We start from the raw sequence: 144179 nt of genomic DNA, 5'->3' as shown, positions 1-144179 counted from the left end.
ATGGGTAACAACTGTGCCAACATCCTTCGTGAATGGACTGTGTTTTAACACACGATGTCAACTCTGTCTACATCAAGTTTCTGTTTAACCTTGGATTTGTTTCCTGGCTCTCTGTTCTTTACTCTCGGTCCACTTGGCTGTCTCTGCGCCCAAAATGTTGGCTGGCTTAATCATCACAGTTCTGGGATATGTCTTGATATATATGAGACTAAGATTCCCAGTCTTGTTCTTATTCTGCTATGTCTTGTCAATTCCTGGCTATTTGCTCTACCACATAAAATTCACTTACAAAGTTCTAAGAAAACTCCACTGAGATTTTCAAAGAAATTGTTTTGAATGTATAGATTAATTCTGGGAGAAATGATATCTTTAAATTACACATACTTTATCTGAAAGATTTTATGTCTCTCCTCTTATTTCAGTTTTCTTTAGTGTCTTTTAATAAAGTTTCATAATGTTCTTTAATAAGTTTGCAAATATTTTATTGGACTTATTCCTAATTTACACACTTTTGATATTGTACATGGCATGTTTGTTTTTCTATCTTTGCTGTTTCTTTGCTGTTGTATAGAAGTGCAGTTTATTTGGGTTATTAATCTTAAGTCACATGAATATGATGAATTCATCTGTAGATTCTTCTAGATTTTCTGTGTAGCGGCCATTCTATTTATTCCTTTCTAAAGTTATAACTTTTTCCCATTTTATCCCTTATTGAAATGACTAGTACTCCAGTATAGTTTTGGAGAGCTATATTTAATGCAATCATCTTTATTATGTTCCTGATTATGTGTGGTATTTGCTGTGATGATATACAATTTGCATGATGTTTGCTAAGTTTTTTTTTTTCCAACAGATTAAGGAGGTTCTCTTTTAATTCTAGATTCATAAGCAATTTTCTTCTATTTTGGATTCACTAAAATTTTAAATCATCAATGGATGTTGAAATTTATTTGTTTTTCACATCTGTTAAAAAATTATAGTTTTACTCCTTTAATTCATTAAGATAATAATTACATTAACACGTATTCCAACATTGACCTAATCTTTCATTCCAGGAGAAGCTCAATTTGGTCATCATGCATTATGGTTTTTGTACCCTTTGGTTTGAGTTTGCAAAATTTCTGTATTACTTTTATATTTTTGTTTCTGAATAATGTTGATCAATACTTTTCCTTTTCCAAACTGCCCTTGTCTGTTTTTTTCTTTGCGGTACGCGGGCCTCTCACTGTTGTGGCCTCTCCCGTTGCGGAGCACAGGCTCCGGACCCGCAGGCTCAGCGGCCATGGCTCATGGGCCCAGCCGCTCCGCGGCACGTGGGATCTTCCCGGACCGGGGCACGAACCCGTGTCCCCTGCATCGGCAGGCGGACTCTCAACCACTGCGCCATCAGGGAAGCCCTCTCTTTTATTCTTGATTGATGTTGCCAGATGCTTATCTATTTTAATAGTACTTTGAATCATCTAACTTTAGCTTTATTAATCTGAACTATTTGTCTTTTTATTTCTACAAATCCTTCTCTTTATAATTTTTATCCTTCTATTCTCTTCCAGTATATTATGATTTAAATATAAATGACAAACAGATAAATGTTCAACTTCTTCATTTCTAATAATAATATATAAGGATATAACTTTGACTCAAACCAAATTAGCTCCATTTCATACATTATGATATATTGTGATTTCAATACCATTCAATTCTAAAAATTTTATAAGTACTATTATAATTTTTTCTTGTAGTCCTCAGTTATTTTAGAAGTGTGTTTAAAATTTTTCAAATATATAAGAATTTTACACTATTTTTATTATTGTTATTTAACTTAATTATATTGTATTTAGATTAGAGAACATTGCCTGAATGACACCAATTATTTGAGATTTTCTGAAAACCATTTTATGTGCTTGTACATGGTGAAAGTTTGTGAATGGTCCATGTGTGCTCCAAAATAATGTTTTCTGAGGAATCAGTATTCTAAGAATGTCTACTTGATCAAACTTATTAATTTGTAGTTCAAATATTATATTCTCATTAATTTTGTCTACTTATTTAGTCAGGTTCGAAATGCACAGTATGTCAGTTTTTCCTTGTATATGTATCAATATTTGCTTTGTGAATATTAAAGATATAAGGTACATATACATTAAAATTTTAAATATTTTCCTAGTGAATTAACTTTTTATATTGATGGAATAATTATCTCTAATAGTGCTTTTTCTTAAAACCTCTTTTTATTTTATTATTTGACACTAACATTATGGTTCTCCTTTGGTTAATATTTGTCTGGCATATCTTTTACCACTTTTTGTCTTCAGTGAATAGTTCATATATTTTATGTTTTTCTCTTATAATTGCAACACTGGGATTTTTTTTTCCTTTTCCATTATTGTTTATTACAGGATGTTGAATATACAATAGGACGTTGTTGTTTATCCATTCTATATACAATAGTTTGCATCTGCTAGTCCCAAACTCGCAATCCATCCCTCCGCTCCACCCCTCCCTCTTGTCAGCCACACGTCTGTTCTCTATGTCTGTGTAGACTCCATTTATTCTTTTTTTTTAACATCTTTATTGAAGTATAATTGCTTTACAATGGTGTGTTAGTTTCTGCTTTATAACAAAGTGAATCAGTTATACATATACATATGTTCCCATATCTCTTCCCTCTTGCATCTCCCTCCCTCTCACCCTCCCTATCCCACCCCTCTAGGTGGTCACAAACCACCTAGCTGATCTCCCTGTGCTATGCGGCTGCTTCCCACTAGCTATCTATTTTACGTTTGGTAGTGTATATATGTCCATGCCACACTCTCACTTTGTCACAGCTTCCCCTTCCCCTCCCCATACCCTCAAGTCCATGCTCTGGTAGGTCTGTGTCTTTATTCCCATCTTACCCCTAGGTCCTTCATGACCTTTTTTTGTTTTTTTCCTTAGATTCCATATATATGTGTTAGCATACGGTATTTGTTTTTCTCTCTCTGACTTACTTCACTCTAACACTGGGATTTTTTTTTTTTTTTTTTTTTTTGCGGTACGCGGCCTCACTGTTGTGGCCTCTCCCATTGCGGAGACTGTGAATATACTGAAATAAAGGTGTAGACAGTTTCCCCATAGCCACTGAAGGAATTGTAGCTTGTAGACTTGTTTACTGACTTTTGGCAGGAGGAGGTTACAACCAGACCTGCATCTTAGAGAGACTCCAAGGCAGCAGCATGGAAAAAGGATGATTGGAATCTCCCAGGTGTAGAATGGCAAACTAGGCCGCACTAAAGTCATACAAGTAGAAGAAGAGAACTAGAAAAGAAGAAGGCTGCAATAAGGGGATAGATAGTAGGGAAGTTGATTCAACAGAAATAACTGGAATCCTGAGTAGAATTTAGTCTGACCTCTACTCTTATGACTTGGGACACTAAGGTGAGCACTCTCTACACAGGTGACCTCTATTTGATCATTTGTTTTTGCTCATCTCTCCTCACCAGACAGAAATTAGCCTCCATGTGCTGTTTTCTGACATTCCCTGGGGGTTTTATCAGTGCACAGACCCTAATATATGTTTGTTGGTTGAATAGATGAAAAAAGAAATGATGGTGTAAGCACCAGAGAAAGGGGTCTGGATAGGATAGCATAGACTTATCTCCCCTTGAGCATCCATCTAAATAAAATTACAAACCCTGGAAATAGCATGAGGCAACCATAAGGAAACACTGAAAATTTGAAAGAAGATGTACTGACTAGGGGCATAGGTCTGGAGGAACAACATAGCAGCCAAGCATCTTATGATTCACCCCCTTACTCAGCAAAGGAATGTGGCCCAAGTAGGCTCACTCCACACCCACATCACTGACAACATCAGGTGGGCAAAGTGGTACTAGTCAAAGGATTGAGCAGGAACCTCCACTGACAAGAGGCCAGGGGAATCATTCTTTTTCTCTATGGGCCAGGGACTCCCCTCCATCACCTAGAGATACCAGGAAGTCTGACTTAGGGAAGCATCTCTATTTGCACAGGAAGCACTAGAAGGGATGAGTAAGAATCTCCAACATCACCAAGTAAACCAAGCAGACCAAAACAGCACAGTGAAGTCTCTGAAAATTAAATAGTTCTTGAAACCACTACTGTAAAAAGTGGATGAGGACCTGAGTGCTAAACCCAAACAGTGTGACTGCCTGATAAAACAGAAGCATCTTTGACTAGGATCTGGGATTTACTAATGTAATATTAAAAATATCCAACTTTCAATTTAAGAATAGGCAGTTGACCGATGCCAACACCGGATTGAATCAGATGTTCGAAATGAGAAGGAAATGAAGACATTCTCAGATGAAAAAAACTAAGAATATGTTGCTAGTTGACTTAAAGAATGGTTAAAGAAAATTGTTAAAACAGGAAGAAAATGATAAAAGGAATCTTACAACATCAAGAATGAAGGAAAAAAATAGATTGATCACAAATAAAGACAATAGATTGCCCTTCTCATGAGTTTTTGAAATTATCTTTCATGATTTAAACAAAAGTTATAATTCTATCTCATTTGATGCTCAATATAGGTAGAAGAAATACTTAAGGAAATTTTACTTCAGATGTGGAGAAGGGAAAGAGAACTAAATGGAAGTAAGTATTCCACATTTTACTCAAAGTGATAAAATGTCAGTACTAGTAGGTTGTGGTACATATATTTATATCTAATACCCAGATGAAATGCTAAGACGACTATACAAAGTGATGTACTCAAAAATAGTGGAAATAAATCTAGATGGAATTCTAAAAATGTTCTAGTAATCCCTAGGAAGTCAAGAAAAGAGAAACAGAGGAAGGATAACAGGAAACAAACATAAAACAAATAATAAAATGCCAGAGTTAAGCTCTAAATACCAATAACTACCTTAAATTTAAATGCTATAAATACGCTAATGAAGAAATTGGCTGTGGGAATTCCCTGATTATTCCATTGGCACTGGGAATTCCAGTGGTTAGGACTCCGTGCTTTCACTGCTGAGAGCTGGGGTTCAATCCCTGGTTGGGGAACATAGATCCCACAAGCTGCATGGCACGGCTAAATAAATAAATAGGCAGAATAGATTAAAAAAAACCACAACCCAGTTATGTGTTGTCTATAGGAAACTCATATCAAATACAATGTCATTGGTAGAGTGAGTGGAAAGGATAGAAAAAGATATACGGCAGTGGTTGCCCTTCAGAGGGAGAATGGATCCTCCTCCTGCCTCTCAAAATTTGGTTCAGTTGTTGACTGATGATGTCATACATGCATCAAAAAGATATGAAGAAGTTTGTTAGTCACATAATGAGGCTTTCTGGGAAAAGCAAGGCAGACTCCTAAGCAGGTGTGAAAAATGGCATAAGAAAGCAAAGAAAGGAAACTGACTTGGCTTTCACTGCAGTTAGGGGAAGCGGATGGGGTGAAAATTCCTTCACGCATGAGGCAGCGTTTCCATGGTTTGAACTTCTCTCTGATGCCAAAAGAGGGAGTGTTCAGGCTCTGTTCTCAGCTTGCCTAGCTGCGAGGTAAAAGGAAGAGGGGTGGTGGTAGTATAGACTGGAAGCTATCAGCAGTTAAACTTTAAAAGTGAAGGCATGGGACTTCTCTGGTGGCCCAGTGGTTAAGACTCTGCGCTCCCAATGCAGGGGGCCCAGGTTCGATCACTGGTCAGGGAACTAGATCCCGCATGCCACAACTAAAAGATGCAGCATGATGAAATGAAAATCTCACACACAGCAGTGAAGATCCCACAGGCGTAACTAAGACTCAACGCAACCAAATAAATAAATATTTTTTTAAAAAAATAAAAATGAAGTCAGTGTAGTATAGTAAAAAAATATGGTGGAACAGGAAGTTCCACTTCTCATTCCTTCAAAGAGACACTAATTTAACAACAATATATGGACCGCAGTACATTTATAGGAACTCCAGAAACCAGCTTGGAAGTTGCAGTACCACAGGTGAGTGCAAAACTGAGCACAGCTGTTTTGAACTGGAGAAGACAAACAGTTGCATTTTAGCTACTACCACCCATCCCCCTGCCAGCAAAGCACAGTTCAAATGGAAGAAAGCACCCAAACTGTGATTTCTCCTTTGGGAGGGAGGGGAAGAGGGAAACGTGTGTCCAATATTCTGGTTCTTTGCGGGATAGACTGAGGGACTGGCTTCTGTCTCTCCTGACGGTGGAGAACCAAAGGGAACCAGCAGAGTCTGGATGCCCAGGGGCTGCTGAGAACAAAGAACGGGGCGTTTGGCAGCAATGTCATAAATTCTGAAGTGCTGCAGACAGACACCAGAGGGAGCAAGAGATTATAAGCTCCCGAAAAAACAAACAGAGAAACCTTCCTAGCTGGGGAAATACACACACAAGCCCAGAGAAGAAATCACCAGAAAAGATTTGAGAAGCCCCAGACTCCATAGCAGAGGTGACTGGTGAAGGTCTTCCCCTGCAGGAAGCCAGTCTTCAATTGTCTCTGTTTGCAGATAACATGATCTTATATACAGAAAATCTTAAAGACTCCACCAAAAAAAACCCAAAAACCTGTTAAGATTAATAAGCAAATTTAGTAAAGTTGCAAGATAGAAAATCAATATACAAAAGTAACTTACATTTCTATACACTAATAAACTATCTACAAAAGAAATTAAGAAAACAATTGCATTTAAAATAGCATCAAAAAATTAAAATATTTTTATAAATTTAAGCAAGGACGTGAAAGATGTGAAAACCATATGATATTGATGAAAGAAACTGAAGAAGACACAAGCAAATGGAAAGATATCCTGTGTTCCTGGAGTGGAAGAGTTAATATTGTTAAAATGCCCATACTACTGAAGTGATCTACAGGTTCAATGCAACCCCTATAAAAATTTTAATGGTATTTTTCACAGAAATACAATAAACAATCCTAAAATTCATATAAAACCACAAAAGACAATCTTGAACAAGAATAGCCAAAACAATCTTGAACAAGAACAAAGCTGGAGACATCATACTTCCTGATTTCAAAATACACTACAAAGCAACAGTAATCAAAATACAGAACACTAGGGGAATTGCCATGGCTAGACTACCTGGGAAAATATAGAAACAAACAAACAAATGAACTAGGTAGTCAGTGGTCTGCTCACTCACATCTTGGTAATAGTTTCATGTCCTCTGTGAGTGGCCATGCCAAAATGTGGCCCCTGCCTAACCACAGAGTCCTTCTAGCTAGCCTTACCCAACCATGGAGCCAATCCCACTGACCCTGTCAGCAGCTCTGTCTGACTAGAAAGACATGCCAGCAGCCCTGCCCAACTGAAGAACCTATGGCTGGTCCTTCCCAACCATAGAGCACCAGTAATGGGCCCCACTTGACCATGGACCCCACAGACCCCACCATTAGACCCCAATTACCTAAGGATGCTACCAGCTGGCCCACCTAGATTCCCAGGTGAGGCTGACTGGTGAAGGTCTTTCTCAGCTGAACCAGCCTGGAAAGACTGAAAGGGGTGATTACTTCCTCAAATGACAGACACCAATGCAAGGATACACAGGCCATGAAGAATCAGGCAAACATCACATTACAAAGGAAACTAATAAAGCTTCAGTAGCAAAAAGTAATAAAATGGAAACCTACAAACTACCTGACAAAGAATTCAGAGTAATTATTTTAAAGTAGCTCAGTGCACAACAAGAGAACACAGGTAGACAACTAAATGAAATCAGGAAAGCCATACATGAACAAAATGAGAAGTTATTACAAAGAAATAGATACTATTAAAAAACCACAGAAATTCTATGGCAGAAGAATACAATTACTGAACTGAAAAATTCAGTAGAGAGCTTTAACAACACACTTGATCAAACAGAAGAAAAAATTAATGTCCTCTAAGTAAAGTCATTTAAAGTCATCCAGACAGAGGAGCAAAAAGAAAAAAGAATAAAAAATCATGAAGAAAATCTGAGACTTATGGGACACAATTAAATGAAACAATATATGCATTATTGGAATCCCAGAAGAAGAGAGTGAAAGGGGGCAGAAAGCCTATTTTTAAAAAGAATGGCTGAAAACTACCGAAATTGGGGGATGGAAATGGACATCCAAATTCATGAAGTCCAAAAATCCCCATATAGGTTAATCCAGAAATCTACACTGAGACACATTATAATTAAGTTGTCAAAGCTCAAAGACAAAGAGATTTTGAAAGCAACAAGAGAAAGTGATTCACCATATGCAAGGGAACCCCCATGAGACTATCAGTGGATTTCTCAGGAGAAACCTTGCAGACTAGGGAGAGTGAAATGATATATTCAAACTAATGAAAGGAGAAAACTGCCAATCATGAATACTACACCTGGAAAACTGTCCTTCAAAAATAAAGGAGATACAGACTTTTATAGATAAACAATAACTTAGGGAGTTTGTCACCACTAGAAGTGCTAAAGAGAATTCTTCAAGTTGAAATGAATATACACTAAACAGCAACATGAAATTATATAAGAGTATAAATTTTCCTGGAAATGGTAAATATATAGACAAACACAGAATATTATAACACTGTAATCGTGGCATGTAAACTACTTTTAACCCTAGTATAAAAATTAAAAGAAAAAAGTATTAAGAATAACTATAACCACAAAAAATGTTAATGGATACACAATATAAAAAGAAGTAAATTCTAACAGCAATAACATAGAGCATAGGGGAAAGAGGAGTAAAAATGTAGAGTTTTCATATGTGATTGAACTTAAGCTGTTATTAGCCTAAAATAGACAGTTATAACATTAAGAAGTTCTTTGAAAGCCTCATGGTAACCTCAAAGTAATAATCAAAGAGAAAAGAATAAGGCATATCACTACAAAAAATCATCAAACTATAAAAAGCAAGAAAGTAAGATAGGAACAAAAGAACTAAAAATCAGAAAACAAATTAAATGGCAATAGTAAAAAAATTTTTTTTAATTTTAAAAATGGCAATAGTAACTCCTTACATATCAATAATTACTTTAAATGTAAATGAATTAAACTCAGTAAACAAAAGACAGAGTAGTTAAGTGAGAAATAAAACAAGATCTAACTATATCTTTCTACAAGAGACTTGCCTTAGATTTAAGAACACGACAGGCTGAAAGTGAAGGGATGGAAAAACATATTCCATGCAAATGGTAACCAAAAGAAAGCAGGGTGGCTATACTCATATCAGAAAAAAAAAGGCTTTTAGTAAAAAACTGTCACAAGAAACAAGGTCATCACATAGTGATAATAAGGTCAATTCAACAGAGATATATAACAATTATAAATACATGTACACCCAAGATGAAAGCATCTATATGTAAAGCAAATATTGACAGGTGTGAAGGGAGATAGAAATACAGTTAAGAGTAGAAGATTCAATACCCCACTTTCAATAATGGATAGATCATCCAGACAGAAAATCAATAAGGAAACAGCCAACTTTAACATTATAGACAAAATAAACGTCACAGATATACAGAACATTCCAGCCCAGAGGAACAGAATCCACATTCTTCTCAAGGGCACGCAGAACATTCTCCATGATAGATCATATGTGAGGCCACAAAGGAGTCTTAACAAATTTAAGGATATTGAAGTCATTCCAAGTATCTTCCAAATACAATGGAATGAAGCTAGAAATCAATAACAAAAGGGAAATTTAAAAATTCATGTGGAAATTACATGACACACTCTTGAACAAAGAAGAAATCAGAGGGAAGTTAGAAAATATCTCAAGACAAATGAAAATGAACTCATAACACAGCAAAACTTATAAGACACAGCAAAAGTAGGACCAAAAGGAAAAATCATAGCAATAAAAGCCAACATTAAAAAAGAAGAGTTCTGGTTCAAGATGGTGACATAGGAGACTCCTGAACAACTCACCTCCTCCTATGGACACACTGGCTCTACAGCTCCATAAACAACAATTCCCTGAAAGACATCTAGAAACTAGATGAGCAAATCCTACACATTCAGGCACACAAGAAAATAACCAGATCAAAATGTGTAGGAGAGACCAAGACACAGTATCACCGTAAAACCCACCCCAGGCATGGTGACATGCAACCAGGAGGGAACTCACAACTCACAGATTCTCCCTGAGGAGCAAAGGGTTTGGACACCACAGACCTTAAAAGGTGTCCCACCTTTCAAGTCTTTCACCTGAGAGGTGAGATCTTAACAAAACATTTAAAAATATAAGCAATATATAAAAAGAATTATACACCATGATCAAAGGGGATTTGACCCAGAGATAAAAGGCTAGTTCAATATCTGAAAATCGATCAGTGTAATCTACCAAGTCAACATGCTAATGAAGAAAATTCACATGATCATACCAATTACTGAAGAAAAAGTATTTGACAAAATTAAACACCCACTCATAATTTTTTTAACTCTCAGAAAAAGTAGAAACAGGAAACTTTCTCAACTTGATGAAGAGTATCTAGCAAAACAAAAAAAATCTATAGCTAATAGGGTTCTTAATGATGGAAGGCTGATTTCTTTCCCCCAAGACTGGGAACAAGGCAAGCATCTTCACTCTCACCACTCTCATTCAACATGCTAATGAGGGACTTCCGTGGTGGCACAGTGGTTAAGAATCCGCCTGCCAATGCAGGGGACATAGGTTCGATTTCCTGGTCTGGGAAGATCCCACATGCCGCAGAGCAACTAAACCCATGCACCACAACTACTGAGCCCACATGCCACAACTACTGAAGCCTGCGCCTCTAGAGCCTGTGCTCTGCAACAAAAGAAGCCACCACAATGAGAAGACCATGCACCACAACGAAGAGTAGTCCCCACTCAATGCAACTAGAGAAAGTCTTCGCACAGCAATGAAGACCCAATGCGACCAAAAGTAAATAAATAAATAATTAATTAAAAAAAAAACTTAATAAGGAAAGTTCTAACCAGTGTAATAAGGCAAGAAAAGGAAATAAAAGACTTAGAGATTGGTAAAGAAAAACTAAAACTGTCCCTATTTGCAGATGACATGATTGTCTATGTAGAAAATCCCAAGAAATCCACTAAAAAAAATCTCCTAGAGGGCTTCCCTGGTGGCGCAGTGGTTGAGAGTCCGCCTGCCGATGCAGGGGACAAGGGTTCGTGCCCCGGTCCGGGAAGATCCCACATGCCACGGAGTGGCTAGGCCCGTGAGCCATGGCCACTGAGCCTGCGCGTCTGGAGCCTGTGCTCCACAACAGGAGAAGGCACAACAGTGAGAGGCCCGCGTACTGCAAAAAAAAAAAAAAAAAACTCTTAGAAATAATAAGTGAGTTAATCTAGATCATTGGGTACAAGATAAACATACAAAAATTAATTGTGCAATGAACATGGGAGCACTGAAATTTAAAATACCATACCACTTATAATTGCTCAAAAAAGGAGAAATACTTTGACTTAAATCTCTTGAAACATGTACAGGACTTGCGTGCTGAAAAATACAAAATACTGATAAAAGAAATCAATGAAGATTCAAATAAATGGAAAGACATACTGCTTTCATGGATTGAAAGAATCAACATAGTGAAGATACCAATTCTCTCCAATGTAATATATGAGTAAACCTGTGCATTTGTATCAAAATCCCCCCAAAATATCTTGTATACATAGACAAGATTATTCTAAAATTTATATGGAAAATCAAAGAATAGCTAAAATCATTTCTGAAAAGAAGAATGAAGTACAAGGAATCAGTCTACCCAATTTCAACACTTTGTGCGTAGCAACAGTAATCAAGACTGTGGGGTATTGGCTGAAGCATAAACACATAGGACAATGGAACACAATAAGGATCCCAGAAACAGATGCATACAAATATTCCCAACTGATTTTTGACTAATGTGCAAAAGCAGTTCAATGGAGGAAGGATAGCCTTTTCACAAATTGTGCTAGAATAATTGAATAGTCAAAACAAGAACCACAATTTAAACCTCACATCTTATATAAAAATGACCTCAAAATGGATCACAGACTTAAGGACAAAATATGATACTATAAAATTTTAGGAAAAAAAAGAAGAAAATCTTCAGAACCTCGGACTAGGCAGAGTTCTTATACTGGATACCAAAATCATAACCCATAAAAGGAAAAATCAATAAACTGGACTTCATCGAAATTGAACAACATTTTCTTTGTGAAAGGCCCTGTTAAGAGGGTGAAAATACAGGCTACAGACTAGGGGGAAAATTCTGTAAACCACATATCCAAAAAGGACTATTATTTACAGTCTGTAAAGAACTCTCATGATTCAACAGTAAAAAAACCAAACAATCCAAGTAGAAAATGGGCAAAAGACATGAAGAGACATTTTGGAAAGAAGATATATACATAACAAGCACATGAAAAGATGTTCAACATAGTAGTCATCAGAGAAATGCAAATCAAAACCACTATCACCTTATATCACTACACACCTATCAGAATAGCTAAAATAAAAAATAGTGACACACAGGGAATTCTGCTCAGTACTCTGTAACAACCTAATTGGGAATAGAATTTGAAAAAGAATAGATACATGTATAACTGAATCACTTTGTTGTACACCTGAAACTACCACAGCATTGTTAATCAAATATACTCCAATATAAAATAAAAAGTTAAAAAAAATTTTTAATAGTGACAACACTAAATGCTGGTAAGGATGCAGAGAAACTAGTTCACTCACACACTGCTGGTGGGAATGTAAAATGCTACTCTGGAAAATGGTTTGGCAGTATCTTAAAAACTAAACATGCAATTACCATACAACCCAGCAATTGCACTCCTGGGCACTCATTCCAGAGAAACGAAACATATTCACACAAAAACTTGTACACGAAAGTTCATAGCAGCTTTTTTCTTTGTAATATCAAAAACTGGAAACAGGGCTTCCTTGGTGGTGCAGTGGTTGAGAGTCCGCCTGCCAATGCAGGGTTTGATCCCTGGTCCGGGAGGACCCCACATGCCACGGAGCAGCTGGGCCTGTGCGCCACAGCTGCTGAGCCTGTGCTCTAGAGCCCGAGAGCCACGACTACTGAAGCCCGCGTACCTAGAGCCCGTGCTCTCCACAAGAAGAGAAGCCACCGCAATGAGAAGCCCGCATGCCACAACTAGAGAAAACCCACGTGCAGCAGCAAAGAACCAATGCAGCCAAAAATAAACAAATAAAAATTAATTAATTAATTAAAAAAACCTGGAAACAACCTTGATATGATATTTAAATGAATTTTGATACATCACTACCATGGAAAACTACTCAGCAATAAAAAGGAATGAACTGCTAATAAATGCAACAATTTGGATGGATCTAGAGGGAATTATGCTGAGTAAGATAAAAAGCCAATCCCAAAAGGTCACATATTGTATATTCCTCTTATATAGCAGCCTTTTTGTAAAAATAATTCCCATGCTTAGCTATTTCTTTCTTTTTTTGTAGCAGCTTTATTGAGGTATAATTCACATACAATTCACCCATTTAAAGTATAAAATTCAACGTTTTTTACCATAGTTACTGATATGCACAACCATGACTGCAGTCAATTTTAGAACATTTTCATCACTTCCAAAAGAAACCTCATACTCTTTAGTTGCCACCTCTCGATCTCTTCATCTGCTCCTGCCATAGGCAAACACAATCTACTTTCTGTCTCTATAAATTTGCCTGTTCTGGACATGTGGTCTTTGTGACCGAGTTCTATCACTTAGCACAATTTTTCAAGTTTCATCCATGTTGTAGCATGTACCATTCCTTCTTTATAGCTGAATAATATTCCATTGTGTGGATATACCACATTTCCTGTGTCCAATTATCAAGTGATGAACATTTGGGTTGTTTTTAACTTTTGACTATTATGAATAGTGCTACTATGAACATTCATGTACAATTTTTCATGTGGACATATGTATTTATTTCTCTTGGATATATACCTAGGAGTAGAATTCCTGGGTCATATAGCAATTCTATATTTAACCTTTTCAGGAACTTCCAGCCTGTTTTCCAAAGTGGCTACATGATTTTACTTTCCCACCAGCGACCTAAAAGCGCTCCAATTTCTACATATCCTCACTAAGACTTAGTATTATCTGTCTTTTTTTTTTATATCCTCCTAGTGTGTGTGAAGTGATATTTCATTGTGGTTTTGATTTGCATTTGTCTGATGGCTAATGCTATGGAGGAGTTTTTCATGGGCTTATTGAACATGTGTATATCTTATTTGGGGAAATGTCTATTTGGATGTTCTGCCCATTTCTTATTTGGGTTATTTGTAAGAGTGATTTGTTAGAGTCCTATATATATTCTAAATACAAATCTCTTATCAGTTATTATTTGCAAATATTTTTTCTCATTCAGTGGGTTGTCTTTTCACTTTCTTGATAGTATCCTTTAAGAAACAGAATTTTTCAATTTTAGTGACATCACATCTATCTGTTGTTTTCTTTAGTTGTTTGTGCTTCTGGTGTCATGGATGAGAAACCACTGCCACATCCAAGATTATGAAATTCACCCACTTTTTTCTCTAAAACTTCTATAGTTTTAATTCTTACATTTAGGTATTTGATCCATTTTGAGTTCATTTTTTTATATGGTTGGAGGTAAGGATCCAGAGTCATTCTTTTGCTTGTGGATATCCAGTTGTTCCAGAACCATCTGTTGAAAAGACTCTTCTTTTCTCATTGGATTATTTTGGCATCTAAGTAGCATTCTTGAAATATTAAAATTATGGAGATGGAGAATAGACTAGTGGTTTCCAGTTGTCGGGGATGGGATAGGGGAAGGGAGGGAGGTGAATGTAGCTATGAAAGGGCACAGGAGGAATCCTTGTGATGATAAAACTGTCCTGTGCCTTGCCTGTATGAATGTTACTGAAGTGTGCTATTTATAGCAGATACATATAGGTTGTGATATTACCATAGTTTTGCAAGATGTTACCACTGGGTTAACTGGGTAAAGTGTACATGAGCTACCGCTGTATTATATTTTTAGAACTACATGTGAACCTACAATTATCTCAAAATAAAAGATTATTTAATAAACATTTTAAACATGCACACATATAGACACAAATGTCCCCATCTCTTCACTAGACCATTGTCTTGAAGCCTCAAGGATGCCTGAGAATACCAGGAATGTGCTGTTTTGGGAACTGGTATCATTTTATGATGCAGCTTTGCACTTCACAGAAATGGAAGGGGAACCTTGACCTTGGCTCAGAGGAAGGAGTCTCTAGGTATACGTGAGCCTGGAGAATTATAGAACATAGTCTCTCTATGTTTCCAAAGTTGAATCAGGGGCCCCTGGGATGGTGGTTGCAGCGCCTCAGCTTAGCAGTTTGTTCTTTGTCTTCAAGGTTTTCCAAGGATCAGGCTGGAGTGAAGGATCAGGCTTCCTACTCTAACTTTGCAGTGACCTTTGTCCATGAGTGTGGGGCTGGGTTCTGTGTGCATATACAAATATTACCTTCAGAACATTTGCTCCCAGGATGCAGAGAACACCTACCGTGTGCCTGTTTTTTGTATGGACACTGGAGAAACAGTGGTGAACAACACAGGCAGGTTGACATTCTAGTGAGAGACAGAAAATAAGCACATGAACAAAGACAGAATATCAGAGACAAATACATGCTATAAAGGAATAATAAGGGAGGCTGAAGGGACGGGGGCTCTATTAAGTAGGGTAGTTCTAGAGATTTTTGAGCAAAGATCTCCAAAAAGTGAGAGAATAAACTGGCTTGCAAAAATTTTGGAAAGATAGCTTCCAGGGAGAGGGAACAATGAGTAAAAACACTCCCTGCCCCGCCAAGCATGCCTAGCACTTCTGGGGGAATGTGAGGGGAGGGGCAATGTGACTTGAGCTCAGTAAACAGGGCAGGAGGCTGTCGGGGGAACAGTAGGGGTGGGAAGTGAGACTGAGAGGTGGGCAAGGTCACATCATACAGGGCCTTGGAGAAAATGATAAGAATCTTTTGTTTCATTTCAAGTGTCACAGGAAGCCAGTGAAGGGTGGAGAGCAGGACAGAATCATAATCTTTTTTTTTTTTTTTTTGCGGTACGCGGGCCTCTCACTGTTGCGGCCTCTCCCGTTGTGGAGCACAGGCTCTGGACGCGCAGGCTCAGTGGCCATGGCTCACGGGCCCAGCCGCTGCGCGGCATGTGGGATCTTCCTGGACCGGGGCACGAACCCGTGTCCCCTGCATCGGCAGGTGGACTCTCAACCACTGCACCACCAGGGAAGCCCGCATAATCTAATTTATATTTTTAAAGTATCCCTCTGGCCTTTGTGTGGAGGATGAGTGTTTTGGGGCTCTAGAAGGGAAGCAGGGATCCTTAAAAAACTGAACGTAGAACTACCACATGGATCCAGCAATCCCACTCCTGGGCATATATCTGAAGAAAACCATAATTCGAAAAGATACATGCATCCCAATGTTCATTGAAACATTATTTACAATAGCAAAGACATGGAAGCAACCTAGATGTCCATGAACAGAGGAATAAAAAGAATGAAATAATAAAGATCTACTCAACAAATTTCAAGTATATACAGTATTATTAACTATAAAAAGAAAAAAGAGAGGAAACAGGGAGACCACTATGAAGGCTGTCACCGTTGTCCAGGTGAGCTGTGAAGACGGCTCTGAATAGTGTAATAACAGTGCAAAGGTGAGAAGTGATTGGGCCAGAATGGTTTTGCAGGTAGAGCTGATACCTTGTTTCTGTGGATTGGACTTTGGGTATGAGAGAAAGGGAGTCCAGGTTTGGGCCCTGAGTAACTGGTTCAACCGTAGCTCTGTTTACTGAAGACTGGGGGAAAGCTAATGTAATGCTAGATAATGATACATGCTAAGGAGGAACTAGAGTAGGGTCAGAGTCTGGATCACGGTAGAGCTGGGCTGGGGAGGTGGGCAGGGGCAATTTTAGATAGGACGCCCATTGGGGCAAAGAAATATTAATAGGTGTTCCATGTAAAAGGGGGTTCCATGGGAAAAAAACATTTTGCAAAACAGTAGGTTAAAACAAATTGAAATTACTGCAGAATTCCTCAGAAACATCGATAGCCTAATGACATCATGAATCCAAAGGAGGGCAGGGGGAGGGCAGAATGTAGCACATAAAGGCTATACTCCTGTGATCATGGGTGCCCTCTGGGAACAGGGTCCCAAGGAATGCTGGTGCAGATTGAAGAAGAATACTGTTGATACACCAAGGTCCCTGCACCAGGAGCATGGGGCTCTGCTCTGGGAGCCCCTGTGCCCCTCAAGCCATTTATCATCTGTGGTGTTTTCCTTCTTGCCTAGATGTGGTGCCCTCGCCCAGCTGGAGCCCAGAGAGCACCCCTGTGGTTTGGATTTGCAGGGGCTGTGAAAGCAGAGGCGCAGAGGCCCACCCTGGAGAGTAAAGCTATGGAGCCTGTCTATGCACCCACTAAACGCCCTTACCTTCTTCCTCTCTCCAAAACATGATCAAAGCCTTTCTCACTTAACACACTCTCTGAGGCTCCTAAACGTAAGAAAGCTCTGTACCTACCCTCTGACCTTTATCGTTATCTGATTGAGAGTGACCTGAACTCTGCACCCTCCATTAGCTGACTGAGCCGCAATTGCTGTGACAAAGTGCAAGTGTATGCGCCTCTTCAAACTCTGCCTTCTCTCTGCCTTCCCTTTTTCAAACTTTCAATTTGGAAATGTTCAAACACATACGAAGTAAAATATAATAAACCCTGATGTAAAATATAATATTTTAAAATATTTTTTATTTTAAAATATTTTTTATTTATGCTATTTTAAAAAATAACATATAATAAAATATATTACATATAATATTTTATTATATGTAAAATATAATAAACCCATCACTAGCTTCAAAAGTTACCAACTCCTGGTCATCTTCTGCCATCTAAATTCCCACCTACTTCCCCTCAATCCTCCACATAATTTTGAAACAAATCTCAGACATTTTATTATTTCATCCATAAAGACTTCAGTGTAAATAATACCGCAATACTGTTATCGTGTTTTAAAAAAATTAATAACATTTCATATCATCAAGTATCCAGTCATTGTTCTCATTTTCCCAATTGTTTCACACAACATATAGATATATTTACTTTCTGTGTTTTATCAATATCCAAATAAATTAGAAATATCATCATTAGTTGATACATCTCTTAAGTATCTTTTAATATGACAGTTCTCGCTCTTATTTTTCCTTGCAACTTTTTGTTGAAGAGACTGAGTCATTTTTCTGGTAGTTTCCCACAGTTTGTATGTTGCTGGCTGACTCTCTTTTAACATGCTTCTCTGTTCCTATATTTCCTGTAAATTGGTAACTGGATCCAGAGAATTGATCAGATTCAGGGTTTTTTATTTTGTTTGTTTGTTTGGTAAGTTGTTTTTTGTTGGATTATTTGGGTTTTTTGTTTGTTTATTTTTTGTTTTGCTTACATCCATTCTTCCATTGGGAGTGGCAATGACCTCCTAACCCCATGGCTACCCACTGATTATCAGGAAAGCTTTTATAAAGGAGATTTCTCATCAAGTATTTGGTTATACTCATGTATGTACAGAATAAATGCTTGATTTCGCAACCCCTCCCCCCTCACACACTTTGCCAGTTTTCAATAAAGTGGTTCCCTAGCATGCTTTAGGGCTTCCCTGGTGGCGCAGTGGTTGGGGGTCCGCCTGCCGATGCAGGGGACGCGGGTTCGTGCCCCGGTCCGGGAGGGTCCCACATGCCGCGGAGTGGCTGGGCCCGTGAGCCGTGGCCGCTGGGTCTGCGCATCCGGAGCCTGTGCTCCGCGGTGGCAGGGGCCACAACAGTGAGAGGCCCGCGTAACACACACACACACACACAAAAAAGTTGCTTTAATAGGAAGGCTGTCAATCTGGGGAGAAGGCAGACTCTTGTCCCCAAAACCAACTCCAAAGATTCTGCTAAGCCATGACAATTTTTAAAGAGAAAAAGGGGAGAATCTCAGTGAATCATCAAGGGAGGTGGTCAAGCTCTGCATCATTTTCCATTGCATGCAGGCTGGCTGACTCCTTGTGATCTTTCTTTAGGATGTTATCTCATCTGCGTGATCTGCCTGCAGGATTGCTAAGGGGGCTGCTGGGGGTAGAGAGCTAGTCATACTTTATTTAATTCTTCATTCCTACTTCTTTTATTGTTTTTAAATTTAATTTTATTTATTTTTTATACAGCAGGTTCTTATTAGTTATCTATTTTATACATATTAGTGTATATAGGTCAATCTCAATCTCCCAATTCATACCACCACCACCACCATCCACCCCCTCCCTGCTTTCCCCCCTTGGTGACTATACATTTGTTCTCTACATATGTGTTTCTATTTCTGTCTTCCAAACCAGTTCATCTGTACCATTTTTCTAGATTTCACATATATGCGTTAACATACAATATTTGTTTTTCTCTTTCTGACTTACTTCACTCTGTATGACAGTCTCTAGGTCCATCCACGTCTCTACAAATGACCCAATTTCGTTCCTTTTTATGGCTGAGTAATATTCCCTTGTATATATGTACCACATCTTCTTTATCCATTCAACTGTTGATGGGCATTTAGGTTGCTTCTATGAGCTGGCTATTGTAAACAGTGCTGCAATGAACACCGGGGTGCATGTGTCTTTTTGAATTATTGTTTTCTCTGGGTATATGCCCAGTAGTGGGATTGCTCCTACTTCTTTTAATCTAGGGAAAGAGTCAACAGATTAGGCAAGTTATCGTCTGCATTTAGTAGAGCGTAAGTCAGGAGTTAGGTTGAATGTTACCTAGTGGCCTCATTTCTATAAGGTTTAAGGGGAACAGAAATAGGCAAAAAGGGAAGGGGCAAAAGAGCTGCTTATAAATCTCCACTGTTAGACATCATTCCATTTCTATAGAATTAGGGGCGAAGGTCCATCTTCTGTAACTTCTTCATGCTAACATAGGGCATCATACACTTAGAGTGGAAGATGTCGGCCTGGGTCTGTAGCATCTCTTTGCTGACAATTTTAGTTGTTCACTTATATATATGGGCAGAGTAAGCTGCAATTATTATTATTATTATTATTATTTTTTGGCGGTACGCAGGCCTCTCACTGTTTTGGCCTCTCCTGTTGCGGAGCACAGGCTCCGGACGCGCAGGCTCAGCGGCCATGGCTCACGGGCCCAGCCGCTCCGCGGCATGTGGGATCTTCCTGGACTGCGGCATGAACCCGTGTCCCCTGCATCGGCAGGCAGACTCTCAACCACTGCGCCACCAGGGAAGCCTGCTGCAATTATTTTGATGCCCACAAAGATATAGGTTATTATGAGCGATAATGTTAATCCCATTCTCTTGAGGCCAGTTCGTGGAATTGTGCTGGCCATAGACCCTGTACTGCTCAAGATGGAAAAGCTTACGTCATGGCTACAGTCTGGTCATCATGCAGTTAGCTTTTTCCCTCTGGTGGCAGTTATAGCATCTGTAAAACAACTCAGGAATGTGCATCAGACAGTGAAAGATTCTGTGACTCTATTGTCCTAATCATTAACTACTGGAGCCCGCTCTTTTGTGACTCAGGGAGGCCTGGGAGATTTCAGCTTTTCTACAAACAAGAAGCAGGGGACACGGAGGGGCCTTTGTACTTGGCAAAGTGGGGGAGGGTTTTGCTCAGTTTCAAGGTGTTGGATATTTTTTGATGCCATTATCAATCCGCGGATTTAAATTTATTAGATGTGTTTGGTCCACTGCAGTTATAATTCTCACTGAAGTGCAAATCAGTTTGCCCAAAGGGGGTAGCTTCAGGTTGGCCCCGGATTCCTCTTGCCTGGCCCAGGTGTTTCAGGTTCACTCCCTCCCCAGTCAGCCATTTCTCCAAGGACCCCTAGTTTCTCTGCTTCACTAATGGGATTTATATATTTACCAGCCTTTTTTGTTCCTGGCCACGACTGGGGAGCTCAGAAAATGCTTGTTTCATTCTGCAGGAATTTCAGTTCATTCCTAAAGGTGTACAGACACCCCTGGTTTTAGGTTTAACTTTGAAACATGGTAAACTAGAGCTCCGAAAGAGAACTTAAATTCTGTGGGTCAGCAGGGCGGCGTCAGTGAGACGCGGTCCTCCCGGCCTCCTAGAGCGAAACCAGAACTTCACCAGAGGGCCTGTAGAGCGCAGCGCCCCGGCGGCTTCTCTGTCTTGGTTACCTTTGCTCAAAGGTTGGGGTCACGGCCGCAGTTGTTGGGGGTACAGGGCAGGGGCCAAGCAGCTGTAGACTCCGGGATGTCAGATAGGCGCGCAGAGGGAAGGGCTGTAAGAGAACGTGTTCCCCTGCCTCTGGCTGCTGCGGAGGGAAAGGGTGGGCAAGCGCCTGTTCGTCCTGCGCGGTCCACTGGCTGCGGGAGGGCGGAGCGAACGGTAGCAGAACTCGCTTAACCCCAGGGAGAAGTGACAGGGAAGTGGTGGGAGCTTGGCCAAGAGGCTTGCTCTGCGCCCTCTCACAGTCTCCACGGTTGGGATCTGGAAAGTCACACCTGCAGCGTGAGCAACACGGTGTCCTCTCCAGAATCGAAATTTCCGCGTGGCATGGTGGATTTTTTTTTTTTTTCTTGGAACAGTGAAGAGTTATTTAAGTGGGGGTAAAATGTAGGAAAGATCATTGAATTAACCCTTCTTTGGGTGGCCCTTACTACCTCTGGCAGGGACCAGACTATGCCATCCCGAAATAGGCCCCTTCCGCATAAGGTTCGTTTTGAGCTAAAGGCAATTGAGAATCACCAGGTACAGAAAAGGGTTCTCTGCCCCTATCTGCCTAAAAACAAGGCATACATTTCCCCATGGGAAGGCGGTGCTCTGTTCATGGGTACCTGGAAGAGGAAAGCCACTCATCCCCAATGACAGAGTCTGCACCCCAGATAAGTCTGCAAAAATAAGCCTTACTAAAATAACCCTTATCTTCTGTTGGTTCCCACATATATTTCTTAGTCACCTATCCAGAAATTGTCCTTTGCTAGCCAAAACCTCTTAACTTTGTTAAGAAGGGTATATAAGCTCTTGAGTCTAATCTTTCCTTTCAGTTTTGAAACTGAGTCCCCCTAAACCGAGTTTCTCTGCCTAGTTTACGGTTAACGTCTCTGTCCAAAGCTTTTTTCTTTCTCTTATCCTGTACCTGTTCCCCTTTTGGGATGAGGAGTATCAAGGAAAAGAGGAGATTGAAACTGAGCAGGATGCTGCAGGGCCTTTCTTGTGCAAAAGCCCTGCCAGGCTGCACCCCCCACCCCTTGAGTTTGTAGGAAAAGGCTTTAGTCTCCTAGCCCTTTCCTGAGTCCCAAAGAACAGATTCAAGCAGTTACTAATTAAGAAAGTGAGGGAATGCAGAAACAAAGGAAAAGCAGTCCAGAAATAATAGTTCAGCATAAAAACAGTACTAATTCCTCCTCAAGTGATATATATACATCTATGTCAATCTATACGTATGTAATAATCTGATACGTGTCTTTGAATATTCAACAGGAACTAAGGCCCCTACTCAGGGGGCCTTAATTTAACTTAACTACGTGCTGAGACCCCAAACTGGTCCGAACCAGAAGGTTGATGATTGAGATTCCTGGAGTACCACCCTGTTACCTCACCATCAACCAGTCAGAAGAAAGTCATGCATCCTGCAGCCCTCACCCCAAATGTTGCCTTTAAAAAATCTTCCCTAAAAGCTGTTGGAGAGTTTGGGCCTTTTGAGCACAAGCTGCCCATTCTCCTTGCTTGGCCCTGCAATAAAACTTTCTCTAATCCAAACTTCCACATTTTGGTTTGTTTCGCTTCACTGTGGGTGAGGCATATGAACTTGGGTTCAACAGCAGTTTCTTGTCTCTTCTGTGGATTCCTGTGCATGTCAAATTTTAATAGACTTATATACCTTTTTTTTCCTGTTAATCTGTCTTCTGTTAGTTAAATTCATATGCCCTCAGTCACTGAATGTAAAAGGGTAGAGGGAAAGTTATTCCTTCCTTACACTTCTAAGTAAATACCAGTTCAAAGTGAGTCTTAATCCTTTTTAAGCTCATGGGATAACTCTCTCCCTTTACAATGCTACGGTTGTCCTAAATCAGAAATAAATCCCAGTAAAGGGTCATGTTGTCTTAAAGCAAAAGGACAGCTTTATTGTTTGAAAGGTTTGCAAACTGGGGATATGCAGCCTTTGGCTGTGACTGAAAGTACATTTCCCAGGAGTGGAGGAGGCGATGGATTTTTAAAAGCAAAAACCACAGAAGCCACAGTTGGGAGGCTTGTAAGAGACTTGGATGGCTCTTGAAGCCTGACCACAAGTCCTTAGAGCTTGACTGAAACTCCTCAATGATTTGTTGTTGTTGGAGGTTCTTGTTAGGGGCTTTCCAGGCAGGATCCTTAGCAGAATCAGAAGTCCTTATAGCTGTGTGATTGCGGTTTTTCTAAGAATACGGAATGTATGACTGAACCCCCAGCCTGTCATAACCGCCTGCCTCCATTTTATTTTGGGTCCCTGTTAGCCATGCTGGGTCCATTTTGTATGTTGCTTCCACAGGGGATTCCTCTTAGTTTTACTTTTCCTTAAGGGATTTTATTTTATCTTTACACTAAGGAGCCCCCCCTGTACCTGCAGAATCACAGGCTGCATTTCCCCCCAGAACCTCTGTCCAGTCTCTAACCACTTTTTGTTTCTGTAGCTTTAACTTTTCCTAGCATATTTTATCTTTCTTTCCACCCAAATCTGCACCTATGTGTTGGTGTTCCTAATAATTACACCTAGATCCATCCTCTCTGTTCCTCCTGGTTTTTGTGCCAACAGTATTTTCCTCACAGGATTGTTCTGGGGATTAAATGAGATGGTCTATGAAGTGCTAAGCCCCGCACTTGGCACATAGTAGGTGCTTAAAATGTTGGCTGCAGTTAATGTGGGTGTTTGTGTGTAATTTTCTCTTTCTTGGTCCTGCCAGCCCTGCCAAAGGGCCCTGCCACAAGCCAGGGTCTAGATGACACAAACTCAGTTTTGTCTGTCTTAACTGATTCACATTATCCAGGCTCACAGTTGACAGAACAACACAAATGCTAATTTATTCATTTACAATGGGAAATCTTATGTGTCAGGGACTGAAATATGCACATGGACAGGCATCATGAGATGCCTTGGTAACCAGGAAGCTGGATTCATAGTCAGAAGATCACCAGGATGGGCAAGGACGACTAAGAGAAGGATGTTCTTTTAAGTACATGTATGTTCTCTCCCACTAAAACTACTAAGGCCCCCACTAAAACTACTAAGGCAGGCTTTGATTACGGAAGTTTTGAAAAGCTAACAAAAAAAATGTCAAAATCCCACCACTAGAAATGAATTTCTTTCTAGCCTTTTTGCCCCACTGTAGAGAGTGTTCTTCTGCATGTCTCTTTAAATAGGTAAATCATTTACAGTATAATGCTTTTTATCCTGCTCTTTCTTTCAATAGTATTTTCCACCTTACTATTGATATTATGCCTACTGCCTCCCTATGTTCTGCAGTTCAGTGTTTCTCAGAGCCTAATAGAATTCCTTGGAAGCTTGTGACAAATACAGTCTTAAGTACCACCCAGAGCTATTAAAACAATTTCTGGAGGGTGGGTCTTCCCAGGGTGATTATTTTGTACACTGGAGCTGAGAATGAAAGACAGTTCGTTTCCATTAACCAGGACTATTTAGGAATGCTTTTGCTGCAAGTAATGAAAGACTGACTAAATGGTTTGAACAATGAGAACATTTCATTTTGTCGTGTGTCAAGAGCATGGTGGTGCAGACCAACATCAGGACTGGTGCAGCAGACCCGTGGCATCGATGGAGACTCAGGCTTACCCCATGTATTAGTCAGAGTACTCCAGAGAAACAGAAACGATAGGGGGAGAGAAAGAGAGAGATTGACTTATTATAAGGAATTGGCTCTCACAGTTATGGAGGCCAGCAAGTTCTAAGATCTTCAGGGTGTCAGCATGCTTGAGACCCAAGAGAGCCAATGTTTTAGTTCCAGTCCAAAGACAGGAAAAAAGCCAATGTCCTAGTTTGAAGGCCATCAGACAGGAAGAATTCTCTCTTACTTGGAGGAGGGTAAGACTTTTTGTTCTATTCAGGCCTTCAATTAATTGGATGAGACCCACCCAAATAAGGGAGGGCAACCTGCTTTACTCAGTCTATCAAGTGTGAATCTCATTCAGAGGTAAAGAAAATGTGGCATATATATACACAATGGAATACTACACAGCCATAAAAAAGAATGAAATATTGCCATTTGCAATGACATGGTTGGACTTGGAGGGTATTATGCTAAGTGAAATAAGTTGACAGAGAAAAACAAATACTATATGATATCACTTATATGTGCACTCTAAAAAAATTTTTTTTTAACTAATGAATGTAACAAAAAATGAAACAGACTCAAAGATACAGAGAACAAACTATGTTTACCAGTGGGGAAGGAGAAGGGGGGAGGGACAATATAGGGATGGGGGATTAAGAGGTATGAACTATTATGTATAAAATAAGCTAGAAGGATATATTGTACAACATGGGGCTTGTAGCTAATATTTTATAATAACTATAAATGGAGTATAACCTTTAAAAATTGTGAATCACTATGTTGTATATCTGTAACGTATGTAATATTGTACATCAACTATATCTCAAGTTTTTTGAAGTTTTTAAAATGTGAATTTCCAGTATAGAAATATCTGGGCACCAGTCAGTTGAAACAAAATTAGCCATCACACCCTATCTTCTGCCCTGCACTCATCAGTTGTTTGCCTTTGGATTCTCCTGTGTGCTGCTTCATGGTTACAAGAAGACTGCAGGTGGTCCAGGCATCATACGGACCTTTAAGCAGGAAGAAGAAGGAGGAACAGGCAGTATCAGCCAGCTCTCTTCTGTGCTGGTTTCCTTTTTTTAATTAAAAACAAAATCTTTCCTAAATCCACAGTAGACTTTCCCTGAACACCTCAATGGCCCAAATTGGTTACCTGGCCTCCTTTGGCTACAAGGGGGAAGGCTGGGAAATTGAGTATCTGAAAAAACAATAAGAATCATTACACCAATCCGGAACAGTCTGGGCATATTGCTGTCCCTTATAATTTGGGGACTCTGTTAGCCAAGAAGAAGGGAGGTAGAATAACTACTGGGGAAGCGTCCAACAGTATCATCCACAGTCCACAAACTGAAATCCCATCCCCGAGTGCCTCTCTGAGACTGCACTCTTGGCATCATTGGGATTTGGGATGTTTATAAGCTCAAACACATTTCTGTAGACAATTTCTTGGCTTATCTCCCCCAAACTGATTCTCTTTATTATACTGAAGTTTAGTATTTTAATTCCTAGATGGTAGCCTTCTTCCTCCTGTTTCTGTGTCTTTTGGGGTTGAGGGAGGGTGCCTTGCTGTGGACCCCATATGTGTCCAGATTGAAACTTCTCAGGGTGGAGGATGGAGGTCCTGGCACTGACTATCAGCATCGGCGGCCATGTGGTGCCCAGATCCCAGGGGCAAACAGCTCAGCTCCAGAGTATCCTCCCACCCCTTCTGCAATCAGAAGCCTCCCCCTCTCCCCTTCTCCTGCTGGTTTCTGACAGATGTCCTGGATGTGCTCACAGGTGATGCCTGTGCCACCTCCCTCCCTCCAACAGCCCATCTTATGACCCGGTGCCCCATGCTGTGCTATCTTGGATTGGGTGGAGTGGTCGGGGGTGGGGGGAGTGTACATCTCTACAGGATGCAGATGAGATGTTTCTGCTTCCATGATTCAGTTCTTTCAGCAGATGGTACCCCACGCCTGCAGAATGAAGTCACAGGACCAGAGGTTTAGGAACACTGGTGCCCACCACGCAGGTAAAAATATGGACCTCAGCCTTTTCTGTAATTTTCCCTAGCCCAGCCAAGAACACGCCGTGATGTTTCACAAGACCTCACTATTGGGAGAAAAACCTACCACTGGCTACACTTGATACCCACAGATCCTAGGCAGTCTGGGTCCCTTACAGATACCCGCCCTGCTAGAGGCAGGCCTCTCCCCTAAGTGCTTCTCTGGGCTCCAATAGAGCCAGACCCAGCGGGAAGGAGTCAACATTTGACCCTGCATAAAGCTGCACTTCTAAGACCTCAAGTCCTATCTCAATATCTTTCTCTTCACTGGGGAATGAAGGAGGATGATCTACGCCCCTCAGGAGCCAACGCCTATAGGAATGTGACGCCAGTAACAATAGTAGTTAATACTGATATAGTGCTTATTATATGTCAGGCCCTGCTCTAAGTGCTTTATATATACTAATTTATTTTTCACAACAGTTCTGTGAAGTAGGTACTGTTATTACCTATTTTCCAGATGAGGATGCTGAGACCCAGGGCAGTTAAGTACCAGCCCAGGGTTACCCAATTACCTAGAAACCCAGAGCCCAACACTGATTCAAGATGGAGCAGGGTTCCATTTTCTAAGAACTGCCTCTCCAAATTAGGGAAATAGAGAGCTCCTTTGATTTTCAACTTCCCCAAAGTCTTATATAACTGTGGGTTGATCCATGTTTACAACAGGAAGTCTAATTCTCGCTCTCTTTTTTTTTTTTTTTTTTAAATGGGCTCCTACTTGGTCTTGGTGTCCTGTGGTCTGTGAGCGACAAGTGGAGAAAAATGGCATCTCCAAGAGGAGATCAGTCAGCTGGGCTTGGACCAGCTGGTGCCAAAGATGTTTTCAAGACAATGTTTCAAAGATGTCAAAGATCATAGCTTCTAAACTGCCCAGCTGTGTATCCTTGGGTGATTTGCTTACTCTCTTTGTTTCCTCATCTATAGGATGCAGGGTGGTATATACCGTGCCTTCATCATAGGATTGATGAGAAAATTCAATATATCAATATATGTAAAGCACTTAGAACAGTACCTAGTACAAAATACACACCATAAGGGTGCTCAATATTGTTGATTATCACTGCAGATACAAGTTTCAGCCAGGCCTTCTGAAAAAAAAAGACACATCTACTTTTGCCCCAAAAATGAGAACAGTAGGAGAACTACTGTCCCTTCCAGATCTTTTTCCAGGGATCGTGAGTTATCCCTTAAGAGTCCCTGATAAATGATGTTTCTGCAGGTTCCTCCCTGTCTCTCTTGCAGCTCAACAGTGCCACATAAGAATTTTACACACCCATTGTGTAAAAATCACTGACATTAAAAGGCAAACAGCAAAGAGAATAGCAACATTTATAGTAAATTCAAAAGGTAAATTTCTTTAATACATAATGCATTCCTACAATGTATAAAAACTCCACAAAAGATGTCAAGATGATACTTGATCTAAGAAGGGCCAGTGGTCGATGGAGGAGATCACTATAAGGGTAAGCAAATTAAACAAGATATGATTTTTTGCCTGGAAATTTAGAGAAAAAAACACACCTGTTAAAACTTAGTCCTGGAGACGTGTGTGTGTAAAGGGCTCTGTATTTATGGCTGGGGACCTCGTAAATTGATATAATCCTCCTTGAGAGTAGTTTAGCAGTCTGATTCCATTTAAGTTTTATTAAGCTTAAATTAAATTTTTGAATAAATACTACACTCTCATGATTCAAAATGCAAGGAGTATAAGAAGGATATGCACTGAAAATACTCCTTCCCACCTATCTCTTCCAACAACCCAGCTACCTCCCCACAGACAGCCAATGTTAGTGGTTTCTGGTGTAAACTTACAGGGATATTTTTATGTATACAAATATGTACATATTTTTTCATCCTTTCTTACACAAAGTATAGCATATGATAACTTGGAACATTGACTTCTTGCATCTTAGATATTTCCACACCATTTCATAAAGAGCTCCCTATTTCTTTTTTATGGGTGAATATTAGTCTGTTGCATGGTGTTAAGGGTTGTTTTGTATCCCCTTGAGAATTCTTCTGTTGAAGTCCTAACTCCTGACCCTGAGTAGCTCAGAATGTGATCTTATCTGGAAATAGGGTCACTGCAGACATAATTAATTAAGATGAGGTCACAGTGGAGTAGATGTTTCCAGTTCCAAGCTTGTACTACTCATTGCACGACAGGCCAATAAATTGAGAGAGAAGTTGTTGGGGCAAGGAATAGCGACTTTATCTGAAAAGCTATCCGATCAAGAGGGGGTGGACTAGTGTCCCAAATAACCGTCTTAATTTTCAGGCTTCTTTTATACCAAAAGGAGGGTGTGTGGCTGATTGTTGCAAACTTCTTGGCACTGGAATCCTTTGTTCATGCAACTGTCCAAGTAGGTCTGGTCACAATGTTCCTATAAACCTCCAACAAGACAAAACTTGTTCTCTGTTCTGCAACTTTTTAATGGAAAAATGTTATACCTTTAAAGGTCAGAGCCTTAAGAATGGGCTATCCTGTATATTTCAGGCTATAGGCAACATTTTTTTACAGAAGGTGCAGAGCCAGCATGACTAAGCACAGGCAACAGAGCACAAAGATTAGAGCTAAAGGAATAGATCCAATGTGGAGTCAGATTTGTTCTCTGTTACATAGATTGGGCCCTAATCCAGTATAAATGGTTTCCTTACATAAAGGGGAAATATGGACACAGACATGCACACAGGGAGAATGCTATGTGAAGATGAAGGCAGAGATGGAGTGATGTGTCTACAAGCCAAGGAACACCGAAGATTTCCAGCAAACCACCGGAAGCTAGGTGAGAAGCATGGAATAGATTCTCTTTCACAGCTCTCAGAAGGAACCAACCCTGCTGACACTGATCTTGGACTTCTATCCTCCAGAATTGTGGGACAATAGATTTCTGCTCTTTAGGCACCCCAGTTTATGGTACTTTGTTATGGCAGCCCGAGCAAACTAGTACATGTGGATGTACAAGAATTTTTTCAATTACTTTCCTACTTTGGACTTTTTAGGTTTTCTTCAATCGTTTACTTTTAAAAGTGCTGCAGTGAATGACTTTTGCACACACCATTTCATGAGTACACGACTACACCAGTATGGTGAATTTCTAGAGCAGAGTCGCCAAGGCAAAGGATGTATGCGTAATACTGTATGATATTACTTATGTGTGGAATCTAAAAAGCACAACAAACCAGTGAATATAACAAAAAAGAAACAGACTTACAGATATAGAGAACAAAATAGTGGTTACCAGTGGGAAGAGTGAAGGGGGAGGGGCAAGATAGGAGTAGGGGATTAAGAAGTACAAACTAGTATGTATAAAGTAAGCTACAGGACTTCCCTGGTGGCTCAGTGGTTGAGAATCTACCTGCCAATGCAGGGGACACAGGTTCGATCCCTGGTCCGGGAAGATCCCACATGGTGTGGAGCAACTAAGTCCGTGCACCACAACTACTGAGCCTGCACTCTAGAGGCTGTGAGCCACAACTACTGAGCCCACGCACCACAACTACTGAAGCCCGTGTGCCCTAGAGCCCGCGTGCTGCAACTACTTAGTCTGTGCTATAGAGCTTGCGAGCCACACCTACTGAGCCCATGCACCACAACTACTGAAGCCCACTTGCTCTAGGGCCCGCGTGCCACAGCTACCGAGCCTGTGTGTTGCAACTACTGAAGCCCACGTGCTCTGCAACAAGAGCAGCCACTGCAATGAGAAGCTTGTGCACCACAATGAAGAGTAGCCCCTGCTCGCCACAACTAGAGAAAGCCCGTGCACAGCAATGAAGACCTAACACAGCCAAAAATTTAAAAAAAATGTTTTTTAATTAAAAAGAAAAATAAGCTACAAGGATATACTGTACAGCACAGGGAATATAGTCAATATTTTGTGAAACTATAAATGCAGTATATCCTTTAAAAATTGTAAATCACTAATTATATATCTGTAACTTATATAATATTGTACATCAACTATACTTCAATTTTTTTGCAAGTATTGACATTTATTTTATAAATGAGACAATGGGTATCTATAATATCCAATGTTATGGTCAAGCCGTAGCTGACTTGAAGAACTAGTTTCTCTCTCTCTTTTTTTTTCTTTAATTTTTATTAGAGTGTAGTTGACTTAAAATGTTGTGTTAGTTTCAGGTGTACAGCAAAGTGAATCAGTCATACACAGACATATATCCATTCTTTTTCAGATTCTTTTCCTATATGTAGGTTATTATAGAATATTGAGTAGTTTCCTGTGCTACACAGTAGGTCCTTATTAGTTATCCATTTTACATATAGTAGTGTGTATATGTTAATCCCAATCTCCCAATTTATCCCTCCCTGCCTTGCCCCCTTGGTAACCGTAAGTCTGATTTCAAGATCTGTGAGTTGGTTTCTGTTTTGTAAACAAGTTCATCTGTATCATTTTTTATTAGCTTCTACAAGTAAGTGATATCACATGATATTTGTCTTTCTCTGTCTGACTTACTTCACTTAGTATGATAATCCTTATGTCCATCCATGTTGCTGCAAATGGCATTATTTTGTTCTTTTTTATGGCGGAGTAATATTTGATTGTATATATGTACCACATCTTCTCTATCCATTCCTCTGTCAATGGACATTTAGGTTGCTTTCATGTCTTGGCTATTGTAAATAGTGCTGCCATGAACATTGGGGTGCATGTATCTTCTCGAATTACAGTTTTCTCCAGTATATGCCCAAGAGTGGGATTACTGGATCTTATGGTAGTTCTATATTAGCTTTTTAAGGAACCTCCATAATGGTTGTACCAACTTACATTTCCACCAACAGTGTAGGAGGGTTCCCTTTTCTCCACACCCTCTCCAGCGTTTATTGTTTGTAGATTTTTTGATGATGGCCATTCTGACCAGTGTGACGTGCTACCTCACTGTAGTTTTGATTTGCATTTCTCTAATAATTAGTGACTTTGAGCATCTTTTCATGTGCCTCTTGGCCATCTGTATGTCATCTTTGGAGAAATGTCTATTTAGGTCTTCTGCCCATTTTTTGATTGGGTTGTTTGTTTTTTTAATATTGAGCTGCATGAGCTGTTTGTATATTTTAGAGATTAATCCCTTGTTGGTCACATCATTTGCAAATATTTTCTCCCATTCTGTGTGTTGTCTTTTCATTTTGTTTATGGTTTCCTTTGCTGTGCAAAAGCTTTTAAGTTTAATTAGGTCACATTTATTTATTTTTGTTTTTATTGTCATTACTATAGGAGGTGAATCAAAAAAGATCTTGTGATTTATGTCAGAGAGTGTTCTGCCTATGTTTTTTGTCTAAGGGTTTTATAGCGTCTGTCCTTACATTTAGGTCTTTAATCCATTTTGAGTTTATTTTTGTGTATGGTGTTAGGGAGTGTTCTAATTTCATTCTTTTACATGTAGCTGTCCAGGTTTCTTAGCACAATTTATTGAAGAGGCTTTCTTTTCTCCATTGTATATTCTTGCCTCCTTGTCATAGATTAGTTGACCATATGTGTGTTGGTTTATCTCTGGACTTTCTATCCTGTTCCCTTGATCTATATTTCTGTGTTTTTTTTTGTTTGTTTTTTTTAAATTTTAGTTATTCTCCTTTTTTTAAAAATTTAATTTATTTTATTTATGGCTGTGTTGGGTCTTCGTTTCTGTGCGAGGGCTTTCTCTAGTTGTGGCAAGCAAGGGCCACTCTTCATCACAGTGCGCAGGCCTCTCACTATCGTGGCCTCTCTTGTTGTGGAGCACAGGCTCCACACGTGCAGGCTCAGTAATTGTGGCTCACGGGCCCAGTTGCTCCGCAGCATGTGGGATCTTCCCAGACCAGGGCTCGAACCCGTGTCCCCTGCATTGGCAGGCAGATTCTCAACCACTGTGCCACCAGGGAAGCCCTATATTTCTGTTTTTGTGCCAGCACCATACTGTTTTGATGACTGTTGCTTTGTAGTATAGTCTGAAGTCAAGGAGCCTGATTCCTCCAGCTCTGTTTTTCTTTTTCAAGATTGCTTTGACTATTCGGGGCGGGGGTGGGTTCTTTGTGTTTCCATACAAATTTTAACTTTTTTTGTTCTAATTCCGTGAAAAATGCCATTGGTAGTTTGATAGGGATTGCATTCAATCTGTAGATTGCTTTGGGTAGTATAGTCATTTTGACAATATTGATTCTTCCACTCCAAGAACATGGTATATCCCTATATCTGTTTGTGTCATCTTTGATTTCTTTCATCAGTATCTTATAGTTTTCTGAGTACAGGTCTCTTACCTCCCGAGGTAGGTTTATTCCTAGGTATTTTATTCTTTTTGATGTGATGGTAAATGGGATTGTTTTCTGAATTTCTCTTTCTGATTTTTTTGTTGTTAGTGTACAGGAATGCAAGAGATTTCTGTGTATTATTTTGTATCCTGCAACTTTACCAAATTTGTTGACGAGCTCTAGTAGTTTTCTGGTAGCTCACTATACCTCAATTAAAAAAAATTTTTTTTTTTAAAAGGATGCATGCATGGTGATCCGTACTGCCCAGTGCCTTCCTGGGCGCTAGGAGAGTCTGCACTTCCTCCAGCACAGCAGGAGAGGGCTGTTTCCTCCCTTTTCCCATCACCACAGTGTGTTCTCAAACTTTTGGATCTTTGCCATTCTCATAAGAGAAAAATGGCATCTCCGTGAAGTTTGGGTTTGCATTGTTATTATGAATCATTTGTACATACGTTTCTGTGAACCCACTTTTCTATCAGATTGTTGGTCTTTCTTTCAGTTTTGGAAGAGCTCTTTGTGTAGCAAGGAAATTTACCCTTTGTGATACAAAATGCAAATACTTTTTCCCAGCTAGCCATTTGATTTTTCACTTTTCTTATGGTGGTTTTAAAATAAAATTAATTTGTGTGTATTTGAATTGATTACTCTTCACTTTTATGGTTTCTGGATTTTGTGTTAGAGCAACAAAGGAAAAAAAAACCCTTCCTCATTCCAGTATGATCTAAAAAATGTCCTGTGTTTCTTTTTTCTAATATTTTTATGGAGGTGCTAGCAGCAGCAGTGATGGTTAGTGTGGGCAAGTTTTACACTTAATTCTTTGACACATCTGGAGTTTATCCTGGTATAAGAACAGAGGTTTGAATCCCAACATGCTTTTCTAATGCTTGACAGTTTTCCCCACACCATGTTTTCCCCACTGATTTGAAGTGCAACATTTATCAGACTCTAAATACCCATGACTCTTTAGGTCTATTTTCAGACTTTATGTCTCATAATTACACCAACTTAATTGTTGATATTCTGTAACACTGCTCCCCCATCACATTTTCTTTTTCTCAGGCATTTTCTAGCTAGAAACAAACAAGCAAGAGCTTGTTCATTTTCCCACATGAACTTTAGAATAAATGTTATGTTGCTAAAGAAGATTCTATTGCTATTTTTTTTAACATCTTTATTGGAGTATAGTTGCTTTACAATGGTGTGTTAGTTTCTGCTTTATAACAAAGTGAATCAGTTATATGTATACATATGTTCCCATATCTCTTCCCTCTTGCGTCTCCCTCCCTCCCACCCTCTATTGCTATTTTTTATTGGGATCATTAGTTACAGATTAATTTATAAATGACATTGTTCTGATGCTGAATCCATGTCTGTGAATGGTGCATCTGAGAATCTTTCCATACGTTTAGCTAATCTTTTGTGACCCCGGGAGCAATGTAACTTTTCTTCACTTAGGTCTTGCACATATCTTATTAATTTCTGGGTATTTGGCCTTTTGTATATTTGTTTCTACTGTAAACATAAGCTTTCCTTCCATTATTCTAATTCTAGTTTGTACATAAGGAAATGATTGGTTTCTGTATGTTAATTTGGAACCACACCCCTTACAGAATTCTCTTCCTGTTTATTCTAGATTTTTTTTTTTTTGGCTGAATCTCTAGGGCTTTTCAAAAATGAAATCTTTTAATCTACAAATAGGATAATTATACCCCTGCTTTCCAGTGTTTATATTCTGCTTTCTTTTCCCTTATCCAGCTGCAGTGGGAAATAATCGTAGGAGGGGGTAACATCCTTGTCCGTTTCTCTGCTCTGATTGCTTCCAATGCTTCTAGACTCTTCTTACTATTCCAAGGAAAACATAGAAAAGGCTTTTGCACACTAATATGTATTACAGCACCGATTTATTTTTTTTAAAAAAAAGACTTAGTAAGAACTTAAGTTATTAAAAGCAGAGAAGTTGAAGAGATTATAGGTCAGTAGAATATCACAAAGAGTAACAACATGGAAAATGATAATGTATAATTTAATTTGTAAAAACACTACCTAAAAATTGGAGATATAGTACAATTATAACTATCTAAAACTGAAAATTGGCGATAAAAAGGGAAAGAAGTTTACCAAGATGTTAACAGTGGTTGCCACGGGGTAACAGGATTAAAAGTGATTAGTTTTCCTAATTTTTCTTTTTTTTCCAAATTTTACATAATGAGGTGATATTATGCCATAGTGGGAGAAGGACTTTTGACCAAATTCAAGGACTAAAAGTGGAGTTGTAAGCAAGCTCCTTTGGGCATAGCTCAACATTAATCTCTACTTGAACCACTCCAAAAGGGGCAGATGAACCCTAAAGGAAGGGCAAACTCTGGGCAGTCATTGCCGTACCTTTTGGCCTTCTAGAGCAGCATCTAGAAACGTAATCTAGAAATGTTAATGCCAGCCATGTATGTGATGTCTGATTTTCTGGTAGACACATAAGTAAAAAGAAACAGGTGAAATTCATTTTAACAATATCTTTTATTTAACCCAATAAAACCAAAATATTATCATTTCATTATGTAATCAACATAAATAATAACATTTTACATTCTCTTTTCCTACCAAGTCCGAAATCCAGTATGGATTTTACATTTACAGCGCATCACAATTCAGGCTAGCTGTTTAATATGCTTACCATATGTGGATAGTGGCTAACATAGTGGACAGGGGAGGTCTAGACCCTGCTCTGATTTGTAGATTTCCAGAAGAGACAGGTGTTGGAAAAGGTGCACACCCACGCGTGTGTGTAGACACAAGGCCAAACAAAAGGTGCCTGGAGTATAGCAAAACTATTGGAGGAAAAAAATTACCTAAAATAAAAATCAAGATTATGCGGGCTTCTCAATGATCCCTGTCTCCCACTCCCCACCCCACCAAATAACTTTCACTGAGCAAAGCCACCCAGCCTGGACATAAATATTTTTCTACTTTGCTACATAAAGGATAAAAACAGTCTTCCTCTGCCATGTATGGTAGGCAAGCCCAACATAGCAACCTTCAATCTAGAGTGTGAATCTTTCTGGAGGCATGTGAGGACTGCCCAAAGCAACATCTAGAGCCTTGCTGTCCAGTAAGGGGCTATTAGCCACATATGACTATTTAAATTAACTGTAATTAAAAATTCAGAGAACTAGCCACTTTTCAACTGCTCAATACCTACATGTGTTCTAGGCTACTTTTGGGGGTAGCTCAAAATCCCAGTCCTCAACATGTGCATGTGCTTTTGCCTGAAACCACGCAGCTGAAAAAGTCCTGGGACTCTCCTCCCAGGGTTTGAAGCTGCCTGGGTCTTTTCTATGACAGAGCACACCTCGTACTGGTATGGAGCCAGATGGATCAAAGACCCATTGCTACAAGGAATCCCCTTCTATTCCCACTATTTACCTGCATCTATAAAAAATGTAAAAGAAGTGTGGAAATGATGCTGAACATCTGCTCACTCAGAGCAGGCAGATAGCTAGATATGAGCAGAGAAAGGAGGGGCACAGGCCAAATGGCAGGAAACCATATATCTTCTGAACACCGGGGCTCCTTGGGCAAACAAAGAAAAGCAGGAACCTCCAGACTGACAGGAGACCACATATTTTGGGGTGATGTGTCCTGGAGGCAAAGAAAGGTGAGAAAAGGTGGGAATCTCCAGGGTCCAAATGTAACATTTTGCTCAATATGCCCTCATTACAATAAAATTAGCCTTGCAGATAAGAAGTTCCCATTATGCACCAATGCCATGACACTACCGATCAAGGCTAAATAAGGACAAAAATCACTCCTCCCCTCGGGAAGGTGGAGTTGGGATGAAAATCAGGAAATACGACCCCAAACCTCTCCCTCCTCAATGAATATTCCTTCCATTCATTTCTGCACCCCACATCACCGGCTTGCCAAAGAAACTCAGGGTAGCTACTCACCTGGGTCCGCCCGCTCTTCCGTTCAGAGCCTACTAGCTAGCACTTAAACCCTCAGTTTCTTTCTTGACCTCCATGTCTCATCTCTGAATTTTTTCTGCCGTGAGACAAGAACCTACTCTCCTGTAACAACTACAGCGATAAGTAAAATCCATCCAAGTAACTTGCATATATTGAACTATTAAAAAATCCATCTTATTAAAAGTTGTGCTTCCAAAGCATTTCACTTTTTGTCTAAGAATTGATACTAATATTGTGCTATACACTTTTTTAATAATTCAGAAAATATTTAACACGAGAAAAAATTGTAAACTAATTTTGTTATGGAAATGCATGCTAGGGTGGACGATAAGACTTAAAGCATAAAACTACTTTACATTAGAATCAAATTCAGTGATGCACATAGAACTAAAATATTTTAGATTAGGATAAAAACCCTGTGAAGTACATAAAGATATAGGTTCAAGGAAAATACCCAAAAAGATGTAAAATTCCTTACTATATAAAGTGGATAATAGTATCAAATCGTCACGTATAATAGTTGATAATAGTATCAAATCGTCTCGTATTTAGAGTCCTTTGGATGCGTCTTAATGAGAAGCTGTTTGGTTGTTATATATTTTTTTAATGTCAGTATTCACAATGTGCCCTCAAGATGTCTTCTGCAATTACTTAAACTTAAGATAAAAGATATTTAGATGTTACTTTAAAAAAAGGATCGCTTTTCAGTCATTTCAAGCTGGGGTTTCAGAAGCCGACACCGGAGGTCACTGCCCCGCTGCCGCAGCTGCAGAGTTGGGGTCAGGTCTGGTCCTTGAGCGGCCCGTCCGGGAGCACTTCTCTTCGCTCTGAGGTCAGGAGCTCTCCAGCCGCCGCGCCAGCCCCTGTTAAGACCCTCAGGGGCCCCAGTCCCCGCCCTCTCCTCTGCCCTCATTCCTCCCTCCCGGGGTCGCCCACGCAGCCTCACTTTGTAACAAGTTACGTTCAAATACAGAGGTTATCAGGTGTTTATTCTACCGAGCCACTTATTTGCTTTATTGTCTGCCCCACCCCAGAACGTAAAGTCCTTGAAAACTGGAACTTCGTCAGTTCGCCCCCTGCTCGCGCCACAACGAGCACTGAACTTATCTTAATAGTAAAGGAACAATACTCTCTCAACGCCCACTCAGTCGCAGAGCGCCTCGGGTCACGTGCCCGAAACGGGAACTATCATCGAGTCAGTCCTCCAGCCTCCCAGAGAGGACTCGGAAGTGCCCCAGAGCCGGCGTGAGTTATTCCGGCCGGGCCGTCAGCGCTTTTGTCCCGCCGGCGGCCGGGCTCCCGCGGTGCCCCCACAGCCAGTACGTGAGTCCGAGGCCGCCCGGGCTCCCGCCCCCGGCCCTAGCCTGCCACGCCCTTCCCTTCTTGGCAGGGTGCTAGCTACCCCTCGGGTCTCGGGCGGGATCCGGGAGGAAGCGCGCCCCCTCCCCACACATACATCAGGAAGCGCGTTCGGGGAAGTGGAGGGGAGGGAAGATTTCGGGCCGACCGAGGGGTTTAGGGCTCGCCCCTGGAATATAATGGGCTCCCTGCACGCCCCACCTCCGGGCGGGTCCGAGGGGGTCAGGGCCGGGTTGGGGCTACCCGGTGCGTGCAGAAGGGCTGGGGCCCCGCACCCGTGTTTTTCAACTCTTCGCTGCTGTTTCGGGCGGGAAGGGAACACTGAAAATTAGTGCTTTAAAATAAGCCCCCGTGGCAGTTCAGTTTGGCCTTGGGATTTGAGAGTGAATACAAGCGTTGGAGGGACCCCCCCCCCCCTTTATTTTTCTTTGATGGGGCAGTGATGTTGAGAGACTCTTACCGCAGGTGTGGATCGAGCCGCTGGGAGGCGCTTCTCGGCCTTCGCCCTAGGGGAGCTCACCTGTTTTACAGACAGGGGATCAGGCTGCCTGTAGCTGCCTCTCACAAGATGAGAAGGAATTGACTAGGTCCCAGGGAGAAGAAGGTCGAGGAGGCTCCTAGACCTGGGGACAGCCTGTGGGAGCCCAGGCGTGGGGATGTGAATTAGGAATGGGGAATGCCGGGGCTGGGTGTGCTGCTCTAAGACTTTTGGACTAGGAGGCCACCAGGAGTGTTTTCTTTTTGAAAACACGAGGATTTTTTCTTAAATAAGTTTTTGACTATGTAATGTATTCATATGGTTCAGATATTAAATATATGACAAGATGTCAGTGAAAAGGTTTTCTTCTGCCCAGCTGTCTGCCTAGGCCCAACCCCAGTAGATAACCAACCATACTTGTTAGGTTATTTGAGTGTATCTTCCCAGAGTTTCTTTATGCAAACACTGGCAGATCTGAATGTAGTTAGTTCCTCCTTTTTTTACACAGGTGGTAAGGTACTGTTCAGAGTTCTGCCCCTTCTTTTGGTAAATCTATGTTAGAGGTCATCAGAACACAAAGAGCTTTTTTTTTTTTTTTAATACATTGCTGTGGTATTGGACCGGACATTGTTTGGATGTTTTGGATGTCCTGTAATTTTTTAGATCTATTCAGGCCATTTGCGTTGTTTCCAGTTTCTTTGTTACATCAAACAATGGCACACCCAGGGACATTGTACCAGGGCTTATCTGAGCAAGGGTTTTTAAAGAAGGGATTAACAATGATAAAAAACTTTTGTTTTACATTAACTCTGCCATTTATTGGTAGATTGTTAAATATGTCAATACATTATTATAATAAGTCATGTAGAGTGTTTAAGGAACAAATTAAACCAAGTAACTTTTCTCTCCAGAGACTTGTGTTTATGATACTTAGCCTTACAGTAGCCTAATCAACCATCTATTAATGACTGTCTTCAAGCCAGTCTTTGCCCCTTTAGCTTCAGAAAATCTCCTTTGCTTACCTTATTCCTTAGGATGACTAGAAATCTCTTCTCCCCTACCAAGTTTGAGAGTGCTCTATTTCATTTTTTACTTTAAGGAAAAATCACCTTTAATCATAAGGATTAAGCAGTAGAACCAACTTATGTTAACCAATTACAATTCTGATACTCGTAAACTTAATGCAATAACTAAATCACAAATCGTACTCTCTGTCCATCTGCGTATCACTTTTCTCACTCCTTAGTCTCATCTTTCATTTGTCCCATCCTCCCACTTCTGTCTTCTGAGTTGGTAAGCATTTTGCCCTCACATTCCCTCTTATTTTCTCTTTTTCTTTCTCTGGTCACCTCCAAGTCCAGTATAATATCCAAGAACTTAAGACACATAATTCAGATGGTAGATTGATTTATGGAATATGGTTGGTACTCTGAAAATCCACGGTAGCTGCAGGTGTTGCACCTGTTGCTTATTGAAGTGTGTTGTTAAGGGAGGAATTTTCAACCAGAGTGAGCCACAGTTCCTCTCTTGTGAGTCTACTCTTGAGAAGTGGCTCCTGACTCTCCTGGGCAGGGATAGTAAGAGTTACGGACAGATTCTTACTATCTGCATGTTCTTTTCTAGGCATTGGTGGTAGAATGTGAACAGCATGAAGCACACATTTGCCCGGAGGTGTGGGTCATGTGTAATTTGGAAGAAGTGGATGGCTTTCTGTGGCTGAAACTTTTAACTGATGTAACTAGGTTATTGGGATGTAACCAGCTCTCTCTCTGTTGAAAACTGATTAGAGAGGAGTTCCCCATCATCAGCTTTGAGAACTTTTAAGAAATTAAACCTGTCTGTCCCTCTCTCTATGCAGGAGTTGTGCTTTTGGAGCGATTCCTTTCTTGTGTCATAGGGGACACATGAGCTAGCCACCACATCAGTCTTGATTGGATTATAATAACCTCCTTCTAGACTGCAGGACTCAGTTCCCCCCCCACCCCCCGCTCCCAATCCATTCTCCCATTGCAACTAGTATGAGTGATCTGTATTTCTTTTAATTTTATATTATGAAGAAATGTAAACATAACTGGAAAGTAGAATAGTACAGTGAACTCCATACATCCATCACTCAGATTCAACAGTTATTAGGATTTGGCTACATTTGTTTCCCTTTTTCATTTTTCTTTGTTGAAGTATTTTAAAGGAAATTCCAGACATCATGCCATATTATCCTAGCATACTTTAGTCTTAAAAAAAAAAAAAGATAATGGCCACAATGCCATTATCTCACACCATCCTAAATTAATTCTGATTCCTTGATTTTATCTAACAGGAATTGGTAGACTTCTGGGTCTGTGGTCTGTTTTTGTATGGCCTGCAAGCTGAGAATGGTTTTTACATTTTTAAAGGGATGTTAAAAAGCAAAGCAAAGAGAAAAAAAGGAAAAGAAAAACAAGTAATAGAGTTGTATGTGGCCAACAAAACCTAAAATGTTTTCTGTCTGGCCCTTTACTAACTCCTGATTTGATCGAATAAGTGATCTTTCAAAATGCATATCTGAGTTTGTCCCTCTTTGTCTAAAACCCCTCGGGATCAAGTCTGGACTCCTCAGTATGATGGGCAGAGCCTGGTGCAGCCCTTCTTTTTGCCCACTTATCCAGCTGTGCCTGCCATCTTCTGTTCCAGTTGTCCAGAGGGTGGTGGACACCAGCCCCTTTGCACCTGCTCTTTCCTCTGTTAGAACTATTCCTCTCTTCTTGAAGCTCTTCCTAGTTCTTTGAAGCAGAGTCTATCCCTACCCCTTCTTCCCTCATCCATGACTAGTGTCTGCCATTTTTATCGTGTTGGTTGTTTTCCTGCCAGACTCTCATACTAGTTTGCAAGTCCTTATTGGCCAGGACTTGTTTTATGCATCTCTGTGTCCCTAGGACTAGCCCAGTGGCTGCAGAGAAAAGTAGGATATGGATCATTATATAAGTTTGCTGGGCAACAGTCAGTCGCAGAGATAACTGAGATACTAGAATGTATCTTCAGTAATGTTTGTAAGGATAACTTAATATTTTGTTATTCTCTTGACTGTCTTTACAATTTAGCGCTGTCTTAGTCCTTGTGGGCTGCTATAACAAAATACCGCAGACTAAGTGGCTTATAAACAAATTAATTTTACATAGTTCTGGATGCTGGGAAGTCCAAGACCAAGGCCCCAAGGGGTGTCTGTGGTATCTCTTTTCTAAGAACACTAATCCCATTCATGAAGGCTCCACTCTTCGTAACCTAAGCATCTCCCACAGACTTCCCACTTCTAATACCATCATTATGTTTTAGTGCTTTTCTGCCTGTGTTTTTGACTGAACTTTTCTTAGTCTTAGTATTGATTAATATGTATTTCATTGCAAACCATCTGTTTTCAATGAAGCTACACATTTATATTGCTCTGTTTTGATTTGTGGTTAAGGGGATTGGATGAACTACAATCAGATGATGGGAAACTCTGCTTCCACCCAAACAGAGGAGGTTAAGCAGGGCTAGAACAGGGAGACTCCTGGAGTCTGCCTAGGTTAGAGAGGTAAACAGTGAAGTATTTGTGATTTCATGTAGACCCGGCCAGTCAGCAGCCAATCAAACAAGGAATCCGAGAGGACATGAAGGGAACTGAGAATTAGCCTGTCAGAGAGAGAGGAAAGGGTCCATCTGGGTCAAGCATTAGTAAGTGTGGTGTCAGCAAGGGGTGAATTAGCATGGCCCCTTTGGTGTTTAGCAAGTCACTCCAGCTGGCCAGATGCAGAAGGCTTCAAGCACACTAGGTAGCCTGGGAACACCCACTGGGGAGTGTTCACGTGTGCATTTTACAAAATTCTTGACAGTTATTGGAAGAGAATTGGAAAGGGATAAGAACGAAGGTAGGGAGACTATGGCAGGAGTTCAGAAGGGAATTTAGGAGGGCTTAAACTAAGGCCCTAGCAGTGGAAATGGAGTGGGGGGTGGCGGCATGAGAACTGTGTAGGCAGTGGAATCAGCTGGTCTTAAGCGGTCTTTTGGATGTGGAGTGGTGAGGGAAAGAGAAGTGCCCGAGACAGGTGGATATGAGGCTCTATACTTGAAGAGAGGAGTGTGGGCCAGAGATGAGGTTCTACAAGACAGCTTGTAGGAGCCACGCATATGTATGGGACTGCCCAGGGAGAGCATGTAGAGTCACAAGAGGAGAGGTTCAAGACGGGACAGGGAGCCAGGAACATCCAAGGGCTAGCAGGCGGGGGAGTCAGCACCTGGCCCTGAAGAAGCTAATGCAGCATGGTCTGAGTGGAAGAATTCAGATTAAATAGATGAGGCATGAGGGGAGACGGGACGTGAAGACCACTTTTCCAGGACACAACTGTGAACAGGAGACAGGATGGCGAAAGCAGTACCTGGAGGGGAAGGTATAGTTGAGAGAATTTTAAATTTACATTTTGACATTTTTAAACTTTTTATTTGGAAATAATTTCAAATATGTAGAAAAATTTTAAGAGTAAGAATAGTGAAAAAAATACCCTTTACTCATTTACCTGTGGTTAACATTCTACTTCATTTTGTCTTCTCTCTCTTGCTCTTTCATGCATATCTATCCATCTATCTATCTATCTATTTTTTTCCTAAACCATTTGAGGGTAACTTACATACATCATGCATGGCCCTTTATCCCTAAACACTTCAGTGTATATTTATAGGGATATTCTCTTGCATAACTACAGTATTAATTGTCAACTTGAATAAATTTAAATTTGATATTACTTTTGCCTAACTTATCATACATACTCCAGTTCCATCAGTTGGCACGATTATTTTTTATAAAGCTTTTCCCTTCACTACATATCCAGGTGAGGTCAGGTATTGAATTTGTGGTCAAATCTCTGCAGGCTTCTTTCATATGGAACATTTCTATAGCCTTTCTTTGTCTTTTATGAAAATGACATTTTTGAAGAATACAGATAGCTTTTAGTATAATGTTCTTTATTTTGGATTTATCTGATCTACCTGATGTTTCCCTGTTTCATTTCAGGTAATGCATTCTTATAGGTGATGTGTCCTTCTCAGGGCATCACTTCTGGAAGCACATGATGTTTATCTGCCCCCACTGACAATATTAACTTAAGACCCCTAGCCAAGACTCTCCACTGTGTAATTACTATTTTACCCCTTGCGGTCTATGGGAGAACATTTTAAGACCATGCATATATCCTGCTCCTTGTCAGAATTTCTCCCTAGATTTAGAATCCATTGATAATTCTCCCCTGATCCAGTCTTTACCTTGATAGTTGCAGAATGCTGAGTTTTTTCTTGCAACTCTACTGCTGCCTCCACATTTACCAACCGGCCCTGGCATTCTGCTGTCAGCAAGAGGCCTCCCTTTCTCCCCTGTTTGTGCCTGTATGTACTCATGAAATCCTATTTTCAATGGCTTACAATTCTTTACATAATTATTATGGAGCCTAAATTCGATGTTGAAGCTGGGTCTTGTGCCCACATTTTTGTTTTGTTTTAAGCATCTCCTTATTTGCTGGCCTAACAGGATGTCTTAGCCCCCAGCCTGGAATCCTCCTGCTTCCTTTTACTAGGTTATGGTAGTAGAGACACAGAACAAGGTGCTAGATGTGTGCTCGTTAACTCAGGTATTTTTGCTTCTTAGCTGTCAGCAGACAGAGCTAGAGAATATATATACATTTACACATGTATACATACAAATTTAAATACATGTGAATATACATTTATATGATGTGCACATTTATATATAATTTAGAAATCATGAGTTCACACCAGTACCTCCAATTTGTCCACAAAGGGTTCTTTCTTATCTTCCCCTGTTCCATATTTTTATATTCCTACTTCCTCCAGGAGGGCCCTGGCTCTCAACTAAATCAACACATTTACTCAGTCTCATAATAGATCTAAAATTGTTTCTGAATTGTTTTGCCCATTCCACTACAGAAAGCAAACCTGCTAAAAAGGATTGTTTGCAGCTCTTCCCCACTTCCCCCTCCAGCCTTCCCAAGACTGAGAGTATATAGTATAGTCACATACTATGTACCCGAGTGACATGGGTTAGTTCTTTGTTTCCTTTTTGTTTCCTTCTTGTTATGGTATTCATGTGAAACACAAATGAGTTAATTTGTTTCTGTTCACTTTCTGGTTTCACTTTCCCGTTGTCCAGTTTTGTCACTGATTTAATTTTATTCTTTGAGTCTGCAGAACATGATCATGCTTCCGTGGGTAAAGACTATACAAAAAGCTGTACTCAAGCATCTCTCTCCCCTCTCCCTTCTGTTCTGTTCCCCCACCCTACCCCTTATAGGTAACAGGCTTCACTGTTCTGTGGATTCTCACATTACTGAAAAGATAAGCAGCTGTATGCTTGTTTTTTTTATTTTCTTACGTAGAATGTAGCATATATGCTTTTCTTCACTTTACAACCTATCATGGAAATTGCTTCCTATCAATTTATAGAAATGTTCCTCATTCTTTTTTAGTTCTCCAGTGTGTATATGTGCTGTTGTAGTTTATTTAACCAGTCTTCTGTGCTTGGACGTGTAGGTAGTTTTCCAAATTTTGTAATTAAAAAAAAGGCTACGATGAATAACTTTGTGCATATATACTTTTGTATTGTTGGAAGTGTATCTTTGGTTTGAATTCCTAGATGGGATTTCTCGATTAGAGAATAATGCATACATAGTTGTGTAGATATTGGCAAATTTCCTTCAACAGGGGTTATGCCAGGGGTTTGCATTCCCAGTAATGGATGAGAATGCCTGTTTCCCCACAGCCTCACCCACAGAGCATATTGTTAAGTTTTTGAATATTTGCCAATCTGATAGATGAGAAAGGGGATCTTTATATAGTTCTTATTTGCATTTCTCTTATTACGAGTGAAATTGAAAACATGTTTAAGGGCCATTTTAGTTTTTCTTTTTGTGAATTGTCTTCATGTCTTTTGCCCATTTTTCTGTAGGATTTTTAGACTCTTTTTCTTCAACTTTTAAAAATTCTTAGTATATTAGAGATATTATCACTTACATAAGCACTTATATATGATGTATGTTGCAAATATTTTCTTCCACCTTGTCATTTATTTGTTGATTTTGCTTATGGTATTTTTGCCATGCAATTTTACTTTTATTTCTATATAGTCCAGTTTATTAATCTTTTCATTTATTGCATCTGGGTGATAGAAAACTTTCTCTGTACTTAGGTTATGGAGGCATTCACCCATGTTTTCTTCTAGCATTTGTATAGTGTTTTTAATATTTAGAGATCTGCTACATTTGGAGTTTATTCCTGTGAATGGTGTAAAGAATAGATCTAATTTTATTTTTTTCCAAATGGCTTTATACTTGTTCCAACACTATTAAAAAGACCGTTTTTGCCTCAATAATTTGATATACCATCTTTATCATATACTTGATTTCTTTGTGTAATTGGGATTATTCTGAATTTTTATTCTATTCTGTTTATTTATATACCAATACCACACTGTTTCAGTTGTAACAGCCTTTTGGCATATTTAGATATCTAGTATGGTTAGTTCTCCTCCCTTGTAGCTCTTCCTTTCCTTTTTTTCCCCCTGACAAATTTTGTGGGTTTCCCTGGCAGTTTTAGGGGATTAGTTTTATGGCTGTAGAAACTTGAACGTCTTTCTCTTTTCAGGGCTGAGGGTGAGTAGAGGTGGAGGGGCCAAGGCCAAAGGGAATGGATGGAGCAGGGTCTCTGATGTGATGGGAGCAGGATTCAGATGAACGGTGTGTTGCTGTTGATGGTCTGGAATTCCACTGCCCACCCAGTAGCACTCACATTTTAAATGGCATGGACTGCTCTGCCCAAGGAAGTAAAGAAAGGGAGCAAGGAACTAGGTCATGCCAGCATTTCTCAGTGACTTCTAATGATCTCTTACCTAATATTACTTAATAGTCATTTTGTGAAGCTTTCTCAGATGAACCACCTTTTTAAAATGTCTACTGAGTGATTCTTTGTTTTATCTTCCTGGTGATATTCTGGATTCCTAGCTCCTCCTGTTCTGTAAATTTAAATTCAGAGTCCATCATTCCAATCCCATAAGCATAAGTTCGATCATGAGTGTGATTCTTTATATGTGTCTACTCCAGAGTATATATCTTACTTTTAGTGCCCTTGCTTTCTCGTCACATGTTCACATATAGCTTCTAAGTAGAACTACAGAGTACCAACCAAGAGGGTCTGATACCCAGGGTAAGAGGGGAAGTCTGAATTTTAACTAAGTCTAATCACAAATGTCTAAATGTCTAAGGTTGGGGAACAACTAGTTTAGAACTGTTTCTTTTGTTCTCAAGAGTCAGTCTTTTAGCAGGTGGATGCTGATGGAGTGCCAGCTGTGTGTAGAGTGCCTTCAGGGGAACAGAGAGTCACTGCCTGGGCCCTAAAATCTGCTTTGAGAAGGGGTTTACCTTTCCTGAGTCCTGTGGATTATCCTCAGGTTGTAGCCCTGATCCAGTAACCTGACCTTGATTAAATAATAAAGTAGATGGTATAGCATATAGAACTACCCAAGTGACTGGCATTGTTCTCCATACCTTATATATGTTATTTAATGTAATACTCACAACAGTTCTGTTGCCCTCATTTTACAGATGAGGAAACTGTGGCATAAAGAGGTTAAGTAACTTTCTTGAGGTCATACAGCTAGGTATTTGAACCTAGGTAGTATTATTATCCTTTGCTTGATGGTTTGTGTTTTAGCTTCTGATCTTTGATATGCTCTGACTGCAGTTAGCCGGTTCATAAAGTAGGAGTGAAAGCCTCTGCCTGGCAAGCCAGAGTGTGTTCTTCCATATAGAGTTCCTCCCTGACTAACCGCTCTCCAGGGTCAGTGTTTTCCTTGGAAGGGAAATCTAGGAGGGCCACACCAACGACAGGCAGCAGCAGCTTGTTTTCTTTCTCAAGTCTGATGTGACTGTCCTCATGATTTCATAACCAATTCCCCAATACCTCTACTCATGTACTGATTTCTCCTTTAGTTTTGCTTGCCTGCCCTCTGCTGATTATGTCTTCTTAGCTTTTGTTTTATTACTCTTTCAGTCTCCTATTTTTCAGAAATTACTTCTACCCACTGTTTGTTTTTCCAAGACTAGGTGGCATTTTTCAGAAATTGATCAATGTTGCCTTTGGTTCTGTGCGTCATTCCAACCCGTTTCAACTTGCCTTCATGCTAAGCTGTTATGCAAGAATAGAAAAGCTCTCTGTTCCGTTGACAATCCAGGGCTCTAGCATTTTAGCGGTAGCTCCACAGGGACAGAAATTTTGGCATGTCCACCACTGTATCCCCAGCAGTTAAAAATGGTACCTATCACACAGCATGTAGTCAATAAACATTTGTTGAGTGAATGAGTGAATTTGGATGTAATTCCTTCAGTTTCTTCTAAAGTGAAGGTATCATTTTCATTTTCTTGGTTTAGTGTCACATTTGAAGACGAGGGGCACTGAGGATGAGGAATCAACTGAAAAGTGTGAAAATATTGGAAATGCAGAATCTGTGTGGCCAAAAATGGAAGGTCTTCACAAGGATCATATGCAGGAATCTAAGGTTGGTGAAACTTGTGATTGGGATAGCAAGGTAGAGAATCAGATGGAAAAGCCTGAGGGAAAAAGAATGAAGGAAGACAAAAGTGGCATCAGGGAAAAGATTGGCAAAACCAAGAATACAGCAAATATAAAGACAGAACAGGAAGATGAGGCATCTGAGAAAAGCTTACATCTGAGCTCAAAACATGTTACACACCAACCTGTCTGTATAGAACAGAAAAGCAGTGAACAAGGCAAATGTGTGGAGAGCATTAATGGAAACTCTCATCCCATTCTACAGCAGAAAACCAGTGCTGTTAAGAAATCACATAAATGTGATGACTGTGGGAAATCCTTCAAATATAATTCTCGACTTGTTCAACATAAAATTATGCACACTGGTGAAAAACGCTATGAGTGTGATGACTGTGGGGGGACTTTCCGGAGCAGCTCGAGCCTTCGAGTCCACAAGCGGATCCATACTGGGGAGAAGCCGTACAAGTGTGAGGAATGTGGGAAAGCCTACATGTCCTACTCCAGCCTTATAAACCACAAAAGCACCCATTCTGGGGAAAAGAACTGTAAGTGTGATGAGTGTGGAAAATCCTTCAATTATAGCTCTGTTTTGGACCAGCATAAAAGGATCCACACTGGGGAGAAGCCCTATGAATGTGGTGAGTGTGGGAAGGCCTTCAGGAACAGCTCTGGTCTCAGAGTCCACAAAAGGATCCACACAGGTGAGAAGCCCTATGAATGTGACATCTGTGGGAAAACCTTCAGTAATAGCTCTGGCCTTAGAGTCCACAAAAGGATTCACACAGGGGAGAAGCCCTATGAATGTGATGAGTGTGGGAAGGCCTTCATTACTTGCAGAACACTTCTAAATCATAAAAGCATCCACTTTGGAGATAAACCTTATAAATGTGATGAGTGTGAGAAATCGTTTAATTATAGCTCTCTCCTCATTCAGCATAAAGTCATCCACACTGGAGAGAAACCTTATGAATGTGATGAATGTGGAAAGGCCTTCAGGAACAGCTCAGGCCTTATAGTGCATAAAAGGATCCACACAGGAGAGAAACCTTACAAATGTGATGTCTGTGGCAAAGCATTCAGCTATAGCTCAGGCCTTGCAGTCCATAAAAGCATTCACCCTGGGAAGAAAGCCCATGAATGTAAGGAGTGTGGAAAATCATTCAGTTATAACTCACTTCTTCTTCAGCATAAAACGATTCACACTGGAGAGAGACCTTATGTATGTGATGTGTGTGGAAAAACTTTCAGAAACAATTCAGGACTCAAAGTCCACAGGCGGCTTCATACTGGGGAAAAACCATATAAGTGTGATGTGTGTGGAAAAGCCTATATCTCACGCTCTAGCCTTAAAAACCACAAAGGAATCCATCTTGGGGAGAAGCCCTATAAATGTAGTTATTGTGAGAAATCCTTCAATTACAGCTCTGCCCTTGAACAGCATAAAAGGATTCATACAAGGGAGAAACCCTTTGGGTGTGATGAGTGTGGAAAAGCCTTCAGAAATAATTCAGGCCTTAAAGTACATAAACGAATCCACACTGGTGAGAGACCTTACAAATGTGAAGAATGTGGGAAAGCCTACATCTCACTCTCAAGCCTTATAAATCATAAAAGTGTACACCCTGGGGAAAAGCCCTATAAGTGTGATGAGTGTGAAAAAGCCTTCATCACATACCGAACCCTTATAAATCACAAAAAAATTCATCTTGGGGAGAAGCCCTACAAATGCGATGTGTGTGAGAAATCTTTTAATTACACCTCACTCCTTTCTCAACACAGAAGGGTCCACACTAGAGAGAAACCTTATGAATGTGACAGGTGTGAGAAGGTCTTCAGAAACAACTCAAGCCTTAAAGTGCATAAAAGAATCCATACTGGTGAGAAGCCCTATGAATGTGACGTGTGTGGAAAAGCGTACATCTCACACTCAAGCCTTATTAACCATAAAAGTACCCACCCTGGCAAGACACCCTACACGTGTGATGAATGTGGAAAAGCTTTTTTCTCAAGCAGAACTCTTATAAGCCATAAAAGGGTCCATCTTGGGGAGAAACCCTTCAAATGTGTTGAGTGTGGGAAATCTTTTAGTTACAGCTCTCTCCTTTCTCAACACAAAAGGATCCATACAGGGGAAAAACCCTATGTGTGCGATAGGTGTGGGAAGGCATTCAGGAACAGCTCAGGCCTCACAGTGCATAGAAGGATCCACACAGGTGAGAAACCCTATAGATGTGATGAATGTGGGAAGGCATACATCTCACACTCAAGTCTTATCAACCATAAAGGTGTCCATAGTGGGCAGCAGCCGTATAATTGTGAGTGTGGGAAATCCTTCAATTACAGATCAGTCCTTGACCAACACAAAAGGATCCACACTGGAAAGAAGCCATACCAATGTAACGAGTGTGGGAAGGCTTTCAATATCAGATCGAATCTCACCAAGCATAAAAGAACCCATATTGGGGAGGAATCTTTAAATGTAACAAATATGGGAAGTCATAGTAGCACATCACAGAAGAGAACTCACGAGGGAGGGAATGCTCTGGATGGGACCAGGATGAGCATGTCTCTGTAGGAGGCAGAGCTTATCTAGTATTAGAGAACCCAAATGGAAGAAAAATCTTACAAGAGTGTCTGAGGTCCTTGTTCATGGCTTATAGTTTACATAGTATAAGTGAAACCATGAGTAATTTTTTTCTCTGTGATTTTCAATCATAGCCAGGAAGGAAGGTTCCAGTGTCAAAGTAGTTGAGCCCTTATGGAATATAAAATAGTTCGTACTGGGGATAAAACCTATCAAAGTTATGGAGTATGAGACAACCTTCAAAATAAGTAGATATTTCTGGACATAAAAAACACAAATGAGAAAAAGACTTCAATTAGAAGTCTCATAGTCACCATCAGAAAGTTCATATTTGGGTAAATTATGTGAATAGAAATGTAGGAAATTCAGGTGTAGCTTTGAATTCCAATTATCCATTGGTCAGTGGAAAAGATCCAAGAAGGACCTCCAGTAGGCAAATTCAGGGAGGGGCAGGCTTCAGGGAATATAAATTAATATCATAGTGGTCATGAAGAATAACTTTGATTTAACTGATTTGCGGGGAGTGATGACAACTTCTGAAATAAAATTTGGATTTCATTGTAGGAAGTGTAAAAAGTGTAGACGTATAAATCTAACAGGAGATAGAAGAGAGTCACTCATAAATAAATTCAAGTTGATTGGACTGTTGTAATGTTGTGCTATACATTATTGAATGGGTGAAACTTTAAAATTTTTCAAATGAACCCTCTCAATAAATGATGAATGTGTGATAAGTGAAAACCTCACACATTATGCTACAAATGAAGAGTTATACCATGGACAGAAATTCAGCACATTCAATAACTAATGGAACACATCTTCAACATGAATTTGTACCTTACACAAAAAGAATTGATTCAGGGATTCCTATGAATAGGAATGATGAGAAGGAGAGCATTTTATTGCAAGAGCTAAAAAGCTAAGTAGCTACCAGTAATGGAGGAATAGGAGGAAATTCATGCTTCTTAACAATCCTGTTAAATGTTTGATTGTGTTACTGTAAAGATTTCATGCACTGCGTGTGTGTATTGTCTGTTGTAAAATGTTGTGAATACTTTATTCAGGGCTCACTCTCGGCCATGAAGAGCCAGATAGTTGTGGCAAGGTAAGGTGAAACTCCAATAAAGGAATTCTTCAAAAGTAAACAGGCTGTTACATACTTTAGGTGGAGTATCATACAGAGAGAGCCATTTGTTTGTCTTATCTTTGGGGGGTAAGTTATACCAGATCCAAACCAAGGAGTGCCCAGGGGACTCATCTCACAGGGCTAGTAGCTCACATTTCATGAGAAATTAGGTTGTGTCTCCACCAGGAGAAGTGCAAATTGGATTAATCCTCATACTGGGGCTGGATCATAACCCCTGGGAGTGGACAGGCTGTGTGAGTGAGGAGTCACAACAGAGAAACAGTTCTCTTGGGAACAGATAGAATTTAACAAAATATTGTTAACTATGTGTAAGACTGTTAACCCGAAGAGTGAAAAGCAAGTCTTCTGAGAATTAAGTAACCTGTCTGAGAATACTCCAGGTGGGGCTTATCAGTAGAGATGGAGTTGTAAGTCAGGTCTCTCTGGCTCCAAAATCCACTCTTTACAAGAGAATAGTCTCTGGACAGATAGTTTTCTGATTCTCTCTAGGATTCCTGTTTCCAAACATACAGTTTCCATACCTCTCTTTAGAAGTATTTCTTTCACTTTGCCTCCAAACAAGGTAAGTTTTGATGGAGGAGGGTGGAGGTGGGGGAGGGATAGTTGTAGAAAAGGGAGAGGGAAAGAGCATTTCTGCCACTCAATTCCACTTTGAAATGTCATGACCACACTTGCTCTTTGTCCTTCTCTACATGCAGCACTGGCAAACCTGACCCTATCCACAGACATGGATTAGTGTATTCAGCAAATATTGTTGAGGATCTGCTAGGCACATCCATTGTCCTAGGTACTAGGAAGCAGGAGTAGATAGAGGAGAGAGACCCACAGCAAAGCCACCCTAATGGATGCTGAACTAAACTGTGGGCTTTCCAAGGAAAGTGACTTCCACCTACTGGGAAGGGAGGCACCGATGACATCTGAGCAGGATGTTGAGTTGGGTCCTTTTAAGAGAAGAATGGGAAAAATAGGATGGCCTGATCAAAGGGAGCGTTGGAAATGCTCATGCATTGTCCAGAGTGGCCAGTCCCTGGTAGTTCTGGTGTACAGTGGGCAGAAAGGAAAGAGGCCATGGAGTATTGATTTCCAGTGGTCACTGAGCATCAACCAATCTTTTCATTGGCTGAATATAGGGCCAGCTCTAACTGTTTTAGATGATCAGGTTACTTAAGGTTTCCATGTGGCCAGGGCTGTTGGTGTGCCTGTGGCTTGAAGTCCCCAATCCCCTCACACACACACATCTACATGAGCTCCACCTGGACCTAATGTGTCACCTACTTTTGAAAGAGACACAGGTTAAATAACAAGGGAGAAGACAGCTACCACAGGAATGGGGATTCTGAGCACCCCAGCCCACTGAGCACCTCCTCGTGCTCATGTTCCTACTACAGCCTCCATTGACCTGGACACATGGAAAATGGGCCCACAGTCTACCTAGGGCCAGATATGTGCTTCTTGGACTGATCCCAGATGAGGAGGGGTCTTCAGGTCTCCAGCCACTCCAGGCAGACTGTGAAGAACAGATCCAGTGAGCTGGTGCAGCTGCATCTGTTCAAGGCCACCTCAGGACTTGAGCTGGTTTAGGGACCACCAGCCACCACCACCTCCCAGAGGATGTCTGACATGCAAGAAAAATAAAATTGCCAAGGTGTAGGTAAATTGAAACACTGTGATTTTTAAAATGCCATGTCTAATTCTCAAGGCTAAAAGATAAATAGAATTGGAATATTGGACAATAGTAGGTAAATTGGAAGCTGGGACATCTGTGTGAAAGCAGGCTAAAGTGCTTGTATTATTTAGGAGGAGGGTGAAGATGCTGTTTAACTCTAGATTTTATTGAGTTAAATGTGGTAAAATGTCATGGGCAAGCACTAGAAGGATAGAAATAAAGCATATAAATCTAAAAATCTTGACTGGAAAATCTCAAAGTCTAGAAAAGAAAAAATGATGTTGAAAAGGTGAGACAGTACTTTGTTTCTGGTGGAGGTAGTCTAGGTTCTTTGGATCAGTTTCCCACCTGTTTTTTAAAATGCAGGTGGTGTGCCCTCCCTTCCCCTTAAAAGAGCGTGGAGGCTGAAAAGACTGCAGTTAAAACAGGTAGGGCTGTTTTAAGGTGGGATCTCGTCATCAGAGGTGAACACCAAAGCAGCTTAGACCGCAGACTTTGCTGATGATGCAGAGTTAGGCACCACTTCACCAGCCACAGAGAGTAAGAGAGAGAGGATGATAGGGCCAGGTTCACCCAAGGTGATGAATCTTATAGGTGACTCTTCTGAAGTTAAACTGGGTTCCCAGAGTACTACACCGTCAGGACAAAAAACCCAAATCTAGACCCATCCCCCTCCCCACCCCCAGGGTACTTTAGAGACTGACCTCGTTACCGAGCATAGCAATAGGATTGAAGAAAAAGAGAAAAGAGAACATCCTGACAATTTGTGGTCCCTGACCAGCCCTTACAACCCAGGTAAACACAACTTGAGCCCTGGCAGAAGCAAATAAAAGTTCCTCAGAAGAGGACTCCTTCAATTTAGACCTCAGGTAACAATTTTTCAGGGGAAATAGTCAGCAAGCAGTCAAAGATAATCAGGCATATAAGGAAAAAAGGCAGCACGGCTGGAAACCAGCAGAAAAACAGACCCACATAGACATCACATTAGAATTATTGGGTGCGTTTGTGAAAACGACCGCTTAAAATATTTAAAGATGTATTTGGCAACAGATTGTGAAACAGGAGGAATGAGAATTGGTGAGCTGAAAGATAGGTTTGAAGTAGTTATCCAGAATGCAGCATGGAGATGGAGAAATATGGGAAAACTCAGAAAGATGGAATGGTCTCACTAGGAAGTTTTAACATATATTTAACCACAGTCTTAGAAGGCAAAGACAGAAGAAAAGGGACAAAGGTAATTGGGCTGAGAATATTCCAGAACTGATGAAAAATAACAGGTCTATAGATTTAAAAGCTCAAAGAATACAAATTAGGATAAATTTACAAAGTCATATCTATGTGCATCATAGTGCAACTGCAGGAAATCAAAGAAAAAAATTAACAGCTGAAGATTTAAAAATTACCTTCAAAGGAACAGACTTCTCAACAGCAACAATGGAAGCCAAATGAGTGGAATGAAAATGTCAGTATAAAGGTAGAAAATAACTGTCAACCTAGAATTTTATACCTGGTGAAGATATCTGTTAGGAATGAGGACAAAATAAGCACATTTTAAGACAATTTGTTCCATTCATTCCCTGCTGACCCTCACTAAAGGAAATTTTAAAGAATGCACTTTAATATAGAAGGAAAGTGATCCCAGGTGGGGTTTTGAGATGCAAAAAGAAAGAACAAAATAGGTGAGCAAATGTAATAACATTTTATACCAAACAATAAAAACGCAGAGTTGTTAAGATAGGCTTAAAATACCAGACAAGACTGATAAATAAGAGAGAGTAAAAAGGATTGAGGTATTAGGGTGAAGGTTTTGGTTACTCTTGTGAATATTGTAAAATCTAGAGGAATCATAAAAATACAACATATAATTTCAATACTAGTAGAAAATTTTAAGCAAAAAGGTAAATTTAAAAAGAGGGGTGAAAATAAAAAAAAAAAAAGAGGGGTGACACTGCTGGGCATATACCCTGAGAAAACCATAATTCAAAAAGAGTCATGTACCAAAATGTTAATTGCAGCTCTCTTTACAATAGCCAGGACATGGAAACAACCAAAGTGTCCATCATCGGATGAATGGATAAAGAAGATGTGGCACGTATATAAATGGAATATTACTCAGCCATAAGACGAAACAAAATTGAGATATTTGTAGTGAGGTGGATGGACCTAGAGTCTGTCATACAGAGTGAAGTAAGTCAGAAAGAGAAAAACAAATACCCTATGCTCACACATATATATGGAATCTAAGAAAAAAAATCATGAAGAACCTAGGGGTAAGACGGAAATAAAGACACGGACCTACTGGAGAATGGACTTGAGGATATGGGGAGGGGGAAGGGTAAGCCGTGACAAAGTGAGAGAGTGGCATGGACATATATACACTACCAAACGTAAAATAGCTAGTGGGAAGCAGCCGCATAGCACGGGGAGATCAGCTCGGTGGTTTGTGAGCGCCTAGAGGGGTGGGATAGGGAGGGTGGGAGGGAGGGAGACACAAGAGGGAAGAGATATGGGAACATATGTATATGTATAACTGGTTCACTTTGTTGTAAAGCAGAAAGTAACACACCATTGTAAAGCAATTATACTCCAATAAAGATGTTAAAAAAAAAAGGGGGGTGAGACCAAAAAAAGATGGTAAATCTTCCCAAAAAATACCAATATTTAATTTAATTTCACTAAATGACAAAGATTGTCAGACAGTGTCTCTTCGGGCTGCTATAACAAAGTACCACAGACTGCGTGGCTTTTAAACCACAAAAATGTTAATTCTCAAGTTTAGGAGGCTGGAAGTCCAGAGTGATTAGAGATCAGCATTGTTGGGTGAAGGCTTTCTTCGGGGTTGCAGACTTCTTGTTGCATCCTCACATGGCAGAAGGGGCTGGGGAGTCATGTGGGGTCTCTTTTATAAGAACACTAGGCCCATTCATGAGGGCCCCACCCTGATGACCTAATCACCCCCCAAAGGCCCCCACCTCCTAACACCATTACACTGTGTATTAGGATTCCAACCTGTGAATTTTGGGGAAACACAAACATATAGACTGTAGCACATAGGGCGAAAGTACAAAACCCCACTATGTTGCTGCTTACAAAAGACTCAAATATAAGGACACAAAGTCTGAAAGTAAAAGAATGGAAAGAAGTCATATGAAGCCAATAGAAAACTGGTGTAGCTCTACTATTAGATGAAACAGGGACTTCAAGGCACAAACCATTCCTAGAGATAAAGGGAGGTTTACATTAAGACAAAAGTTTCAGGGAAGAAAAAACACTGGGAAGATAGAACAGTTATAAGTTAGTATCTACCTAATAAATATGCAGAACTCAAAGGAGAAATATAAAATCTACACTCATGATGAGAGATTTTTTTTCAGCTCTCTTTAGTTAATAGGACAAGCAGACTAAAAATTGGTAAAGACACAGATTTAAACAATAAGATTAACAAGCATTCTAACGCATATGCATGGAACAATGCACCAGTGTATCAAGGATGCATATTTTCTCTCAAGAACACATGAAACATTGTCAAAAATTGATCTACACAATGGCATGTGTCAATTATATTCCAATAAAGTTGGGGGGGTGGGGATGACATACATGGTGGACCATAAAGTAAATCTCAACAAAATTTAAATAATTGAAATTAAATTAGAAAGTAATAATAAAAAGTACCTAGAACATGTCTATTATATTAAGAAATTTACAAATACACTTTAAAATCATGGTTCAAAGAAGAAAGTATTTTCAACTGAATGACAATGAAAATACTACATACCAAAACCAGAGGGATATTGCTTAGGCAGTGCTTAGAGAGAAATTTACAGCCTAGAAAGATATTTCAGAAAACCTGGTAATCACCAAAGCAACATCTCAAAAAGTAGAACAATCAAAATCAATCCTAACGAAAGTTAAAATAAGGAAGTAATAAAGAGCAGAAAAAAACAAAATAGAAAAATATAGAGAACAGAGCTAAACGTCTGTTTCAAATCTGGTGAGACTGATCAAGAAAAAAAGAGAAAGCATGAATAACCAAAGTCAGGAATAAAAAGGGGAATGCAGAGAACTGTAAATTTTTCTTCTCTGAATATACACTGACCTCCTTGCTCTCTGCTATTCTGAGAGAATAGCTCACTCCTAAATTCCTGAGTCAACAATTCCGAGAACAGGATGTAACAGGCCCAATGAGCCAAATCAGGAAGAAAAACTAATTTCTGTAAGATTGCAATACCAACCTGACCAAAACCCACCAAAATCGCACTGTTCAGTGCTGCTTTTGTTTCTTTCCCCTATAAAACTGCTTTCATTCCTCAAGTTTGATGAGACGTTCCCTTTCAAACTCTCTGTTGCAACAGTTTGAATAAATTCCCTTTTAGTTGAAGTCTCAGCGAATTTCTAAAGTTTTATGTTACAATTGCTACAGACATTAAAACAATAAGATATTATGTCACAATTTTTTGCCAATAAATTAGAAATTTTATGTGAACTGAGGAAATTCCTAGGGAGGAGAAAAACTTAACCAAAACTCACTAAAGGTCTCACGGCTTATGGATGTGGGGAGTATGGGAAAGACTCTGAAATGAGTTGAGTTCGTATGGAATTCACAGGAGGGGCAAGCGGAGGGAGGAGCAATAAAACAGGAAGGGAAAACCTTAATAAACAGTGAGTTTAGAAAAGGCTTCCATAGGAGTGTGCTCTCTATTTCTAGCAAATTTGTTGGAAAGTGAAAGCCTGAAAAATAATTTCATCTTGGTTTATGTACAGAGACACTAAGGGTGAAATGGTACTGAATACCAGTCATGCAATGCAAGGAACTTTTCCCTCATGAGATTCAAAACTGAGAAATGGTCACCTGAGGATCAGTTAGCTGAGGACAGACAGTGGGGACATGAAGTCTGCATCAGGAACTTAAGGTTTCCCACGGAATTCCCTGGGAGGTCTCTCCATGCCTCTTCCCCAGCCTCAGCTGAGGGCCTTGGCTGGAGACATGCAGAAGGAAGTCAGAATACTTAACTCGATTCTTCTTTCCATTGAGTGTTCCCATTTAGACCTGGCAGATCTTCTCAGGCTATGAATAGTATCAGTTATGCTCAGGAAGGAGTTTGTGTGAATCCCATGTAGAGAGGTGACATAGTGTAGTAGCCAAGAGCACAGTCTCTCCGCCATGAAGCCTGGGTTCAAATAAGGACTCTCACTTATTCCCTGATGACTTTAGACAAGTAACTAAACCTTCTGTTTTTTGCTTGTGTGTCCTCATCTACCTCTTGTTGGGATAATAATAACAACCTCAGAGGTTGTAATGAAGGTTGGAGAAGTTAGTGTTATTAGAGCCCTTAGAACTGTGCCTGGACTGAGAAGCATTTGTAGAAGGGTGTGGGAAGTAAGTCTGGCAGTGTGGTGACCCCTGTCCAAGGACTCGAACATTTGGACACTCAGGCAATGGAATGTAGGCCCTTCCTCAAGCCAAGAAAATCCTCCAAGGACCACCCTACACAATATTTGAGACAAAAATTTTTCTTGGATAAGTTTACTCAGTGGTATCGTGCTTCTAAGCAAGCAATTCACTGTTTCTAAGCAAACATGCTTTGTCTTTTTGATTCTGGAAAAGGGGTCAACAGGAGGAGCCTCCAGCTCTAGTCCAGTGATCAAGAGTATGGGTGGGTCAAGGGCAGCTTCACACTTTCCTTGCTGGCTAGGCAGCCTGCCCACTCATGTTGTACACATTTTGCTCCCCACTTCCTCCCCACCACTATGTTTTCTTGGCAGTAGATGTGCTGGTGATTACTGAAGTAAGGGTTGTTGAGAGCCAAGCTTCCACCATCTTAACCATGGGGTAAGTGTTCCTTAAGTTGTCAGAGGATAAAAGGAGGCCCTGGGACAGGCAGGAGAAGTTCCTCTGGTCTTGGATGCAAACCTTAGGGACAGTATTTCAGTGAATGCAATAATTATGTCTATAATTTCCCCATCTGTAAAATGAGGGAAACGACCTAACTCCCAATGTTGCTTTGAGGATTAATGAAAAAGCACTTTGTATTTTTGTAAAACTTCATACGAACATTATTGTCAAGTTAACTAATGATCTATCCCATTGTTTTAAAGTTAAAGGAAGGTAATAACGAAGATGAGAGCAAAAATCAATGAAACAGAAAGCAACACAACAGAGAGGATCAAAAGTCAAGGTTGGTACTTTAAAAAGAGAATTCAAATTGGTAGACCTCTGGTGTGATAAGAAAGAACAGAAAACACAGATAATTACAACAGATCCCATACGTTATTTAGAAGTATATTTTTAATTTCTAAACATATAAGGACTTCTTAGTTATATTTTTTGTTATAACACTGTGGTCAGAAATCATACTCTATATGATTGCTATCCATTGAAGTTTGTTGAGATTTGTTTATGGCCCAGTGTGTATTTGACTTTAGTGAAGGTTCCACAGGCACTGGAAAAGAACATGTGTTCTGCAAATGCTGGGTGCAGTCACCTAGATAAAGACATTAGATCAATTTTGTAATGTATTGTTCAAATCTTCTCTGCTCCTTATGAATTTTTATCTGCTTGTTCTATTGATTAATGAGATAATTGTTGAGTTATCCATTTCTATTTATAGTTCTGTGAATTTTGCTTTATATATTTGAAGTCATGTTATTAGGTGCATGAAAATACAGAATTGTTATATCTTCCTGGTGTATTGAAACTTTAAGAAGTAAAACTCCATCTGTAGTAATGCCTTTGGCTTATTTAGGCTATTTTTTTTTTCTGGTATTAATAACATCAGCTTCTTTTTGATTATTGTTACCTGGCATAGCTCTTTCCATCCTTTCACTTTCAACCTTTCTGTGTCCTTATTTTAAATATGCCTCTTGGAAATAGCATATAGTTGTTGTTGTTTTAAGTTTGATAACTTTTTTTAAGAAGAGCATTAGGTCTTTAATATACAAGTTCTGTTATGTTTTGGTTTCAGTCTTATTCACTGATTTTATTTATCCCACATAATCTTAAGTCCTGTTATCTCTTTTCTTGCTTTCAGGTTGGATTAGAATTATTCTATTAGAATTCTATCACAATTATTCTATTATTCTATTTTTCCCTCTGTTGATTTGGAAGTTGTACAGTTTTTCCATTCTTTTAATGGGCAAGGAATTAAAAGATCCATTCTTGACTTATCAAAGCCTAGTGATAATTGATACTTTTTTTTTTTTTTTTTTGCGGTACGCGGGCCTCTCACTGTTGTGGCCTCTCCCGTTGCGGAGCACAGGCTCTGGACGCGCAGGCTCAGCGGCTATGGCTCACGGACCCAGCCGCTCCGCGGCATGTGGGATCTTCCCGGACCGGGGCACAAACCCGCGTCCCCTGCATCGGCAGGTGGACTCTCAACCACTGCGCCACCAGGGAAGCCCGATAACTGATACTTTTATCTTCATCCTAGACAATGCAAGGATCTTAGAATACTTTAACTATTTATTTCATCTTATATGCTATTGTTTTTGTGAATTTTAATTATGTATGTATAAATGTATAGCTATGTATTAAAATACATTATTATTATTTTCTACACCAAATATTTATTTAGATTTATCCATATATTTACTGTTATAATTACTTTCCATTGCTCTTCATTCTTCTCTCCCTCCCTAACCTTCCTTGTGCGGTCATTTTCCTTGTGTCTGAAAAACTTTCTTTAGAACATTCTGTCCTGTTAGAGGTAGAACCTTCCCACTTTTGTTTGCCTAAAAACAGTTTATTCCACTTTTGTTCTTTTTTGGAATTGAATAATGCCATTTATTTTATTTTTTTATTACTTAATTAATTTGGCTGTGTTGGGTCTTAGTTGCGGCATGAAGGATCTTTCGTTGTGGTGCACGGGCTTCTCTCTAGTTGTGGCACATGGGCTCCAGAGCATGCGAGCTCAGCAGCTGTGGCGCGCGGTCTTAGTTGCCCTGCATCATGTGGGATCTTAGTTCCCCAACCAGGGATCAAACCCACGTTCCCTGCATTGGAAGGCGGATTCTTAACCACGGGACCACCAGGGAAGTTCCCCACCTTCGATCTTAACAGATATTTTTTCTGGGAATAGAATTCTAGGTTGAGCATCACATTCTTTTGTCACATTGGAGGCATCAAGCCACCAATTTCTGACTTCTTCTCTAGCTGGTGAGCAGTCAGCTGTTCATCTGCCTGTTTAATATGTTCTTTTGTTAATGGCTTCTTTAAGATTTTTTCTCTGTCTTTAGTTTATTCCAGTTTTACTATGATATGTTTAGGTATGGATTACCTTTTTAGTAAGTAATCCTGCTTGGGATTCTTAGGGCTGTTAAATTTGTAGATATGTATCTTTCTTCAGTTTTGGTAAATCTTCAGCCATTGTGTGCTTGAATATTAGTTCTCTACCATTATCTTTCTCTTTCCTTCTGGGACTCCAAATAAAGGTATGTTAGACCTTCTCACTGTATCTCTTATGCCTCTTAATCTCTCATTTCCATCCCTTTGTCCCCTCACTCCCTACCCAGGCTTCATTCTGGATATAACTTATCTTCCAGTTCACTGTGTAATCTGCTATTAAATATATACTATAGGGCTTCCCTGGTGGCGCAGTGGTTGAGAGTCCGCCTGCCGATGCAGGGGACACGGGTTCGTGCCCCCGTCCGGGAAGATCCCACATGCCGCGGAGCAGCTGGGCCCGTGAGCCATGGCCGCTGAGCCTGCGCGTCCGGAGCCTGTGCTCCGCAACGGGAGAGGCCACAACAGTGAGAGGCCCGCGTACCGCAAAAAAAAAAAAAAAAAATATATATATATATATATATATATATATATATACTATACTTTTCAGTTATGGACTTTCCATCTGCCTCCTTTCTTGTAATTTGCCAAATTCTCAAATTTGTCTTTTATTTCCTTAAGCATTGTTATTTTAAAATCTGTCTCTGTATCAGCCTTCTCTGATCCCTGAGTATGTCACCAATCCCTTGCATTAGATTCCCTCCATCCAAATACTTAGAGTGGTTTATATGTTCCTGGTTGGAACCTGACTGTCACACTGCTATATGGCAAGCTCTCAACGCTGTGCCTTATAACTTTCTACAGGATTCTTTCACAGCCTTTCCTTAGACTTTTAAAATCTTCTAGCAAGAGGGAACTTGGTTCAAGACCTTTAGAAGTTGTGATCTAAAGCCGAGTAACTCACTGCATATTTTATACCATAATTTATTTAACCAGTCACCTAATGATAAACACTTCAGTTATTTCCAGTTTTTTTCTAGTATAAACAGTACTGCAATAAAATATATTTCCTTACCCTCAGCAGAATTGCTAAGAAGAATTTGCTTTAAAACTTTTGATAGATATTGTAAAATTGCCTTCCAAAAATATTACAACTTATAATTCCAACCATGGTGTGTGAAACTTTGTTTCCCATACCTTCACCAACACTAGGTGTTACACACGTTTTTCACCTTTGCCAAGCTGATATTTGACAAATGGTATCTTGCTGGGTTTTTTTTTTTTTCAAAATTAAAACAAAATCTTGAAATAGTCTCAAAGAAAAATGGAAATGATAGTTTAAAACTGTTTTTTTCCCTGAATCATTTGAGAATTAAGTTCCTAACAAGGCAGCTCATTACATCTGAATACTTTTAGTGTATATTTCCTACAAGAAAGGACCTCCTACATCACCACCACACAACCATCAAAATCAGGAAATTAACATGGATTCATTATTATGAATGCTCTGACTCCATCCAGATTTCTTTAATTGTTCCAATAATGTCCTTTGGAATAAAAAGACCCAGTTTAGAATTGTGCACTGCTAATTCATTTTTGCTTCTTTTTAGTTTCTTTCAATCTAGAATAGAGCCTTAGTCCTATTCTCAAACTTGAGCAAGTGTCAGAATCACATGGAGGGCTTGTTAAACACAGACTGCTGGGCCCCAGAGTTTCTGATTCAGTAGGTCTGGGTTGGCTGAGAATTTGCATTTCTATAAGTTCTTAGGAGAGGCAGATTCTGTTGGTCTGGGGACCACATTTTGGGAACTGCTGTTCTAGAACCTCCCCACATTAAAATCCTCCAGCCCTGACTGGTTCCCACGAGTTCACGAGGCAGTCCATAGGCTTGTGCATAAGATGGAAAGTCAACACATAGTCTCATCTTCTTAAAATTTAAAATAATGCTTCATACCATTAATAGGTACTTCTTTAAAAAAGGAATTACCAAATTTGGTTGTATTAGTTTCCACTTGCTGCTGTAACAAATCTCCAAAATTTGATGGCTTAAAACAATATAAATATATTATCTTAGAGTTCTGGAAATCAGAAATCTGAAATGGGTCTTAAATCTGAAATTGTGCTAAAACCAAGGTATCAGCAGGAGTTGCATTCTTTTTGGAGGCTTTAGAGGAGAATCCATTCCTTGTCCTCTTTAGCTTCTACAGGCTGCCTGAGTTCCTTAGCTCATGGCCCGCTTCCATCTTCAAAGCAAACAATGCCCAGACAAGTCTTTCTCATGCTGCATCCCTCTGATACTGACTAACTCTCCTGCCTCCCTCTTTCACTTATAAGGACCCTTGTGATTACACTGGACCCAGGGGGATAATGCAGAATAACTACCTCATATCAAGATCCTAAACATCTGCAAAGTCCTTTTGCCATGTAAGGTAACATATTCACAGGTTCTAGGGATTAGGATGTGGACATCTTTGGGGTCCATTTTTCTGCCTACCACAGTGGTGAAAACCACTAGCTGTGTATCCAAACTCTGTTCTCTCCTGTGGGCACACAGCTAGACTAACATCTTCCAGCCCTTTTTATTGTTGGTTGAGGACACATGACTCAGATCCCTCCAAAGGAATGTGAACAGAAATGTGTGTTCCTTCCATGCCAGGTCCATGAGAACCTCCTTTGCATGCTCTGCATGTTCCCATTTTCTCTAGACCTTAGAGGATGGTGGAGCCTGTGTGCCTACATGATCAACAAGAGGGGAACTACCCACTAACCTGGATACCCGTCCTGGACTGCTAAGGGTACAAGAATTAAATTTCTATAGCATAGAGACTACACTGTAGAGCCATTGTATTTTGAGTCTACTTGTTATAGAACTTAGTCCTAACTAATACACTAACAAATGAGCATATTTTTTTTGAATTTTATTTTATTATTTTTTATAAATACACTAACAAATGAGCATATTTATTTTTTTTTTAATTTTATTTTATTATTTTTTATACAGCTGGTTCTTATTAGTTATCTATATTATACATATTAGTGTATATAGGTCAATCCCAATCTCCCAGTTCATCCCACCACCAGAGAATATTTCTTGATTCTCAATGCCCATTTTTCATAAGACCTAACCTCCTATTTCCCTAAGAAGACTGAGGTCATCTGAAATAGGCAACCACAATTTTTCACCTCTCCCCTTCAAACATTTATTGTGCAACAGGTACAGGGCAGGTACACTACTAAGATCAGTGATACCTGCTTTTTATTTTTTATCTCTTTGAGCATACTTTACTCTCTTTCTTGTTGCCTTTTCCAAACCAGGTCCCCTTCCTTCAACTCTACTCCCCTCCCCACCTTCTCAACTTTCTCCTCTCCACTGGCTCCCTAGCTTCCACTTTCAAACATGCTGGCTTTGACCCCAGTGTTAAGTCAGCCTTCCTTTACTCTGTTGTACCCTGACATACTTCTCTTTTCATGTGCTTCCTTGCACTGTCAGACTTCAGGGAAGAGTGGATGACAGCTGGGGCCTCACTTTTCTCCCGCTCTACATCTCTTTTCCACCATTCAATCAGGTTTCCACATCTGCTTATCTAACTGAAATTTCCTGAGCCCCTCCTTGGTGCTAGGGATGAGGCAAGAGTGAGAGGGTTGCTACCGTTATGCTGCTTCGTTCCAGTATGTAAAACCATTAGATGGTCATGACAATGACAGGGAGACATGTAAGCAATGGTGGTAGAAAGGATAGAAATCCAGAGGTAGGAGGGAGTGGAGACTGACCTGGTTTGGAGGCTCAGGGAAAGACAAAATGAAGAGGCACTGTTCAAGCTGACAGCTGAGGGCTGATGGCTAGGTTGAGTAGGTGTTAGCCAAGCAAAGGAGGAGGGAGAAATTTACAGGTAGATGGACGCACAGCTGGAGAAAGACTGACTTTGGAAGGCACCAGCAAGCACACATGGTAATTGGGGTCAAGAACGGGTGTGAAAGAGAGAAGGGGAATACTCTGGGGACGGGGTAGGGGGTGGGGGCTAGGAGTTGGTGGTGGGGTAAGGAGAGGAGTTGTTAGGGAGCAAGATGAGGCATGGGGGGTCTGGGGGGGGCGCTCCTGAAGTCATAGCTCAGACCCCAATCCCTGCCGCTGCACTTTCGGAGCCCCCAGAAATGCAGTCCAGACCACCCTCTCCCTGCTCCACAGCCCTAGGAAGCAGGGGACTCAGATTTTGACTAAAGGCCCATTCTAGCTTATCAACCCATGAGAGAAACCAAGAAGAAGGATAGCTTGTTTTCCAATGATTTTTCCCCTGGCTGCCCTGCCTCCTGCAGAGGAGAGGGCCTGCATGTGCGGGGCTGCTAGCCAGGAAGCCCTGGATCTGATTCACTCTCCTGAGGTCCTAAGCGCCAAGCTGTCCTGGGGCCGCCCCACAAAGATCCCAGATCTGGGAGTGAGGTGGACTGCGAGCACTGCAGAAGGAGCTCTTGGCACATAACGACTCCACCCATATCCTTCATTTAGAGACAGACAAACACTAGCATAGGTTTTGTTTGTTTTTTTTTTTTTTTTGGCGGTACGCGGGCCTCTCACTGTTGTGGCCTCTCCCGTTGCGGAGCACAGGCTCCGGACGCACAGGCCCAGCGGCCATGGCTCACGGGCCCAGCCGCTCCGCAGCATGTGGGATCTTCCCGGACCGGGGCACGAACCCGCGTCCCCTGCATCGGCAGGCGGACTCTCAACCACTGCGCCACCAGGGAAGCCCACTAGCGTAGCTTTTAACAGCTCGAGGCCATGTCCCTGAGGATGACTACTCCAGCCCCCCTGAAGTTCCTGCCTGGGAAAACTCAAAAGAATGTTCTGTTTGTTCCAGCCAACACTTGAAGATAGGGTCCCTGTCTCCCAGTCTCTGTAGGACGATAGGAGCCTAGCTTCCATAAACGTCAGTTAGCAAATCCCAATGGCTTAATCACGCTTTTTGTTTGTTTCCATTTCCCTGACTCTGCTCCCACCCTTCCTCATTTCCTCCTCCCTGCTCCCTCATTCTCTCTTTAAAATGTCCAGTTTTACACAAATTGAAGTAGCGTTTAGTTTACACTGGACCCTCTTCCCTATTGCCATAGTTATCGAATAAAATCTGTTCTTCCTGCTTTGATTAGTATCTAGCTTTTTCTCTGACAGCTGGAAAGTGGTATTTCACCCACCTCCCCCATCACCACCAATTAGAATGGTGACGGATGCTTTAAGTGAGATCTTAAATGAAGGTAGTTTAGATAAGATGAAGGTCTGAAACAGCAGCTCAGGGCTGCTATGGTGGCTCTGCAATCTTCAGGGACTCAGGCTCCCATTATCTTGTTACTCAGCCTTCCTTCCTGTGGGCCAAGGAGGCTACCCCAGATCCAGCCTGCATTCCAGTCAGCAGGACCTTCCTGGAGGAGCAGGATGTGACAGGCACACTTGGCTCAAGGGGAGATCAGCATTTGCCTTGAGGGGAGTCCTGGAAATGGGGTGGGGGCAGCCGTGACACCTGACAAATACCATTCTCACGTCAGAAGAAGAGCCAAATATGGGGATAACTAGCCCCCCCCTCCCATCCCACCTCACCTAGTACCTCTGAGGACACTGGGTGAAAGGGGACTTTGGTGGTAATTACTGGGGGAGAGTGAAGATGTAGCGCATCCATCGTGAAGACATTTCATGAGGAAACCCAGTAACTGCCCTTGAAGCAAAATGGAATTTTTCAGTCTTGGTATTCTTATTTTCTCCTGAGGTTGAGAACTGTTAGGTATGAGTGCGGTGGGGGGAGATTGGGTGGGGGGAGGGTGGGAAAGCAGATGAACTTCCTATGTGAGGAGGTGGAGCCTGGCTGTGGACAGCACCACCACCACTCACCTCAGATTCCCCTGACTGAGTCAGAATGGCCATGGCCAGGGCTTCAGGCCTAGTTCCAAGTTGTAACAAGTGCTTCGGGCCGAGTCACCTCACTGATGCGAGCGTCTCTCTTTAAGCAGAAAAACTAATTTCTCAGACAGAAATTTAGATAGAAACCTCAAATAGGTGATAGGGGAGCTTCTCAGGTAGAGAATAGAAAACTGGGGTGTTGCCCACTGGGTCAGATTCTTATGAAGGATTTGAATAACCTCCAAAGAGTAGGTATGGCAGAGACTCCTAGCTACTCAGAGGCACCCGGTGTAATCAGATCCCTCCCTGCAGTTTCTGGCAGGGCATGTGCCCAGCTTCCCTTCAAGCTTTTGGACAAAGGGATGTGAGCAGGATTGAAGGACAACTTTCAGGTAATGTCCTTAAAAAAAAAAAGCTTTCTAGCCCTCTGCTTCTTCTGCCCCTTCCACCTGGCTGGGAAAGGGGACAACTGAAGTGGCACTGGAGTGACATCTTGGATCCACAGGTGGATGCCATGTATCGATGATGGCAATGCCAACATTCCTGCCTCAGTACCCAGTGACCTCGTGGAGCGGTTCAGCTAGTGCTCTGTACCGTCTACCTGCCCATCTCTGTACTGTTACCTAAAAGAGAAACGGAGGCCTGTCTTGTTAAAGCCAATGTGTTTGGGGTCTTTTTGTACAAGTGGCTTAGCCAGTTGCCTAACTAGAAAACCAAGTCTAAAAGGAGCACTGTTTGATACCCTCTACATTACTTACTCCAAACCTTCAGCAACACTCAACTTATGAAAGACCATGTTGCTTATTATGACACATGTCCCATGTGGCTTTGGCCCACTTTTAAAGCTTCCTCAGTTCCACCCCAATGGAGAGATCTGTAGCCTGGCTGGCTGAGAGTATCAGAAAAGTTGGTTTGTCCAATCAGTCAGATGCTAATTTATAAACTGACACAGAACCACCAAGAAAATTAGTAGAAAATATGATTTCTGTTCCTTTTTCTCCTTGCCTCGTTTCCTGCCAACTCCCACCTTTTCTTTATTCCTATCACTCTTCCTCACTTCTCTTTCCCCTTGGATTTTCTCTGGAGTGCCTAAATAAGTTGTTCAAACATGCGCCATTGCATGGGTCATCAGTGATGGCTCATGGAAAAGTAGGAAGGCAAAGCATCCCGGGCACAGCTGACTGCTGGCAACTCAAGTGCCAGGAGATGGTGAAACCACATGAGAACTATCCACTGTAGCAGGGAATTTTCTTCTTGTTGATACACTGCTCAGTTTCAGAAGGAAAACAGAAAGGGTGGAGAGTCACCTGCAAATAAAAAGCATCAGTAAAAATACTGATACGTAGAGTGTTCAGTGAACCTTGTTTTCAAATTGAAAACTTAATAATTGTCACCATCTGTCAGGCGTAAGTCTAGGTGTCTCACATATATGATCTCTTAATTTTTACAGATCCACTCAAGGTAACCATTCTTATCCCCATTTTACGAATTAGAAAACTTGAGTTCAGATGAGTAAGGTTTGGGATTTGAACCCACCCTTTGACTCCCCCCCCACCCCCGCCGCCATATCACTCTGCCTCCCACTTTAGACAAGAAATATAAAGTGTTAAAAACTAGCCTTGGAAGATGTGATGTTTAATTTCATATGTCAGCTTGGCTGGGCCATGGTGCCTAGATATTTGGTTAAACATTATTTTAGATGTTTCTGTCAGAGTCTTTTTGGATGAGATTTACAAACTGATTGACTTTAATATGGGTGGGCCTTGTCCAATCAGCTGAAGGCCTGTGTGGTGCAGAAAGACTGACCTCCCCTGAGCTAGAAGGAATTGTGCCAGCTGTGAGCCTTTGGACTTGAACTGCAACATCAACTCTTTCCTGCAGCTCTCCAGCCTGCTGGCCCACCCTGCAGGTTTTGGACTTGCCAGCCTCTGTAATTGCATGAGCCATTTCCTTAAAATCAATCACTCTCTTCTCCTTTTCTTCTTCCTCCCTCCTCCCCCTCCTCCTTCTCCCTCTCTTCCCTTTTTCTTCTTCTTCCTCTTCCCCTTCCTCTTCCCCTTCTTCTTCCTCTTCCCCTTCTTCTTCCTCTTCCCCTTCTTCTTCCTCTTCCCCTTCTTCTTCTCCTCCTCTCCCTCCTCCTCCTTCTCCTCCTTCTTCTTCCTCTTCCTCTCTCTCTCACGCACGATAAGTAGATAGATAGATAGACAGACAGACAGACACATGCTCTTTATTCTGTTTCTATGGAGAAGCCCAACTAATACGAGGAGGAGAGAGAATTATAAAATGGAGGGAAGAAAACAGTGTTCTCAGAAATGAATGGTGGTAGACTGCAACCGACAAGAATCGGAGGAAGTGAAGGAAGTTGACTTACTGCTGTATGCTGCTCTGAACTGCTTTCCTGCAAATTTCAGGGATTACTCTGGGGATGGCACAACCACACACATACTCAGGAGGTAAGTGAGCTAATCTAAAAAGGCTGAGGCCAGAACAGAGTCCTCTCCTCGTTTATAACTATGCATCTGTGGCAGAGTTCCTCTTCCTGGCTTTGTAGGAGGACTACTATTCCCACTTTCCTTTGCAGTTAAGGGTGATCACGTGACTGAGTTCTGGCCAAGGAAATGTGGATGGTGTGATATAAGCTACTTCCTGGCTTGGCACATAAAAAATTCTGTAATCTTCCAGCTCTCTCTTCCACTGTTCCCGAAACCTGGGAAGTTTATATTTCAAAATTAGTTGACTAGAAGATGTAGGAGGGCCACCAGCACCATATTAGACTTCGCATGAGCAAGAAATAGACCTTTAAGCACATTAACTCACTGAGATTTGGGGTTTATTTGTTCCCTTCTCTAGGCTACTCTGTCCTAAGGAAGGCAACATCCATTAGTCTCTGTCTTGCTTTTGCTCATTGTCACTTCCTCCAAGGCCTAGCACAATGCCTGGCACAGAGAAGACACTCAGTAAATACTTGTTGAATGAATGAATGAATGTGTACTAGCTAACTATGGTTCTAAGATGCCGTTACAGAGATGCAAAAATCCAGCAGTGTAAATGACATACGTGTAACAGTCCAGAGGTAGGACTGGCTGTACCATCTGCCTCTGGGCCAGATGACTGCTGCAGTCCCACCATGCCCCCAGGTGATGGGCAGGGGAAAGACAGGGCATTCCCAATCCTTACAAGGGCAAGGCTGCACACATTGCTTCCCCTCGCATCCCTTTGGCCAAAACTTAGTTGCAAGGACACACCAAGCTGCAAGGAAGGCTGAGGTCAATTGAATGATCTGCCTGCAATTCTTCCTCTCCTCCCGACTCTTGGCAATGTTCCCCAGGATGGAGAGTACTTCCCTACCCCATTGATCTTGGGCTTCGGCCAGAGGCATATGTGGCAGAAGCGACCGTATATCAGTTCTGAGCCAGGGCCTTAAATGGCCCCTTGTGTTTCTGTTCGCCCTACCGGCACAGCTGCCACCCTACATTGAGAAGAGCCTGCCCCAGGTAGCCATTGGTCCAGAGGATGAGAGACAAGTGGAGCAGCCCTAAATCAGTTCATAGCCTGAAGCAGAGCTGCCTCTGCTGATCTGAAAGAAAAATAAATGGCTTTTTTGGGAAACTACTGAGACTTTGGGGTTGCTTATTACGCAGCATTAATGCAGCAGAAACCTAATGCTGTGGTCATGAACTCAGCCTTAACCAAAGAGTTCTACCATTAAATATGGGAAAATGAGCATTATTAGTGTACTATGACCATTCTGTGGGTATAAGAAGGACCCCTCCCTGGATGGAGCAGAAACAACCTGACCTGTGGGGGACTCCTTTCTGAGTCCAGAGCATTGCCTAGCCAGCCTAGTTAGCATGAATATAATGTGAGGTGGCACGCTTTCCTGGGACTCTGTCATGGGTGGAGGCACTGAAGGTTGGCTAACCTGGGGCCAGTCACCTTGGTGAGAGCAGAAGGGGGCGTGGGGGTAGCAATTCTGTCTGGAGGCATCTTGGGAATAAAGTGCTAGTTGTGGTGATAATAGAAAACTCTGTCAAAACAAATGCAATAGTCACATTAACAAAAATAGTTTGCGAGGAGTTTTCCCGATGAGTCAAGAGGTGGTGCTAATAATAGAAGCCTGAAATAACTGTGTATATTACTATATTTGTTAATTCGTGTCTATCTGTTGCCAATACAGCTGTAGAGAATGATGCTATTCGTATCTGAATCCTATACGAGATTTGCAATGCATGGAAAAGATAACTGATGCCTCTATCAGATCAATCAAAATTTACGTCTAAAATACATTTTCTCCATGGTGCCTCAGTGCCTCAATACTCACAGTTTGCGCCCTGGAAAGGTTTTTCAAAGGAAGCGGCTCTGTACTGCTCGCTGGTTATTCTGCCAGCTAAGAATTGAGGTGTGCGTAATGGCATCAAATATTTTCTCCTTGGGAAATTGCTAGAGACCTGCAAGAGGTAAAAAGCTTTTGAAAGCATAGCAATTTGGGTGTGACTATCCATTTTGAGGTGGATGAATTAATCCCTGATAAAGTATTGGCTGCTTACTGGAAAATGAGGAAAATAAAACATGGTTTAAAACGTTTCTTCAAATGTGTATATATCCTACATTTTACCTAGATTTTTTCGGTGTTTATCTCCCGACATTTTATTGTGAAAATTTAAAAACACTTAACAAGTACGTTATGCCTTCCACCTAGATACAATGGTTGTTAATGTTTTACGATATTTGCGCTCTCTCCTTCTTCCCCACCCCCCAACCACACATACACCAAGACACATCAGTTTTGAAACTAAGTTGTCAGTATGACATCATGGTTCTTAAATACTTCAGCATGAATCTCCTAAGAATTAGGACAATCACCTGTATAACCACAATGCCACTATCACACCTAAGAAAATTAACAATCACAACTAATATCCAAGCCATATTTAAATATATATATATATATATATTTTTATACAGCAGGTTCTTATTAGTCATCCATTTTATACACATCAGTGTATACATGTCAATCCCAATTCATCACACCACCACCACCACCACCCCCCGCCGCTTTCCCCCCTTGGTGTCCATACATTTTTTCTCTACTTCTGTGTCTCAATTTCTGCTCTGCAAACTGGATCATCTGCACCATTTTCTAGGTTCCACATATATGTGTTAATATACGATATTTGTTTTTCTCTTTCTGACTTACTTCATTCTGTATGACAGTCTCTAGGTCCATCCACATCTCTACAAATGACCCAAGTTCGTTCCTTTTTATGGCTGAGTAATATTCCATTGCATATATGTACCACATCTTCTTTATCCATTTGTCTGTCAGTGGACACATATTTAAATATTTTTAATTGTCCCTTAAAGACTTCTATGCAGTTTCGCCTGTCATCTAATCAAGGTTTGTGGAGTCTATCTGGAGGTTAACCTAGAAAATCTCCCCCACCTTAACTTCTGTTTGGTTTTGACTTATGACATGGACTTTTGAAGAGTCCAGGCCAGGGGATTTATAGAGAGTTGCACATTCTTCATTTGTCTGATTGTTTCCTGACGGTGTTCTTTAACTTTTTCTTTTATGCCTGTATTGCCCTTAAAATGGAAATTCAGTCTGGAGGCTTGATTAGTTTTGGGTTAAACGTCATTTGCAAGAATGCTTCAGAGGCATCTCATGAAGAGGTTCACATGTTGGGTTTTTCCACTACTAGTGATGCTAAAGGTGATGACTGGGTTGAGAAAGTGACTGCCGTACTTCCATGGAGAAGCACTTGCCTGGGAACAGAGACTGAAGCAAAGTTTACATGCTAGTGTTTTATGATGGGTACGATCCACGGGAGCCAAAAAGGGGAATCAAAGGTGGTTCATTGCTGAGCTGGCAATGGCTTCATAAGCAGCCTGGCTGGTCACTTGGTCATGTATGACATCTTCAGAGTTGCCGTGTGACACTATTACCTCCTGGAGGACTACTCCAGGATAAAGCCTGTGGGGTGTTGATGTATCTGTACTTCTGGACTGTGTTACTCGGTGCCTCTGGGCAGCCACTGGAAAAACCAGGGCCTCCGTGGGTCCTGCTGCATTGGACCTGGCCATGGGAGCGGCTGCAGCTTCGGCCCTGGAAGGTGTAATGACAGCCTTGCCAAAGCAGAGACGTCTGTCATTGTAGGAGATGAGGTGACAAGGTGGAGGCTGAAGCTTTACCACCATCACTGGGGCCAGCTTATCCAGCAATCAGGGCAAGTGGGTCCTGAGGGACAGGCAAGGCCAAATGCCTCTGTGGGGGTGGGTATACATTGCATCGGGTACCAAAGGAACATCTTTCCCTTTGAAATTAATAATGATCTGTGGAGTGGTACTTCGCCCCTGTGGGAATAACCTAGTGCCCAACCACCTTTCATGTAGTGATTGTAGTACCCATTTGATTATTCTTTCCTGTGCCAGTTATTATATTGGGAGATGCAAGATAAGGGGGCTCGTTGGACTCATTGCCACTAGAGTGTTGTTTCTAGGCTCTTTCAGGAACACAACTAGGAGACCATATATACATATATATATATATATGGGGGGGTATGAATTGTATGAGTTCATATTGTCATGGCATTCAGCATAATTTTTTTTCTTAAATTCTCTTTTATTTTATTTTTTCCCTCTTATACTAGAAATTCCTTGTTCCCAATAATATTACTGTATGTACAGTCAGAGTAGATTGTTCAGGTTACCCCAAATAAGTTTCTTTTTCATTGTTGTTTGAATAACCAATTTCATATAGAATTGGCCCATTTGTTTCTTTTAAGGTCCAACTTTAGGGCGGCCATTTGTTTCTTTTAAGGTCCAACTTTAGGTCATTTTTCCTTTATGATTTACTCTTATTTCTGAATATGTAAACTACATGGTTCAAAAACCAATACTGTATAAACACGTTTAGTCAGAGAAGTCTCACTGCCATGAATATCATGTCCACCCTGTTCCAAGCTACCCCTTATAGATAACCATTTTTATTAGTTTCTGGTTTCTCCTTTCCTATACTTTTTTTTTTCAAAGATAAGCAAATACATATGTACATCTTAATTTCCGCTTCTTTCTTATACACGATGTGGCACAGTATATATTGTCTCACTTTTTTTCTCTTAATATATATCAAAGGACTCATTCCATATTTTAAGGTTCATAGATAACTTAAATGCTAAAGTTTACTAGCTGTTTACTATCTATCTATCTAGTCTATATCTCTCTATATATCTCAAGTGTATTAGTCAGAGTAGGCTAGTCAATGCTGCAGTAACAAATAAACCCCAAAATCTTAATGGCTTTACAAAGAAAGGTTGATTTCTTGCTTACATAAAGTCTTATGTGGGTTGGGCAATCTTCCTTTGTCTTGTAGCCACATGAGCTAAAACATGTGCCCGCATGGTGGCCAGGTTAGGTAGCCAGGCCTAGAAATAGCCCACACCACAGCCCAGTCACACGACCCCAAACTAACTACAAGGGAGGTTGAAAGTGTGGTGTCAACCTTCATAAAGAGGAAATAGAAATGGAATTTGGTGAATATATAGCATTGTCTCTCCCATGCCAGGCTTTATTTTATATTTATTCTCTCATATAAACCCACAACAGCTCTACAGTTTAGGTACTTTGGTTTTTCCCATCTTACATTTAAGGATGTTGAGGCTCCAAAGCCTTATGTGCCTGTCAAAATCACAGTGTTCCTGTGTGTCAGAATTAGTTTCAAATCCTGGTGTATCTGCCTCCAAAGCCAGTACATTCCATGGCCAACCAGTATCGTCCACTGAAAAAAGCATGGCAAATCCATTTCATCCACACATAAATGCAAAATTCGGAGAAACAGAGGTTGGAGCAATTGGTACAGGACAATAAGTATTTATACTTAAGATTTATAAGCTATTTTCCTACAAAAGAGCTCAAGATAAAAGTTAAATCCCTGGATCAATAAAGACTAAAACATCACAAGACACAATGTTTTAGTAACAGTGGATGATAAAATAGCTTTATTTATTTATAATTTCTGAATCAAGAGCTAATTGTTATAGGAATTTTTTAAAATTTCCAAGTGAAACTGCAAACATTTTTTCTTCCTCTTTCTAAATAAAAGCATCATATATTCTTTGAATGAGAGAAATTATGACTCTTTCAAAACCATTTAGGGTAGTTTTGGGGAATTATCCCAAGTAATCTCCATGGATTTCAAAGTTGAAAAGCTTTTCCTTTAGAGGAGGAAATAAAACAAATGTGAAAAACCACTATGGCCATTTGGACAGTGCCTTTAGTTCCACATTAACACTCTTACTTAATGCCTAAGATTGGGTACAACAATATATGATTCCAATGTATGCTTTTAGTAAGTGATTACAGCAAAATGAACAACACTGGGAACTCTAAGTGATTTAAATGAAGGATTGACTGCAGATTCCGTGAAAAGATAAGGTGGTTCCAGAGGGTGATTTTTTCTAGAACAAGGCAAAGCTTACCCTATCCTGTGAGTGTGAAACCAAATCATCCTGGCTGTTGATCCAATACAGTTTTCACAATAATGCCCTGCAGGTCTCAACATCATATCAGTACCTTTCAAACATTTTGGACCCTGACCACAGTAAGAAACATCATTAACTATGTATACACACAGTGACTCACAGACACAGAAGATTTTTTTGAGATAAAATGCAGGCAGTACACTCTGATTGCCTCCCCTAACCCACCCTACCCCCTACTCAAAATGCTGGCATGACCTGGGTTCACAACCTGTAGGAGTTGTGACCCGCAGTTTGAAACCCTTGAGCTATTGCCTATTACTTTGGCTGGCCAATCAAACTAGGCTGTGTAGAACATTTCTTTTCTCTTTTTGTCTCACAGCTCCCAGAGGGAAGAGGGACCCAGTGCTTAGAGAGGGAACTATCACCTGGGAGTTAGTAACCAAATCCCAGAGCCTGGAGAAGTCAGCACCATTTGTGGAAGCTCCCACCTTTGCCAAGACATGACAAGACCCTACTACTTTAATACCATCCTCAAAATGTTGAGGTTCACTTAGCATGTTGTCCTGTTACTAGAAATGCCAGATTTAGCAAAACAAATTTTTTAAAAAAGGACACCCAGTTAAATTTGAATTTCAGATAAACAAGGAATAGTCTTTTTTACTGTAAGTATGTCTCATGCAGTAACAATTATTTCATTTGTCTTTTTTTAGCGTAAGTATGTCTCATACAATAGCAATTATTCCTTGTTTGTCTTTTTTTAGTGTAAGTATGTCTTATGCAATAACAAATATTCCTTGTCTGAAGTTCAGATTTAACTGGGTGTCCAGTATTTCATCTGGCAACTCAACTGGTTGCACGCCCTGTCCCTTTACTTTGAAGGTCCTCAATCTGATGGATGGATCTAGGCTGGACAGGATGTGGGCACTGCTGCTGGGAGGAAGGGGGGACACCTAGTTCAGTCTCCTTCTGCTCCTCTCAATTTTCATCACTGGCTTCGCACCCCGCAGCCCCCTGAAGGGTTCCCTCATCTGGAGGGCAGTGTATTTCAGTGGCTTGGCAAGGTGGCACAAACCCTGCTCCTGCTGTGTCCACTTGACTCCTCGGTCCTCCTGGACTTTGGCATGCCAAACCTCTGGGATATATGCTGTCCCACTGCCACCTCTAGCTCAGTGGCAAAGGGACAGTCACCAGCCCTATCCAGCTGTTGAACAGAACCCCAGTCTCTCCTTCGTGTAGTCACTCCAGTCTCTGCAAGTGATCTGCTCAGTGAGGGAGAGCCCACTGGGAGGACAGGAACTCACTTCCTACTTCACTCCTCCAGAGCCTACATCCCCAAGCCCCCTCTGCCTCCCCTTGCCCCCAATTCTATACATCCCAAAGGAGAGCCTTGCCTTTCCATCGAAGCACACTCTCTGTCCCACGTCGGCCAAGTCTATTCACCCCCTCAGAATTAGGAACACTGGACTTGGTTTTTCTTCTCAGTTCCCCTTCCCCACCCCCCGGCAGAAAATTGGTTAGTTAGAAATGGCTTACAAATGGATGGTTTAGTGAAGTGATTCGATCTTCCCTGCCTCCCTGCTGTTCCAGTGGTTCCCTTAATGTTTGATGAACAAGAAGGACAAATGTCACCTCCTGGTCAAAGCTTCAGGTTGAGTTCTGAGCTCTGGGGCTTTGCAGGGCCTCCCTCCATGGCCTGGGTTGTGTTGTGAGGCTGCTGACCTGTCTGTTTCTTCAATGGGCTGTGAGCAGCCCGAGGACAGGGGCTCCACATTTGTGTATGGGCCGTAGTCCTTGGTATACCTTCTGTTTGCTTTCATCAAACTTTTTCAGTGAACACGCCTTCTTCCCTCTGACTACCAAGACCCAGCGAGACCTGCTGCCCAGGTCACAATTCCTTCTGGGGCCTTCTCTCCCTTTGTTAACACTTACTCATTCAGACCTTTCTGCCAGGGCCATCTGGGTCTTCCAAAGTGGCATTAAAATAAATAAATAAATGATTCATCGCTAATGTGTAAATGATTGTCATTGGGATACATTTGAAAGTTTGTATTTTAAAGAAACTAACAGGTATTATTAAGCTCCGCTCTACGTGCCTCACATTGTTAGTGTCACGTAAGGTTAAGACAGAAGTTCCTGCATTCAAGAGTCACACTGGAAGACAAGATTTAAATACATAAAAACCCATTTTAAAATGACCCAAAGAGACCAGTGGGTAATAAAATGCATTTCAAGTGACTTATAAAGGTCGTATAATGACACTGTGTTTCATCATCTGTGGAGGACTCGATAAGTTTATTCCTGAGGTTTCTTTATTTGGTCCAAATAAATCACCAAGCGGATCTTTCAAATTTTATAATGTATAGTAAAGTAACATGCTATGGTACTCACTGTGTGCCAGGCACCATTGCTGGCAACTCCTTCAGTCCTTACAAGAAAACCATGAAGTGGTCATTATTCCTTTCCCATTTGGCAGGTGGGGGGAACTTAGGCATTGAGAGGTTGAAGAATTGCCCACGGCACAGAGCTTTGTGATGGAGCTGGAAGTTGAATCCAAGGCGTGAGGACCTTGAGTGTGAACATAATGGCTGTGCCACGCATGGCGTCTCTCTACACAGACCTAAACTTGCGCTTTCCCATACTTTTCAGATGGTACTTCCTTACTTTTGAACTGGGAACACCATGTATTATTCTTGGAATGCCTATTCTATTTTCCGTTACCCCACAAACTTGGCCCTCTTTGTTGAAACCTGTACAATCTGTAACCAAGTCTCTAACATTTTCTTGGCTGTATCTCTTCTCTAGGGATTTGGTTGAGCGGCCTCTATAAATTTCATTCAGATTTGAGCCCAAAGTCCTGCCTCATCCACTACACCACATTTCTTCTTTTTCTCAAAATGTATCGGGTTAAATCTTCAACATTTTGTATTTTTCTTTTCTCCCTTTCTTAATTTCGATTCCACAGCCTCCCTGGGAGGATTTCCATGCTAAAGGGCTTCACCGAAACTTTGATTTCTTCCGTGGCTCCTCACAATCCACCAGAGTCTCTCGAGATACTGCTGGGGGTGAGGTGGAACTGAGGGATGAGGAAAGGAGTGAGAGTAGGGACAGCTGTACCACAATGAATTCCAATACAAGGCAAAGAAGAATCAGCGCTGACAGCTACTGAAGGTTTCAAGGAGGGAGTGGCATTTGAGCTGGTAATAGAGGACTTCTGAGGACTTTGGTGGGTGGAGGAGGAAGAGGTGGCACCCCAAGCTGAGGGAGGGGAGATGAATCTGGAGTCTCTGTGCTCCTCAGACCAGCCATCCCTGATCTCTTCCCTGGAGCAAACCGCCTCTGGTTTTTCAGGTACTGACAAAGCCCAGAAAAAAAAAGGAAATCAAATGTTTTACTTGAAATCTTCTCCTCGCTCTGGGTTGCAGCTGAGTAATGCGATCCATTTCATACATCACACCCAATTCTCTACTGAAATTCCAATTATTTTTCGCCCACTCAAGAAGGCATGTCAGAATGCAAGTTTAATATTCCCTGAGACGTGACCTCAAATGGGTCTGATTTTATTTAAAAGCAGCAATCACCTGAAAAGCTCAGCCCTTTAACAGTTACCAGGGGGTGAATCAGTGCATGATACAATGCAGAGGTGATTGCCACACAGCAGTGAGATAACTGGGAGGTGGCAGGCAGAAGAAGGAGTGGATTAACTCCAAGAAACTGGTGGCTCCTTAAAAATTTTTTTTACTTTGCCATGAACAGTTTCCAGATGATACCTAATGAGTGTTTGCTAGGGGTGTTGGATTACTTTTAATTTCTGTTCTTCCATTATTCTGGAGGAGTCTGTATTGGTTTGGGGGTGGGGGGTAGGGCATGTAAGAATCACACCTTTGTCCACAAACAAGGTGGAAAACAGTGAATCACACACCTAGCAAAAGATCAGAGATGGTATTCTTTTTTTAGCATAAAAAAATTTTATTAGAATGGTTCAAATATGGTTGTAATAGTTTCAAGATGGAAAATGCTATGATTTCCTGACTGCTAGTGTATATTTCCTCATGACACAGAATTTTTTTTTTTATACAGCAGGTTCTTATTAGTCATCCATTTTATACACATCAGTGTATACATGTCAATCCCAATCTCCCAATTCATCACACCACAACCCCCTCCCCCTGCTGCTTTCCCCCGTTGGTGTCCATACGTTTGTTCTCTACATCTGTGTCTCAACTGCTTCCCTGCAAACCAGTTCATCTGTACCATTTTTCTGGGTTCCACATATATGCGTTAATATACGGTATTTCTTTTTCTCTTTCTGACTTACTTCACTCTGTATGACAGTCTCTAGATCCATCCACGTCTCTACAAATGACCCAATTTCGTTCCTTTTATGGCTGAGTAATATTCCATTGTATATGTCTACCATATCTTCTTTATCCAGTCATCTGTCAATGGGCATTTAGGTTGCTTCCATGAGCTGGCTATTGTAAATAGTGCTGCAATGAACATTGGGGTGCATGTGTCTTTTTGAATTATGGTTTTCTCAGGGTATATGCAGAGTAGTGGCATTGCTGGGTCGTATGACAGTTCTATTTTTAGTTTTTTAAGGAAGCTCCATACTGTTCTCCATAGTGGCTGTATCAATTTACATTCCCACCAACAGTGCAAGGGGGTTCCCTTTTCTCCACACCCTCTCCAGCATTTGTTGTTTGTAGATTTTCTGATGATGCCCATTCTAACTGGTGTGAGGTGATACCTCATTGTAGTTTTGATTTGCATTTCTCTAATAATTAGTGACGTTGAGCAGCTTTTCATGTGCTTCTTGGCCATCTGTATGTCTTCTTTGGAGAAATGTCTATTTAGGTCTTCTGCCCATTTTTGGATTGGGTTGTTTGTTTTCTTAATATTGAGCTGCATGAGCTGTTTATATATTTTGGAGATCAATCCTTTGTCCGTTGATTCGTTTGCAAATATTTTCCCCCATTCTGAGGGTTGTCTTTTCGTTTTGTTTATGGTTTCCTTTGCTGTGCAAAAGCTTTTAAGTTTCATTAAGTCCCATTTGTTTATTTTTGTTTTTATTTCCATTACTCAAGGAGGTGGATCAAAAAAGATGTTGCTGTGTTGTATGTCAAAGAGTGTTTTTCTTCCTATGTTTTCCTCTGAGAGTTTTATACTGTCCGGTCTTACATTTAGGTCTCTAATCCATTTTGAGTTTATTTTTGTGTATGGTGTTAGGGAGTGTTCTAATTTCATTCTTTTACATGTAGCTGTCCAGTTTTCCCAACACCACTTATTGAAGAGATTATCTTTTCTCCATTGTATATCCTTGCCTCCTTTGTCAGACTGGTTGACCATAGGTGCGTGGGTTTATCTCTGGGCTTTCTATCTTGTTCCATTGATCTATATTTCTGTTTTCGTGCCAGTACCATATTGTCTTGACAACTGTAGCTTTGTAGTATAGTATGAAGTCAGGGAGTCTGATTCCTCCAGCTCCGCTTCTTTCCCTCAAGACCACTTTGGCTATTCAGGGTCTTTTGTGTCTCCATACAAATTTTAAGATTTTTTGTTCTAGTTCTGTAAAAAATGCCATTGGTAATTTGACAGGGAGTGCATTGAATCTGTAGATTGCTTTGGGTAGTATAGTCATTTTCACAATACTGATTCTTCTAATCCAAGAACATGGTATATCTCTCCATCTGTTGGTATCATCTTTAATGTCTTTCATCAGTGTCTTAGAGTTTTCTGCATACAGGCCTTTTGTCTCCCTAGGTAGGTTTATTCTTAGGTATTTTATTCTTTTTGTTGCAGTGGTAAGTAGGAGTGTTTCCTTAATTTCTCTTTCAGATTTTTCATCATTAATATATAGGAATGCAAGAGATTTCTGTGCATTAATTTTGTATCCTGCAACTTTACCAAATTCATTGATTAGCTCTAGTAGTTTTCTGCTGGCATCTTTAGGATTCTGTATGTATAGTATCATGTCATCTGCAAACAGTGACAGTTTTACTTCTTCTTTTCCAATTTGTATTCTTTTTATTTCTTTTTTTCTCTGATTACCATGGCTAGGACTTCCAAAACTATGTTGAATAATAGTGGTGAGAGTGGACATCCTTCTCTCGTTCCTGATCTTAGAGGAAATGCTTTCAGTTTTTCACCATTGAGAATGATGTTTGCTGTGGGTTTGTCATATATGGCCTTTATTATGTTGAGGTAGGTTCCCTCTATACCCACTTTCTGGAGAGTTTTATCATAAATGGGTGTTGAATTTTGTCAAAAGCTTTTTCGGCATCTATTGAGAAGATCATATGGTTTTTATTTTTCAATTTGTTAATACGGTGTATCACATTGATTGATTTTTGTATATTGAAGAATCCTTGCATCCCCGGGATAAATCCCACTTGATCATGGTGTATGATCCTTTTAATATGTTGTTGGATTCTGTTTGCTAGTATTTTGTTGAGGATTTTTGCATCTATATTCATCAGTGATATTGGTCTCTAATTTTCTTTTTTTGTAGTATCTTTGTCTGGTTTTGGTATCAGGGTGATGGTGGCCTCATAGAATAAGTTTGGGAGTGTTCCTTCGTCTGCAATTTTTTGGAAGAGTTTGAGAAGGATGGGTGTTAGCTCTTCTCTTAATGTTTGATAGAATTCACCTGTGAAGCCATGTGGTCCTGGACTTTTGTTTGTTGGAAGATTTTTAATCACAGTTTCAATTTCATTACTTGCAATTGGTCTGTTAATATTTTTTATTTCTTCCTGGTTCAGTCTTGGAAGGTTATACCTTTCTAAGAATTTGTCCATTTCTTCCAGGTTGTCCATTTTATTGGCATAGAGTTGCTTGTAGTAGTCTCTTAGGATGCTTTGTATTTCTGCGGTGTCTGTTGTAACTTCTCCTTTTTCATTTCTAATTTTATTGATTTGAGTCTTCTCTCTCTTTTTCTTGATGAGTCTGGCTAATTGTTTATCAATTTTGTTTATCTTCTCAAAGAACCAGCTTTTAATTTTATTGATCTTTGCTATGGTTTTCTTTGTTTCTGTTTCATTTATTTCTGCTCTAATGTTTATGATTTCTTTCCTTCTGCTAACTTTGGGTTTTGTTTGTTCTTCTTTCTCTAGTTCCTTTAGGTGTGAGGTTAGGTTGTTTGAGATTTTTCTTGTTTCTTGAGGTAGGCTTGTATAGCTATAAACTTCCCTCTTAGAACTGCTTTTGCTGCATCCCATAGGTTTTGGATCGTCATTTTGTTTGTTTGTTTGTTTTGCGGTATGCGGGCCTCTCACTGCTGTGGCCTCTCCCATTGCAGAGCACAGGCTCAGGATGCGCAGGCTCGGCAGGCATGGCTCACAGGCCTAGCTGCTCCGTGGCATGTGAGATCTTCCCGGACTGGGGCACAAACCTGTGTCCCCTGCATTGGCAGGCAGACTCTCAACCACTGCGCCACCAGGGAAGCCCTGGATCGTCGTATTTTCATTCTCATTTGTCTCTAGGTATTTTTTGATTTCCTCTTTGATTTCTTCAGTGATCTCTTGGTTATTTAGTAATGTATTGTTTAGCCTCCATGTGTTTGCGTTTTTTACGGTTTTTTCCCTGTAATTAATTTCTAATCTCATAGTGTTGTGGTCAGAAAAGACGCTGGATAGGATTTCAATTTTCTTAAATTTACTGAGGCTTGATTTGTGACCCAAGATGTGATCTATCCTGGAGAATGTTCTGTGCGCACTTCAGAAGAAAGTGTAATCTACTGTTTTTGGATGGAATGTCCTATAAATATCAATTAAATCTATCTGGTCTATTGTGTCATTTAAAGCTTGTGTTTCCTTATTTATTTTCATTTTGGACGATCTGTGCATTGGTGTAAGTGAGGTGTTAAAGTCCCCGGTTATTGTGTTACTGTCGATTTCCTCTTTTAGAGCTGTTAGCAGTTGCCTTATGTATTGAGGTGCTTCTATGTTGGGTGCATATATAATTGTTATATCTTCTTCTTGGATTGATCCCTTGATCATTATGTAATGTCCTTCCTGTAACATTCTTTATTTTAAAGTCTATTTTATCTGATATGAGTATTGCTACTCCAGCTTTCTTTTGATTTCCATTTGCATGGAATATCTATTTCCATCCCCTCAGTTTCAGTTTGTATGTGTCCTTAGGTCTGAAGTGGGTCTCTTGTAGACAGCATATATAAGGGTCTTGTTTTTGTATCCATTAAGCAAGCCTGTGTCTTTTGGTTGGGGCTTTTAATCCATTCACGGTTAAGGTAATTATAGATATGTATGTTCCTATTACCACTTTCTTAATTGTTTTGGGTTTGTTTTTGTAGGTCCTTTTCTTCTCGTTTTTCCCACTTAGAGAAGTTCCTTTAGCATTTGTTGTAGAGCTGGTTTGTTGTAGACCTAGTGCTGAATTCTCTTAGCTTTTGCTTGTCTGTAAAGTTTTGATTTCTCCATCGAATCTGAATGAGATCATTGCCGGGTAGAGTAATCTTGGTTGTAGGGTCTTCCCTTTCATCACTTTAAGTATATCATGACACTCCTTTCTGGCTTGTAGAGTTTCTGCTGAGAAATCATCTGTTAACCTTATGGGAGTTCCCTTGTATGTTATTTTTCGTTTTTCCCTTGCTGCTTTCAATAATTTTTCTTTGTCTTTAATTTTTGCCGATTTGATTAGTATGTGTCTCGGCATGTTTCTCCTTGGGTTTATCCTGTATGGGACTCACTGCGCTTCCTGGACTTGGGTGGCTATTTCCTTTCCCACGTTAGAGAAGTTTTCAACTATAATCTCTTCAAATATTTTCTTGGGTCCTTCCTCTCTCTCTTCTCCTTCTGGGACCCCTATAATGCGAATGTTTTTGCATTTATTGTTGTCCCAGATGTCTCTTAGGCTGTCTTCATTTCTTTTCATTCTGTTTTCTTTATTCTGTTCCCCAGCAGTGAATTCCATCATTATATCTTCCAGGTCACTTATCCGTTCTTCTGCCTCAGTTATTCTGCTATTGATTCCTTCTAGTGTATTTTTCATTTCAGTTATTGTATTGTTCATCTCTGTTCTTTAATTCTTCTAGATCTTTGTTAAACATTTCTTGCATCTTCTCCATCTTTGGCTCCAATCTTTTTCTCAGGTCGTGGATCATCTTCACTATCATTATTCTAAATTCTTTTTCTGGAAGGTTGACTATCTCCACTTCATTTAGTTGTTTTTCTGGGGTTTTATCTTGTTCCTTCATCTGGTACATAGCCCTCTGCCTTTTCATCTGGTCTATCTTTCTGTGAATGTGGTTTTTGTTCCACAGGCTGCAGGACTGTAGTTCTTCTTGCTTCTCATGACTCAGAATTTTGATGGCTCTCTCTTGCCTGTTTTAGCATGTAGATATCTATATTTCTCATCCTATTAATTACTTAGACCTCCTTCACTGACTTCCATCCCCAACTTAAATATTTCTCTTTCATTCTGTCTCCCATCTCAGCCTCTTTGTTTTGTTAGGTCCAGTTATGTTATTGTCCCTCACATGCTTTTGCTTGCTCTTTTCTGCTGTTTTTTCTTAAATACTAAAAAGGCCTAATATCAGAGATGGTACTTTCAAAGACTAATGTATGTGTTTCTCTTTTTATGATTAATAAAGACTATTACTGACAATTATTTAAAATGTTTCTAACAATTAAAAATAGTTGTTCTGGTTTAAAACCCATTTCAAAAAAGATAAAGGAATTATGAAAAGGTTATAATTTTGGTTTAGGGGTAATAGTTGTAATTGTTTTTTCCCCAAAGTATTTTTCAACTGCTCCTGCACAAGGAAATGCTTTAAAGGATTTGATGGGGGGTGTGAAACCTGGTCTCTGCAATCAGGACAAGCATCCAAGCTCCTGGCACCAGGCCCAGCTTAGATGATAAGGGTTAGAAATATTCCTATTTGAGCTTGGTTCTACTTGAAGTAAGGGAGGATTTATGACACCTAAACCAGGGGTTCCTCTCTCCTGGTTCCCTTCAAGACCTTGCTGGTGAGCCACCTACCCTCAGGAAGTATTCCTAATTTAAGCTTACATCTCTCTAAACACTTCTTTATTCTTTACACCAGCACTTCTGCATGTCTTCAGTGTTTTACTTGTAAGCTTCTTTGTTCTTTCTTGAGAACCAGTCTCCTCTCTCCCTGTGAACTGATACATCCTGAAGGCAAAAGACACTTTTATTTCAGAGTGTTCTCACTTGACTGCCCCTTCTCCCTCTCCACCCCTCTCCCCACCACTCCCCACCAGTGGAGGCCCATAGAGGAAAACCTCAGCTTCCTGGCATCAGTATCTGAGGTTTCAAATATTCACTAGGTAACTGGACAACCCCTGCTGATGGAGCTGGTCTAAGGGAATACTGACCTGAGAAAAATGCTTCTGGTTTAAATGCAAATTCAGATTTAAAACCAACCAACCAACCCACCAACCCAGTGACAATTAGAACTTATAATATTGTTAAAGAAAGGTGTTTAAGAGCAGACTGGCTTTCTTTATGACATGATAGCACTTTGAGAGCCCTGAAAAAGGGAGAGGCCAGGTGAGAAACGGAAGCAGCTTCCTAAGGGAGGGGATGCTGAGGGCTTTCTCTGTTCTCAGATGGAGAGGGCATTGAGGGGTTCTCCCCTGAAAGCGCAAAGCTACTAGCACCCTGGCACTTTCTGATTGCTATCTGGAAACTTCTAAACACAATAAATATTTACATAGCTCTTTTCAGTTTTAAAAGGGTTCTCACAGTCTTGGTTTCATTTGATCCTCATGAATGCCTTGCCAGGAATGAAGGATAGATTTTACAACCTGAGCCTTGGGAAAGGAAATCGAATCTCCTGAGTCCACTGAAATCAGAGGAGCCAGAATCTGAGCTGGCAGGTAAATGTTTATTGAATTGAACAAATTCAGAAATATATGAGTATGATAAGGTAAACAGGGTCTCTTCCTTTCAGAAGCTCATAATCTAGTTGGGGAGGAATGCCCCAAATTAACATAATTAAAATAATACTAGGATTAAATAAGACCAGACACAAGATAGTAAGTTCATCCTTCATTGTGAAATGAAGCAAGAAAGTGCTATGATTTTAAGTGTACTTAAATAGCTTTCATCCCATGATTGAACTGAGATTCCCAAGTGTCCTCCATCCACCACCCCACCTTCATCCTAAGTCTCTGCTTCATATTCTGAGTTTCACGCAGATTCCTTACAGCATCTACACAGTCTTCAGCTTTACACCTTAGCTCTGGAGATGTCTGGGCTTGTCACATCCTCTTCAGTTCCATATTTGCAGTGCAACTCCGGGCCCCCACACCCAATTATTAATTTATTTATTTACTTTTAGCCACAAGGAACATAAAAAAGGGAGTGGGGGTTATCTGTCTTCAGTGTTCCAGAAAGTCCACCCTCACCTCCTGGAAGTGCTGAAGGGAGCAGATTTTAGAAAATGGTATAATGACTAATAAATCATACATGAAGAGAGACCTATAGGCAGAGGGCATTTCAGGAAGGAAAACCAACCAGGCCAAGGACAGAGTGAGTGAGAAGACAAGGGGAAAGTCAGAACATGTCTATAGTCAGGACTGTCTCCACCTGACACAGAAGAAACATGGTGTGATAATTATGTGCATACTAAGAGTAGGGATAACAGATCATTTAAAATTGGGATTTCCCCACATCTAGGAGGGCACTGGCCCATATCCACTGCTTTCCAGAAAACACAAATTCCTCCCGAATACCTCTTTCTTCATCTGGGGATTCTGTAGGCTTCTATGTGGAGGCTGTGGTCCAGTCTCTTTATTCATTCCTTACATCACACTGGGAAAAACAGATACTACACAGTGGAAACAAGTTAAATATCCATCAACCAATGAATGAATAAACCACATACATACAGTGGAATGTTATTCAGCTACAAAAAGGAATGAAGTGCTAATACATACTATAACATGGATGAACCTTAAAAACTATGCTAAGTGAAGGAAGCCAGACACATAATGTCTTATGCCATTCATATGAAATGTCCAGAACAGGCCAACTGGTAGAGACGTAAAGTAGATCAATGGTTGCCAGGGGTGAGGGAGGCAGAAATGGGGAGTGACTGCTAATGGACACGGGGTTTCTTTCAAAGGTGATGAAAGTGTTCTGGATTAGTGGTGATGGTTGTATAACTCTGTCAGTATACCAAAAACCACTAAACCATACACTTTGGAAAGATGCAAAAAAAAAAAAAAAAAACCAGGTGTACAATGTTAGAGTTTTAGTTATCAGGTTAATACAATTTACTATTAACTAAATTGTATTAACTTGATATTTGCCTGGGAACATTAGAAACATCAAAAATAGAATAAGCATAACTAAAAAACTCTTCACAAAACATGAAAAATGGCAAAGAAACAAAGACATAAAAATGAGGGAGGTGGAAGATAGTCAAATGAGTCCCAACATATACAAAATGGGTATTCCTAAGATGAGAACAGAACAAATGAAACAGAAAGAAACAGTAAAGAAGTACTAGCCTGAAACTTTTCTGAATTAATCGTAAGAAGAGTAACCGACATTTACTGAGCACTTACTATATAGGTTGGGCATAGTTTGAAGAACTTGACATGCACGGTCTCATTGAATGCTCATGATAATTGAATAACATTAGGTAGTGTTATCATCCCCACTGTATTTATGAGAAAACTAAGGCACAGAGAGGGTTAGTAACTTGCTAAAGGAAATCCTGCAGTAAGTGGCATAACTGAAATAAAATAAAACTCGTACCTGCAGATTTAAAGGGTGTAATGTGTCCAGGAAAAACTGGTATAACTAAGTCATTCTGGTTAAGTGTACTGCACTTCATGGATAATGGAAAACCTACATGGGCAACAGACTGAAAAATCTATTTCTCCCAAAGGGAAACATCAAGTGGCTTCAGATTGCTCCTTAGCATCAACTCATGTCAGAAGGTCAGAAGGTTGAGCAGGGCCAACAAATCTTGAGCAAGTGTCCTCCAAGACTTTTGTCCTTTAAGTAGAAAATCTGAAACTATCGCCATTCATGCTTGAGCTTTGCTACCTGAGAGAAACTTACTCTGAATTCAGCAAATCTCAGGAAGGAGCTGGCTGGCCAGGCTTGAGTCCTGTGTGACCCAATTCCTATGGTCACAGTATGAGCTGCACTGACTGGCCCAGGTTGGGAAGAGACAGAGAGAAGCGCAGAGTCATGAAATAATTGGGAGATGAACTTTGAGGGGTGTGCTGATTGGTTGGATGTGGGAACTTTGTGGAGGACTTGGATTTCTGGCACAAGCGTTTGGCTGGTTGATGGAGCTACTCACTGAGAAAGGGAATGCTGGGAGAGGAGCTGGGAGGAATACTATGAGTTCAGTTTTGGACACTTGAATTAGAGCTACCTGTGAGGGGACCAAGTTGAGATATCAAGCACACAGCTGGATATATGGGCCTGGAGGATGGAGGAGAAGGGACCTGGGGGGCTTATTTGGGTGTCTCTGACACAGAGTTGATAACGGAAGCCACGTGACTTCTGTGGGATTGTAAGCAGTTTTTGGCAGGAAAGAGCTCTTTGCAGGAAACAGCTCTCTGCGGGAGGCCCCTTTTGTCTTGACACTAACGTTAAACCTGGCATCCCCATGCTCTACTCATCTCTGGCCCTAGCACACCTTTCAAATCTTTTGATCACATAATACCTTGCCTAACATGTGGGTTCTTTCTGTAGATCAAAGAAGTAGAAGTGAAGAATAAGTAACCAATGACCAGATCTCTTCCCTAGCTTCCCCTTCAGTAACCTCGTGAACAAACTGTGTGAACAAGACAGCATCTAAAGAAAAATCACAGGAAGTCGACAAACATGCACACAGTGGGGAATCGCCGATTCTGACCCCCTGTTTCAGTGGTTAACTGAGATTACTTCCTTTTTTCCCTTTAAAAACTTTCATGGCTGAGCAGGATCTTCAGAGATGGCTTTGGGGGAAAACTGAGTCCACCATCTCCCCAGATTGCCGGCACTCGGATTAAAAGTAACTTTCCTTTTTACCAACATTTGTCTCTCTTGAGTACTGATTTTTGAGCGGTGAGCAGCCAGACCTGAGTTTGGTAACAGGATCATCTAAAGAGAAAGTGTTGGGTAGAGAATAAGAGGGAGGAGGAAGAAGCTAGTCAGGAAGGCTGAGAAGGAGTGGTCAGAGAGGGAGGAGGGCACCCAGGAAGAGTGTGGTGGCATGGGAGTCAAGGGGGAAGAGTGTTGGAAGGAGAGGTGCACAGTCAGAGGTGCACAGATGAGTGGGTCAGAAGTTGCTAAGAGGTACAATAAGATAAAAGGAGAAAATGAATATGGCTGTTTCCTTATGTGTCAGAATTCTAAAATACATTCCAGGATAAAAGAACATGTGACAAATAGCAAATATACAAACTGACTTTTGTATCTATCTGACTTTGGACTAAAATCAGTACAAGGAACACTTGAAAAGGTAAGGAGGAGCCCATTAAATTATAAAAGAGTATCTAGCTTCTAAAATGAATCCAAAATAATTATCATCTGAAAAATATATGTTGGAAAAAATATACTTGTGAAAATATCCAAGAAAACATCGAAAAACAAGATAATAGGGAAGACTTAAGATGATGCTGGCAGGGTGTGAAGAAAAGGACCCTCCTGCTCGCTGGAGTCAAAGCAGTGACACCCTTCTGTAGGTCTCACATGCGTCAAAAGCCTTCAACAGTGACTACACCTTTTGACAACAGTTTCAGGATTTTATCCTGAGGAAATAATTAGGGATATGCTCAGACATTTAGCTACAAGTAATTTCACAAAAGTAAAAAGTTGGAAACCAAATGTACAAAAACAGGGACAATAATTATGGTACATTTGTATAATGGGAGATCACACAGTCATTAAAAATGCCATAGATGTATATTTTCTGACATGGAAATATGTTTACAATGTATAAAGCAATTATAATAGGATCTCAAATATGCATATATATGAAAAGAACAAACTGATTATTTCTGGCTGCTGGCTTTACATATGGTTACTTTTAAATTTTGCATATTTGTGAGTTACTATTTTTCTGTAATGAATATATACTTCTTTTACAATAATTTTTAAAAGCCTGGTAATTTTCTAAAGGTGAAGGGAGAAAAGAGTTCACTAGAATTAAACTATAACTGATCATTAATAAATAAGCAAATCATAAAGTGCTAACATTTATCCTGAGTTAACCAGACTCAGTTTTTCTGCTATCAGAGGCAGTGAGGCCTAAAAATAGAAAGTGCCTTGTGTTATACAAAATAAAGTTACAGTTTAGTCATACTTGTCTTTGAACTGTGACATCTGTATCTGTTACATATATATGTGGGTATGGAGAAAATATTTGGAAAGATATCCACTAAATTTAAAAGTAGTTCCCTTCAGCAGGAAGGGATTAGTGGAGGTGGGACGATAGTAACCTTTTCTTTACACAACTCTGTTGTTTGCTTTATTATAACAAGCATGCAAAAAGTCTAAGTACGTTTTAAAAAGTGGTTATAATTTTGAAAGTATTTAGAAACATGATACTATCTTATGATGATAAAATATCATAATGCAAAATATGCATACTATGCTTATCACTATGTTCAGGTATCTGCAGGATAAGAAAACACCACCATGAAAACAGTTGTTCAAGTTCATTCATTTATTCATTCATTCCACAAATGTTTGTTGAGCACCTACTAAGGGCCAGGCACATGGCCCTGTTCCAGGGATACAGCAAGGAATCAAACAGCCAAATATGCCTCCTCTCATGGAACTGACATTCTAGCGGGGAGAGACAGACGGGAAACAGTAAGCATAATAAATATGTTGGGAGTTGCTAAGTGAGTGCTACTGAAAAAATTGAGCAGAGTAAAGGGAAACTGGCAGTGCTGTGGCTGAGGGGCAGGGTTTAAATAGGTTGGCCAGGGAAGGCCTCACTGAGAAAGGTGACATTTGAGAAAATATTTGAAAGAGTAATGAAAGTATCCGGAAGAAGAGCTTTATACGCAGAGAGAACAGCTAGTGCAAAGGCCCTGAGGTGGGTTCAAGGAATAGCAATGAGGGTAGTGTGGCTGAGACAGAGTAAGCAAAGGGAGAGCAAGTTAGGGGTAAGCAGGCCAGTTGGTGTTGGGCTCTGTAGGCTGCTGTAAGGACTTTGGCTTTTTATTCCAAGTGAACGGGGGACCACTGTGGGGTTTTAAGCAGAGAAATGCCAGGATCCCTCTAGCTGCTGTGTGAAGACTAGGCTACTGGAGGAGGGGAGTAAGGACAGAGGGACCTTGTTGTCCAGGTGCGCGATGAAGGGGGCCGTGAGAATGCTGAGGTGTTGAATCCTAGACAGAGCTTGAAGATAGAGCCAACAGGGTTTCCTGACAGACTGGATAGAGGATGTAAGAGAGGAAGATGAGGATAGCTCTTGGCATTCTGGCCTGAGAAAATGAAGTGGAGTTAACATTAATTCAGATGAGAAAGACAGCTTTTTGAGAAAAGATCAGGAACTTATTTGTGGACCTGTATTGTTTGAGTGTAGCAGCAATATAAATTTTGTTTTAAGAATGTTTCTAATACTATGACATCTTTCCAAATAAAAAAAAATCATTTCATGACTCCTGACCTAGCAACTATTACATTCCCAGTATTGAAAATATGCAAGTTGGTCACTGCTAGTAATCTGGAGAAATCACATGGTTAGAAGATATTCCAGAAGACTGGAACCTAGGTTCCAGTTTTCAAAAAAGGGGGAAAGACAGATGCTGTAAATCCGTCCATAGTCCTGGCAAGATTCTAGAACATGTCATTAAATGGATGAACTCTTAAAATTAGTAGTAGTTCCTCTTGGATTCAGCCTTAAGAGCAAGTCAGATCAACGTATGTACTAGAAAAACCCAGTCTTTTATCCTATGTGTCTTCTTTACTACTCATACAGAGCACTTAACTTCTGACACCAAATGTGTGGAGGTTTTCTCCCACCAAGCAGTTCTCTGTGACACCGGCTGCTTGTCCTACAATTTAACTCAATTCTGACACAATCTGGAATAACATCAGATCCCACAGGTTAGGGGCTCAGTACCACCAAACTGACTCTGCTTCAGATACCAACTGCAAGTCACAACTTTTGTTCTACCTGGAGGTTCCCGTGACCTCCTACCCCTTGGATTCGATTATTTGCTAGAGCAGCTCACAGAACTCAGGGAAACACTTATGTGTATTAGTTTATTAAAGGATACAGATGAATGCCAGATGAGATACAGCGGTCAAGGCCTGGGAGGGTCCCGAGCACAGGAGCGTCTGTCCTGGAGTTGGGGGTGTGGCACCCTCCCGGTCTCTGGATGTGTTCACCGACCTAGAAGCTCTCTGAACCCCATACTATTGGGATTTTAATGGATGCTTCATCACCTAAGCCTAATCTATCATTAGCTCCATTTTCAACCCTTCTCTCATCTCAAGAAAATAGCGGGGGTGGGGGAGTGCCTGGGGAGGGGGTGCTTAAAAATTCCAACCTTCTAATCACAGCTTGGTCTTTCCAATGATCAGCCCCCATCCGGAAGCTATCCAGGAGCCCACCCAAAGTTGCCTCATTAGAAAAAATGACATTCCTATCACCCAGGAAATGCCAAGGGTTTCAGTGGCCCTGTGTCAGGAACTAGGGTCAAAAATCAAATATTGGAACAAAAGATCCTCCTAGTGCTCTTATCACTTATGAAAATTCCAAGGATTTTAGGAGCTCGGTATCAGAAACTAGACAAAGACCAAACACATATATTTCTTCTTATAAATCACAGTATCACAGAAGATACGCCAGAAGACTGGAGCCTAAGTTCCAGTTTTCAATAAGAGGGGGAAAAAACAAAGGCTGCGAATCCGTCCACAGTCCTGGCAAAATTCTAGAACACGTCATTAAGTGGATGACATGAACAAAAAGTAGTAGTAGCTTCTCTTGGATTCAGTTTGAAGTCAAAAGCAAGTCAGACCAATACATTTAGAAAAAAGCAACCAGGGAAATTTTGGAACTTGGAAGTCCAATGTTTGAAGGTGTAGAAAGGTTTAAGAGGAGAATAGTCACAGGTGGCACATGATAGTGGCAACATAGGTTAGTGTCACAGACTGGGAAGTTCGCGTCCAGCCTCTATCACTGTCTAGCCACGTAATCTCGGGCAGAGCTCTCTGCTGCTCAGGGAATGGTAGCCGTGGTTCCGACCTGTGGGTACTAATAATTGAAAAGTGTTTCACACGAGGCGTGTACAACAGAGAGCTGTCGTGGGAGCGCGGGGGGGGCTTAATTTATGAGTAGTCTCACTCTTTTCTTTCTCTTTTCAGACCCAAGGAAGGTCCTGCCTCCGTGAGAGATGCAGCGAGAAACAGTAAGCAATGAACAAAACAGCTTTCCTTCAGTACGGCTACAGAGCTCTCAGCACAGGGACGGGTGAACACAACCCTTGGTGCTTCCAGAATTGCTTCTCACCAGAACTCGCATCCAGAGAGGGGAGCCCTCGGGGCTTTCTCCAGAACCCTGAACACGCGGGCGGTTGCTAGGCGACCCTAAGACCAAAGTGGACTAGGTGAACCGGCGCCAGGCCGGCTCCGCCCCCACTTCCGGGCTCCTCGCTCCGCCCCCTTCCCGCCCACTCCCTCCGGGCCAGGCAGTCCAAGCACCCGACCGAGGCATCGTGACGCATGCGCTCTTCTTCCCGTGCGGCTCGACTTGACGCGAGCTCCCGCTTTCTGCCACAAACCCTGTCCCGCCCTTTCTTGCACGGCCGGTACTGTCGTCCCCAGCTTCGTTCTCACTCACACCCTGTCCTGCCCACGCCTCGTCCCCAGTCCTGTTAATAGTGACTGCAGAGCAACCTCAAGTCCTGCTCCCTTGGTGGCGGGGGTGATGGGCTGGGGGGAGATAAACCGGGTGACGGGTGGTGGCAGTTGCCACGGACTCACTTCCGGAGGACGGGCGGAAGTGGCTGCGGTAGATGGTGGGAGGGGGAAAGGAGTGCGAGGGGAGGGCCGGGCCGCCGGGGGTCGAGGGGGTGGGGCCTGGGCGGGCAACGGGGACCCGGCCTGGGCCCTGGAGTCCGACCTGGGGCGGGCCGCGGCTCCCTGCTGAGGTTGGGGGAGGGGGGAGGGCCCAGGTAACGACCCAGCGCAGATAGGGCGAGGGTCGTCTGGGCAGCGGAGGGGAAGGGGTCAGAACCTAGAGAGGGTCGCGTTGTCACCCCTTTCCCCGTGAACACCGAACGCGGGGTTCTGAGAAGGGTGGGAGGAGCTAAATTCTTTCCTGGGTTGGGGGGCGTTCTTGTGGGCGCCACGCCCCTACAGGAAGGAAGGGGGAGAGCGCGCGCGCGCGATTGTGTGTGTGTGTGTGTGTGTGTGTGTGTGTGTGTGTGTTTGTGTTTAGGAATACACTTAGAAGGGAGGGGGCGGCCAGGGTGGGCCACCGGATTGAAAAATTGGAACATCACTGGGGCTATTGCTGGTAGGACTCAGGCTTCTAACGTTTCAGGAGAGTGCTCTCGGGAGTTGGCCCCGGGAAGGAGTTTGACGGAGATTGGGAATTACATCCATGGCACAGTTTTGGAAGCAGAGGGGGAGGTGCGGGTGAAGGGAAGGGAGCAAAGAATGCTTGTAGAAGGTGCCAGCATCTAGGTGTGGAATGGATTTAGTTCAGACTGGGAGAGCTGGCCGATTAAAACACTGCACACCCTAAGAAGCTTGGGAGATGTAGGGCGATTAGTGTGTGGCACTCACAAGGCGAGAACAGGGGGAGAATGTTCTTTTCTGTATTTCTTAGAAGACAGTCTCCACACACTAGTGCTTTTGGTTACTTTTCCTATAGTGCGGTTAGGTGCTGTCTTTCCTGTATCTTGAGCCTTATATGTGTATACATATTGATGAGATGACTGTTTTGGGGTGCAATATGTGAGTGAGGTAGGAACTTTGTATAACCTTGTGGAGTGTTTAAGGAAGGGTTTTTGATGATAGAGTCAAGGAGTCTAATTTAGGTAGGGAGTCTTAGAAATCCCTCTGGGTATATAATAGATTAGAGAGTGTCATGATGTTTAAATATTCTGCAGGTTAATACAGAAATCAGCCTCCTGGACCATGTCAGTTCTAAGGCCTGTTTCCTCTCATGAGCCTCAGCAGAAGACGGACTCGCCAGCCCTCACAGTGGATGACTTCCCCTCCCTGAACAAGAGATGGGATAGTACCAGGGATCTGCCTATCACCAGACTCTGGGCTTAATAAACCAGCTGAATGAAGGGATGTAATAGACCTCTGGGAGGGACACTGAAGCCTGCAGTTGGGGGGGAGGGGCCTGGACATACCCCTTCCCCCCAGACTCCTCCCCCTCAGAGTCCACTCAGCCATGGACTTTGGACCTGGACAAGAGGAGAGAAGCCGCACTTTGTTTGGTGTATCTGATTTGGGATTCTCAGTTTGGAAATGGAGTGCTGGATGGGGGTTTGATGATCTCCAGGGGAGCAGCTGAGAGAAGAGAAGAAAGGTAAGGTTTCTGTCTCATTTCCCACTTGGTGTCTTGCTGCTCCTGTGCAGAAAATGTTGAGTGGGGTAAGTCTGGGGACACTGTCATTGAGGAGTTGCCGTGATGGGAACCCTTACCCCGAGGGGTACACAGGAAACTTCACCTCTCCTTCACTCTCTGGGTGCAGGCTTGTTCCCAGCTGCTCCTTACCCAGGTTGGAGTACCTTGTAAGGGGTTGTGAGCAATGGCAATTGTGAGGTTAGTCCAAGGAGAACATGAAAATTATTTAGGCCTCTGAAGGGAGGTTGTGTTAGATTACTTGTAAGGGCTTTTTCAATGCTGAGATAGTAGGATTCCAAGCCAGTTTGGGCCAAGCACAACACTGGAATGGATTACCCAGGCTGAGGCAGGCTGCTGTGTTTTGGGCAGCTAACTGAATAGAACTGCCTTGGGGGGCAGGTAGCAGATGGTCTAGGTAACCTCCTGAGTTGCCTCTCCTCCTTCCTCTATAAGGGAGTGTAGGCCATGAAACCTCATGGTAAGAGCAGAGGAACAGAACACAGGTTTGGGAATCAGGATTTGTGTTCTAGCTCTGCCTTTCTTAGTGTACACCCCTAGGTATGTTGGTTAAGCTCTGCCATGTTCTCTTCACTTGCAGAATGGGGATAACTAACTTTCCAAGTCCCTCACAGGTTGTTCACAAGGAACAAATGAAATGATAGATTTTGAGAAGTATCCAGGGCCATGTACATGTAAAACAGTAACATTGCCATTGCTTCATATGCTTGTATAGTTACATAGAGAAAAACTCTAAATTAGTTTTGTTCTTTTATTGAAATAGGGTTCTGGCAAAAGTCTTATTTGTCCTTAATTAAAAGCCTGCCCTGAATTTGTCTCATCCTGTTGCTGTTAAACAATACCTGGGATCATGAAGTGGTGGCAAAGGTGCACGGGTTCAAGGAGAACTGAAATTGAGGGATTCTGCCAGATACCTTGTTGGCTCTCAGAGCTCTCCAGTCAGCTTGGCAAGTGTGCCTCTTTGGGGTAGCAGATTAAAGAGGGGTGGAGAAAAGTGGAAGTCTCAAGGACCGAGTGTCTGTTTAGGAGATGGAACCCTGGGCCTTTCCTTCCTGGGCCATATCGTGGTCTTCTCTCCTGCTCATTAAGATGCCAGTGTTTTTCAGACTGTCATTTTTTAGCCCTCTATAGGCTGTTCATGGTTACCTTACTTTCTGCTCACTCCTCCTTTGAACTCCAGTTTACCTCTGCCAAGATGCCTGCTTTTCTCAGTGACAATAACAGTAGAAGGGAGAGGTGTTGGGGATTTTGATAGACAGTGGGGTCTGGTGGCCTGGGCAAGGGGTAGGAAGCTTGGCTTCTAGCATTTCTTTGCCTCTCACTAGCTGTGTAACACCTGGGCCTCACATACACTGGGTGCTGGCAACAATAACAGAGGTCATTTGCAAGCTGAAAATCACATATTTATGACTTAATTTCTTTTTTCCCTTCCTTCCTTGCCATAGGAGTCCCTGAGTCCCCCAGGGGCCTGAGGGCTGGGCAGGCAGACCTGGGTGGAGTTCCTGGCCCTAGATGTTTCTTCTCTAGTCTGATGCCTCAGGTAGCCCCTTTGAGGCCAGGCTTCTACTTTAGAAGGTCTGGATTTCAGGGTGGGCCTGTCACCTCCCCTAGCTTTGTCCAGCAAATTCCTGGTGCTAGTCTTTGCTTAGATACCGGGATCACGGTGATCCCTCAGGGATGTGTGGTCCCAGAATGCCTCTGCAGCCCTCATCGTGCCTGGGAGGACGGTGAGTGCTTCGAAGCACTTGAAGTACCACAGAGTCGTGCTGTATTTGTACAGTGCTTACATTATGTGAAGTGTCCAGGCTGTTGTGTTGTGTAAGTTTTTCGTCACCACATTGTTGTGGGGAGAACAGAGCAGGGATTATTCTCCCAGTTTGATACTTGAGGGGAAGCTACAGAAGCCCTGATTAGGAAGGGCTTGCCCAAGTGTGGAGCGGCAGATGCTGTGATTGCCTGCCCAGTGCTGTGCTGCTCCTACAGCATCTGACCTGAGAAGGGCCATTCGGATTCTGCTGCAAACCTCCAGGGAGGGGAACTCAAGTGCCCTGTCAGACAGCCTCTCTGCTAAGATGTTTCTTCCCTGGAGTGAGCCAGAATTCCTCTCTCCTGTTGTTTCCACCAAAAGCAGTAGCCCTGCCCTCAGCCTGACCCTTCCACAAGACAGTACTCTCAAGACAGTCACAGCCTTCTCACAGGGGTACCAGGATGTCAGGGCACAGCACTCATTGGGTGTCCAGCTACTTATCCACAATGATAGACTGAAACCACATATTGTGTGTGTGTTGTAACTGAATTTATTTATACCCTTTTTTTTCCCAAAAGGAACTGTAGGTGGCTAACCAAAAGTTCCATTTCACAGACACTGCTCAGTGATTATTGTATTAATCTTTTTTCTTTTATCTTAATGAACGGAGTTTCTGGGTCTTTATGGGGAGTAGGGATATTGAGAGGAAGGGCGAGGGAAAAATAGATCCATCATTGATTTAAAACTTTGCTTTTACCACTACTGATGGTTTCAGAGCATGAATTCTTAAGTTCAGAGCATGAATTCTTTCCAAATTATACAAAAATTCAGGGTATCTTAGGCATTGTTTATGGGAGGGTAGTTTCCTGGAACAACTTTCGCTTCCTTCTTATCTCTCCTCTCCTCTTTTGGAAGTAGTGGGGGTTGGCTGGGGCCAGATCTTCCTATTCCTTCCATTTTCACATAATCCATTCCCAGTTTCATCCCCAGAATTCAGGCACCTGGCTCCTTGTTTCTGCCCTCCTTCCCCTATAACCCTTCTGCCTGAAACCTCCATCAGGAGCCCAGGACCTCTTTTCCCAGGTCAATTTGGCACTCATCACCCTGTTTCTTGCCTCTCAGACCAAATGTTTTTTTTCTCTTGCTTTCATCCAAGAATTCAGCTCATTCTTGTTCTCTAACCAGGCCCTTTGTTTTGGGACAGTCATGGAATTTCTACTCTTAGATCTTCCTGTGAGCCTTGGAATTTAAACAGAGGACTATAATGATGGGGCGAGAGTTTTGGTACACAGTTACCTGTCCTGTTCCCCATTGAACAGCCTTAGATGGAGAAGGATTATTGGTAGAGGTGGGAATCTGACATCTCATGGGCTGGTTGGTTTCCCCACCTTTCAGCATCCCACTCTGGCCTTTGTCCTGGGACAGTGATTTTAGCTCCTGATATCTTGGCCCTACAGTGTTTCCCAACTTTTTACATTTTAAGAAACTCTGGTTTTCCCTCTTGCCTTGACATGGAGTGTTAGTATGTAGGCCTTCCATGTCTCCTACCTGAGGAAAAGCTTAGAGAAGGGGCAGAGGTACAGAAGCATTGGCTGCTGGCTGGCACATGGGAGCTGGTTGGCTCCCATCTCCTGCCACAGTCCACACAATCAGCTAAACTGGAGACCTTGCACACACACACACACACACACACACTCACACACACACAAGTCCAGCCTCACTGAGGTGTCAGCTCTTCTTTCACTCTTCTCCTTCAGGGCTGGTCTCCAACTGCAGGATTTCCCTGCTGCCCCACTGTGTGCCTGTCATGCTGGACACACAGCTATAACAAAGAGCACTTGCACTCAAGGCTGCATGAGGAGAGGGAATGAGTGCCATCTTTGGAAGCAGGAATACCTGGGGCTAAAACTTGGCCATGACCCTCATTAGGTCTTGTGACCTTCAGCAAGTTGGCACTTAGCTGGAGTCTCAAACTCTTCATCTGTAGAATGGGATGACAATGTGTACTGTGCAGAGCTGCTAGGAGGGTTAAAGGAGAGGCTGGGGGTGGGGCAGGATGCAGGTCTGGCATGTGATGGCCTCTGTGCAATTTTGTTTTAGCTCCTCACCCCCACGCAGGGAACTTTAGGGCATGTCCTGCCTTTGTTTCTCTAAAACCCCACATAATTCCTAGTTTCACCTAGAAACAAGTTAGTGAGTGAAGTCAGTAACCATATACCACAAAGTTCTGGCCTGCTCTGTGCTCTGGAACACAGGGGAGGGAAGTGGGTGGGGGCACGTGCTGGTGCCAGAGTGTGTCCTGATCACATGGTAGCGCTGGCCCTGGACTCAGTCCTTCTCAGGAAAGTCATCTGCACGAGTAGCCGGTAGTTCTCAGCTCCCCACCCTCACTTGTTAGGGTCAGATACGGACATCTAGGCTTTTCCAGGGTCCTCCCTCACCCCCTTTCACAGGGCTACCACAAAGCCTGATTGAGGCCTTTTCTCTTCAGGTCTGGTGGGTCTACCCTAGGGAAAGGTCTGTCTCTTTTTGCTCTTTTGCTCCAAACTAACAGCACTCATTACCCACCCCGAAAGGAAAAAACAAACAAAACAAAAAACAGGAAGAAAAAAAAGCCAGCTTGCTCTTTCTCGATTTTGGCTGCAGGTGTTTCCTCCTTGGCTTCCTTTTTGGCATCCTGGTTCGTGTTCTTACTTCCCTGCACCCTCTAGCCTCTTAAATGCCCTGGACTCCTCCCTCCTGGAAGCCAGGGGTTGTGGGGAGGATCCTTGGCTTTGGGTTTGGTAAACGCACTACTGAGGCAGGCTGCTTGGCCTACCTCTGGCAGGGCTCTGCCCCTCAACCCCACGAGGCCCTGGGCTCTGGGGCTGGGGAGACGCGAGAAGTCTGACTGGAATGGGTTGAGTGTGGTTGGGTTGATGGGTATAGACCCGTGGAGTTGCGATTGAGAGCGGCAAAGGGCTCAAAGGTAACAGCTGTCTCCATAGCATCTCCAGAAGTTGGGGACCCCGGAAAACTTGGGGCGTCCATACCGCGAGTCCTTCTGAGAGGTCGAGCGTTGGAGGCGAGCCGGGGAGAAGGGGTCCCGGGCGAGTAGGGGCAGCCGGCCCCGCCCCTCGGCCTGCCCCGCCCCGCCCTCCCCGGGGAAGGGCCACGTTGCCCGCCCGGCGGTCCGGCCCTCGAGCGCCGCAGGAAGAGCCTGCCTGGCGGAAGGTGCCGGCGGCCTCCGCGCTAGCGCCTGGAACGCGCCGGGGCACCGGGCTCGCTCCCCAAGCCCCGGGGCGGGCCAAGTTCAGGGCCGGGAAGTTGGGAGGACCTGGTGAGTGGGGGCCGGGGGACGCCAGCGTCCGTCAGTTCTGGGGCTTGTCCCCGGAACGGGACCGAGGTCTGACTGAAGGAGGCCCCGCAGGAGCGGAGAGGGCGCTCCGGAGCTCGAGTCCCGGCTTGGGAAGCTGTCCCTTTCCGAGCCCTCCGTGTCCTCCGACAGCCCCGGTGCCCGAGAGAGGGACTTGGCCCGGGCCGCCCCGGGTCCCGGCCACGGGCCCCTTTGGAGCCGGGAAGTGGAGCTCTGCGTTCCGCTTTCGGAATCCCGGGCCTCCAGCTGGTGAGAGAGGGCAGGCTCTGCGGGGAGGGGGCTGGTTGTGAAACTCAGCCTCTGGGCCGACGTGGGTGTGGGGCCTGGAGGAGCTGGGGTCGCTGGAGAGGGTTTGGGGAGCGGAATGCGAGGGGCCTTTCCCCAGACCCCACCCGCGCGTCCATTCCAAAAGTTACTAGGGGTTCTTTCTCCTCTGCCGGGAGGAAGAATTGACTCGATGTGGAAATAAGTAAATTGTCAAGAAAACTTTCTCGTACTTGTTTGCTAATGTGTGTGGAGTAGGGGCCCCTGAGACGTGCAGGGCCCCATCTTATAAACCCTGGAGCACAGGGGCTGTGGCCGGCTGGTCTGTGTCCCCACGGGACAGTGAACCCTGGAGTGAGGCTCCACCTTGGTTAACCTTTGACCCTGTGATGTGTTTAATTAGTCCTCCCTTTACGAACATCACTGGCTGAGATTGTCCAGCTTTATCTTCTGTCGTTTATAATACTTTTCAGACCACGTAGACTTTTCTTTTAGTTGCTTACATCCCCCCTGCGTCTGCCTCGAACTGTGAATCACCCCTGCCTGACCCCATTACCCGAGACCATTGAGGCCTCTCGGATCTCCCCTGTCCTTTTCTCAGATTAGAAGACAATGTGGTATGTCTAACCTCAGTGGCCTATGTGACAGGTTAAACTCATTTCCTGTTTGGGACACTGGGGAAATTGTCACTGTCCTTTTCATCATCAGAGCCCAGGGACCTTGGAGATGATCCAAATCAACCCTCTCCCTGTTCAAATGAGGGAACTAAGGCGCAAGTGACTTGCCCAAGGTTACTAGGTTTCCCAGGGCTTCATGCTTTTTGCTGCACTAGCATCATATATCCCTTTAGCCTGCATCCCTTTCCTCTAGGTCTTATTCTCTAAGTCCTTCAATTATTTAGTGTATCTTCTCCGACTCCCTTTCAGTTCTAACATCCTTTTGAAATTATAGAGCCTGGTACAAGGTACAGGAATCTAGCAGAGGTCTAATGAACAAGAAGGTGATTCAGTTAGGTCTCCATTATCTGTGGCATGTTCTATGCTTTCTGGTTTTTTTCAGGCAGTGCTTTTTAACGTACTAAGCAACACAGAGACAGAAAGGAAGGTCTGTCAACATTCCTTCAACTTGCATACTTTCTAAAAGCTAAATAAGACTTCTCCATTATTGCTTACAGTGAGAAGTTGACTATCTGGTGTTCTCTTCCTGTTTAAGAAACATTTTCTTGTCACAGAGAGAGAACTGGCTAGAGAATACCATAGGAATCAGAGTTTTAAAAAGGGATCTCACAGCTCATAGGCAGTTTTTCAAAAGAAGAAACTGAGCTAGCTAAATGTCCATCAACAGAGGAATGGATAAAGAAGATGTGGCACATATATACAATGGAATGTTACACAGCCATAAAAAGGAACGAAATTGGGTCATTTGTAAAGACGTGGATGGACCTAGAGAGTGTCATACAGAGTGAAGTAAGTCAGAAAGAGAAAAGCAAATATTGTATATTAACGCGTATATGTGGAATCTAGAAAAATGGTACAGATGACTTTATTTGCCAAGCAGAAATAGAGACACAGACATGGATAACAAACATGGACACCAAGGAGGAGAGGGGTGGGGTGGGAGGAATTGGGAGATTGGGATTGACACATACATTATCGATACTATGTGTAAAATAGACAACTGATGGGAACATATGTATAGCACAGGAAACTCTACCTAATGCACTCTGGCGTTCTAAATGGGAGGGATATCCAAAAGGGAGGGGCTATATGTATATGTATGGCTGATTCATTTTGCTGTGCAGTAGAAGCTAACACAACATTGTAAAGCAGCTATACTCCATAAAAAGTAAAAAAGAAAAAAAAGAAGAAGCTGAGACCCACGGGAGTTGGTGGAACCTGCCCAGAACCTCCTGGGTTTTCGTTGAGGGTCTTATTCACTAAAAAGGCTCACTCCTCATCTCCCACCACAGTGCAGATGTCTTTGTACTTGGTGGTGTGGACCAGCTATGTGACTTCCCTGAAGGAGCTGTGAAAACTCTGGCAAAAAAAAAACTGTGAGTTTGTGCCTTGCAGGCAAATGTCATTAATAACAGAACATCAGGTACTCAGGTCAAGGTTAAGGACTGTTCTATTTTAGAAAAGGAAGATGTAGCAAATTGTATTTTCCCAAAATGGCCACAACTTTAAATATCCCACTCTACATTGTTACAATAGGACATTGCCCTCCTCCCACCCGGTGGTGGGGAGTCTGTGTTCCTTTTCACTTGAATGTAGGCAGCGACTCGTGATACCCCTGGCCTGTGAGTAAGTCAGAAGTGATCCAGGGCTTCCCTGGTGGCGTAGTGGTTGAGAGTCCGCCTGCCGATGAAGGGGACGAGGGTTCATGCCCCGGTCCGGGAAGATCCCACATGCAGCGGAGCGGCCGGGCCCGTGAGCCATGGCCGCTGAGCCTGCGCGTCCGGAGCCTGTGCTCCGCAACGGGAGTAGGCGACAACAGTGAGAGGCCCGCGTACCGCAAAAAAAAAAAAAAAAGAAGTGACCCAAGGTTTTGGATCACTGTGGTTTTGCTCCTGGCCTTTCATGTACTTGCAGTCATATGTGGCTGGAGTTGGAATCATCTGGAAGGCTTCCTCCCATGTCTAGTGGCTGATGCTGACTGTTAGCCAGACCTTAGCTGCGGTTGTCAGCTGGAATACCTAGAGGTATCCTGTCCACATGGCCTGGGCTTCCTCTTACTTTGGTGGCTGGGTTCCAAGAGCAGGCATCTCAGGAGCACCAAGTGGAAACTGTATTGCCTTTCATGAACTAGTCTTGTAAATCACATAATCATCACTTCCTCTGTAGTCACAGATCAAAGAGAGGGAACATAGACCCCATCTCCCCCAGCTCTAGAGGGAGGAGAGGCATTGTCACTTTGTAAGAAGAACATGTGGGATGGGATATTTGGTAGTCATCTTCGGAAAATGTAATCTTTCACTGTTAGGCTGCTAGTTTGGTCTTCTTTCTCCCCGATTTAGTGAATAATGCAAGCAGCCCTCCGTCTAGCTACTTGAACTTCGTACATGTGCCAAGCACTGTCATAGGTATACAGATCATAGAGCCTTTTTTCTAAGGAGTAAGGTGAGAGCCAGGTAAGTACAGCCACAGGTTCTGTTACAGTGTGGAGAGGAAAGACAGGAGGTATGGAGAGAGTACGGTGGGAGTATAGCTGTGGGAAGCCTGGCTCTGCCTGGATGTTAAGGACCTGGGTTCTTAAGGATGTATAATGCTTGTAGGTGGGGCTTTGGATAATATTTCAGGATGCGGGACCAGCCAGAGGAAAGGAAGCAGTGTACAAAGGGTACTTATTGAGGGAGAAAGTAGACTGTTGAGGCCAGAGTACGGGGTTCATGGGGTTAGTGGTTGGAGGTGAGGTTGAAAAGGAATGTTTGAGTCAGTTTGTTGTGAAGGCCCTGTGTGTCATAATAATAATTTTGAGTTCTAGTCTGTGGGCAGTGGCAGTATGGTTTTTAAGGCAGGTTAGTGTTGGGACCAGTTGTGTACTTTAAGAAGGATGCTCTGTTACTGTTGGGAAGATTGCTTAGAGGGAGGCAAGGTGTGTGATAGGTGAACCAGCTGAGGAGCCACATCAGGAGTTCAGTATTTAATAATAAGGAAAGAGAGTTCAGCTTAAAGCGTTTGAGATCTTGAAATGGGATGATGGCAGTGAATGGGTAACTTTCTCTTCCATTTTCATAATTCTGAAATTCTTGGGGCTGGGTATGTTTCAGAATTTAGAATTTTTTGGATTTAAAAAAGATGATCTGGTGCATTTATGGTGTAGTGAAGGTCTGGAGCAGCATACGATAATCCAGCATGTTTATTTTCTGTAGCAAAACATATGAATGGGATAAATAAAGACTGTAAGTAGCCTCATGTTAGATCAGATTTCTCCAAATGAGGTTAAGCCAAACAAGTGTGGAAAACATGTTTTTCAGCACTTTTTGGACTTGGGAATTGCAGTTAAGTGATTGTGGGTGTGTGGCATCCACATGGAAGCCACTTTTTTGTTGCAGGCAAATCTGAATGTCGAGGATCCTAGCATAGCAGCTTGGCAGCACTGGGGGAGTGGGTCCGCCTCCTCAGGTAGCTGGTAGTAGAGGGGATTTGACAGATGTTGAGCACAGCGTTGTGCTGGTGCTGTTGGTTGTGAAGGGGAGGTGGGCCTGAGGTGGGCCACAGGGTCCGAAAGCATCAGGGAAGGTGTCCTGGCGAGGTGTGAGTCAGAACACACTAGGTGAAGAAGAGAGAGAAGAGCCGACCCAGGCATGCTGGCACATGCACAGGCCCTGAGGCAGGCTCGAGTGTTTGGGTCCTGGAAGGAATCTAGTAGAGTGGAGTAGAGAGAGCCAGCGAGAGAGGGGACTGGCTAGCAATCACGTACTCCTTCGGCAAGATAAGCAAGTCCTGTTTGAGAATTTAGAGAAAAGGGTTGTGGGGTGGAGAACAAGGGCCTGAGGGCTAAGGTGGAGGCCTGGCTGGACTGGGGCAGCTGTTTCCTGTGGGCTGTCTAACATTTCTCGAGGTTTATAGACTTGCTAGGAATACAGTCTGCAGAGGGGCTGAGAAGATTGCTTTGATCTGCCTGGCTTAGAAGGTGTTGGGAGGTCTTCCAGGCCTCAGGGTAGTGGGTGTGGGCCACCTAATTCTGATGTCTGGAGCAGGGTGGAGAGGATGTGGTCCCGTGGGGTTTGCTACCCCTCTGAGAGCCTGCTGGTTTGAGGTGGCTCATTGATAAGTCAGAGACAAGCCGGCTCCTCCGGCCCTGAAGCCAACACTTCGGCTGAAGGAGTCAGTTTCCTTTGCTTTCCCCCATCTCTTTATCTAAAGACTATTCCTGCCCAGTCAGTTGGGAGGCAGGATGTTGGGGGTTAGGGACTCCAACATTGACCACATCCTGAGGGGGGAGTGAGGAAGAAACTGGAAATCTGTGTGTGTTTCTCTTCTAGGAAACCCTAATTGGTATATGAGCACTAATAAAATGGAAATTTAATGACACAGTAAAACTGAAATGGACTTGAGGTTTCTGAGAAGACTGCTGCGATGGAGTTGTGAGGGTGGATGGTTTCTAGGAGGAAGACAGGGGGTGGTAGTGCTTGCAGGGGCTGGAGGGGTCTCTGAGGAGGGAGGCAGAATCCATTCCCTTTAGAGACTCTTAAAGATCAGCCCTTTGATCCTTGGATACTGGATCTGCCTGCTTGAGCGTCCAGGAGCACAGAGATGAGATCTGGGACCCAAGATTTTAGCTAGGGTTAGAGAACTGGTCTGTGAGGCAGAGGGGAACTGGCAGAGCAGTCAGCACAAGAGAGTGCAGACCTGAAGCTTTGGAATATGAAGTGTTGAGACCAGAGGCAGGAATGCCAGGGAGAGAGTTGCATGGTCAGGAATGGCAGCTGTCCTGGAATGGGAGGGTATGGTAGATCCTTTCAGTAATGAGGTCTGGTAGAGTGAGGGAGTTGGCAGGACCATGCCTTTATCTTGTTAGATGTGTGTCCCAGTCCCTTCCCAGAGCCTGGCAGAGAGCAGGTGTGTGATGCATGTCATGGTGTGATTGAGGAGTTCAGGAAAAATGGATTGTGTCCCAGTTCTTCTTACTGATGTGCCCAGCTGGGGCCATATTGGATGAATCTAGTTAGAGCTGTGGGCTATGTCCCTATATTTGATTTTAAAAAATTTTATTTGACAATAACTTCAAACTATAAAAAAGTTGCAAGAATAAAAATGGTATAAGAATACTCATATTCCCATTACTCAGATCCATCTACTAACATTTTGCTCCATTTGCTCTTCATATACATACATGATATTTTTGTTCTGAACCATTTGAGAAGTTGCATCTACCATGGCCCTCTACCCCTAATTACTTCAGCGTGTATTACCTAAGAATTGGGATATTCTTTTATATAACCACATTATGGTTATCAGTCAGTCAACACTGATACTTTGATCTACGGTCTATATTCTAATTTTGTCATTTGACCCAATAATATCTTTTTTAAAAAGTTTTATTGAGGTATAAATGATATACAGTAAACTTTACATAGTTAAAATTGTAAGTTTTCATAAGTTTGTACATATGTATATACCCATGAAACTATGATCCCACAAAGTTTCCTAGTGTCCCTTTGTAATACCTCCCCTGATGTTCTCACTGCCCCCATCCCCAGGCAGCCACTGATGTGCATGTACTCTTTCACATCTTGAATAATTATTTTGAGATTTGTCCATGTGTCGTGTGTATCAGTAGTACGTTCCTTTTTAATTGCTGAATATTATTCCATTCCATGGGTAAACCACAATTTGTTTATCCATATTCCCATGTTGATGGGCATTTGAGTTGTTTCTACTTTTTGGCAATTATGAATAAAGCTGCTATAAACACTCCATATAGGTTTTTGTTTGGACATATGTTTTCATTTCTCTTGGGTCTGTATGTAGGAGTGGACTTGCTGGGTCATATGGTAACTCTCTGTTTAGCATTTTGACTAGCTGCCAGACTGCTATAAAAGGACATTAGTTCCATATCTCACACCATATACACGAATTAACTCAAAATCGTAAACCTAAATGTACAACCTAAAACTATAAAACCTAAAAAAGAAAACATAGGGAAAAATCTTTGTGACTTTGGCAAAGATTTCTTAGCTACAACGCCAAAAGCATGATTCATAAAAGAAAAAAAACCCTGATAATTGGACATCATCAAAATCAAGAACTTCTGTTCTTCAGCTGACTCTGTTACGAGAATAGGACAAGTGTTTGAATTTTTGCCAGTCTGATGGGTGGAGAAATGTTATCTTAGTATAGTTTTAATTAGAATATTTCTTATGAGTGAAATTAAATACCTTTTCATATGTCTAAGGACCATTTTAATATTTTTGTGTGTGAGTTGCCCTAGTCATATAGACAAGAGTTTGGGCCTTTTTTCCCCTCAGTTTTTAAAAGTCCTTTGTCTGTGAGGGTATTGGTTTATTATTTGTGATGTATGTTGCAAATATCCTCTCCCAGTTTGTTATTTGTCTTTTGACTTGGCTTATGGTGTTTTTAGCCATGCAAAAAGTGTCTTATTTATTACTGCATCTGTATTTTAAGTCATACTTAGAAAGCCTTTCCCTACACTAAGGTTACAGAGGAATTGACATACATTTTCTTTTAGTACTTGTATGGTTTTATTTTTCTCCTTAGATGTCTAGTCCACTTGGAATTTATTCCACTTGGAATTTATTGTGTACGGATCTTATTTTTTTCCCCCAAGTAGCTATATAATTGTTGTAACACTATTAATAAGACCATTTTTTGCGCCAGTAATTCTAAATATCCCCTTTGTCATACATTAGATTTCTGCGTGTAGTTGGGTGTATTTCTGGCGTTTAAATTCGATTCCTTTGGATGATCTGTTTGTTTACATACCAGCACCACATACCTTTATAGAGGCTTTGTAATGTTTAGTATGTTAATATCTGGTAGGGCTAGTCCCTCTTCACTGCTCGTTTGTTTTCATCATTTTCCTAGATGTTCTGTTATGAACTTTTGTCTAGCTCTATAAAAAAGTATTTTTATTGAGGTTTTTGATGATGCTGAGATGCCCTAACCAAGAACAAGGGATATTTAAGTCTTATTTTGTGTCTTTTCGGGAATTATAGGTTCGTGTAGATTTTTGAATATTTCTTGTTAATTCCTAAATAGTTTATCATTTTCATGGCTATTATAAATAGGGTTTTCTCATTTGTTGTTTTTTTAATGAGTTATTATTTGTGGATATGAAGGCTATTGATTTTTGCATGTTAATTTTTATATCCCACTACCTTGCTCAATTCTTTGATTGTTTAGGTTGGATTTATCATTGATTCTCTTAGACTTTTCCAGGCATATTCTCATAGCATCAGTACATTGAGATACTTTTGCTTCTTCTCCACTTCCTCTGCCTATGATTGTGTTCTGCAGTCCAGTTGCATTGGCTGATCCCTCCAACAGAATGTTAAATAGTCGTTAGATCTGGGGTGGCTTGGCTTTGCTCCTGACCTTCGTGAGAATGCCTCTGGTATTATTAGGTAAGGTGCTGGCTTTAGCCCTGAGGTGTGATATTAGAGTTTTAAAATCAGTAATCTTTTTTTTTTTTTGCGGTACGCAGGCCTCTCACTGCTGCGGCCTCTCCCGCCGCAGAGCACAGGCTCTGTGCTCCGGACACGCAGGCTCAGCAGCCATGGCTCACGGGCCCAGCCGCTCTGCGGCACGTGGGCTCCTCCCGGACCAGGGCACGAACCCGCGTCCCCCGCATCGGCAGGCGGACTCTCAACCACTGGGCCACCAGGGAAGCCCTAAAATCAGTAATCTTTGGGTAGTTTGATTTGAGGCATGGGAGGCAGGTGGTCTAACCCCTACCTCTCCTAAGCTCTGGACAGAAGATGATAAACAAAATCTGTCAGGTAGGGAAGGGGGAAGTGGAATTCCTTTGCTTCCTCTCTTCCACCAACATCACTCTCTACACCACCCCCACCCCCCACCACCCCCACCACCCCCCCCCCCCCAAAAAAAACCACATTGCTTTTCAGAGGACTCATGAACTCATTTTGGAGTGCGGGAACATGCTCTCCTAATCCTATTCTTCCGCAGAGATTGACCCTCCAGATTAGGGAACAGGCAGCTATCTTTTAAGAGAGCTTTGGAGTTAACGTCCTGGCCTTCCTTGTCCTGCACTTTTCCATCTGTTTCTGCGCCCCATTCTTCCACTCCAGGGCAGCCCCATGCCTCGTGATGATGGTTGTTTTTCTCCTCTCCTCAGGTGCATGGCTGCTTCCTAATCCTGGAGCCCAGAGGAAACATCCCTAGAACTGTGCGCGTGTGAGCCAGGCAAGCCAAGGGCAGCCTTGAGCCCCACCCTTGCCCGCCTCCCCCGCGGGGGCCAGGATGCTGAAGAAGCAGTCTGCAGGGCTCGTGCTGTGGGGCGCCATCCTCTTTGTGGCCTGGAACGCCCTGTTGCTCCTCTTCTTTTGGACGCGCCCGGCGCCTGGCAGGCTGCCCTCAGACAGTGCTCTCGATGACGACCCCGCCAGCCTCACCCGGGAGGTGATCCGCCTGGCCCAGGATGCTGAGGTCGAGTTGGAGCGGCAGCGGGGGCTGTTGCAGCAGATCAGGGAGCATCATGCTAGGTGGAGCCAGCGGTGGAGGGTGCCCACCGTGGCCCCGCCTGTCCTGCCGCGCGTGCCTGTGACCTCTCCGCCAGCTGTGATCCCCATCCTGGTCATCGCCTGTGACCGCAGCACCGTCCGGCGCTGCCTGGACAAGCTGCTGCATTATCGGCCTTCGGCCGAGCACTTCCCCATCATCGTCAGCCAGGACTGCGGGCACGAGGAGACAGCCCAGGTCATCGCCTCCTACGGCAGCGCCATCACGCACATCCGGCAGCCCGACCTGAGCAACATCGCAGTGCCGCCCGACCACCGAAAGTTCCAGGGCTACTACAAGATTGCCCGGCACTACCGCTGGGCGCTGGGCCAGGTCTTTCACACGTTCAAGTTCCCAGCAGCCGTGGTGGTGGAGGATGACCTGGAGGTGGCTCCAGACTTCTTCGAGTACTTCCAGGCCACGTACCCGCTGCTGAGGGCCGACCCCTCCCTCTGGTGTGTGTCCGCCTGGAATGACAACGGCAAGGAACAGATGGTGGACTCAAGCAAGCCTGACCTGCTCTACCGCACAGACTTCTTCCCTGGCCTGGGCTGGCTGCTGTTGGCTGAGCTCTGGGCTGAGCTGGAGCCCAAGTGGCCCAAGGCCTTCTGGGACGACTGGATGCGCCGGCCAGAGCAGCGGCAGGGCCGGGCCTGTGTGCGGCCTGAAATCTCCAGGACGATGACCTTTGGCCGCAAAGGTGTGAGCCATGGGCAGTTCTTTGACCAGCACCTCAAGTTTATCAAGCTGAACCAGCACTTCGTGCCCTTCACCCAGCTGGACCTGTCCTACCTGCGACAGGAGGCCTATGACAGGGATTTCCTTGCACGTGTCTACGGTGCTCCCCTGCTGCAGGTGGAGAAAGTGAGGACCAGTGAGCGGAGTGAGCTGGGGGAGGTGCGGGTGCAGTACACGAGCAGGGACAGCTTCAAGGCCTTCGCCAAGGCCCTGGGAGTCATGGATGACCTCAAGTCTGGTGTCCCCAGGGCCGGCTACCAGGGCATCGTCAGCTTCCTGTTCCGGGGCCGCCGTGTCCACCTGGCCCCACCCCAGACCTGGGACGGCTATGATCCTAGCTGGAATTAGCAGCACCTGCCTGTCCCTCCTGGGGCCCCTCCTGGCCTATCATGGCCTAAGATGGGACCGTAGTCCCTGGGCTGCATCATCCTCTCTGTGTTTCTCTCTTGGGTCCATTTATCTTGTTTTTTTTTTTCTTTCTTTTTTTGAGTGGCATTCAAGTGCACAGATGATAAGGTGAGGGTTATTCTCCCGTTCTCAAGGGGGTCAAATCAGGGGAATCTTTCTGGGGTATGTTGGGGGAGTTATTAAGCAGGAAACCACTGTGTGGTAGGGAGAGACTTGGGCTCGTTGGGGCCACAAAATCCACGTTCCAGGTTTTCTCCCAGGACATCTGTGGAGAGGTTGGCAACTTTAGTTCTCTTGATCAGGCCTCTTTTCCCTGTCCTGGCTATTCTAGCCAGAGTATGAGCCCTCCTCCTGTACCTGTCCCCCACCATCTCCACCTTCCCCCAACTGGAGCAAGGTGGGAGGCTGGATTATGTGAGGAGATGTATTTGTGGCCAAAATGAGACTAACCAAAGGGGTTTCATCATCATCAGGGTCTGGGCAGAGCTGTTAGGTTGTCAGGGTTCACTCCCTCCTGCCTGTATTTCTCTTCTTCCCCCTCTCGTTTATCCCTGACCACCTCTCAGCTCTTCTTTCCCTGCAGCCTAGCAGTTCGTGATCCTAAGATGAAACGGTGAAGGGGAAAAGCAGAACCTCTCCTCAGCTCACCCGCTGGGGTGGGGGGAAAAGCCTCGGGTGCTGGGGCGCCCCTCCCTCATCCTTCCTCCAAGAAACAGACTGCCCCCTATCCGGTCCTTTCTGAAAACCAATCCTTTCCCTGTCACTCTGGGACGGTTCATGCTAGCCCGGCCCGTGGCTTCTGGAGGCCCTCTCAGTGTGAGGTAGGGCAGCCAAGACCGTTCAGCCCAGCCTCCTTCCCTTCTCCCCCAAGCATTCCCTTCCCGTGTGCACAGATTAGGACGCAGATGGAGGGTTGGAGAGCAACATGTGTGTTTTTCTTTCTTGCCTGACCTCAGTTCACGGAAGAAAGTTGAAGCTACAGAATTATTTTCAAAAATAAAGCCTGAATTGTCTGAAAAACTCTGTGTGTTTGTGTGTCCTGGTAAAGGAGTTGGGGGTGGAAAAGGGAGGAGAAAGGTGGAGGAAGCAAGGAAAAGAATGAGGCCTAAAGGAAGGGGCTGCACAGGCGAGAGGAAGGAGGTCAGTTGGAGGAAGGAAAGCAGATGACGGGAAGACAGGAGCAGGGAGTAGGAGAGCTAAGGAGGGGCCTAGGTGGGAAAGAAAGGCCAGGCTTGGAGGTGGAGAGGGCCCAAGGCTTCACTCCCCCAGTGCTAATCTTCTCTAGAGGTGGGCTGTGGGGCCCTCAAGCCCTGGTCCGAGAGAGAATGCAGGCAGTCCCTCCTGAAATGGGCACCTCGGGTGGGATGCCCTCTGCTGGCCCAGGCAGCATTCACTAGGCATCCTCCAGCACCTTCCAGGATGCAGAGCTGACAACTGGATCAACGCTGGCAGTAGCATTAAGAGTGTGAGGATGCCTTTTACACTGCCACCCAAGACACCCACGCGTAAATGGCAAACTTTGCCTGAAACTATCCTAAGAGTTTCTATTTTCCACTATTTTTTTTTTTTTAATGCTGCTTGTGACCTACCAACTTGATTTCATCAGTGGGTTTGAAAACCCTGGGCTAGGTGACTTTGTTGACAGAAACCATCCTCGAGCTTCACACCAGATGGATGAGTTGTGAAGGGGGTGTCACCAGGTCACTGAGGGAGCAACTCTGGCCTCACTTCTGGGCTAAGGGAACCAGGGTCAGACATTCATCTTAACCTTTTAGATTGTTGTAGAGCTAGTTTTGTCTTCCCACGTGCTCTTAGATGGATGTTTAAACCCTGTTTGGGGGTAGAGAGGTGATCATTAGCTGTGATTGGCAAGGCTGTCCGTCTCGACACAATTGGGCCAGGTGTGCTTTGGCTGCCAGAATCCATGTTCTTAGCACTAAATTAACAGTTGCTTACCAAGTGCATTGTTCTGAGCGCTCCACAAATTAGAATGAACTCCTTTAATCCTCAAAGAGATCATGGGTAGTTAAGTATTGCTCCGTTTTACAGGTGAGGAGCAAACTGGGCACAGAGAGGGTCCTTTGCCCAAGGCCACACACCTGGTTGGGGTGGAGCCAGGATTTGAATGGAACCCATGTTAATCACTACTTAATCAGGACCCTCCCCTTTCTCTCCTTTACAGCCTTTCCTCTAAGGCCGTCTCCTCTGCCTCCCTTGTACTCTGATCTCCCCTCCCACAGGCTCCAGGTTGGTGGGTGGGCCTGGGCTCCCAGGCCAAACAGCAGGTGGGGGTGGGAGGGCAGCCCTCCCAGGGAGATTGTAGAGGAGGAGACCCTCTGAAGATTCAGGCTGGTTTCTCAGGTTTGTCCTTAAGTGAGGAGCACTTTCAGGGGTCTCTGTGTCCTGTTTCTCTTCCTTTTGATGCGGGTCCCCAGAGAGGCCACATTGACTATGCCAAGGCATCCTCAGGTGTGATTCATGTGTGCATGGCTGCCAGCCCTCATAGAGCATGAACCTCCCGTGGATAACAAAGCAAGCGGACATACCACACGGAAAAACGTGGTGTCATTAAATCCTTCAGAATTCTGCTAACCTTGACTTTGGAGATTAAAGATAATACCAAAGAGCTCACCCAGCTCAACACGGCTCCCCGGCCAGGTGGGCCCGATCTCGGGAGAGGGCAGTGAGTGGTGGCTTAAAGCAGGATCTTAGTTCCCTGCCCAGGAATTGAACCTGGGTAACCTGGGTGAAAAACCAGAAATCCTAACCGCTACACCACCAGGGGCTACAGACTAAAAGCAAAGTTCCCCTGGCTCTTGCCCCATTTGAAAAATGAATTTCTCAACGAGGAACAAAACTGTAAAAAACAGGTACAGGTACAGAGTTTATTATCAGAGACACAGCATAACATGTGGGAGAGCACACAGAGAAACTGTTGATTTATTTAAGACAGAAGCAAGGCAGAAATATACACCAGGAGAGAAAGGGTGTAGGTGTCCTCCCTGGTGGGGAGAAGCACAGTAAAAAGGCAGTTAAATCATTTATATAGGGCAGTTTTTCCCGGTCTCTGTTTACCTTTGGCCAATTATCTTGTTTCTTTTCTCACACCTGACCTGCCCTAGGACCCTCCCCATATGCGTGCACAACATTTTGCCAAGATGGATTCCAGCACAGAGGCCTGTGGGAGTTTTGGCATCACCTATTGTGGGGTCGCGCCCCCTCCTTTTTGACCCCCTAGGAGCCTTTCTGCGCATGTGTCGTCAGGGAGGTCTCCTTGGTCTCAGGAGTGGTCATCTTATCTCTTTACTCCAGCAGAGCTCAGCTCCTGCCTTTAACTTTGGCCTTGGAGTGTCTAGGGAAAAAAAAGCTCCAATTTTACTCCACTTGGCAAACACCAGCTGTCCAGCCCAGGGGTCCCTCTACCTCCTACCTCAGGCCCTCACTGAAACGTCGGTGACCGACTGGCAAGGTGCTTGCAGGTTGCAAGTTCCCGTGGGCGGAGGGTTTGTCGGCGTCTCAGCTGCCCACAGGAGGCCTCACGGGGACCTGGTGTGTTTGTGGGCCCAGAAACGGCTTGAGCCATCCCACCACTCCTGCGCCTTGGCCTTGGCCCTTCAGCCTCTGCCAGGGACCCAAAGCCCTTCCTCCTCCATTTCCTGCCATTCTCTCCAACCACTGGTGTTTCCGCCTTCCCTCCACGGCACAAGTCTCTTGGCCTAGGTCCTCTTCTCTTATCTGGGTCATTCAGGTGGGATTCTATTTGTGGGCTGAGTCATCCCGGTGTGGACGGATGTGTTGGAAAAAGTCTCTGGCCAGGGTCCCCCTGAGCCTTGGGTTGATCCCCTGGGGTTTGTTCAAAACCGGACCAAGGCTGGGGGGTCGTACCTGGGGGCGTGGTAGGGGGCCAGGTGTAGGGCTGACAGCGGAGTTGAGGATGGGGATTGGGACCGGTGGAGCTGGGGTGGGGGGAAGGGGAGCTTAGGGGGTGTGTGTGCTGAGTTTAGATTGTTAGATGCAACAACCTTTTAAAGTGAAAGGTGGGCTTCCCAGGTGGCGCAGTGGTTGAGAGTCCGCCTGCCGATGCAGGGGACACGGGTTCCTGCCCCGGTCCGGGAGGATCCCACATGCTGCGGAGCGGCTGGGCCCGTGAGCCATGGCCGCTGAGCCTGCGCGTCCGGAGCCTGTGCTCCGCAACGGGAGAGGCCACAACAGTGAGACGCCCGTGTACCACAAAATAAATAAATAAATAAATAAAGTGAAAGGTATCATTTCCTTTTTTCTTGTTACAAAAGCGAAATATATTCATTTCAGAAAGCAGATAATAAAACATTCACACGTACATACCACACTCCTCCCCCAGTCCCATCTCTGTTTACTCCTATCAGGCATCTTTCTCCTATATGTAGATAAATCGGTAAATCATCTATAAAAGCCATAACTTTACATAAATATTTATTTAGCTTTATGTAAGTTAAACATTTACATGTAACCATGTCAAATATTCACCTTCACCATAATTTTCATCATTTACCCTCTTCCTTAAATATCTTTAACAAACACTTGGGACTTCAGGCTACCTGAAAGGATTTCCTTAGCGATCAGGGGTTTGCCTACAGCCCAGCCGGGGCCTTGAATCTCTGTCTGTTCTCCCACACACTCTCCACCTAGGAGCAGAGGGCAGGGCCCTTGCTGGTATGGGGACAGACACCACATCTCCTGTCTTGAGGCACAGAATCTTGCTTGACTGTTTTCCAGTGCTTCTGCACTTTCTCACTTCTCTGATTAAATCTGCTCTGAGGGCAAGCCTCTTTCCTTTTAGAATGAAACCTAGAATTTGTGCATATCTCCTTCCCTCATCTCCCAGTCACCAGAACTTGGTCTAGTTCCCCCAGTTGCAGGGGAGACAGGGAAATGGAGAGGTAGCCGTGTGTTCAGCTAAAACTTCTCTTACCGTGGTGGTACTAGCCACCTTGGCCTACATGAAACCACGCAGTGGGCAGGAGTGAGGCCCCAGGTCATGAAAGGGGAGCTGGGTTCTGCCTCGTTTGCTGGACTGCACAAATTCTGAGCCTTGAGCTGTGTGGCGCTGCCTTGTAAGAAGTCCAATGACCCTGAGACTGCATTGCTGGAGAGGCTGCAGCCCTGTGAGTCACCCACATTGCATCTCCAGCCCGGGGGTGGGTGGGGTGGGGTGGGGTCCTTGGACGTCTGCTGCTCTGCTGACACCTACCTGAAACTGCATGGGACACCCCAAGTGACAACTGCCCAGCCAAACACTTCCTGAATTTATAACCCACAAATAGGGAGTAAAATAAAACAGTTGTTTTATGATGCCAAGTTTTGGGGTAGTTTGTTAAGGGACAGTGGTACCTGGTGGTCTTAGGTACTATGTTCTGTCACTGAAATGTAAGATTTTATGTAACCAGAAGGGAATGTTTAAACAAATATTTTGAGAATAAGAATTTTTTAACATTTACTCACCAATCCCTAGGGGTGAGGATATTGCTATCTAGGAGGCTGGCTCTATTTTTTAGGTAGAAGTGGTCCTTGAATTAATAGATGTGAATATCTTTTATTTCCTCCCCAAGCTTTTTTTTTTTTTTCAAATTTATATTCAAAATATTCCCCAAGTTTTTATTATGAAAATTTTCAAGCCCATAGAGAAGTTGAAAGACTAGTACCAAGAAGACTCATATCCCTTCCATTGAGATGATATGACAATATTTTGTAATATGGCAAATATATATAACTTTCTATACCATTTGACAGAAAGTTGCAGAATAAATCTTATTTTCACATAATTTTGGTGATCTTATAAGTAGTGTATATTTGCATTGTATAACTCTTGTAAGATGTAGAAAAAGAAAAAGAAAACAAAGTTCATCCGTAACCCTACTGCCCAGATTAACTGCCTTGAAACACGTTTTTAATTTGCATTTGGTCTTCATTGGGCAGGGGCGCCCTCTGCTGACGGTAGTGTGAATTGTCAGGGAGTGGAATTTTCATTTACATCGTCTCTTGGGGACTTTGGTTGCATTGATTCCTCAGATTTATGAATAAATGAAGAAACCTGAGTTTCTGAAACTGTAGACCTGAGCCCCATGGCCGCCTACCTGGGGATTTCATCAAAGTCTTGGGCGAGGCCTCACCTGAAACAGCTAGTCTGACCTACCATTCCTTGTTCTATTGCTCCCTTTTATGGTCCGAAAGAGATGGACATCCAACCCCAATCCACACCCTGGCAGTTCTACATCCGGTTACACGGCACACACATGTGGTTCCAACACCTCTCTCCCCAAACTGAACTGACTGTTTTTTCCTAGATTCTTTTTTCCCCTTCCTTTGATTCATCCTCCCTATCCCCTCTTCTCCAACCACATCTTGTCTTTATACTTCCCACCTTCTAGGGCCTCTGGTGTAAATTCACTTCACATTTGTTCTTTTTTCTATCAACTTCTGCCTTACTGAAAATTAGCAAATTCACGTATTCACATTTATACAACAAGGCCTCTACAAGATTTATAAAAAGAATATTCTCCTTCTCTCCCTTTCTATTCTTCCCTCCCTCCCTCCCCACAGGAAGTCACACTTTCCCTGGAAGTAGCATTCTGCCTGTTGCTTCAGGAGTTCCAAATAGGCATGGCAGTGAGCTCACACTGAATTACCTTGTTGTCTGCCTCCATTCCACGCTAGACAGGAACTGAAGTGATTTTAAAGTTACAGTGAATGAATAAAGTAATTAAACATTTTCAAGGTTGATTGTCATACCCCTTCTATCAGGAAAAATTCAAGGAAAATAGTCTGGCTTTGTGGTAAGAGTGTGGGGAGAGGAGTGAAGGAGGGAATGAGCATTTGAACATTCCAAACACTGGAAGCATCGATGTAGAGAGGGCTGACATGCAATGAAGACATGGGACCGTGTCACTCTCAGCTTTTTTTGGCCAACAGTCTTGTCTTGCTGCCTCACTTTGCCTTATGTCACACAGCTCCTTCTCAAGGGGCTCCAGAGCCTCATACTACGGAATGTGAAACAGTCTCAAACCCTCTGCTTGTTTGGCACGTGGCGATCCATGACATGACATCTAGAGGAGATGCATCTCTCTCAGTGCTCTCCATTTAAGCTGATCTGGACCTGCTCTCATCTTACCTCCACTAGCAGGTGGGAAGCCTTCTTAAATAACTGACCTCTGCCACTGCTCACAATGTCAGACCCAGTTTTCAGCGGGTACCAGACAACTGCCCTGCCTCAGGCCACACAGAGTTCTTTGAGCTACAAACCTGTGGAAATAGACAAGCTCCACCTAGACAGGTCTCCAACCCCTATTCTTGTTTTTCAAAACACCCTCCTTCCTGGTCTACTCTGATGTTCGGCAAAGTCACATAGACAGGGAATACTTTTTTTTTAATTGAATTATAGTTGTTTTACAGTATTATGCTAGTTTTAGGTGTACAACATAGTTATTTGATATTTATGTAGATTATACTCCGTTTGAAGTTGTTATAAAATATTGACTATAGTCTCCGTGCAACATATTATATTGTATCTTATTTATTTTATACCTTGTATTTTGTACCTCTTAATCCCCACCCCATATTTCCTCTCCCTTTCCTACTGGTAACCACTAGTTTATTCTCTGTATTTGTGAGTCTGTTTCTGTTTTATTACATTCGTTTGTTTTTAGATTCCACAGATACATGAAAACATGTACTATTTGTCTTTCTTTGACTTATTTCACTCAGCATAAAACTCTCCAGATCCATCCATGTTGTTACAAATGGAAAAACGTCATTCTTTTTATGGCTGAGTATTATTCCATTTTATATCTATCTATACCTATGTCTATAACTAGGTATATAATTATATGTATAACTAGATATATAATTATATGTGTGTATATATATATATATATATATATATATACACCTATATATATAACTATATATATATATCACATCTTCTTTATTCATTCAACCATTGATGGACACTTAGGTTGCTTCCAAATCTTGGCAATTGTAAATAATGCTGCTATGAACATTGGAGTGCATGTATCTTTTTGAATTATGGCTTTTGTTTTCTTCAGATATATACTCATGATGGAATAGCTGGATTTTTAGTTTTTTGAGGAACCTCCACACTGTTTTCCGTAGTGGCTGTGTTAATTTACATAACTGTCAACAGTGTATTAGGGTTCTCTTTTCTCCACATCCTGCCAACACTTGCTATTTTTGGTCTTTTGATGATAGCTGCTCTGACAGGTATTAAGTGATCTCTCATTGTGCTTTCGATTTGCTATTCCCTGATGGTTAGTATGTTGAGCATCTTTTCGTGTGCCTGTTGGTCATCTGTATGTCTTCTTTGGAAAAATGTCTATTCAGGTATTCTGCCCACTTTTTTTTCACTTTGATCTCTCAGATTCCTTTTAATTAAAAAAATTTGAAGTATAGTTGATTTACAATGTCGTGTTAGTTTCAGGTGTACAGCAAAGTGATTCAGTTATATACACACATATTTCTATATACCTATATTATTTTTCAGATTCTTTTCCCTTACAGGTTATTACAAAATATTGAGTATAGTTCCTTGTGCTATACAGTAGGTCCTTGTTGGTTATCTATTTTACATATAGTAGTGTATACGTGTTAATCCCAACCTCCTAATTTATTCTTCTCTCCCTTTCCCCTTTGGTAACCATAACTTTGTTTTCTGTGTCTGTAAGTCTACTTCTGTTTTGTACATAAGTTCATTTATTTGATTCCACACATAAACAATATCACATGTTTGTCTGGCTTACTTCACTTAGTGTGATAATCTCTAGGTCCATCCATGTTGCTGCAAATGGCATTATTTCATTCTTTTTATGGCTGAGTACTATTCCATTGTATATATATACCATATCTTCCTTTTTTTTTTTTAGAAGGACAATACCATTTATAACACCTCCAAGAAAATAAATACTTAGCTATAAATCTAACAAAACTTATATAGGATCTGCATGCTGAAACTACAGAATGTTGATAAAAGAAACCAAAGATGTAAATAAGTGAAGAGATATATCATGTTCATGGATTAGCAGACTCACTATCATAAACATGTGAATTCTCCCCAAACTTATATAGATTTAATGTAATTTCAATCAAAATCCCAGCAGTGTGTTTGTATAGATAAGCAGATTCTAAAATTTATACAGAAAGGCAAAATTGATAGAAAAGCCAAAATAATTTTGAAAAGAATAAAGATGGAGAAATCGCACTACCAGATTTTTTTTTTTTTTTTTTGCGGTACGCGGGCCTCTCACTGTTGCAGCCTCTCCCGCCGCGGAGCACAGGCTCCGGACGCGCAGGCTCAGCGGCCATGGCTCAGGGGCCCAGCCGCTCCGCGGCATGTGGGATCCTCCCGGACCAGGGAACGAACCTGTGTCCCCTGCATTGGCAGGCGGACGCTCAACCACTTCGCCACCAGGGAAGCCTCACTACCAGATTTTTAAGACTTATACAAGCTACAGTAATCTTGGCCATGTGGTGTTGGTAAAAGGAGAGACCCATAGATCAATGAAAGAGAATACAAAGTCTGGAAATAGACCCATACAAATATGGCTGATTGACTCTTGACAAAGATACAAAAGAAATTCAGTGAAAAAGAATAGTCTTTCAAACAAATGGCTCTGGAACAACTGGACATCCATCTACATGCTCCCCAAAACAAAAAACATAAACCTCACATTTAAAAAAAAATTAACTCAAAACAGATCATAAGCCTAAATGTAACATATAAAATAGTTAGAAGAAAATACAGGAGAAAATCTTTGAGAACTGGGGCTAGACAAAGAGTTCTTAGACATGAAGCCAAAAAAAGCACAATCCATAAAAGGAAAAAAAGTTGATAAATTGGATTTCATCAAAATTAAAGTTTTTGCTCTGTGAAAAATATGGTTAAGTGAATGAAAAGACAAGTTGCAGACTAGGAGAAAATACTGCAAAGTACGTATCTGACAACAGATTTGTATCCACAATACATAGAGATTCTAAACACAACAGTAGGAAAACTAACAACTCAATTTAAAAATGAACAAATGAGGGACTTCCCTGGTGGTCCACTGGTTAAGACTCGGTGCTGCCACTGCAGGGGGCACGGGTTTGATACCTTGTCCCCTGATTGGGGAACTAAAATCTCACATGCCATGTGACATGGCAAAAAAAAAAAAAAAATCACAAGGCACATGAAGAAAGAGGGAATCATGGCCTAATAAAAAAGGAACGAAAAAAGAAAAAGAACAAATGAGTTGAACAAACACTTTGCCAGAGAAGATACACAGATGGCAAGTAAGCACATTGAGCAGATCTTCACCATCACTAGCTATTAGGGAAATGCAAATTAAAACCATGATGAGAATTCACTACGCGTCTATTAGAATGGCTAAAATAAGAAGCACTGACAATATCAAGTACTAGTGAAGACGCAGCGCAACCTGTAGCTACCTTTTTGCTGAATAACAATTTTTTTCTCAAACACACTATAAAAATACACACTATATAAATATGTTTTTATAAGAGGTAATATTTTTACATTGACATTGTGGTTTCAGGCAAAGACACACTCACCAGTTGACTCAACAAAACAGTTTCTCATCAGAGAACATATGGAACAAATTTAAATTCGCACCGTATTTGAATGAACTGTAAAATGATTTTCTTTGCATGGTGGAATCTTCTAGATTTCAGCCTGTTGTGTGCATTCACTCTTTACTCATTTTAAAAAGCTCTCTTATATTCAGCCTTGATTTTGTCCTAAAGCAGGGTCAGCAAACATTTTCTGTAAAGGTTCACAGTAAATATTCCCAGCTTTGCGAACCATAAGGCCTCTGTTGTAACTACTTAACTCTGCCCTCAGCAGAGCAGCCGGAGACAACAGGCATTCATTTCTACTGGGCGGGTTCCAATGAAACTTTACAAAAATGGATTGCGACTTGATTTGGCCCATAGGCCCAAATTCACCAACCCCCATTCCAGGGGCTGGAGTAGGAGATGATGAAGCTGTGGCACGTTTAGAACATGGTTGGCAGCGATGGGGCAGGGCCAGTTTCCATGGACACTAAGCATTTAATTAGCAGCTGCCTGGATTTTTGGAGAAACATCTCAACTACTTGCACGTACTGGTCCTGAGGGAGTTTCAAGAGATGTTTCCTTCCTAACCCAGATCTCCTGCTTCAGCAGCACGTCCACGTTCTTAAGTCCTTTCACCATCCGTGCAGCAAGGGTGGGTGGAGCCTGAGGCGTGGAGGGGCTGAGGGCCTCTCTTAAGTGGCAGAGCTGTGTCAAGAGCCCAATTCTCCTGACCTCAACTCCAGGTCTTACCACTGGAATGAGGCCCCCTTTACAGGCAGGGCGCTCCCCAGAAAAACAGGAAGTATCGTCACCTGCCCCAACATGAAAGTAACTGAAGTGTTTCTCAGGGTTGTCCAGGGCTGGCATCAGAATCACCCACTCCATCGGCATCTCTGGGGGTGGGACCCAGGAGACCTTGATGCACACCCCAGGAGTATAAGCAGTTCCTATTCCTCTAGCCCATCCAGCGGCCCGAGACGGGGCCAGGGTCCAGGGCTTTCTGAAGAGAAGCCCAGTCTTCATGATACTCACAGCAGGCTTGAAGGAATAGACTTTATTACTCTAGCTCTCAAACACTAGAGGCTAAAATTCAGCTGAACTCTAACAACCTATTTACAGAGTGCTGTCAGCAGACCAGGCAAGGCTGGGCCTGGGTCTTCCCCGAACACCCAACAAGCTCAGCCTCCCATCAGGCCCGAGCCGCCTTCCCCCTGTAGCACACAGAGGACGTTTATATACACTTGACCGAACCCTCAGCGACAGGATACCAGGCAAGATGGCACCAGAGACACAGACGTATAGACACAGATGAAGGCTGAGGCTGCCGAGCAGGCCCGAGGGCCTGGCTCAGTGCTTCTTCAGGCTGTAGGCCAGGCTGCCAGGGACCGTGGTGCCCTGTGGGGCGGCGAGTTCCACACGGCAGAGCTGGTGCGCTTATGGTAGCAGGGCTTGCTCTTCTTGAAGATGTCCTCCAAGTCCAGTGGGAGAATGGTTCCGAAGAGCTGCAGGAGGTTCCGGGGGTGGCAGTACTGCCGGATGATGGCCTGGCTAAGCTGGATGCCTCTGGCCTAGTTGGGGATGGGCTTCCGGGGATGGGCCTCGTCATCGGGGGAGTCATCGCTGTTCAGATCCATCCCGTAGTTATCTGGGTTGATCTTGGGGGGGGGGCGGTGCCCTGTGGAGTCATTTGATGCGAGGTACAAGCTGGAGACTGCACGTCCACGGTCACGTTCAGGCTTTTGCTGGCCACCGCGGCCTCCTTGGCTTTTCTCCTGCTCCTCCTGCAGCCGCTGCTCAGCCAGGCGCTGCTGTTCTTCCTTCTTCTTCTCCTCCAGCTCCCTCTGCAGCCGCTCCTTCTGTAGCCGCAGGGCCTTCTCCCTCTCCTGCAGCTCCCTCTGGGCCTGGAGCCTCTCCCGCTCCGCCGCCGCTCCCGCTCCCGCTCGCGCCGCCGCTCCCGCCGCCGCTCCCGCTCCCGCCGCCGCTCCCGCCCCCGCTCCCGCTCCCGCCGCCGCTCCCGCTCCTCCTCCTTCCTCTTCGGCAGCAGCTCCTGGGGGCGCCTCTCCTCCTCCTCCTCCTCCTGCTGTAGCCACCTGAGCCTCCGCGCCTCCTCCTCCTGCTGCCTCTTGAACGCCTCCACCCCCTCCATCTTCTTGGCCTTCTCCTCGGCTAGACGCTCCTCTTTGGCCTTCTCCGTCTTCTCGTCGATTTGAGCAAACTGCCGCTCGATCTGTTCCTTCTTCTCCTGCTTCATCCTTTTCACCCGTTCCCGGGCCTGCAGCGCCTTAGGGAGGCGCTCCTCACGCTTCAGCTTCACCTCCTCCAGCCGCCGCCGCTTGTCCTCCACCTTCTGCCCGCGGAGCTGCTCGGCCTCCTCCTAACGCCGCAGGTTCTCCAGCCGCTGCAGCTCCTCCTTGGGGTCCACGCGCAGGGGAGCGTTGCGCTTCAATGAAGGATTTCATGATGCTGCTGTTGGGGGTCGAGGTCGGGGTCATGAGCAGCTCGTTCCTCTGCATGGTCTACAGGAGGGGCCGGAGGGGCCGCACCACCTTGCTGGCGGGACAGGGCGGGGAAGGGGTCTTGCTGCTGGGGGGCTGCAGCTCCTCACCCCCCAGCTGCTGCTCCTCGTCCAGCTCACTCACTGCCTGCTTGTAGCTGCGCTTCCTCCTGACACTCGGAGGCGGCTCCTTGGGGGCCATCTGCTTGGTCAGTCTCGGCCTCCCGCCACCCTTCAGAGGGCGTTCCCTGGCCGCCGGCTGCAGGCTGCGAGCCGGGCATGCTAATGGCGATCTTGGTGGCACTGCGGAGCCGCAAGGCACTGCCATTGCTTTGGGGACCTCCGGCTCGGCCGTCCTCTCCGGCTCAGCTTCCTTGCTGGGCTCCTCCACCTTGGGGCTCGCTTTCTGGGGCACCTCGACATGCAGGAGCCTCTCCAGGTAACTGTGGCAGATGAGGCGGCCGGCTCTTTGGTGGCCTTCCTGGCAATCCTTCTGCTTGATCTTCGGACGGTGCTCTCCTCTTTGGAAACCAGGGAGTAATTCTGGGCCAGCGAGACCTGGGGCCCCGGGGAGGACGGGGCGATCAGGCTGCGCCGCACCGATCCGCGGCCCACATGGGAGCGCGTGGGCGTGGAGAAGTTATCTGTCAGGATGGGAGCCAGCACCCGCTCCCGCCACGGGGAGGCCAGAGAGCTGGGTGAGTCCTGCGGGCCTGGGGAGGTCGCGGCAATTCTGAGCTTGGAGGCGGACCTTTCTGCCCCGCCCCCTCGGCTCTTGGGGTCCTGGGGTGTAGTTATCAGGGAGCTCACGGGGACAGACTCCAGTCTCTCAGCCTCTGACTTCTGGGGTGTTGAGTCGTCCTCCGAGGTCAAGGTGATATGGGAGGCCGAAGCCGTGGCCGGAGCCGGGGTGGGGGACGGAGCCTGGGCAGACTGGAGCTGGCTGAGGTGCTGCTCAGCGCTCCGGCGCTCGCTGATACCAGTCTCCACCACGGGTACCAGCTGGCACAGGGCCAGGCTGTCCTTGGGCTTCTTGGTCAGCACCGTGGGAGACTCAGGGGTGGGCGAAGGAGCGGCTGCCGCGGAGGTCGCTGCAGCTGCGGCCGCCGCACGGGTCACCCGCCGCAGGACGGAGCCGTTCTCCCCCACCACTGTGGCCAGCTTGTCCTTGTTACAGAGGCGCCGGGAGCTCTGACGGCTGCTCCGCGTCTTTCTGTGGGACAACGTTCTCCGGATGGGGTCTCTCTTTTCATCCTGAACATAAGAAATCCGTCTCTTTTTCCGTCGGTTCTTCTGAGAAGGTGTTTTGGGCATCAGCTCGGGCTCTTTGCTGAATTCTCTGGTGAACGTGCGCTCGGCCTCCTCCTCGATCTCCTCCAGCCACACTATGTCCTTATTGTCCACGTTGTAGACAAGCCCCATGAGCTTCTGGTCACAGAGCTCCAGCAAGTGAATGGGCCCTAGGGCTGTTGTCCCCATGATGGCTCTGTTCAACTGCACCGTGTCTCCTAAGTGCTGCTCTGATACAAGTCCGGCGCCCTTCCCAGCACAGATCTCAGCCCACCCGAGTTCCACCGCTCCCGGCCTCCAAAGCTCACGGCTGCAAGGAAGCAACCTACCATATCTTCTTTATCCATTCATCTGTCGATGGCCATTTAGGTTGCTTCCTTGGCCGGGCTATTGTAAATAGTGCTACAATGAACGTTGGGGTGCATGTCTTTTTGAATTATGGTTTCTCCAGATATATGCCCAGGAGTGGGATTGCTGGATCATAAGGTAGCTCTATTTTTAGTTTTTTAAAGGAACCTCCATACTGTTCTCCATAGTGGCTGTACAAATTTACATTTCCACCAACATTGTAGGAGGATTCCTTTTCCTCCACACACTCTCCAGCATTTATTATTTGTAGACTTTTTTTTTTTTTTTGCGGTACGCGGGCCTCTCACTGCTGTGCTCTCTCCCGTTGCGGAGCACAGGCTCCGGACGCGCAGGCTCAGCGGCCATGGCTCACGGACCCAGCTGCTCCGCGGCATGTGGGATCTTCCCAGACTGGGGCACGAACCCGTGTCCCCTGAATCGGCAGGCGGACTCTCAACCACTGCGCCACGAGGGAAGCCCTGCCCATTTCTTGATTGGGTTGTTTGTTTCTTTGATACAGAGTTGTATGAGCTTTTTGTATATTTTGGATACCAACCCCTTATTGGACATATCATTTGCAAATATTATCTCCCATTCAGTAGGTTGTCTTTTTGTTTTGTCTATGGTTTCCTTCACTGTACAAAAGTTTTTAAGTTTAATTTGGTCCCATTTGTTTATTTTTGCTTTTGTTTCCCTTGCCTGAGAAGACAGATCCCCCAAAATATTGCTAAGACTTATGTCATAGAGTGTACTGCCTATGTTTTCTTCTAGGAGTTTTATGGTTTCTGGTCTTACATTTTCAGGTCTTTAATCTATTTTGAGTTTTTTTTTTTAATACAGTTTGAAAAAATGTTCTAATTTTATTCTTTTACATGTAGCTGTCCAGTTTTCCCAACACCACATATGGAAGAGACTCTCTTTTCCCCATGGTATATTTTTGCCTCCTTTGTCATAGATTAATTGACCATAGGTGCATGGGTTAATTTCTGAGCTTTCTATTCTGTTCCATTAATCTATGTGTCTCTCTTTGTGCCAGTACTCTTTTGACTACTATAGCTTTATGGTATAGTATAAAGTCAGGGAGCATGATACCTCTAACTGTGTTCATTTTTCTCAAGATTGCTTTGGCTATTTGGGGTCTTTTGTAATTCCGTATAAATTTTAGGATTATTTGTTATAGTGGAAAATGTTATGGGTATTTTGATAGGGATTGTCCTCGATTCTTAGATTGCTTTGAGGAGTATGGACATTTTAACAATATTAATTCTTTCAATTCATGAACAAGGGATATCTTTCCATTTCTTTGTATTGTCTCCAGTTTCCTTCATCAGCATTTTATAGTTTTCAGAGTATAGATCTTTCACCTCCTTGGTTAAGTTTATTCTTTGGTATTTCATTCTTTTTGCAAATGGGATTGTTTCCTTGCTTCCTTTTTCTGATAGTTTATTATTAGTGTATAGAAAAGCGATAGATTTTTGTATATTAATCTTGTCTCCTGCAACTGTACTGAATTCATTTATTAGTTCTAATAATGTTTTGATGCAGACTTTAGGGTTTTCTATATAAAGTATCATGTAATCTATAAATAGTGACAGTTATACTTTTTTCCTTCCAATTTGTATGCCTTTTATTTCTTTCTTTCTTTTTTTTTTTTTTTTTTTTTGGTCTGATTGCAACATTAAATAGAAATGGTGAGAATGGGCATCCTTGTCTTGTTCCTGATTTTAGAGGAAAAGCTTTAGCTTTTCACCATTGAATATGATATTATCTATAGGTTTGTCATAAATGGCCTTTATTATGTTGAGATATGTTCCCTCTATAGCAACTTTGTTGAGAGTTTTTATCATGAATGGATGTTGAATTTTGTCAGATACTTTTCCTACATCTATTGAGGTGATCATGTGATTCTTATCCTTTCTTTTTTTAATGTGGTGTACTGCATTGATTGATTTGGGAATATTGAATAAATCCCATTTGATCATAGCATATGATTGAATTTACTTTGCTAATGTGTTGTTGAGGAATTTTGCATCTATAAACATCAGATATATTGACCTGTAATATTACTTTTTTTCATGTGTTTGTCTGGTTTTGGTATCAGGGTAATGATGACCTCACAGAATGAAGTTGGTATTTCATGGAAACAGAAATGACAAGAAAGCAGCGTTAGCAATACTCATATAAGACAAAATAGACTTTAAAACGAAGTTGATAATGAAAGACAAAGAAGGGCATTATGTAATGATAATAGGATCAATACAAGAAGAGTATATTACACTTGTTAACATATAAACACCCAGTACAGGAGCACCTAAATATGTAAAGCAAATACTAAGAGACATAAAGGGAGAAATTGATGATAATATAATAATTGTAGGGGACTTTAACACCCCCACTGACATCAACAGACAGATCATCCAGACAGAAAAGCAATAAGGCTACAGTGGTCTTAAATGACACAATAGATCAGTTGGACTTAATTAATAGCTACTGGACTTTACATCAAAAACCAGCAGAATACACATTCTCTTCAAGTGTACATGGAAGCTTCTTCAGGATAGATCTCATGCTTAGTCACAAAAGAGGCCTGAACAAATTTAAGAGGATAGAAATTATATCAAGTGTTTTTTGTGACCCAAATGGTATGAAGCTAGAAATCAACTAGAGAAAGAAAAATGGGAAAAGAACAAGCATGTAGAGACTAAACAACATGCTACTAAAAAAATCAATGGGTCAATGAAGAAATCAGAAAATACCTTGAGATGAATGAAAATGAAAACACAACTTTCCAAAATCTGTGAGAGTTCTAAGAGGGAAGTTCATAGTGATACAGGCCACCCTCAAGAAAGAAGAAAAATCTAAAATAAACAACCTAACCTACCACCTAAAATAATTAGAAAAAGAAGGACAAACAAAACCCAAAGTCAGCAGAAGGAAGGAAATTATAAAGATCAGAGCAGAAATAAATAAAATAGTGATAAAAAACAATAGAAAAGATATATGAAACCAAGAGTTTTTTTTTTTAAAGGCAGACAAAATTGATAAACCTTTAGCCAGGCTCACCAAGAGAAAAAGAGAGAGGACCCAAATAAAATAAAAAATCATACAGGAGAAATAACAACTGACACCACAGAAATACAAAAAATTGTAAGAGAATACTATGAACAGCTATATGCCAACAAATTGGACAACCTAGAAGAGATGGACAAATTTCTAGAAACACAAAGTTCTGCCAAGACCGATTCAAGAAGAAACAGACAATTTGAACAGACTGATCACTAGAAGTGAAACTGAATTTGAAATTTAAAAAACTCTTAGAAAACAAAAGTCCAGGATCAGACAGATAACAGGGGAATTCTACCAAACATATAAAGAAGAACTAATATCTAATCCTTCTCAAACTTTTCAAAAAATCAAAGATGACGGAACACTCCCAAATTAATTTTATGAGGCCACCATTACCCTGACACCAAAACCAAATAAAGACACTACAAAAAAAAGGAAAATTACAGGCCAATATCTGATGAATATAGATGCAAAAAACCCCCACAAAATATTAGCAAAACAAATACAACAATACATAAAAAGGATCATACAGCATGATCAAGTTGGATTTATTCCAGGGATACAAGTGTGGTTCAACATTCACAAATCAATCAATGTGATATACCACATTAACAAAAGCAAGGATGAAAATCACACAATCCTCTCAATAGACACAGAAAAAGCATCTGACAAAATTCAACATCATTCATGATAAAAGCTTTCATCAAAGTGGGTACAGAGAAACATATCTCAACATAATAAAGGCCATTTACAACAAACTCACAGCCAATATAATGCTTAATGATGAAAAGTTGAAAGTTTTCTCACTAAACTCAGGAACAAGGCAAGGATGCTCACTCTAACCACTTCTATTTAACATGGATTTGGAAGTTCTAGCCACAGCAATCAGACAAGATAAAGAAGTAAAAGGCACCCAAATAAGAAGGGAAGAGGTTAAACTGCTGCTATTTGCAGATGACATTATATTTTATATAGACAATCTTAAAGCCTCCACCCCAAAACTATTAGAAATAATAAATTAATTCAGCAACGTTGCAGGACACAAGATCAATATACATAAATCTATTGCTTTTCTATACACTAATAATGAGCTATCAGGAAAAGGAAGCAGAAAAAAATCCCATTTAAAGTCACATCAGGGGCTTCCCTGGTGGCGCAGTGGTTGAGAATCCGCCTGCCGTTGCAGGGGAAACGGGTTCGTGCCCCAGTCCGGGAAGATCTCACATGCCACGGAGAGGCTAGGCCCGTGAGCCATGGCCACTGAGCCCGTGCGTCCGGAGCCTGTGCTCCACAACTGGAGAGGCCACAACAGTGAGAGGCCCACGTACCGCAAAAAAAAAAAAAAAAAAAAAAAGTCACATCAAAAAGAATGAAATACCTAGTAATAAACTTAACCAAGGAGGTGAAAGATCTGTATGCTGAAAACTATAAAATGTTGATGAAGGAAAGTGAAGATGGTACAAAGAAATGGAAATGTGTTCATGAATTGGAGGAATTAATACTGTTAAAATGTCCATACTCCCCAAAGCAATCTAAGGATTAAGTGCAATCCTTATCAAAATACCCATGACTTTTTCACAGAACTATAACTAATAATCCTAAAATTCTTTTTTTTTTTTTTTTTTTTTTTTGCGGTACGCGGGCCTCTGTTGTGGCCTCTCCTGCTGCGGAGCACAGGCTCCGGACACGCAGGCTCAGCGGCCATGACTCACGGGCCCAGCCGCTCCGCGGCATGTGGGATCTTCCCAGACCAGGGCACGAGCCCACATCCCCTGCAACGGCAGGCGGACTCTCAACCACTGCGCCACCAGGGAAGCCCCAATCCTAAAATTCATATGGAACCAGAGAAGACCCCAAATAAAGCAATGTTGAGAAAAAAAGAACAAAGCTGGAGGTATAACAATCCTAGACTTCATACCATACTACAAAGCTACAGTAATAAAAATAACATGGTATCAACACTAAAACAACACTAAAACTAAAATAAATCAATCAAATAGAATAGAGAGCCCAGAAATAAACCCCTGCACCTATAGTCAATTATTCTATGACAAAGGAGGCAAGAATATATATAATGGGGAAAAGACAGCCTCTTCAACAAGTGGTACTGGGAAAACTGGACAGCCATATGTAAAACAATGAGATTAGAATCTTCCCTCACATCATATACAAAAACAAACTCACAATGCTTTAAAGACTTAAATGTAAGAACAGAACCATAAAAGTCCTAGAAGAGTACATAGGCAGAAAACTTTTTGACATAAATCATAGCAATATTTTCTTGGATCTGTCTACTAAGGCAAATGAAATAAAGACAAAAATAAACAAATGGGACCTAATTAAACTTAAACATTTTTGCACAACAAAGGAAATCATTGACAAAATGAAAAGACAACCTACTGAATGGGAGAATTTATTTGCAAATAATATGGCTAACAAGGGGTTAATATCCAAAATATACAAACAACTCAATATCAAAAAAACCCAAACAACCCAATGAAAAAATGGGCTGAAGATCTGAATAGACATTTTTCTATAGAAGATATACAGATAGCTAACAAGTACATGAAAAGACACTGAACACTGCTAATTATTAGAGAAATGCAAATCAAAACCACAATGAAATATCACCTCAGAATTGCTATCATCAAATGTCTACAAACAATAAATGTTGGATAGGATGTGGAGAAAAGGGAATCTTTGTACATTGTTGGTGGGAATGAAATTGTGCAGCCACTATGGAAACAGTATGGAGGGTCCTCAAAAAAATAAAAATAGAACTTTCATATGATCCAGTAATTCCACTCCTGGTTACATATCCAGAGAAAATGAAAACACTAATTTGAAAAGATACATACACCTCAATGATCATAGCAGCACTATTTACAATTGCCAAGACATGGAATCAACCCAAGTGCCAATCAAGAGATGACTGGCTTAAGAAGATGTGGTATATATCAGCAGTCCCCAACCTTTTTGGCACCAGGGACTGGTTTCATGAAAGACAAGTTTTCCACAGACTGTGGGGCAGCGGATGGTGCAGGTGATAATGAGAGCGATGGAGAGTGATGGGGAGCAGCAGATGAAGCTTCGGTCACTCGCCTGCTGTGCACCTCACTCACCTCCTGCTGTGTAGTCTGGTTCCTAACAGGTAGCTGTCTGTGGCCCCGGGGGTTGGGGACCCCTGACATATATAAACAATGGAATTTTACTCAGCTGTAGAAAAGAATTAAATGTTGCCACTTATGGCAACATGGATTTCCCACTAGTTATCTATTTTACATTTGGTAGTGTATATATGTCAATGCCACTATCTCACTTCGTCTCAGCTTACCCTTCCCCCTCCCCATGTCCTCAAGTTCATTCTCTATGTCTGTGTCTTTATTCATGTCCTGCCCCTAGGTTCTTCATAACCTTTTTTTTTAAAGATTTTTAAACTTAGATTCATATGTGTTAGCATATGATATTTGTTTTTCTCTTTCTGACTTACTTCACTCTGTATGACAGACTCTAGGTCCATCCACCTCACTACAAATAACTCAATTTCGTTTCTTTTTATGGCTGAGTAATATTCCATTGTATATATGTGCCACATCTTTTTTACCCATTCATCTGTATCTGTCAATGGACACTTAGGTTGCTTCCATGTCCTGGCTGTTGTAAATAGTGCTGCAGTGAACATTGTGGTACATGACTCTTTTTGAATTATGGTTTTCTCAGGGTGTGTGCCCAGTAATGGGATTGCTGGGTCATATGGTAGTTCTATTTTTAGTTTTTTAAGGAACTTCCATACTGTTCTCCATGGTGGCTGTATCAATTTACATTACCACCAACAGTGCAAGAGGGTTCCTTTTCTCCACACCCTCTCCGGTATTTATTGTTTGTAGATTTTTTGATGATGGCCATTCTGACTGGTGTGAGGTGATACCTCATTGTAGTTTTGATTTGTATTTCTCTCATGATTAATGATATTGAGCAGTCTTTCATGTGTTTGTTGGCAATCTGTATGTCTTCTTTGGAGAAATGTCTATTTAGGTCTTCTGCCCATTTTTGGATTGGGTTGTTTGTTTTTTGGATATTGAGCTGCATGAGCAGCTACATGTAAAAGAATGAAATTAGAACAGTCCCTAACACCATACACAAAAATAGACTCAAAATGATTAAAGACCTAAATGTAAGGCCAGACACTATCAAACTCTTAGAGGAAAACAGGCAGAACACTCTATGACATAAATCACAGCAAGATCCTTTTTGACCCACCTCCCAGAGAAATGGAAATAAAAACAAAAATAAACAAATGGGACCTAATGAAACTTAAAAGCTTTTGCTTTTAAGCAAAGGAAACCATAAACAAGATGAGAAGACAACCCTAAGAATAGGAGAAAATATTTGCAAATGAAGCAACTGGCAAAGAATTAATCTCTGAAATTTACAAGCAGCTCATGCAGTTCAATGTCAAAAAAACAAACAACCCAATCCAAAAATGGGCAGAAGACCGAAATAGACATTTCTCCAAAGGAGACATACAGATGGCCAAGAGGCACTTGAAAACATGCTCAACATCACAAATTATTAGAGAAATGCAGATCTAAACTACAATGAGGTATCACCTCACACTGGTCAGAATGGCCATCATCAAAAAATCTACAAACAATAAATACTGGAGAGGAAGTGGAGAAAAGCGAACTCTCTTACACTGTTGGTGGGAATGTAAATCGACACAGCCACTATGGAGAACAGTATGGAGGTTCCTGGAAAAACTAAAAATAGAACTACCATATGACCCATCAATCTCAATTCTGAATGTATACCTAGGGAAAACCATAATTCCAAAAGATACATGTACCACAATGTTCATTGCAGCACTATTTATAGTAGTCAGAACATGGAAGCAACCTAAATGTCCATCAACAGAGGAATGAATAAAGAAGATGTGGTACATATATACAATGGAATATACGCATCCATAAGAACGAATGAAATTGTGCCATTTGCAGAAATGTGGATGGACCTAGAGACTGTTATACATAGTGATGTAAGTCAGAAAGAGAAAAACAAGTATCATATATTAATGCATATATGTTGACTCTAGAAAAATGGTACAGGTGAACCTATTTGCAAGGCAGAAATAGAGACAGATGTAGAGAACAAATGTATTGACACAAAGGGGGAGGGGGGTGGGATGAACTGGGAGATTGAGATTGACATGTATATGCTCGTATGTATAAAAGAGAAAACTAATGAAAAAAAATAGCGTTCAAGTTAGATACCAAAATAATTCTCTCTTTCAGGACTATTTTTTCCACTGAGGTGTTTTAGTTTAATGGAGACCTTTAAGTATAAGACCACTGTACTTCTCTCTGCAGTGAGTGTTACCTGGCTTGTACAGTATGGACTGAATGACTTTTGAAGGTCTCTGAAATCCCTTGATTATGAAAGTAGAATATGCAGTTGAAAACACCTAGATGAGAGACTGGGGAGGACCAAAGTTACCCTTATTTCATCATTTGTTGATTTCTTACTCCAAGCCATAGTAAGAACAGGTGATGAGAATGTACCCCCACTATTTCTGTTTTGGAAATTTTGCTGATGTCCTTGCTGGCAGTGGAAGGCACCTTGTACTTGCTTGCTGAATAGGCAGCGGGCTGGTTGGAATCAGTGGTGTGATAAACAGGTAAGAGGGATTCTACATAATGCCACCTGCAGATGGGTAAATGCAACTTTGGAATAAAGAGTAGTCAATGTAGAGTAATCCACCAAAGGAAAAAGAAAAAAAAGAAGAAGAAACGAGGACAGTTTAAGATACCTCTGGGACAACATCAAGTATACTAAAATTCACATTACAGTAAGTCCCCTACATATGAAGTTTCAAGTTGTGAACTTTCAAGGATGTGAATGTGTGTTCCATCAACGTCAGGCATGAGTGAAATTGCAGCTTGCCCTCCATCTCCTATTGCTGATGATCCTTCAGCTCTACCATCTCCCACCTCCTCTCTCTCCTGCAGTCAGTAACTCTTCTTACCTCTTCACTTGATGCCAGCCCTGTATGCCAGCTGTTTTACTGTACTAATGCACTTTTCAAGGTACTGTACTGCAAGATTAAAAATTTTCTTTTTATTTTTTGGTTTATTTGCTTTTTATGTATTATTTGTGTGAAAATTATTATAAACCTATTACAGTACAGCACTATATAGCTGATTGTGTTAATTGGGTACCTAGGTTAACTCTGTTGGACTTATGAAAAAATAGGACTTATGAACACACTCTTGGAACAAAACTTGTTCATATGTAGGGTCCCAGAAGGAGAACAGAGAAATAGAAAAGGCAGAGAACATATTTGAAGATATAGTAGCTGAAAACTTCTCTAACCTGGGAAAAGAAAAGAATCCAGGTCCAAGAATCACAGAGAGTCCCAAACAGGATCAACCCAAAACAGACCACACCAAGACACATTGTAACTAAAATGGGATAAATTAAAGATAAAGAGAGAATATTAAAAGCAACAAGGAAAAAAGGATGAGCTATGTACAAGGGAACTCCCATAAGGCTGTGAGATGAATTTTCAGCAGAAACCTTGCAGGCCTGAAGAGAGTGGCATGATATATTTAAAGTGATGAAAGGGAAAAGCCTACAACCAAGAATACTTTACCTAAGGTTTTCATTCAGATTTGATGGAGAGATTGAAAGTTTTACAGGCAAGCAAAAAATGAAGAATTCAACACCACCAAACAAGCTTTACAAGAAATGATAAATGAACTTCTATTAAGTGGAAAAAGAAAAGACCACAACTAGAAACATGAAATCTCTGAAAGGAAAAATCTCATCAGAAAAGGTAAATATAGAGTAAAGGTAGTAAATCAACCACTTATAAAGCTAGTAGGAATGTTAAAAGAGAAAAGTAATAAAGTCATCTATATCCACAATAAGTAGTTATGGGATACACAAAACAAAAAAGATGTAAAATATCATGTCAAAACAGTAAACATGGCAGTATGGAGGTTCCTTAAAAAACTACAAATAGAACTACCATATAACCCAGCAACCTCACTACTGGGCATATACCCTGAGAAAACCATAATTCAAAAAGAGTCATGTACAAAAATGTTCATTGCAACTCTGTTTACAATAGCCAGGACATGAAAGCAAACTAAGTGTCCATGGACAGATGAATGGATAAGGATGTGGCACATATATACAATGGAATATTACTCAGCCATAAAAAGAAATGAAATTGAGCTATTTGTAATGAGGTGGATGGACCTAGAGTCTGTCATACAGAGTGAAGTAAGTCAGAAAGAGAAAGACAAATACCGTATGCTAACACATATATATGGAATTTAAGAAAAAAAATGTCATGAAGAACCTAGGGGTAAGACAGGAATAAAAACACAGACCTACTAGAGAATGGACTTGAGGATATGGGGAGGGGGAAGGGTAAGCTGTGACAAAGTGAGAGAGTGGCATGGACATAGTGTATATATATACACTATATATATATAGATATATATATCTATCTATCTATATATATATATAGATATCTATATATATATATAGATATATATATATATATACACTATATATATATAGATAGCTATTTTAGCATAGCACAGGGAGATCAGCTCAGTGCTTTGTGACCACCTAGAGGGGTGGGATATGCAGGGTGGGAGGGAGGGAGATGCAAGAGGGAAGAGATATGGGAACATATGTATATGTATAACTGATTCACTTTGTTGTAAAGCAGAAACTAACACACCAGTATAAGCAGTTATACTCCAATAAAGATGTAAAAAAAAAAAATCTGAAAACTAAAAAAAAAAAAAGAAAGAAAGAAAACCCAGTAAACATGGAGAAGAAGAGTAAACATGCAGGGTTATTAAAGTGCACTTGAACTGAATAGATCAGCAACTTAAAATAATTACTTATTTAAATAGATTGCTGTGTATAAACCTCATGGTAACCACAAAACAAGAATCTATAATAGACACACACACAAAAAAGAGAAAGTAATCCAAACATAACATAACACTGAAGATCGTCACCAAATCACAAGGGAAGAGAGCAAAAGAAGAAGAAAGGAACAAAAAGGAAGTACAAAAAAAAAAAGCCAAAGCAATTAAAATGTCAATAAGTACATGCCTATCAATAATTACTTTAAATGTAAATGGACTAAATGCTCCAATCAAAAGACAAAGATTGGCTGAATAGATGTAAAAACAAGACCAATATGTATGCTGCTTACAAAAAATTCACTTCAGATCTAAAGACACACATAGACTGAAAGTGAGGGGATGTAAAAATGCATTCCATGCAAATGGAAATTAAAAGAAAGCTGGGTGGCAATACTTATATCAGGCAAAATAGACTTTAAAACAAAGACTGTAACAAGAAAAAAAGGACATTACAGAATGATCAAGGGATCAATCCAAGAAGATACAACAATTGTAGAGATATATGCACCCAACATGGGATCAGCTAAATACATAAACCAAATATTAACAAACATAATGGCAGAAATTTAGAGCAACACAATAATAGTAGAGAACTTTAACACCCTACTTACTTCAATGAACAGATCATTCACATGGAGGAAACATGGGCCTTAAAACAACACATTAGACCAAATGGGCTTAATAGATAGATATAGAACATTCCATCCCAAAGAAACAAAATACACATTCTTTTAAATTTCACATGGAACATTCTCCAGAATAAATCTCATGCTAGGCCATGAAACAAGTCACAGTAAATTTAGAAAATTGAAATCATATCAAGCCTCTTTTCTGACCACATGCTATGAGACTAGAAATCAACTACAAGAAAAAAACTGCAGAAAACACAAACACGTGGAGGCTAAACAATATACTACTAAACAAACAATGGATCACTGAGGAAATCAAGGAGGAAATAAAAAATGCCTAAAGGAACTAGAAAAGAAAAACAAACAAAACCCAAAATTAGTAGAAGAAAATAAATTATAAGGTTCAGAGCAGAGATAAATGAAACAGAGACTGAAAAAAATAGAAAAGATCAATGAAACTAAGAGCTAATTATTTCAAAAGATAAACAAAATTGATAATTCTTTAACCAGATTCATCAAGAATAAAAGGAAGAGGGCCCAAATCAATAAAATTAGAAATGAAAAAGGAGAAGTTACAATGGATACCACAGAAATACATAGGATCATAAGAGATTACAATGAACAATAATATGGCAATAAAATAGACAACCTAGTAGAAGTAGACCAGTTCATAGATACATACAGTCTTCCATGACTGAACCAGGAAGAAATAGACAATATGAACAGACCAATTACCAATTATGAAATTGAATCAATAACAAAAACACTCCCAACAAACAAAAGTCCAGGACCAGATGGTTTCACAGGGAATTTCTACCAAACATTTAAGGAAGAGTTAACATCTATTTTCCTTAAAATATTCCAAAAACTGCCAAAAAAAGGAATGCTTCTAAACTCATTTTATGAGGCCAGAATCACCCTGATATCAAAACTAGACAAATATATTTTAAAAAAGGAAAATTACAGGCCAGTATCACTGATAAACACAAATGAAAATATCCTCAACAAAATACTAGCAAACTGAATTCAACAATACATTAAAAGGATTATACATCATGATTAAGTGGGATTTATCCCAGGCATACCAGGATGTTTGAATATCCTCAAATCAATCAATGTGGTACACCACATTAACAAATAGAAGTATAAAAATCATAAGATCACCTCAACAAATGAAGAAAAAGCTTTTGACAAAATTCAACACCTATTTATGATAAAAACTCTCCAGAAAGTGAGAATAGAGGAAAATTACCTCAACATAATAAAGGCCATAAATGACAAACCCATACAGCTAACACCATTCTCAATGGTGAAAAGCTGAAAGCATTCCCTGTAAGATCAGGAACAAGACAAGGATGTCCATTGTCACCACTTTTATTCAACATAGTTTTGGAAGTCCTAGCCACAGCAATCAGAGAAGAAAAAGAAATAAAAGAATTCCAATTCAGAAAGGAAAAAGTAAAACTGTCACTTTTCAGGTGACATGGCACTATACATAGAAAATCCTATAGATGCTATGAGAAAGCTACTATAGCTCAACAATGAATTCAATAAATTTACAGGATACAAAATTAATACAAAGAAATCTCTTGCATTTCTATACAATAACAATGAAAGATCAGAAAGAGAAATCAAGGAGACAATCCTATTTACCATCACATCAAAAAGAATAAAATAGCTAGGAATAAACCTACCTAAGGAGGTGAAAGACCTTCACTTGGAAAAGTGTAAGACATTAATGAAAGAAAGTTGATGATGATAGAAACAGATGGAAAGGCACACTATGTTCATGGATTAGAAAATTTAATTGTCTTAAAATACCATATCACCCTAGGCAAACTACAGATTCAATGCAATCCCTATCAAAATACCAAAGACCTTTTTCACAGAACTATAACAAAGGATTCTAAAATTTTTGTGGAACCACAGAAGAACACAAATAACCAAAGCAATCTTGAGTAAAAAGAACAAGGCTGGAGGTATCATGCTCCCAGACTTCAGATTATATTACAGAGCTACAATAATCAAAACAGCATGGTACTGGCACAAAAACAGACACAGAAATCAATAGAAAAGAATAGAGAGCCCAGAAATAAACCTACACTTATATAGACAATTCATATGCGACAAAGGAGGCAAGAATATACAATGGAGAAAAGACAGTTTTTCAACAAGTGGTACTGGGAAAACTGAACAACTCCATGCAAAAGAATCAAGCTGGACTTCTCTCTCACACCATGTAGAAAAATAAATTCAAAATGGCTTAAAGACCTAAGTGTAAGACCAGAAACCATAAAACTTGTAGAAGACAACCTAGGCAGTAAGCTCTTTGATGTTGGTCTTAGTAATATTTTTCTGGATAGATCTCCTCAGGGAAGGGAAATAAATTAAAAATAAACAACTGGGACTACAGAGACTACAAATCATTGGCACAGTGAAGGAACCAATCAACAAAACAATAATGCAACATACTGAATGGAGGAAAATATTTGTAAATGTTATATCTGATAAAGAGTAATATCCAAAATGTGCAAAGAATTCATAAACTCAATATCAACAAAACAAGAAACCTGATTTAAAAATAGGCAGAGGATCTGAATAGACATTTTTCCAAAGAAGACACAAAGATGACCAGCAGGCACGTAAAAAGATACTCAACATCAATAATCATCAGGGAATTTGTCCATTTCTCTCAGGCTGTCCATTTTATTGACAAATAGAAAATATGAACAGACCAATCACAAGCACCGAAATTGAGACTGTGATTAAAAATCTTCCAACAAACAAAAGCCCAGGACCAGATGGCTTCACAGCAAATTCTATCAAACATTTAGAGAAACACCTATCCTTCTCAAACTATTCCAAAATATAGCATAGGGAGGAACACTCCCAAACTCATTCTATGAGGCCATCATCACCCTGATACCAAAACCAGACAAAGATGTCACAAAGAAAGAAAACTACAGGCCAATATCACTGATGAACATAGATGCAAAAATCCTCAACAAAATACTAGCAAACAGAATCCAACCGCACATTAAAAGGATCCTACACCATGATCAGCTGGGGTTTATCCCAGGAATGCAAGGATTCTTCAATATACACAAATCAATGTGATAAACCATATTAACAAACTGAAGGAGAAAAACCATATGATAATCTCAATAGATGCAGAAAAAGCTTTCAACAAAATTCAACACCCATTTATGATAAAAACCCTCCAGAAAGCAGGCATAGAGGGAACTTACCTCAACATGATAAAAGCCATATATGACAAACCCACAGCCAACATCGTTCTCAATGGTGAAAAACTGAAACCATTTCCTCTAAAATCAGGAACAAGACAAGGATGTCCATGATCACCAGTATTATTCAACATAGTTTTGGAAGTTTTAGCCACAGCAATCAGAGAACAAAAAGGGATAAAAGGAATCCAAATCAGAAAAGAAGAAGTAAAGCTGTCACTGTTTGCAGATAACATGATACTATACATAGAGAATCCTAAAGATTCTACCAGAACACTAGTAGAACTAATCAATGAATTTGGTAAAGTAGCAGGATATAAAATTACTGCACAGAAATCTCTTGCATTCCTATACACTAAAAATGAAGAACCTGAAAGAGAAATTAAGGAAACACTCCCATTTACCACTGCAACAAAAAGAATAAAATACCTAGGAATAAACCTACCTAAGGAGACAAAAGACCTGCATGCAGAAAACTATAAGACACTGAGGAAAGAAATTTAAGATGATACAAACAGGTGGAGAGATATACCATGTTCTTGGGTTGGAAGAATCAACATTGTGAAAATGACTCTACTACCCAAAGCAATCTACAGATTCAATGCAATCCCTATCAAAATACCAGTGGAATTTTTCAGAGAACTAGAACAAAAAATTTCACACTTCTTATGGAAACACAAAAGACCCCAAATAGCCAAAGCAATCTTGAGAAAGAAAAACGGAGCTGGAGGAATCAGGCTCCCTGACTTCAGACTATACTACAGATCTATAGTAATCAAGACAATATGTTTTTTAAGGAACCTCCATACTGTTCTCCATAGTGGCTGTATCAATTTACATTCCCACCAACAGTGCAAGAGAGTTCCCTTTTCTCCTCACCCTCTCCAGCATTTACTGTTTGTAGATTTTTCGATGATGGCCATTATGAGTGGTGTGAGTTGATACCTCATTGTAGTTTTGATTTGCATTTCTCTAATGATTAGTGATGTTGAGCAGTCTTTCATGTGTTTGTTGGCAACCTGTATATCTTCTTTGGAGAAATGTCTATTTAGGTCTTTTACCCATTTTTGGATTGGGTTGTTTGTTTTTTTGATATTGAGTGGCATGAGCTGCTTGTAAATTTTGGAGATTAATCCTTTGACAGTTGCTTCATTTGTAAATATTTTCTCCCATTCTGAGTGTTGTCTTTTCATCTTGTTTACTACCATACGACCCAGCAATCCCACTACTGGGCATATACCCTGAGAAAACCATAATTCAAAGAGAAGCATGTACCACAATGTTCATTGTAACTCTATTTACAATAGCCAGGACATGGAATCAACCTAAGTGTCCATCAACAGATGAATGGATAAAGAAGATGTGGCACATATATACAATAGAATATTACTTGGCCATAAAAGGAAACAAAATTGAGTTATTTGTAGTGAGGTGGATGGACCTACGGTCTGTCATACAGGGTGAAGTAAGTCAGAAACAGAAAAACAAATACTGTATGCTGACACATATATATGGAATCTAAAAAAAAAAAAAGGTTATGAAGAACCTAGGGGCAGGACACGAATAAAGACACAGATGTAGAAAATGGACTTGAGGACACGGGGAGAGGGAAGGGTAAGCTGGGACGAAGTGAGAGAGTGGCATGGACTAATATATACTACCAAATGTAAAATAGATAGCTAGTGAGAATCAGCTGCATAGCACAGGGAGATCAGCTCGGTGCTTTGTGACCACCTAGAGGGGTGAGATAGGGAGAGTGGGAGGAGGACACAAGAGGGAGGAGATATGGGGATATATGTATATGTATAGCTGATTCACTTTGTTAT

General features: G+C 42.0%; 2 protein-coding genes and 1 pseudogene across 14 annotated transcripts; 2 read left to right on the top strand and 1 right to left on the bottom strand.

The window, feature by feature from the left end:
* The first annotated feature begins 38288 nt into the window (after positions 1-38288).
* ZFP62 (ZFP62 zinc finger protein) lies at positions 38289-78472 on the top strand. Of its 6 annotated transcripts, none has more exons than XR_004475567.2 (4): positions 38420-43306; positions 48347-52177; positions 59982-60061; positions 76844-78472. XR_004475567.2 is itself a non-coding variant. In XM_049708579.1 (3 exons), the coding sequence occupies exons 1-3, from the start codon at positions 43279-43281 to the stop codon at positions 51061-51063; spliced, it is 2466 nt and encodes an 821-aa protein (XP_049564536.1). In that variant the 5' UTR covers positions 38419-43278; the 3' UTR covers positions 51064-55770. The 6 variants fall into 6 exon arrangements, 4 of the variants coding, with proteins under 4 accessions (XP_012391286.1, XP_049564536.1, XP_033257496.1 ...); XR_007476770.1 differs by lacking the exon at positions 76844-78472 and adding an exon at positions 70234-72568; XM_049708579.1 differs by lacking the exons at positions 59982-60061; positions 76844-78472 and having other exon boundaries at positions 38419-43306; positions 48347-48474; positions 48754-55770.
* On the top strand, positions 48371-113750 carry MGAT1 (alpha-1,3-mannosyl-glycoprotein 2-beta-N-acetylglucosaminyltransferase). Of its 8 annotated transcripts, XM_049708590.1 has the most exons (5): positions 48414-48474; positions 59982-60061; positions 94777-94820; positions 96528-96958; positions 111202-113750. In XM_049708590.1, exon 5 carries the CDS (start codon positions 111327-111329, stop codon positions 112668-112670), a length of 1344 nt encoding a protein of 447 aa, XP_049564547.1. In that variant the 5' UTR covers positions 48414-48474; positions 59982-60061; positions 94777-94820; positions 96528-96958; positions 111202-111326; the 3' UTR covers positions 112671-113750. The 8 variants fall into 8 exon arrangements, with proteins under 8 accessions (XP_049564549.1, XP_049564547.1, XP_049564548.1 ...); XM_049708592.1 differs by lacking the exon at positions 59982-60061 and having other exon boundaries at positions 48371-48474; XM_049708591.1 differs by lacking the exons at positions 48414-48474; positions 59982-60061 and adding an exon at positions 70312-70437.
* A 9684-nt stretch (positions 113751-123434) lies between these two features.
* Positions 123435-127419, bottom strand: LOC101279835 (inner centromere protein-like; annotated as a pseudogene).
* Between the last annotated feature and the right edge of the window lie 16760 nt (positions 127420-144179).

Source organism: Orcinus orca, chromosome 3 (genome assembly GCF_937001465.1).
Source record: "Orcinus orca chromosome 3, mOrcOrc1.1, whole genome shotgun sequence".
NCBI lineage: Eukaryota > Metazoa > Chordata > Mammalia > Artiodactyla > Delphinidae > Orcinus > Orcinus orca.
This window is presented reverse-complemented; position numbering and strand designations above follow the sequence as displayed.

Bases quoted from the DNA above. Each gene is read 5' to 3' on its own strand.
- ZFP62 (XM_033401605.2), top strand. From the start codon at position 43,279: ATGGCGAAAGCAGTACCTGGAGGGGAAG. The intron at 43,307-48,346 runs GTATAGTTGAGA...TTCTTGGTTTAG, and splicing joins AGCAGTACCTGGAGGGGAAG to TGTCACATTTGAAGACGAGG.
- MGAT1 (XM_049708592.1), top strand. From the start codon at position 111,327: ATGCTGAAGAAGCAGTCTGCAGGGCTCGTGCTGTGGGGCGCCATCCTC.